At 36.9% G+C, this 144,179-nt stretch overlaps 3 protein-coding genes and 1 non-coding gene across 8 annotated transcripts; 2 read left to right on the forward strand and 2 right to left on the reverse strand.

The window, feature by feature from the left end:
• The first annotated feature begins 20,075 nt into the window (after positions 1 to 20,075).
• LOC141683065 (uncharacterized) lies at positions 20,076 to 27,619 on the forward strand. Of its 5 annotated transcripts, none has more exons than XM_074487759.1 (7): positions 20,077 to 20,243; positions 21,966 to 22,340; positions 22,478 to 22,627; positions 23,400 to 25,461; positions 26,283 to 26,398; positions 26,502 to 26,614; positions 27,296 to 27,619. In XM_074487759.1, the coding sequence occupies exons 2-7, from the start codon at positions 22,034 to 22,036 to the stop codon at positions 27,398 to 27,400; spliced, it is 2,853 nt and encodes a 950-aa protein (XP_074343860.1). In that variant the 5' UTR covers positions 20,077 to 20,243; positions 21,966 to 22,033; the 3' UTR covers positions 27,401 to 27,619. The 5 variants fall into 5 exon arrangements, with proteins under 5 accessions (XP_074343863.1, XP_074343860.1, XP_074343862.1 ...); XM_074487761.1 differs by having other exon boundaries at positions 23,406 to 25,461; XM_074487760.1 differs by lacking the exon at positions 20,077 to 20,243 and adding an exon at positions 20,326 to 20,944.
• A 413-nt stretch (positions 27,620 to 28,032) lies between these two features.
• On the reverse strand, positions 28,033 to 28,964 carry LOC141684496 (histone H1.1-like). Its single transcript, XM_074489507.1, has 2 exons — positions 28,759 to 28,964; positions 28,033 to 28,671 (listed from the first exon to the last, which is right to left on the reverse strand). The coding sequence occupies exons 1-2, from the start codon at positions 28,855 to 28,857 to the stop codon at positions 28,195 to 28,197; spliced, it is 576 nt and encodes a 191-aa protein (XP_074345608.1). The 5' UTR covers positions 28,858 to 28,964; the 3' UTR covers positions 28,033 to 28,194.
• Positions 28,965 to 60,240: 31,276 nt separating this feature from the next.
• On the reverse strand, positions 60,241 to 119,954 carry LOC141685975 (uncharacterized). The gene is made up of 9 exons (XM_074491045.1): positions 119,537 to 119,954; positions 119,214 to 119,494; positions 118,864 to 118,901; positions 117,735 to 118,074; positions 62,767 to 62,961; positions 62,574 to 62,674; positions 61,399 to 61,735; positions 60,461 to 60,714; positions 60,241 to 60,244 (listed from the first exon to the last, which is right to left on the reverse strand). Exons 1-9 carry the CDS (start codon positions 119,952 to 119,954, stop codon positions 60,241 to 60,243), a joined length of 1,968 nt encoding a protein of 655 aa, XP_074347146.1.
• A 16,613-nt stretch (positions 119,955 to 136,567) lies between these two features.
• Positions 136,568 to 136,674, forward strand: LOC141687884 (small nucleolar RNA R71). Its single transcript, XR_012561363.1, has one exon. It is a non-coding gene; the product is annotated as a small nucleolar RNA R71 (small nucleolar RNA).
• The last annotated feature ends 7,505 nt before the right edge of the window (positions 136,675 to 144,179 follow it).

The raw sequence follows: 144,179 nt of genomic DNA on the forward strand, positions 1-144,179 counted from the left end.
GGTTGTTTTGCCAACGGATTCCCCTAACGTGCTAATAGAATTTCTGTTGTTAAATTTGAATTTTCTTGTAATGAGAGGGGGCTGAGTTGTTTAAAATATAATACTCTTTTCATCCTAATTTATTTGTTCAGTTTGACTTTTGCACGTAGTTTAAGGTGCATTGACCGCGTAGCTCCGTTGATTATTTTTAAAATTTTCTTTTTTTGAATAAAAATTTAAGATTTTAATATTTATTCACAAAAAAAAATTTGAAAAATAATCAGCGAAATTATGCGGTCAATGCACCTTAAACTACATGTAAAAGTCAAAATATATAAATAAATTGTGACGGCGGGAGTAGTAATTAGTAATAACCAGTGTCTTGACAAAAACAAATCTCGTATTGTGTGTAGATGTTGGGCTTGGCATTTTAGAACACTAGAGTTGAGATAAGTTTTGGTGTCAGCTGTGAACTTTGTTTCACCGCATGACTTTGCTTAGATGTCCATAAATTTTGGTTTTAGAATAAATAAAAAAAATTGTGATCTATTTTCCCGGCTTTGAGTGATAGGATTGCGTTCTCAATTACCTTTTCCCCTGTATTAGAAACAAGCTTTTCTATATGTGCCCTCCCAACTTGCATTATGTCTCGAGTACCCTTGGCAAATGGAGTAATCGATACTCATACATGGGCATGACTCACACGCTTATTATTCCAGAAACATGCAAAAAAAATAAAATATTTTTGGTTCCAAAAAATGGAGTCGTATTTGTGTCGGGCGCTTTACAAAGATCATAAATAAATCTGTAAAAGGTATTGTGCATGTTATTTCTACTAAATTAAATAGATCATAGCTACTTGTCAATAAAAAAAAATTAAAAAGTAGCTCATAGCTAACACAGTGATTAAATTAATTGTGTCAAGTCTCTCTACCCTAACCATATCATTTAATCTAGTAATTATACGACATACAAACTCTAATTGTGCTAGCCTGCATTGTTCTGTTAAAGGATAAAAATGTTAAATATACAAATACACCAGTCAATAGTTAAAGGACGGATTGAAAAATCGATCTGTATTTTGTCGTAGAAGCAGTCAATTTTTCAATCCTATATTTGGAACTGGGGACAAATTGTGGATGAAGTGACAAGATAGATATATTATAAGAACTTGAAGAAGGAAGTAACATTCTCATGGTGTCCAGCAAATGTTGCACCTCTTAAACATGGATTGATCTGTCGTATTCTTAGTTGACTCTACTTTTCTTAATAGTAAAATTTCCTCTGGACAGGATTGCAAATTTTGCAGTCTTTAGGGGGGATTAAAATTTGGATTCAGTTCTCTTACTTTTAATGTCTTCCCATTTTAATACTTTTTTATGTTCACTCATCGAATGTAATCATTCTTGAACTTTTCCATCATTAACCCTCTGATCTTGATAATAAGAGATCGAGGGTTTAAGACTCGGTGGAGGCATGCATGCATAAGTACTTAAATTTCTGTAGTTGACCATGCCCGAAGAAACAAATTGTGGTTTTTCATCATCATTGCTTTTGTTCTTGTAGGATGGCCACTGGAGCACCAAGTAAAGAAAATGTTGTCGTTGATGATTTAGAACACCTTTTGCATCTTATAAATGCAAAAGGTGGGGAGATGAACTAGCAACATCTGATGGCGCGTTCCACGTCAAACATGGTATATCAAGCCTGGCGCCATGATCTAGAGGTAAGGCCTGTTTACTTAACTCTTTAGTTTTTTGTATGTTTTGATCCGGTGGGATTCTCTTGGAAGTAGGGATCTTGTTGGATTTGAATAAGTCAATAAATAGCCATGCTTAGTCATGCTTGTTTTTAGGAGATGACCTAGTCGTTTTGTTAGAGTTTCTGTTAGAGGTAGTTTCTGTTTTTATTCCTTATTTTTCTAGTTTATTGTTACTGAACGTTGTAAGGCTGTTATATAGCTGTAACTTGTTTCTTTGATTGAATAATACTGAAAACAGCAATTCTATTTGCTTTCATTTGGTATCAGAGCAAAAACACAGTGTGAGAGTTTGAGAGGTGTGAGTGTTTGAGAGGAAAAACACCAAGAGAAATATGGTAGATACAGGAACTTTCAATGCACCGGCGGTTCCGAAATTCGATGGAGATTACGATCACTGGAGTTTAGTCATGGAGAATCTTCTTCGTTCCAAGGAGTATTGGGGCATCATTGATCCAGGATTTGATGACCTGAAAAGTATTGAGAAACCTAATTCAACTCAGAAGGCTGCACTCGATGAAGCAACACTCAAAGATCTCAAGGCTAAGAATTATTTGTTTCAGTCAATCGACAAGACAACTTTGAAGACTATCACCCAGAAGGAGACAGCCAAACAATTGTGGGATTCTATGAAGGTTAAGTATAAAGGCAGTGCTAGGGTGAAGCGTGCCCAACTACAACGGCTACGGCGGACATTTGAGATCTTGGAGATGAAAGTTGGAGAGGGAGTAACAGGATACTTTGCAAGAGTCATGGAAATAGTCAATGACATGAGGAACTGCGGAGAAACAATAGACGATGTAAAAATCGTTGAAAAAATTCTCCGAAGTCTTACGGACAATTTTAATTACGTGGTTTGCTCTATCGAAGAATCCAAGGATATTGATAGTCTTACGGTGGATGAGTTGCAGGCGTCATTACAAGTACATGAACGCAAGGTAATTGAGAAGAAAACTGAAGAACAGGTCTTGCAGGTTGAAAACGAGCCACGGAATGCTCGAGGAAGAGGAAAGTGGACATCTCAAAGAGGAGGAAGTAGCTTTAGAGGACGTGGGAGAGGCAGATCATATGTCAACAGGTCAGCCATCAATTGCTTTCAATGTGGAAAAATGGGTCATTACCAGTTTGAATGTACAAATCTTGAGAAAGGAGCTAATTTTGCTGAGATTGATGAAGAGGAAGAATTACTCTTAATGGCGCATGCAGACATGGGAAGTGATGAAAGCAAAGGGGTATGGTTTATGGACTCTGGATGCTCAAATCATATGACAGGAGAGAAATTTTGGTTTATTGAGCTAGATGAAAGCTTCAGGCACTCTGTCAGATTGGGAAATAGTACGAAAATGGCTGTTCAGGGAAAAGGGAAGATTAGATTTGAGGTGGAAGGAATAACACAAGTGTTGACTGATGTCTATTATATCCCAAATCTGACCAACAATTTGTTGAGCATTGGGCAACTGCAGGAGAAGCAACTGACAATTTTAATCAAAAATGATGTGTGCAAGATCTTTCATCATCAAAGAGGACTGATCGTAGAGACACGAATGACATCAAATCGCATATTCCTAATTAATGCAAAGAAGAAGTCGACGTCCATAAGCTGCTTTAAAGTAGAAGAAGAGGATTTGGGAACACTTTGGCATAGAAGGTTTGGACACTTAAACAACAACTCTATTCAGCTTATGTAGAAGAAAGAAATGGTGAAAGGGTTGCCAAATATTAATGACAGAGTCAAGGTGTGCACGATATGCAATGTAGGAAAACAGCAAAGAGGCAAGTTTCCAAAGAAAAGTAAGTGGCGGGCAACGGAGAAACTGGAGCTAATACATGCAGATCTGTGCGGACCAATCACTCCAGCCTCTCACAGTGGTAAGCGATACTTAATGGTACTTGTTGATGATTTTTCGAGGAAAACATGGATATATTTTCTTGTAGATAAAGTTGAAGCTTTTGAAGTTTTCAAAATCTTTAAAAGTTCTGTTGAAAAAGAAGCGAAGACCGTCATTCGAGGGCTACGAACGGATAGGGGAGGTGAGTTCACTTCTGAAAAGTTCAACAAGTTCTGCAGAGATCAAGGAATAAAACGACAATTGACTGCAGCATACACTCCCCAACAAAACGGAATAGCAGAGAGGAGAAATCGAACAATCATGAACATGGTTCGTTGCTTACTCTCTGAAAAGGAGATGCCAAGATCCTTTTGGCCAGATGCAGCTAGATGGACTGCTCATGTTTTGAATCGAAGCTTCACAAAAGCAGTAAAAGACATGGTACCTGAAGAGAGATGGACAGGTATCAAGCCAGAAGTAGATTACTTTAAGGTTTTTGGATCAATCAGTCATGTTCATATTCCTGAGCAGAAACGAATAAAGCTTGACGATCGTAGTCACAAATGCATACTGCTCGGAGTCAGTGATGAATCAAAAGCCTACTGACTGTATGATCCAATCACAAAGAAAATAGTAATCAGTAGGGATGTCATATTTGAAGAAGATTCTAAGTGGGAGTGGAACTTAAACACATCGGAGCAAAACATTCTTGCTTGGGGAGATGATGGAACTTTTAAAGAAGAGGTAACTGATGTAAAAGAGAATGATGAAGGAGAAACGGAAGAAGATACAGAAAATGAAAATACGGGAGTCGAAACAGAAGTTTCAAGGACAGAAACTCAAGAACAATCGAGAAGGGCAAGGAAAGAACCTAGCTGGATGCGTGATTTTGTAAGCGGGGAAGAAATAGATGAAGACGAAGAGTTGACAAACTTTGTTTTGAACGTCTGCTATAATGATCCAGTAAACTACTATGAGGCTGCAAAAGAAAAAAAGTGGAGAAATGCTATGAAGTTGGAGATTCAGTCCATCGAAAGAAACAACACTTGGGAGCTTGTAGACTTGCCATCTCATGCAAAGAAAATTGGTGTCAAATGGGTATACAAAACGAAGCTGAATGAAGAAGGGAAGGTTGAAAAATGCAAGGCTCGGTTAGTCGCAAAAGGGTATTCACAAACTAAAGGAATAGACTACACTGAAGTGTTCGCTCCAGTTGCTCGATGGGATACAATTAGAAGTCTCCTAGCAGTTGCAGCTCAAAAGGGATGGTGTGTTTATCAACTAGACGTCAAGAGCGCATTCCTGTATGGCGAATTAAAGGAGGAGGTTTATGTAGACCATCCTGAAGGGTTTGTCAAAGTAGGGGAGGAAGGCAAAGTTTATCGACTGAGGAAGGCTCTTTACGGTCTAAAACAAGCACCAAGAACATGGTTTAGAAGAATTAAAAGTTATTTCACGAGGGAAGGATTTCAGGAAAGCAGTTACGATCATACTTTGTTTATGAAGAAAACAGAAAATAAAACTTTGACGGTAAGTCTTTATGTTGATGACTTGATATTTACTGGAAATGATGAGCTCATGTGTGCAGAATTTAAGGCATCAATGCAAAAGGAGTTTGAGATGACAGACATGGGGAAAATGAGTTTCTTTCTTGGAGTTGAGGTTCATCAAAGTGATGATGGTATACATATCTGCCAGAAGAAATATGCCAAGGAAGTTCTGGAGAGGTTCAACATGTGGAGTTGCAATTCTGTCAAGAATCCAATTATTCCAGGAACTATTCTTTCCAAGGAAGGGAGCAAAAGAGCTGATGCAACACTTTACAAACAACTTGTTGGGTGTCTCATGTACCTCACGGTAACACGACCTGACTTAATGTTTGTAGTGTGTTTAGTATCTCGGTTTATGGCTGATCCTAAGGAAGAACATATGTTGATTATTAAAAGAATATTAAGGTACTTAAAGGGGACGTTGGATTTTGGTATTTTCTATGGGAAATCGTCAAACTTGAATCTTCTGGGTTACACGGACAGTGACTATGCGCGAGATGTAGATGACAGAAAGAGTACTTCTGGCTATGTGTTCTTGCTGAATGGGGCAGCAATCTGTTGGAGTTCACGGAAACAAGACATAGTTACACTATCTTCTACTGAAGCAGAGTATGTTGCAGCTACTTCGGCAGCGTGTCATTGTATTTGGCTTAAAGGTTTGTTGCAGGAATTAGGTGATGTTGGTGTTGTATGCATAGATATTATGTGTGACAACAGCTCAACGATTAAGCTATCAAAGAATCCTGTTATGCATCGAAGGACGAAACACATTGATGTAAGGTTTCATTACTTGCGCAACTTGTCAGGAGAAGGAGCTATGCAGTTGGTTTTCTGTGGAACCAATGATCAGCTTGCAGACATTATGACCAAACCAATCAAGCTGGAACAGTATGTGAAACTCAGGAATTTGCTCGGTGTTCAAAGATTGGAAGGTTAAACTGATGCTGGTGAGCTTTTCAGTTTAAGGGGAGGAATTTGTTGGATTTGAATAAGTCAATAAATAGTCATGCTTAGTCATGCTTGTTTTTAGGAGATGACCTAGTCGTTTTGTTAGAGTTTCTGTTAGAGGTAGTTTCTGTTTTTATTCCTTATTTTTCTAGTTTATTGTTACTGAACGTTGTAAGGCTGTTATATAGTTGTAACTTGTTTCTTTGATTGAATAATACTGAAAACAGCAATTCTATTTGCTTTCAGATCTAACCATCATAGAGAATTTGGTAGAATTGGTCAGATCTTTGTTCGATTTTCTTGACTTATTATACAGATTCTCACCGTCAATGAATTTAGCCTAGTTAGGATATTGCTATATGCCTTGAATAAAGCAGTTAATCCCCTGTTTAAGTCTCTCGGATATTATTCTGGATCTGGACAGAGGAAATCATGAAGTATTAAGATTATAATATAAATGAATAATTAAGGATGCAATAATCTTTAGTTTGGTTTAAATTAGTGCAGCGTATATATCACCCAATCCCATTTACAAGATAGAGAATTTGAATTGTAAAGCAGATCGATTACAAGCAAAGCAGGATATCTCATGAATGTAAAGAGCAGGTCTTAAGCTGTAGAAACTTAGTTTGCATTAAGAAGAAATAAGCCTTTACAAGGAGGACGAAGGTACTCCCAGAAAAAGAATAAGGGACAGTTTCCAAGATTTTAAAACCCTGTGAACAAGCTAAGCAACTTGCTAAAACAAATACAAAAAGAAAATGCACAACGAATCTTTAAGCCCAGCATCTCTGAGAAGTATCCTTGATGCATTCCTTCTGGATATAACAAGATGAAGAAAGCCTCCCACTTATTATTCAAATGCATTACCTGCAATGATTGAAGGGAAACTGGATGAAATATCCTGATAAAAATGATCATTCCTAGCACGCCAAATATAGAAGAAACCACCTAGAAAATTCAAAGTTGAATGGCATCCCTAATCTTTGCATTGGAAGTCTTTAAGCAATCATAAGTGTAACTAATTGCATCATATTCATCAGATGGGTCCTGTAATTTATAAAAGCAAAAACTTTCTTTGAGATTGCAAGTCCAGAGCTAGTTAGAGATATTCATCAGATAGGTGTTTTGTTGACAGTATATTAAGTTTTAAGTTGCCCGATATCCTGTATCGGATATTGTGCATACTGATTTTCGAAGCCGACTCTTTCTTACATACTTGTTTCTCATTAAATTTTATTTGTGAGAATTTTAAACTGACTTTGTTATTACATTGTTTATAGCAAAGATCAACATAGAGTCTTTCCTGAAGAAGGTGGGGGGAGGTAGGTGCGGGATTAATAGGAAAATATTCTCTCTTACTTCTCGTGCACCAAATATTTTCTAATAATCTCTCATACGTCCAATCTTCGTTGCATATACCTTTTTTTTTATACGAAATCCATGTATTAAATATTTTGGTGCAACCTGTACATATGGATTTTTATACTCCATCCTGTCCTTTAAGTGGGAATAACAATCAGGAGGTTAACCTTTTGGGGATGTGTTACATTGGGAATCTGTAATTGCAGCTAACCCCACACCTTCTCTAGACACATGGCCAAATCAGATGGAGCTATGTTTGTTTTTGTAAAAGTTCTGTTGCATATAATTCAAAATACGATGTGTCGGTATTTTTCACATGGTCCATTGCTGCAGACGATTCGGTATCCAGCTTTGCTGAGGCGTGACAAACCTAGGCGCGTTGATACTTATTTTTCAAGCTGGGTTATCAAGCCTGGTAAGCACCATCCTTCAGTCACTTTCAGTAACTCTACAGAAGAATCGAAGTCTGACTTAGAATACGAGAGATTGTGATTAGTAATATCCACCATTGGTATGCAGTGCAATCTCGCAAATCAGATGGACAGACTGCATGTGAGGTGACTCTTGTACATTATGAGGAGTAGGACATCAACATGGGAATCCCAAAGGACGTTGCAAAACTGGGTGTTGGTCACGGAATGTGGGGAACTGTCAAGAAGTTAAATGGTGGCTTCAGAGAATATCAGCTAACCAGGAAATTCGAAGCACCACTATCCAGAAGTGCATTTGTAGCAAGAAACACTAGGAAGATTTACTTTGAAGGAAATGCCAATTTGTCAGGGATGGTCTCTGGAGACCTAAGAAGCATGTGGTGCTCTAAATGTTCAGGGCAAAGACCAGGGTGCACTAGATTGGAAATGGTTAGTTATTGCTGGAACTGTGGCACTTGCATGTGGACTCCATAAAGGAGTGATCGGTTAAACTTTACTAGTTGGAGCTGGACAAAGAATTGCTCGCATTCGATGAGCTGGGAATTGATGAGACAGCGAGGAGTTTGTATATTTTGTTAAAAATGCCGACTTGTATGTTAATATTTGACGCTTGAATTAACTACTTTTGTGCATACGGATTTCGTCGCTGCTGTATCTGAAAGAATGGCTTATACTATGTCTGCTTTACTTTGCATCTAAGCTGAAAAGGTCAAATTCAATGAAGTATTTAGGTAAGATATGTTAAATGAGCGCATAGTGGACCTGTATCTTATGATCAGTACAATAGTGTTAATACTCCCGCTGGATCTCTAGACTTTAACCGCTCAAAATCCAATTAAATCATGGGCCATGTCAGAACCACCAACTCATTGCAAAGTGAGGGCTAAACAAGTCGAGCCGAATACAATCAGACTAAAAGTTTTGAACTCCGAAAGAGTCGCAAATTTTTAGTTTTAAACTTTGATTGTCCAACTAGAATATGGGGGAGCCAGTTTTTAAGAAAAAAGGAGAACCCTGTAAGGGCATCCTCCATCTGATGTATGAAGTTGATGAAGGTTGAAATTTGTGTTTGTTTTACAGCTATCTCGTTTCCTCGTAAGGTATATCGATGCAAACGCGGTTCCAGCGAATTATATACGATACAACGAAATTAAAACAAATAGTAATATAAAAGTTCTATCAAGGATGTTCAAGGTTTAATGAACTATTGGACTTCCCAACTTAGAATTTGGTTGAAGATGCATTATAACATAAACATGGACAAGAGAATTTTCAGAGGGACAAGGGTGTAAAACTTTGTAAACCACATGTTTACAAATTACAAAACCGAGAAATGTATTCCACTTAAAGCTTCATTCAGAAAAAAGACTAGAAAGTGGAAGAGAAGAAAGGATATACTAAGAAAAGATCAAATCTCTGTTAACATCCTGAGAGATTAATGATACCCCTTGTTGTTGATGTCTTAACGAGAACATTTTTACCAATCATGAATGAACAGAACACTACCAGCACCAGGGAAGGCAAGAGTCAACAATCACAAATGATCTCCTCATAAAACAAATCTTATCGGAGCCTTTATTGCGAAAGGAACCCCCTTTCAAGTTATTGTTCAACAATACATGGCTTATGTCTCATTTCTTGTCTCTATTGATCCACTAATTAAATAGCATATTGCATATACAGCTCTCCATCATTTTATTTGTAACTTAATAATTCCCTTTTGTGCTTGATATTAATAAATATCGGAGCTTCATAATAATATTTTGAGAGCTCGAACTTGCATGCATGAATATTGAATAAAATTATGCTTGCAAGTCGAGCTGTCAATTATCTACTTTGTAATTTAGCGGATACCCTTGGTGCTTGATATCGAAACTCCAGTTTTAAATCTGTGACCACTTTCAACTAATTGCTCTAGGGTGTATGGTTACTGGTTACATTGAAATGGTTCCACATAATTTGAAATGTTGTGTGTTAGGTGCTTGTTATAATCAGTTGAAGAGGGGACCTGACCTATCATTTAAACAAGTTGTCCAATTGTCAAGCACCCACTTGACGCCGAGTACAAGCAGACACAAACACTTAATAGGTTATTAACACAAAAGTATGTATGTGACTTAACAAGCCGTGAACTATACACTTTCTTCATCGATCAGTCCAAATTATAAGAATAATTTTATGTTTTTCTTTTGACAGGAAGAATAAATTTACGTTACTATCCTGGGCAGAATTTCTTTTATAAATAATCACACACGCGCATGATATAAGTCAAATTTCTAATTTTCCGCAAAAATGACATGAGTTTAAGATCAAACCTACCTAATTTGTGTTTAACTCGCTTTTATAATTTAAATCAAAAGTTATTTCGATAACAAAGTGGGGGAGAGGGTATTGGTGAATGGTGACTATAAATTCAGTACAGATTGCTCCCTATTTTTTTAGAATCAAACTTGTTAGTATTTAATTTTTTTTAAAAAAAGCGTCATAAGATAACTAAAAAAATAAAAATTCTCTCTTAGTATCTCAAGTTTACATGATTCATTAATTCATCAAGTGATATGATTGAACAACAATTTATGACAGCTTGCTTATGTGCAATTTCATTCACCTAAAACAATTTTTTAAAATATTGCTCTACAAAATTGAGACCTTATAGAAATCATTCTTCTTGTTTGATTGAAGGATGCAAGCAGATATGGTTGAACATGAGGTCCCTGAGGAGGGCCGAATGAGCAAAAAATCGATTAAAACTGAAACCGATTAAAATCGTAAAAAATCATAAAAAATCGAATTGAATAATATCGATCCAAAATCAAAATCGAAAATTAAAAAATCAAATCGATTTAAATGGTTTTGTTCCAGTTATGAATTCCAACCAAACTAATAAAAATCGAATCGAACCGATTACTAATCTTAATAAATATCGTATTTTATACATATAATTTATATATAAGTATTGAATTTCCATGATTTATAACCTGCTACTGCCAAGTATGTTTAGGAAAATAAGCGTATCCAAGTATCAAGTATGTTATTAATGTAATGAAGTGTGGCAGGTTCTTTCTCATGAACAAACTTGGTTATATTTTTGACATGTTGAAATTTGGTTAAATTTTTTCGTAAATATCATTGCCAGTGGGCATTGAAATTGTCATGGTCAATCAGTATTGTATTCTAAATTCATATCAGGGAAGATGAATTTGATCTTCAACTTCGGTTTTGAACTAAATTCTAAACATCTTGAGATGTCTTTGTCTTTTGCTAATTCTGGTATTGATTAAATAACTCATTTTGATGCTGACATTTCTAGAAAGACGACAAATCTGTTGCAGTGTACTGTGTACACAATACCAATTTGTAATTTATTTTCTTTTCGTTTTTAACTTGCAACCTAATTATCCTGACTTTGGTTAATCTGTTACTAAGCAATATGTGTTATTTGTGTTACAATATATTATTTAATTTTATATTTATCAATTTTGTAACAAAAACCAACCAATTGTAATCAAACTACTGTTTTTTATATCAAAATTGAATTAGAATTCAAACTAGCCATTGTAATTTTTGATTTTAGAAACTGAATATTTACGATTATAATTCCGATTTTATCCGGAAATCGCGTCTAATTATCCATGCTCTACTCGAACTGTAAACGGTCTTAGCAACAAGTTAATAAAACAAACACTTTTCTCGAAATCTACCATTAAGTCCTGTTAAATCCGACTTTATAAAATCTTTATATTGCTTGCTTATATTTTTTGTAAACTCCAATATTTTTGTCGGGTGTAAACTCCCCAGTACTGGACTCATAGAAACATATATTTGAAATTAAAAAGTATATTTTCCTCCATAATAAAATATATATTTGTTTTAACTATTATGTTTATTTTAAAATAAAATAAAATATTCTTTTTTAAAAAATAAAATTAAATTTTATTCTGGTAAAGAAAACTGGAAAAATAATTTACTAAAATATATTTTTTACCTCTGATAAACTAAAATTTTTGTAAATATATTTTGATAAACTAAACACCACTTAAAAAATAACCAAAATACACCAATTTTGAAATTTAACTGCCCAAAATATTATGAATGAAATAAGTAGATGAGAATGCATAATCATATTTTTTATTTTTTCTACAAAAAATATACATCCATGACATACATATACTGTTTTTGTTAGGTTTTTAGTTAATAATAAGTCCTAGTCTTCAGTATTCATTGGCTAGTGGACACAGGTTGAATTAGTCATGTTTGTTTCCGTTTTTCTAGCAGTCATGCAGTAGTTGTTTAGTGGCTTCCTTATTTCTAGTATAAGTGGTTGTAATGTTATTTCTATATATTCTGTATTGCTCAGAATGAAAATAATAAGTTTTTGTTTCAAGTCCATATTGTAGTTTACATTTGGTATCAGAGCAATAACTTGAGAGATCTGAGAGTAGTACTAAACACGTGAGGAAGTACAAGAAATGAGTTCAGAAGCAAGTTTTACAGCAGCGTCTATTCCAAAATTTGATGGAGATTACGATCATTGGAGCATGGTCATGGAGAACCTCCTTCGTTCAAAAGAGTTTTGGGTTGCTGTTGAGAAGGGTTACGTTGAGCCAGCGAGCAGGGAGGGATTGACACCAGCGGCAATAACAAGCTTAGAGGAGATGAAGCTGAAGGATTTGAAAGCTAAGAATTACTTGTTCCAGTCACTTGACAAGACAATTCTAAAGACAATCACTCAGAAGGAGACATCTAAACAGCTCTGGGATTCCATGAAGGTGAAGTGTCAAGGAAATGCTCGAGTAAAGAGAGCTCAACTCAATCGATTACGCCGGGATTTCGAGGTCTTGGTAATGAAGCAAGGTGAAGCAATCACTGATTACTTTGGTAGAGTAATGACGATTGCAAATGACATGAGGAATTATGGAGAAGATGTGACTGATGTCAAGATCGTTGAAAAGATTTTGAGAACACTTACTGATAAGTGGAACTATATTGTCTGTTCCATTGAGGAAGCTAAGGATATAGATCAGCTGTCTGTGGATGCATTACAGAGCTCTCTGCTTGTTCATGAGCAAAAGTTTAAAACAGGTGAAGAAGATGAACAAGCATTAAAGGTAAATCATGAAGACAACTATGGTGGAGGAAGACAACGAAAATCTGGTTTCCGAGGAGGTCGAGGACAAGGCAGAGGCAGGGGTCGTCAACCATGGAATAAGGCAACAGTTGAATGTTACAAATGTCATAAACTTGGGCACTTTCAATACGAGTGTCAAGCAAACTTTGCAGATGTAGAGGAACCTGATGAGATGGTGCTAATGGCATATACTGGGGCGATTGAAGGTGACAAAGACGTTGTGTGGTATATTGACTCTGGGTGCAGCAATCACATGTGTGGTGATTTGTCCCTTTTTCGTGATGTAAAGAAAGGTCTCAGCAAGGTGGTCAGATTGGGAAACTCTGCAAGTATGAATATAGTCGGCAAGGGAAGTGTATGTCTAACCATAAAAGGGGTCAACTATGTGATACAAGATGTGTACTATGTGCCTGGTTTGAAGAATAATCTTATCAGTGTTGGACAACTGCAAGAAAAGGGCTTGGCTGTACTAATGAAGTCAAATGAGTGCCGTGTTTATCATGACGAAAAGGGTTTGATATTTCAAACCAACATGACAACAAATAGAATGTTTGTGTCGTATAAGGCTCTTGTTGAAAAGGAAATGGAGAAATCCATTAAATGCCTAAGAACGGATCGGGGAGGCGAATTCACATCAGGAGAGTTCAACGAATTCTGTGAGAAAAATGGGATCAAGCGCCAATTAACTGCTGCCTATACACCACAGCAGAACGGAGTTGCGGAGCGAAAGAACAGAACTGTGATGAATATGGTAAGAAGTATGTTGATTGAGAAGAATGTTCCAAGGAAATTTTGGGCAGAAGCAGTAAACTGGGCAGTCTACATTCTTAATCGATGTCCAACAGCAGCAGTAAAGGAAATGACTCCAGAGGAAGCTTGGTGTGAGGAGAAACCTTCAGTAGGACATCTAAGAGTCTTCGGGTGTATAGCACATGCTCATGTACCCGATGCTAAACGAATAAAGCTCGAAGATAAAAGTAACCGTTGCGTTCTTGTTGGTGTAAGTGAACCCACAAAGGCATATCGACTACTTGATCCAACTTCCAATAGGATCATTGTTAGTCGGGACGTTGTCTTTGAAGAAGATAAACAATGGGATTGGGAGAAGAACACTGAAGAAGACAACGCTTTTGATCTAGAGTGGGAAGATAGTAAGGAAACAAATGGAGATTCAGATGGTGGAAATGAAGAAGAAAATGCTAGTGAAGAAGACGAAAGTACAAGTGAAGATGGAAATGCATATTCAGGTGGTGGAAATTCAGGTGGTGAAAATGCATATTCAGGTGGTGGAAATGAAGAAAACAATACAGAAGATTCTGGAAATGAAGAAGACAACGCAGAATCTTCTCCACTAAGGGAATCTCGAAATAGGAGAACACCAGGCTGGATGGATAGTTATGTGTCTGGAGAAGGTTTTTCTGATGAGGAGGAGACCCACTTGGTCTTATTTGCTACTGCTGCTCACTCCTCTGATCCTACTACATATGATGAAGCTGTAAAAGACAAGAAGTGGAGGGAGGCTATGGATGTTGAAATGAAGTCAATTAAGAAGAACAAAACGTGGGATCTCATGGACCTACCAAAAGGAGCAAAAAAAATAGGAGTGAAATGGGTATACAAAACGAAGTTGAATGAGCTTGGAGAAGTACAAAAACACAAGGCACGTCTGGTGGCAAAGGGGTATGCTCAGGAATATGGAATTGACTATAAAGAAGTCTATGCCCCTGTAGCTCGTATGGACACAGTTCGAATGATCTTAGCTCTTGCTGCACAACGAGAGTGGAGTGTGTTTCAGCTTGATGTAAAATCAACATTTCTTCATGGAAAGATAGCTGAGAATGTGTATATGGAGCAACCAAGAGGCTATGAAAGAAAGAATGAGGAACAAAAGGTCTATAAGCTTAACAAGGCCTTGTACGGGCTCAAGCAGGCGCCTCGAGCGTGGTTCAGCAGAATTGAGTCATATTTTAAAAGAGAAGGGTTCAAGAAGGAAGATAGTGAGCAAACGCTGTTCACCAAAGTCGAACAAGGTAAGTGTTTGATTGTTAGTTTATATGTTGATGATTTAATATTCACTGGAGATGATGAAAGAATGATATGTGAATTTAAAGAGTCTATGATGAAAGAGTTTGATATGTCAGACTTGGGTAAAATGAGGTACTTTCTTGGCATTGAGGTGGCTCAGTTCAATGGTGGTATATTTATAAGTCAAACAAAGTACGTAATGGAGGTGTTAAGGAGGTTTGGAATGGAGCATTGTAATTCTGTTGGAAATCCAATGGTTCCAGGAATTAAAATGTTCAAGGACGAAGATGGTGTGGAGATGGATGGTTCGTTTTATAAGCAGCTGATTGGAAGTCTTATGTACTTAACTGTAACGAGGCCAGACATAATGTATGCAGTTAGCTTACTTAGTAGGTACATGTCAAGGCCTACAAGTATTCACTATGAGTCTGCAAAGCGGGTGTTACGGTACTTGCAAGGAACAGCAAAGTTCGGTATTCTTTACAAGAAATAAGGAAATCATGTTTTGGTTGGTTTTACTGATAGTGACTATGCTGGATCAATTGAGGACAGAAGAAGTACATCAGGGTACGTTTTTATGCTAAGTGGAGCTGCAGTGTCTTGGTCATCTCGAAAGCAACCTATAGTGACTTTAAGCACAACAGAGGCTGAGTTTGTAGCAGCTGCAGGGAGTAGTTGTCAAGCTATATGGATGCAAAGGGTGCTAAAGAAGATAGGCTACAGAGGCAGTGAGTGTACTCTGATTTTCTGTGACAACAGTTCAACCATTAAGTTGTCAAAGAATCCAGTGATGCATGGTAGGAGCAAGCACATTGACGTGCGTTATCATTTTCTGAGAGAACTTGTGAATGATGGAATAGTGCAACTTCAGTTTTGTGGAACAAGAGATCAACTAGCAGACATTCTTACTAAACCTCTGAAACTAGAGACATTTCGAGAGCTGAGGAAGAAGCTTGGTGTTTGTGAAATCTCGGGGATTAACTAACTGCAACTGCAGTCTAGTTCAAGGGAGGGAATGTTAGGTTTTTAGTTAATAATAAGTCCTAGTCTTCAGTATTCATTGGCTAGTGGACACAGGTTGAATTAGTCATGTTTGTTTCCGTTTTTCTAGCAGTCATGCAGTAGTTGTTTAGTGGCTTCCTTATTTCTAGTATAAGTGGTTGTAATGTTATTTCTATATATTCTGTATTGCTCAGAATGAAAATAATAAGTTTTTGTTTCAAGTCCATATTGTAGTTTACAGTTTTTATTAAGCATATTATACATGCTCATCTTAAAAAACAAATGGACCGCTAAATTCTAACCTAATCATTTTGTTAAATTATGAAGCACGAGGTGTTAGAATAATTTTTTGAGAAAATTGCACTTTACATCCTCTTATTTTGTTTCAAAAACAAATGTGTATCAATAGTATTGGAAACTCAGTTTGCACCCCTCAACTTCAACCCGTCAATTCAGAAAGCACCCCTTCGACGGTTATTATTAAAAATGTAAGGGGTAAAATAGGAATTTCAGTAAAATATTAACTAAACTAATTTTTTTATTTTTCAGATTATATTAAAAATTGAATTTATTATTATAGCTATAAAATAATATCTTTAAATTTTTTGAATAATATTATATAGTTGAGTTTTGAATTTTAGTAATATTATTAATGCCAAAAATTATATAATTCTACCAAAATTAAATTCAAAATAATTTTTTATATATATATATTTTATATATATTTAATTTAATGTAATTATTTCATTTTAAAGTCTTTGACGTCGTTATGATTTTAAAGTGCATTTAATGAAAATATTCTGATCAATAATAATATTTAATATACTAGAAATTATTTTTATAAATATTTTAATTTATTTTTGAAATTCTAACTAAAATTTATTTACATTTTAAAATAAAGTTCCCTTTTTACCCCTTATTATTTTAATTATAATCTGCAAAAGAGTGCATACTGAATTAGTAAGTTGAAGTTGAGGGGTGCAAGTTGTATTTTCAAAAGTTCTGGTACAAAATTATTTTTTTAACTTTGTTTGAGGGTGCAAAGTGCAATTTTCTATAATTTTTTAAAAGAAAATATTAAATAAGCATGGTCAGAATACATGTATTTTTAACGTAGGGGTGGATTCGACGAGTAACTCTATCTGTTAGGTAACTCTAACTCTAACATCATCATGGCGTTACATTGATTAGGTTTTTTTATCTGCACATTTTTTTACATTTTTTGTTTTTCTTTAATATTTTGTACGGTGAACAATGTTTTTTTATAAATTTTCAATTATTTTTTTTGTGCACAACAAGTCTTTTATTACTGTTCCCTTCTTTTTATTAACACTGTGTAATTTTTTTATGTATTTTGTAATTACTTTTATGTGCTTTTATTTATTGTGCATTATGGTATTATGTAATTTCAACTAATATTCAATATTGTGTTCTATAATTCTTATATGCTCTATTTTTTCTTTTATTAATGTTATATATTTTTTACTTAATGTATATTTTTCTTGTTTTCATTTTCAGTAAATTTTATGTGTTTAATAAATATTTTTATAGAACACATCTAGTTATCCATGAGTTCTTTAATATTTGTCATGTGTCTAATCATTTTTTATAATTTTCATATATTCCGTAAAATAAAATCATGTGTTCTGTAATTATTTTTACTGAAACTTGGGTTACTATTTTTTTTATTGTGTTTTATTAATTTTTAATTTTATGTTTTGTGTTTTTTAAACTTTATTTATAACATTAACTTTAGTCATAACCTTTTTACATTCTGTTTTATAACGTAACTTTGGTTAATGATTTAAACCTGTATTCTTTTCATAAAAAAAAATATAATTGGCCCGTGAAAGTTTTACATGTTCCGTAAATTTTCGTGTTCTGTAAATTTTAGTGTTTCCTTTTTTTTTGTTAATATTATGTTCTGTAAATTTTATGTATACGGGATGTTAGTTTTTTGTTTTTTTATTTATGTCAGGTTTATTTATATGTATTATAATTTTGTGTTATTTTCTTAATTTTATTTTCATATCCAATATTTCTTTTTCCTTAGATTGACTCCCCTAAAATTTAAATTATATTTATAAATAATAAAAATTAGAATCTCAATATAAAAATCTTTAAAATATGTAGAATATTATATTTACAAATGATTTATAAAATTACATATAATTTAAATTCAACCAGAAAAAATAAGGAAAACAGAAAAAATTAAAAACTGAAAACGCTGCTCATACTGTGCAACACTATTAGTCAGTTTTTTTAACAGCAGATACAATATTTGATGTTAGGTACGTGTCAAAATCTGAACTCATAACTAACATCTATAACATTAAAAATTTGGTAGTCGGTCGGTCGGTACTTGCTCAAATTATTTAATTACTCTTGCTGTTCTAATTCTAATTATTTGGTCGATCAATTCTAATTATAATTGATATTGAAGTCAACTTCCTTTATTACTTTACCAATTTCAATTTTATTTTATATCGAACTCTACATGACTATAATTTATATTAAATTCAACTTCTTCTATCAATTTAAATTTTAATTCATATCGAGTTGTATATCATTCATTCTAATTTGTTACTCCGAGATAAATTAAATTTATACAAACTAAATACAATTCTTCAGATTTGGTTAATATATAATGTGACTCGGGTTAAGATAAAATAATAATACTATCAATCGTCCTACATAAATTATACTAATGAATTTGGATAAACAAAATAATATATTTTATTTATCTAGGATAAAAAAATACATTATATAATTGATTTAGACTAACACAAAACTAAACTAAAAATATAATTCGACCAACAAAAAAACATATATACTAATTATTCAGTCTAAAATAAAATTATCTTATTGACCCAGAATTTAAAAAAAATTAAATTAAAAATAATTATTTTGATTTGGTCAGTGTATTGGACATTGGGTTAAAATAAAATAATATAAACCACTGATCCAAGATAAATCAAATTAATATTACACTAAGTATAATTCGTATCCTATTGATATGAACTAAAAAAACAAATTTTAATTAAAATATTATATTTTTTTTAAAATACACATAAAATTATCAATAAAACTATATCGTTTAATAGTAATATTGTCTTTTTCAAAACTGCCTTTTTCAAAATATCTTATAGAGTAATAGTTAATCGATTAAGTAATCACCATGCTAAAATATTTTTTAAGGTTCCAACATAATGGGGACATTATATTTTTATCCTCAATAAAATAATAATTTCGTTATAATAATATTTCCTCATACCAATGCTAGCTATCACTATAAATAAGTTTAAATGTTCATATACGTCTACTAATATAATTATCATGTATGCATATCTTATAAAATTTTAAATGAACAAAATTAAGAATTGAATTCAATATATTTAAATATATATATATATATATAATATTAAAAAAATATGTGCAATCGTACTTTTAAGCTAGTAAATCTAATGGCTAATATTTAGTGTTACTGGGTTACCTGTAAAAAATAGTTAATCCCTTCTCATCTAACATATATGTATCATAAACATAAATATTTTGATCGGTCAGCTCTGAATATTTTAACTTTTTTATAAAAATATAAATATTTTGATACAAAACACCTAAACTTAAATTAAAATTAATCTCGATAATATGTTAAACTTTAAAAAATAGTATTATACGTTTATATTTTATAAATATAAAGTTGAGAACTAAATGCTTGTCTACAGCAACCATAACAGTATTTTACGTTTATATTTTATAAATATAAAGTTGAGAACTAAATGCTTATCCACGTGAACCATGCATCTTACTTTTTGGTTTCATGCTATTTTTGGAATATATTTTCTAAAATTTTGTATCCTTATATATTTAAAGTTTTTCTTCAAGTATATTTAATTTGTTAGTTATTGGGTAGGAATATATTGAATAATATAAATGAATATAATAAAAGGTGAAATGAGTGGCATGTTAATATGTGTGTAATACAATAACAGAAGGTGAACGTGGCAGAGTGTTAACCACTTAAACAAAGTAGTAGAAGTTGATGTAAAGTCCTGAAAAAGTCTCAACTTTGCTGCTGTTATGTAACTACTCTCAGCTCCCCCACCCCTTCTCTGCTTCTTTCTTTTCTTTCACTAGATTCTATTTTTAGTTTTTTTTAGTTGTACTTGTATGTTGTTTTCTTGGTACTTTCACTGTACTTGAACAACAAACTTCAGTTCTTTAAAGGTTAGTGTATATACTAATTATCTTCTTGATCAATGTGTTTTTCTTGTTTGTTTGTCTGAAATAGTTTTTTTTCCCTCTTGTTTAGCTTCTCATTTTCTTGTTTTTTTGGATAATAGGGAAGTGTAGATATGTAAAGTTTATGAATTTATGAATGAATGTGTGTTAGTTTAATGCTTCATTATTTGCCCATGTGTAACTATTGATTTTTGCTTTTGCTGATTGTTTTGCATATACATGTTGATATGTTGTTAGATATTCGTGAATTATGATAGCTATAATGGAAAATGGAGATTGTAGATTGATGCTAAACTCTAATATATTCTATCCCTATAACTGAATACATGTCTGTTAGGTTACTGAAGCTTCCAAAGCATTATTCATGTTTAAATGTTAATATGTCATATTAAAATATTATCTTCATTGACAATTGTGTGTATTCATGACAACCGTTTTTTTACCTATGATTGATGAGTGGATTTTGTAACAAATTTTGAGAGGTTTACGGTGAGCTGTTAAGGCTAACGATCAACTAATTTGTGGAGAATGGATGTTTTTGTGGGGGTTGAGCTGGGGTTGTGAGTGCCTCCAATAAACACAAATGCCTTTGGTGAAACTAGAATGGGTGTGTCTGCTGTTGTCCTCTCAAGATGCCTATGTACCCATATATAGGAATATATGGGATCAAACTCACGTAGTTCTAGGTAGAGTATAAGTCTACTTTGGCTAAGTTCTTCTTACGAATAAGTCTCTTTAGTCTTAGAGGTATTCGTGGACAAGTTACCTAAGTCGGCTAGAACAGGAGTTCCTAATTAGTGTGTCGCTCGAGAACATATGTTGGAATTTTAGAGTGGATGATTAGGAGAAAGGAGCATTTTTGGTAATGCACAGTAAAAAGCTCTTATTCTGAAGTAAGGTTTTGGAAGAATTAGTAACTTAACAATACGAAGTTGTTTATAACCAGCGAGAATGGTAGGCCTTTCTATTCTTGATGCTTAATCTAGTTGCTAGATATTCTGCCTGACTTGGAAGGAGCTTCTCAAGAAAAGCAGCAAATGTTATAATTATGAACACTATCCTCTTGTAAAAAAAACTAATTATAACAAGAAGCAAAGTTTATATCCACCATATAGAGTTTAGTATTGATATTGTCGTATTTAAGGCTGGTCGCCTTTTCTAGATTGACCACTATTTATCCTCCCACCTTGGATTAACCCTTGTGCTCAAGTGAATAGGTTAAATAACTTTCCGGACCAAATTCCCTGGAAAACAGAAAATTTTCGCAAAATATGTTCCATTTCCTCTCTGATCATCCCTTGCTTTGAGTTTTGCAACTACATAAACATTAGGTGTATCATAAATGCCATTGCTAAAAGGGCCTTTGTTATATTAACGGAGCATCTTTAAGTTCCAGCCGTTTTGTTTGGGAAAGGTCGAATGAATTATTATTAAACATTACAGAATAAAAGTGTTCTAATTAAAGTTTAGCGAACTCAGACTACCAGACATCAGCCTAGTATGCTTAATCCTTTTCCGTGTGCTATAATTCGTTGTATACTTCTATTACATTAATCTAGTGACGGTCGCCAATAAGTTGAATTCCGGTTGGCTTTAAAAAATATATGTATACAGCAAGATGATGATTTGTTTCACACATCATGAAATTTGAATTTTGATGAGGAGGTCTCGAAACGATTTTCTGATTTTCTACACTTATTTGCTCAGGCCTCATCTCGGAGACTGGCCTATATAGGAATCTTAGGACTGTATAATGAAGCTTTACCGTATGAATTATGACTGAGGACAGTAGAGATATGAAACTGGGGCTTCCTCTGAGTTATCCAAATCCTTCTGTAAGGACAAGAATTGAAACCAGTTCAGGTGCAGGTGTAAATGCAGATTCGAGGATTGACACAACTCTTATGGAACATAGGACTGAAAATATACCTTCTTTCCCGTGGGATGCAGGACCAAGCAATATGACTCTTGCCCATGACGGCAAGTCCATTGGTGACCAAAAAGTAACTCAATTACCAGTTGAACCTACGGTCAATAGTGAAGCTGGTCTTCCCTATGAATCTAGTCGCACACACCACTCAGGCAGGATACTTTTATCCAGAAATATGATTAATAAATTAACTTTCCATGTTGTTATCCTACAGTATTTGATCTTCTGTTCACAATTTGGATTTGCATCTTTGTATCCTGGTCTTCTGAGGAACTTACTGTTTTACCAGGCATGAGTGGTGCCATGGTGGAAGCGAACCCTATAGAAGAATGTGCAGTGCATTTCAAAAAGAAACAGGAATGCAACCATGAAGAGAAAGCTTTCTGCTGTCAAAATGATGACCAATCTGAAGACATAGCAAGAAGTAAAACTGACGCAGGTTTGCCTCATTATTATCCAATTTTTATCTATTGTGACTTGTAAAAACAATAGTTTTTAACTCAGACGTACACTTTCTGATTGGAATTGAACAAATAGATTTTTACCGGGGCTTTTTCTAAATTATGTGTGGAAATGACTAATTATACCTGCAAATTTAGAAAGCTTTTATACTAAAAAATTTCCTACCTCCTGATACAAAGGTTTAAAAGCTTTGTATCCTTAAATTAACAATTTGGTGGTTTAAATGTTTTTTGTAGATAACATAGATTTCCTCCAAGTAAAACAATGTCAGTGGTAGATGACGTATTTTCCTTGTAACCTTCACATCAAACATTTTGTTTATTCTTTTAAGTTGCAAATTGTTGTAAGATACTACATATCTCAGTTACATGAATTGAGTTTGATATTGTTTTTAAATTTCCGAAAATGGGAATTTAGATGAATTAAATATATATCCTTATTATGTTTCTAGTACTTACAAATTTACTTAAAAAGAATAAGGTACACACTTTTAATTAAAAAAAATATCTAGAAACTCTTGGCTGACCCTATTTTCCACCAATTTTCCTTGTACACACTATTTGTTAAGCTGGCCCTATTTTCCCCCAATTAAGTTATTACTCATTTGGGTCATTTACTGTTGAACAAAATATAACTCGGTTGAGTCATGTAGTCTGGAAAGTGGAACTGAAATATACAATACATTTTCCAGTAAAGTACTCAAACTGTACTTTCAATTACTTTCTTTTGTCAAGAAACATATATTATAGCTGCAGGTCGGCGGAATAAAAATATAGATGATGCTCTGCCCCTGCTAGAATGTAAGACCAAAGACGTCAGTAGCAGTAAAGATGTTTCTAGTGGAAACCAAATGTTGGACATAAAGGCACGTGGCTTTGAAAAAGCACCTATGGAGGGGCTCGAGTCGTCAGCTGAAAATGAAGTACTGCATGTTATTGAGAATAATGCTTTTGGGCAGAGCGAGAAAGGATCTCGAGTGGAGAGCTCTTATCCAGCTGAAGTTTCTGGGACTCTCGAGGAGAACAAAATTAATATGTTGCATGAAAAAGGCAAACAAATAATTTTGTTTGGTAAGAATATTAATGAAAGTACATCCAAAAGTGAAGACGATAGCCATGACAGTGTGGAAAGTTCCAATAGCGCGACTTTATCTTCAAAAGAAAAGAAACGGAGAAATTTTGAAAAACAGTTGATTGTTGGGAGCAAAAGAATCAAAAGTTTACCACAAGAAGCTCCAACTTTGACATCTTCTACAAAACCAGATAGTTCTTTTGTGAACTGGATATCAAACATGGTTAAGGGCTTAGTTAAAGCAAACCAAGATGAATGTCCTCTTGCTCTTGGACTCGGTCATCCCAGAGACCGGCTTAATTGCTATGATCAACAAAATCAAGCTTGCAATAACATCCAAGATCCTGGACGTGCACATATGGGTTTCCAGTCTATGTTCAGGTCCCTTTATTGCCCAAAGACAATAGAAACTGCGAGAAGGCCTAGTGATAATCCTTCAGTATCAGCCAAAGAAAGCATGGAGTCTCATAAATCATTTATTAATGTGATGCCAATATCATTCTACAGGGAGAATGATGAATCTTGCAATAAGCTACTTATGGATAATAATAACTCAGACCACCATACATCTGGGGGAAATGGAGGAGATCCATCAATTCAGACTTCATCCCAACCCCATATACTATCTGTGAATAATGATTCTACTCCGGAGACTTCAAAGACGAAATCAATAGAGAAAAAGAATTTAACCACACTTACATGCAGCAACGAAAAAGAAGCACTAAGATCCATAGACACTTGGCTGGATAAACAAAAAACTGTGAGTTTTGAAGACAAGTCATTGCATATACCATCTGAAGGGGAAGCGATGCCGAACATTTTTTCGAAAAATGATCTATCTCGGAGCTTGTGGATCACTCGGTTTTCGTCCAGGACTCCTACTCCTGCATTAGATTCAGACCAGTGCAATAATGCAGAAATTAAGCTGGAAGACTCATCTGGACTCATAAAACATGGTCATTCTAATTCTTCGTTTTCGTCCAGGACTCCTATGGGTAAGGATAAATTGAAATATCCTACCAATCTTCAGGCTTCTATTGGCTTTAACAGGGTTGTAGAGCACAATCATAAGAACCCATTGTGTAGGATAGATTCACGGCCTCCAACATTTAAAAGCTTAGAACCTATGGCTTCTGCATTTGCCAGGAGACTGGAAGTCCTCAAGAGTATACCTTCTGTTACTCGAGACGATCCAACTCCTTTTAGAATAAAATGCCTTTACTGTGGCAGAAGTGGTCACGGTTTAGTCAGTTGCTCGGAGGTTCAAAAATCTGACTTAGTGGACCTTATGAAAAATATTAGTTCTAATGATGCAGCAAACGGATCTGATCATCGGTGCATAAAATGTCTTCAACTAGGGCATTTGGCCATTTCTTGTTCCATTGCATCTTCAAGCAGACAGCAACAATCACATAAAAATGCTCCCATACATATGTATCAGACAGCTGATACAGTTAAGATTTATAAGAGCAGTGAACCATATTCTAGTATGTTATTCACAAAGGAGAGCCACTGCAAAGTCCCTAGTGATCATAGCACTTCCAGTGGACATAAAACACCGGGCTCAGAAAGAAGGGTGACGTGTCGTGATGATGTTCAAAATGATAATTCCTCATGTTACAAGGGGCTTGAGGTGAAAGAAAATCAGGTCTCAACGTTGTGTAAATCCATATCCTGTGATGCATTAAACATATTTGAAGCTGTCAGGAAGCTTCGCTTGTCTCGCACGGACATCCTCAAGTAAGCAAAAACTTCTTCACTTCCATGGAAAAATCTAACTGCACACACTAATAAAATAAAACTGCATGAGCTAGTAAAAATTGTCAAGCCTGCCATGTGCCGAAAGACCTCTCTCTTTTTTTATTGCTAAATCCTCTTTCCCCTAACCTATTGTAGATTGTTGATTTGTCAGCGTGGTCACGGGTCTCACTTAAAAGAGGAAGTAAGAGAATAGCTAAAAGTACATGCATGCTTGATTTGCAAATAAGCCTACTTAATAATGTACACAGACCCATAAGCTATAAATGGATAGCAATTTATGGTAGTGTACATGACACAGTATTAATATTGTGAAGTGAGACAATCCATTCCTAGATTTCTTTCTGCAAATTTGCACCATTAACTCATTATTAAGTAAGTCGGGACCTTGTTTGAACATAAAGACACACTTAGGAGGAAGTAAATATTGTTGCTTGTATACATACCAGAGTACATTACAGCCTGCTTTCCTGTATTGATAACCCTGTACGTTCTTCTTTGCGTGCTATATTTCTACAAGCACTTGTATTAAAATTCTGATTATTTTTTGCCAATTAAAGTTACCTGTTTTTTCTGGTCCTTTTCATAGTTAGACATTTCTTGTTCATCGACATGATATTAAGGTAAATGGATAAACAGATGTTATCAGGTGTACCAAGTATATTAGCTTTTCTCCGCGATGCAATATGGATAATTTAGAAAATTGTTTAGCATAACAAAGTACATTATGTATTTCACTAGTCAAAACCAATGAAATATTGCATGATGATATGGTTCACACTCTTTTGTTGTTAATGGCACAGATGGATGAATTTGAATAGACCACTTGTACATCTGAATGGATATTTTTTAAGGTTGCGGCTTAGGAAGTGGGAAACGAAACTGGGTGGCACGGGGTACTATGTTGCATGCATTAATGGTAACATCTCCCACCCATACCTATGTTGTATTAACCCTTTCCTCGTTGAGATTTTTTGATTGTTCAATTCAATTTTCCAATTTTTTTAATTACTGATTTGCAGAACTGCATAGAGAAGTGATGTTAAGTAGTTCTGAAAGATCCATCTTTGTCAGTGTTGGGGATATTAGATGCTCTGTTGAAAGCCAGTACATTTCAAATCACAACTTCTCTGAGGTATATAAAAATGAGTCTTAGGGTATTTGTAGCATTCTAAGATATCCTCCATTGCTAGTCTCGATTGTGTTACTAAACTTAAAAGGCTGAATTCAAGATGAGTTTGACATACTGAAAGCGCGCAGAATCAGATAAGATTGCATTTATAAATTTACCTTTAGATCTGTCCTACTTAATTGGCAAAAAGAATCCCCAGCGTTGTATGTACTTTCTATGAACTGTCGAGTTTCTTGGAATAGGAACTTTATAGATTGTCAATAAGTAAAGAAATCGAAAGCACGACTGGATTGCAACTTCTATTATTCTTTTTTAACATTGGTAATGCACTGATGAGTTGAGTTTATTGGTGTATCCCACATTGTTTGTTGGAGAGGTGGATTTAATAAGCCGTAAATTAATGCATTAGTAATAGACCTTTTGGGTTGTATTTAATGATACATTTATGCGGGCTTGGTCTTAGAAAATGTCATACTATTGTGGAGTTGGATCGTGTTTGCACCAACAGAGTTCTATGGAGACTATGAGTATTAAATTGAATATGCCCTCCAGTTAAATATTGGTCTCTGTATAACTTTACTTTCCCCTGCACCGAATATGGGTATTTGTATATTATTACTTTGAAAGCACAACCTTAAATACATACGAAACTCTGGTATCAGTAACTTGATATTGATTTTACAGGAAGAGCTTATAACATGGTGGAACGCAATCATGAAAAATGGGGAAATACCTGCGTTGAATGATTTAAGAAGAAAATCTGAAGAGAAGCATAAGCTAGGATTGTAGATCTGTAGGTATATACTTCACATTCATTTGAGTTTTGGGCTTTTTGCTATCTCAAGTGCTATGTTATTACATTATTCATTGGGTTCTGTATATTAAGTTCCTGGTAGCCAAAATTCTTAACTGGTAAATATCTTGGAATATCCATGCTTAGATATATACGACGGTTATGTGTTATTTTTTTTATAGTGATTATAATTGAACTTTTGAGGTGTTTGCACTTGTTCTACAAACTATGATCCTCTTATCTATTAATGTGTGTGCAAACATCTACGCTGGTTGAATTAATCCATAAGCAAGATTTAACTGAAGTTGATAATTTTTGGTGTTTTTAAGAAAAAAAATTCTCTAATGGATAGAAATTGTTTTCGTAAATGCTCATCAAAAGCAACAGAGGATGTGATTATTGCTGAAAAATTCCAAAATCTATTCTCATGAAATTATTTTCGTAAATGTTTATAAAGGCAATAGAGAATGTGTTGTTGTTGAAATCATATAAACCCACCTTTCTCATATTCGGGGGCAATCAGAACCATTTCATCTCCTTGAAGAAATACTGCCTAAAATTGTGCTTAACATTCCAAACTAATAACAAATTAGTCAAACATGAAGCTGAAATATAAGAAACCCAAACATTCAAACAACTCCATTTAAATTAAAATAAAGTAAAATTCAGAACCCTAATTAAAAAGAAAAACTATTAAAACCCAAGCCTGCTGGCTGCTGCTGATATATGATATATATTACATAACAGAACCCATAAATAATAAAAACCCTTCTAATACAGCAGGCCTAATTCATTTCTTCCCCTTCTTCACTGGTGACTTCAAGCTCTTCACCTTCTTCACCGCCTTCGCCTTCTTAACAGGCGTCGCCTTAGCCTTCTTTTCCACCGTCTTCCTCGCACTCGCTTTCGCCTTCACAGCCTTCTTCGGCTTCTCCGCCGCCTTAGCCTTTGGCTTCACAACGCTCTTCTTCTTCTTCGTAGCAGAAGCAGCAGCGACCTTCTTCGGCTTCACAGCAGTAACCGCCTTCTTTGGCTTAGCAGCAACATCTTTCTTCTTCACTACCTCTGGTTTGACAGGTGCGGATAGCTTGTATGATGATTTGATCTTAGTTAAGCTTCCGGAAGCTACCAGACGCTTCAGTTGAAGACTAATGTGCTTCTTGAAAAGCGGAGATAAGTCCTTTTGATGGTCCTCGATGAATTTTGTGATTGCGTATTGGCTCGAGCCTGTTCGTTCCTTGAGCGTTGCAATTGCTTCCTTAATCATCTGCAAATCAATATAACAAATTAAATCAATTCCATTACACATTACAAACATTCGAATTTATAACTCTTGAAAATTGTGTGTATTTACATCAGAATAAGGAGGATGAGCCTTAGGCTTCTTGGCAACTGCTGCTTTCTTCTCCTTTGGAACCTTAGGAGCCTTTGGTTTCGCTACTGTTGTTGCCATTGATTCAGTGAAAAATGAAAACAGAGATGTTGATTTGTGTGTGTGAATTGAAATATGAGTAACTGTAACTGGTTGCAGATTGTTTGTGGTGACTGGTGAGTGGACAGAAATGTAGAGAGATTTATATACTGAGGGGAGAGTCAGGGAGACGAGATGTGATTGGTGGAGAGGTTTAGCCGCGGATTGATGTCTTTGTTTGAGTGTGAGTGTGTACCGTTGGATTTTATGAGATCGATGGCTGTCGAGGTGTCTCCTGATGTCACACGGATCGTTAGCTTTTGAGGTTGAGATGAGACCTAAATGTGGTTTTTGCTGTGTTTTCTAGGCGGCATGAATTTGGAATTGTGTTTTAGATATTTTATGGTTTCTTTTTTTTGGAATTGAACAATTAAGTTTTTTGGTTAATTTAATTGAGGATTGTATTTAACAAAATTATTTTTAACAAAATTTGTTGTTATTTTCAATATCAAAAAATCGAGGGAAAAAAATCTTGATATTTCTTCCATATCAAAATAATAATTTCTTAGATTAAAGATTGTTATAATTATAACCTGTATTTGTAGAAAGAAATAAATGGTTTTGTATTTATTATTGTATTATTTACTTAAAATATATCAATAAGATCATGTTATAAGAAAAAAAAAACTTTTAATATCTTATGTTTTAATAGATTTCTATTGATTTTAGTCTATTCTTTGTGGTGAGTGAAGATTATTCTCGATAAAAATGATGGTTCTAAATTTAAACAAAAGATCTTTTTCTTATTGCAAAATGATCAAATTCAAGTTCTTTCACTTTATGAACTAATGATCATGTCTACAAAAGAATTGAAGTGCATTCACTATTTGCTAAGAATTGAAGATGAAACTTCTAGGTTATGGTCAAACATGATTCTTGCCAATATCAGAAGAAGTATATTGGATGATGGTCGATATTATTTCGGATCATATGTTCCTAAATACATGAATTTCATAGGGAAAGAAGTTAACATGAAGAAAGGTAACTGTCTTGAAATTTCTTCATCAAGATCCAAAAGTTCATCAGAACTTATTCTTTTACCGAAATCAGAAGTAATTCTTTTTCCAGTAACAGAACTTGTTCTAGGACTTGTAGCTTCACCTCTTCTTGATGAGAAACCACTACCTTGACCATGACCTCCACCCATTCCAGAGTTTCCTTGGTCATCTTTTTCATCATCCTTCCCCTTCAGTGTCTTAACAGTTTTGCATTTGGACTTAATTACCTTCTCCCCCTTTTTGGCATCAGCAGGTAAGAGAAGAGAGACAAGTAATTCCACTGAGGATTGGATTTCATCGAGTTGAGATTGCTGAGAAGCTTGATTTTTCAAAATATCATCAATATGAGACTGTTGCTCTTGGGTCTTCTCAATGTAAGCAACTCTATCAAAGGTAGGTTGGAATAAAGTTTTATTGTCAATTTTCTTAATCGTTTCTTGCTTGAGCAATTCTTCCTGAATTTTATGTAACTCTGCATGAGTTGTTGAATGTAGACCTTGCAGATGTCTAGTACCTAATACAGTGACTCGAAACTGTGTCTTGAAATCATCATTAATTAACATCTCATCAGCTTTTTCCAAGTGCTCAACAAGAAAATCCAATGACTGGAACTTTCACTGCTGGATTCCGGATAGGTTGATCGCAAAGCGACTTAAGAGAATCGTTGAGCGCAAAGCGAGCGTTAGAGTCTAATTGGTTAAAGTATAGATTCATAAGCGACTTTGGTTTAATTCCAACTTATATGTGGTTTATAGGTTACCAGACTCATCCCAGGACTTTTACCATCAGCATCCGTCTCAGGCAAGCTTTCAGTTTCTGAGTCATCATCACTATCAGAAATTGATGACTCAGTATCAGACTTTGTGAAGAGAGCTTTACCCTTGCCTTTCTTTGAGGTAACTGCCTTGGGGGATTCTTCTTCAGCCTTAAGAGCAACTGTCCTTGACTTTCCTCCTTTTCTCTTGCTTCTTTGTTCCATCTCAAGTTCATGAGTCTTGAGCATCCCATAAATTTCATCAAGAGTCGTTTCATCAAGATTATAGTTGTCTCTTATAGTTGTTGCCTTCAAATCCCCGCTTTCAGGAAGAGCTAACAAGAATTTAAGGTTTGAATCTTCAAGATCATACTCCTTATCAACCAATGACAAATCATTCAAGAGCTTGACAAATCTGTCATATAAATCAGTCAATGACTCATTTTGTTTTGAGTCAAAGTGTTCATACTCTTGAGTGATTATTGTCTTCCTGTTCTTCTTGATCAAATCAGTTCCCTGACATCTTGTTTCCAGGGCATCCCATATCTCCTTTGTAGTCTTGCAGTTATTTACCCTGTTTGACATTACATTATCAGTGGCACTATGCAGCAAGTGTCGTACCTTCGCATCCTTAGCAATTGAAGCGATATCTTCAGCAGTGTAATCACTCTTCTCCTTTGGTACAGACTTTGCTGCTTCACCTGCAACTGCAACAACGAGCTTTGTTGGATTGTGAGGTCCTTCCTTGATTCTGTCAAGATATTCTGGATCTGTAGCTTCCAGAAACATAGTCATCCTCACCTTCCATATGGGATATTCAGACGGTTTCAATATGGGAACTTTAATAGTCTCATATCGACTTTGGATTTGTGTCTTTGGTGGTTCTTCAGTTTTGGGGGGCTTAGTTGGAGTTTCTGCTTCAGACATGATTGTTTTTGGATCTTAAACTGTTTGTGTGTTAACAGATAGGCTCTGATACCACTTGTTAGGTCACACACACTGTAGAGGGGGGGGTGAATACAGTGTATAGCACAATCAAATCAAATTCTAATAACACAAGTAACAGAAAACAAACTTTATTCAAAATAATAAACTCTGTTACAGTATGGAACTATCCTCTCTCAGTGATGAGCTAGGGTTACAATGAATAATATTCTCGATAATGATAACACTTATAGTGTAAACCCTATGTCTGTGTTTATATACTACACAGTTACAAGATAATCACTAATTGATATGGAATATAATTCTGCTTCCTAAAATATATCAATCAAATATCTTTTCTTCCAAGTATTCTATTCTTCATAGAATTCCTTCTTCATGCATATCTCTTCTTACGTTTGTCTTGATCTTCTTTTCCTTTCAATCAGCCACCTTCCTTATCTGAACGTTTCCTTTAAGTCATGATATTATCTTCTGATAAATATCTCCTGAACCTTAAGTACTGATTTGTCCTGTTTAAGTAAGATCTAAAAACTAAACATAAATCATATTAGTCATGACATTATCAAATATATCTAACATATTTTAGGAGACAAAATTATATTTCATATCAATTAGAAGTTATCTTGTAACTGTGTACTATATAAACACAGACATAGGTTTACACTATATGTGTTATCATTATCGAGAAGATCATACATTGTAACCTAGCAGCTCTCGTGATATTTGTTCATCACTGAGAGAGAACATTTCCATTGTAACAGAGTTTATTATATTGAATATATATGTTTACTGTTACTTGTGTTCGAAATCGATTTGATTGTATTCTACACTATATTCAACCCCCTTCTACAGTGTTGTGTGACCTAACAATTGGTATCAGAGCTTATTTGTTAATACACGTACGGTAAAGATCCAAAACAATCATGTCTGAAGAAGCAGAAAATCCAACCAAACCCACCAAAACTGAAGAAACTAAAAACACACAAATCCACAGTCGATATGAGACTATTAGGGTTCCGATACTGAGACCTTCTGAGTATCCCATATGGAAAGTGAAGATGACTATGTTTCTGGAAGCTACAGATCCAGAATATCTTGACAGAATTAATGAAGGACCACATAAGCCAACCAAGCTCACTGTTGTAGTTGCAGATCAGCCAACAAAGACCATACCAAAGGAGAAAAGTGAGTATACAACTGAAGATATCTCATCCATTTCCAAGGATGCAAAGGTAAGGCATTTGCTGCATAGTGCCATTAATAATGTCATGTTAAACAGGGTAATTCATTGCAAGACTATAAAGGAGATATGAGATGCTTTGGAGACAAGATGCCAGGGAACTGATGCAATCAAGAAGAACATGAGGACTATACTCCCTCAAGAGTATGGGCAATTTGACTCAAAAGCTCTTCCTGAATGTTGGGATTTGAAGTCTACTACTATAAGAGACAACTATGCTCTTGATGAAACTACTCTTGATGAAATTTATGGTATGCTCAAGAATTATGAATTTGAGATGGATCAAAGAAGCAAGAAACATGGGAAAAAGTCAAGGACAGTTGTTCTTGAGGCTGAGGAGGAATCCCCCAAAGTGGTTGTCTCAAAGAAAGGCAAAGGAAAGGCTCTCATCACAAAGTCTGATTCAGAATCATCAAGTTCTGATGATGATGATGATTCAGAAACTGAAAGTTTACCTGCAATAGATGCTGATGAAGAGATGATGAAATTGTGTGCTCTTATGGTGAATGGTATCATAAAGATAGTCTACCAGAAATTCAGAAGGTAAAGAATTTTTCCAAGAAAGGGTTCAGAAAGTATGAAGGCAAAAGTGCAAAGTCTGAAAGATGGGACAACTCAAATGTCAAATGCTACAATTGTGGTGAAAGAGGCCACATATCTCCTGACTGCAAGAAAGGAAAGAGTGACAAAGGCAAGACACTTGTCACAAAGAAGAAAAGCTGGACAGACACTTCAGATTCTGAAGATGAGGTGAACTATGCCTTGATGGCAAATGCTGATGGCAGCCCTGAAACTACTGAATTAAAGGTACCTCAAACAACTTATACTTTTCATACTGATGATATTACCTGAGTTGAGATTATATCTTAAAACCATGCTTATTAGCTACAGAGATCAAACTTTAACATGTGAAATATTAACTTCTGAAAATCTTGCTTTTAAGAAGATGAATGATTATTTAGAAAAAGAGTTAGTTATGTTCTATCAAACTCAGAAAGAGAGAGATGATGCTTTTTATGTTAGAGATGAATTGCTAAAATTGAATAAATCTCTCAAAACTGAGTTAGAAAAAGAAAAAGAGATTATCAGGACTTGGACTAACTCTGGCAAAACAACTCAGAATTTATTAAGTAGTGGAAACTGGAAAGAGGGCTTAGGTTATGGAGATGATAAAAGTGAAAAAGGAACTGAACAAATTGAGCCAATTGTTGTTAAACAAACTGCTAAGCCAAAGGTAAATCATGTTAAGTTTGTAGCTAAAACTGTAAAGTCTGATTCTGAAAAGATGAAAGAGTCTGTGACAGAAGTTCAGGAGAAGTCAACTTCTGACAAATTAGAACAGGATAAACCAGCTGAAGTCAACATAGGCTTAATGACAAAGAAGCAGATTAAGCATAAGCTGAAAGAAATAAGGAATGTCAACAAGGTTAAGGCAACTAGGAAAAATAAGAATGGAAAGGAAGGTGTGAATAAAAGTAATAATTATATGCCTATTCCTAATGGTCCTAGAAAGAAATGTTATAACTGTGGAAACTCTAACCATCTTGCTTCTTTTTGTAGGAAGAATTAGAATATAAACTCTTTACCTCCTAAGTCAGGAGTTAAGAGTCAGTCTTTTAGGTTTAAACCACAAAATCCTTGTTTCATTGTGGTAGTGTATGACATTCCATTTATACTTGTAAGGAATATCATAGTTTATACTATGATTATTATCAAATAAAACCTTCTTTGAAGAAAATTACTTTAATTCCTTCTAGTGCAAAGTCTGATGCAAAGTCTGATATAAGTTCTGATAAACAACATGTTAGCATAAACTCTGATATTAAATCCGCTGCAAATGCTAACAAACTTAAAAAGGTCAAAGGATCCAAACAAGTCTGGGTCCTTAAAATTAACCATTAGTGGTCTTTGTGATTGCAGGGTAACAGGAAAAACATCCTAGTACTGGATAGTGAATGTTCAGGACATATGACTGGAAATAAAGCCCTGATCTTAGACTTTGTGGAGAAAGTTGTCCCAGGAGTTTCTTATGGAGATGGCAACCTGGGAAAAACTCTAGGATATGACAATATTAATTTTGGGAATATCATCATTGAATCAGTAGCTCTTGTCTCAGGACTTAAACACAATCTGCTGAGTATGAGTCAAATCTGTGACAGAGGTTATCATGTGGATTTCTTTGAAGAAAACTATGAAGTTGTAAGCAATTCTACAGGCAAAGTGGTATCGAAAGGTTACAGGCATGGTAACATTTATGAAGCCAGACTTTCAACAAGTTCTGATGGTTCTGCAATCTGTCTGTTGAGTAGAGCATCAATTGAAGAAAGCTGAAATTGGCACAAAAGACTCTCTCATTTAAACTTCAACAACATAAATGAGCTTGTAAAGAAAGATCTTGTGAGAGGACTGCCAAAATCAGTATTTGCTCCTGATGGCCTTTGTGATTCATGTCAAAAGGCAAAACAAAGAAAATCTTCTTTCAAGAGCAAAACCGAGTCATCAATTCTTGAGCCTTATCACCTGCTGCATGTTGATCTATTTGGTCCAGTCAATGTCATGTCTATAGCAAAGAAGAAATATGCTATGGTTATAGTGGATGAGTTCACAAGGTACACTTGGGTGTACTTCTTGCACAAGAAGAATGAAACTCCATCTACTCTAACTGACCATGTCAGACAGTTGGATAAGTTGGTCAAAGATTCTGTTAAAATTATAAGAAGTGATAATGGCACTGAGTTCAAGAATTTAATCATGGAAGAGTTCTGCAAAAAGCATGGAATCAAACATAAATTTTCTACACCTGGAACTCCACAGCAAAATGGAGTTGTAGAAAGAACATGACTCTCATTGAAGCTACATGAACTATACTTGATGAAACAAAGCTGCCAACCTACTTTTGGGCTGAAGCTATGCATACTGCTTGTTTTACACAGAATGCAACACTCATAAACAAGCATAGAAAAACACCATATGAGATGGTGAAGAAAAAGAAGCCAAATCTGAAATACTTTCATGTATTTGGATGCAAGTGTTTTGTTCTTAAGACTCATCCTGAACAACTGTCAAAATTTGATCTAAAAGCTGATGAAGGAATCTTTGTTGGATATCCACTTTCCATAAAAGCCTTCAGAGTCTACAATTTAAGAACAAGGGTTATCATGGAATCTATCAATGTATCTTTTGATGATAAGAAGATTACTGGACTTGAAGATTTCAATGATCACGATCAGCTGAGATTTGAAAATGAAGACTTAAATTTTGATTCTGTAAATTCTGATGACCTAAACTCTGATCCTGTAAGTACTGATGTTATTGAATCTGTGGTAACAACTCCAAAGGAAAATGCACATGTCCAGGGGGGGCAAGCTGAAGATCCTACCACATCTCAAGACTCTCAAGAAGCATCCGAACCTGACACTGGCTCTTTAAGTTCTGATTCATCTAGTTCTGATGAGCCAAATTTTGATAATTCTGGAATCTCTAATACTTCAAATCCTGAAGGATCCAAGTCAAATTCTGAAGTCTCAGAGAGCATAACTACAGGGGGAGCATCAGAAAATGCTGATGGAGACAGCATGTATCATGGGGGAGGATCCAGTTCTAGAAGTCAACTTCAATCTGCAAGGAAGTGGACCAAATCATATACACCTGACTTAATTATTGGAGATCCTGAAACAGGTGTCAGAACTAGAACTGCAACATCAAATGAATGTCTCTATCATTCTTTTCTATCTCAGATTGAACCAAAGAAAGTGGAAGAAGCTCTTCAAGATGCTGATTGGGTGCAAGCAATGCAGGAAGAGTTAAATGAATTTGGAAGAAATAAAGTCTGGACCCAAGTGCCAAGACCAAATGATAGATCCATTGTTGGCATAAAATGGGTGTTCAGAAACAAAACTGACAGTGATGGCATAATTACAAGAAACAAAGCAAGGCTGGTTGCTAAAGGCTACTCTCAACAAGAGGGTATTGATTATGATGAAACATTTGCACCAGTTGCTAGATTAGAAGCCATAAGAATCTTTTTGGCTTATGCTGCTCACAAAAAGTTTAAAGTCTTTCAAATGGATGTGAAAAATGCTTTTTTTAATGGCGAATTAGAAGAAGAATTCTATGTTGAACAACCTCCAGGCTTTGTAGATTTAAAATTTTCAAATCATGTCTACAGGCTTGACAAAGCACTTTATGGCCTTAAGCAAGCTCTTAGAGCATGGTATGAGACTTTAGCTCAATTCCTTCTGGAAAGTGGATTTCACAGAGGTACAATTGATAAAACACTGTTCTACCTCAACCATGGAAGGGACTTATCAAATGAGTATGATGGGAGAACTTAGTTATTTTCTGGGCCTTCAAGTCAAGCAAAATGAAGAAGGTACTTTTATCTATCAATCCAAGTACACCAGAAATTTACTGAAGAAATTTGGAATGCAAGATTGTTCAATTGCATCCACTCCCACGGCCACTGCAACCAAGTTATATAAAGATATTGGTTCATCAGTAGATATTACTAACTACAAAGGTATGATTGGTTATTTACTCTATTTAACTGCAAGTAGACCTGATATCATGTATGCTACCTGTCTTTGTGCAAGATTTCAGGCTGATCCAAGAGAACCTCACTTAATAGCTGTGAAAAGAATTTTCAAGTACCTTAAGGGTACAGCTGATCTAGGATTGTGGTATCCTAGATAATCAGATTTTAAGCTAATAGGTTACTCAGATGTAGATTTTGCAGGATGCAAAATAGACAGGAAAAGCACTAGTGGAAGCTGCCAATTTCTTGGAGGCATATTGATTTCTTGGTTTAGTAAGAAACAAAAGTCAATTTCCACATCAACTGCAGAAGCATAATATATTGTTGCAGGAAGCTGTTGTGCACAGATTCTTTGGATGAAGAATCAGTTACTGGATTATGGGTTAGAATTTTCTAAAATCCCTATATACTGTGATAATCAAAGTGTTATTGCTATGACAGGTAATCCAGTTCAACACTCAATGACAAATCACATCAGCATTATGTACCAATTCATAAGGGAACATGTGATGGAAGGTACAGTGGAATTGCATTTTGTTCCAACAAATCAACAACTAGCAGATATCTTCACAAAACCACTATGTGAAGCTACTTTTACAAGACTGGTAAATGAACTTGGAATGGTTTCAGGTTCTTTCTCTAAATCTGCTTAGTTTTTGTTCTCATGCATCAGACTTTATGATCAGTGTTTACAGATTGTTTTATTGTCATATAATCTGTGCTAAAATTGAGAATTCATTAAATGTTGTTTGTTATCTGATGTGGATCTTTAAACTCTGACAGTGTTTTGAATGTTCTGTGACTATTCAATCCAATGAGGATAACTGTGCTATATGCTGACCTAGTAGTCTTTAACATACTAGAAATCTCATGTTTGAATTAGTTATTTATGTGGAAACTCATTAACACAAGCAAATTCTGATTTTGAGCTTAGTCAAGTTTACTTTGTGTATCTTATTACTAAGTCACAAACTAGATTCTTGCTTCTTATCTGTCAGATTCTGATGTCGGCAAATCTTAAGAATGAACTAAATGCTGATAAGCCTCACTTATCAAAAGAAAAGAAAAGAAAATAAAAGTTAGGTACTCATTTGAGATCTAGAGTAAATATGTGGAAGGGAAGACCCAAGTGCATTGTTGGTATTAAGTAATATGCATTAGAAAAGTAAATTAATTTTCTTGGTGACTTTTCACATTCTCTGATTACTGGAGAAATACTCTGACAACAGCATAAATTCTGATAAGCATCGTGACTCACTTACACTGAGAAGCCACTGTAAAAAGGAATTTCAAAAGATGCATAAAATGAGCACAAACAGTTGAGGTGGATTCTTGCATAAATTTGTTCTTGAGTAGACTTTGTGATTGATGACAGATTTTAAGCACTTTTTTTAGTTATGCCTTATTTCTAAGATGTACTGAAGTTTATCAGACTTTAATCTTTATCTAAAATTCTGCTGAATGCACACACTTTCACTCCATATGAATGATGAAAATTACTGTGGTGATTAAGTTGTTTTTGAAAAATAGTTAAGTGTCATTTGCATAAATTTTGAGGACAAGTTCTGATGAAAGTTCTGATGATTAAACTATGACGAATTAAGTCAGTATTTGTATGAAGAATCACAGAAAAAGATATTCACTTTTTAAGTTCTGATATTAAATCCTGATGGAATCCTTGATGCTTACGTGGCATTATTCTTTACTTGACTTATTTATGGTAAAAACTGAAACAGTCATATTTAAATCAGAATATATTAGGGTAAGATAAAAACAGTCATAATCATTATGGCTTAGTGGTAAACGTGTTTGTCTTGAAAAACTACATGTGCACAATAATTGTTAATTATTTCCCGTGCCCATTAACTCCTGCTTTAACTTTTTACTGACTGTTATTATTACACATCGGTTTAGGGAGACGAGGCATCATTATTTTTTACTCTTAATCGTTAAACAGTCCTCGCGTCCCGTGGTATTCCATTGGCTATTTAAATCGACAATTCATCTCAGCCAAATCATCTTCCATTTTCTCACACACTCACCCTCTCTTTTAATTCTCAGCATTTTTCTTCTTCATAAACAAAAATGGTTCTTTTCAACTTGTTCATGAACTATGAAACTTTCAATATAGAGTTGAGTTGTGATGACTGGCAATAGGAGTGGCATGTCACCGCCATTCTTGAAGAGCTCTGGAACTCTGTTCCACAAGAGGTTCACACAGACCTCTTATTCTTTTCGATGGACTATCAGCTCTATCTTGATCGATTGGAAGATGAAAGGAGAGAGGCTCTCCTTCAGCAAGAACATATCATCCATCTTGCAGCACTCTTTGTCAGCAGCAGGAGGAACTAGTCGATAGGTTTTCTTCTAGGACTAAGGCTGTTGATGTCAAGCATCTTAGAATAGGACTATCTTGTAATTTTTGCATGTAATCTATAAATTTCATGAAATGTATTCGTTTGATATATTAATGAAATTTCCTTTAATTGTAAGATTTAGTCTCTGTTTCTCTCTTATTATGTGACTGTGAATTTTCTAATTGTAATTTGTTAATCTTTACTTCATCTATTTGAACTATATCTTTTGATGAATGTTTTGATTAAAATTATGGTCAATAATAAATTGTGATGATTAGAGGAAACAATTGAAGCACGGGTTCATGCATCATAACCTGTGATAGTTGGAGCTGAGAATGTTACTTCTCAGAAAGAAACTGCAGCTCAAAGTTCTGATACTTTGAAGAGGAAGTCTGTAAGTTCTGAAGCTGCTAAAGCAAATCCTTCACTGGCAAGGAGATTAAAGAAAATGAGGGCAGAAAGGTACAAGGCCAAGCCTATATCTGAGGATTCAACTGAAGCCGAGGAAGGGGATCAGGAATCTCTGATCTCATCAGAACCTGTGGTAATTGAAGCTCTGCCATTCCCTACTCAAGCTCAGAATACCGTGTCAACACCTCATGTCTCTCCTATTAAAGCTACAGATGATGCTGAAGAACAAACTACAACTTCTGAAATAGATATTCATAATTTGAATATACCAAATGTTCTTTATCTGAAAGCTCCATCTAAAGAAGCTCACAATCTCCAACTCATTTTCCAATTTTAAATGTTGAGATACCATCTACACCAACCACACCAGCTCTGGAGATAAATTCTGATGTTCAGAATTTAGATAATGTTATTCCTGAATCTCCAATTGCTTCACACACTCTTGTGCTGTCAGAACATAATGAGTCTTCCTCCAGTCCTGAAGATAGTATTTCTGTTGAGACTCCAGTGCCCATTCTAGGCAAGGAAGAATTGGTGAAGAAATTTGTTGAAAAGGAAGCACCTATTCCTTGGGAGGATACTCACAGAGGTGTGGAGTGGACCAAGAAGTGGAATGACACTAATTTCATTCCAAGTTCTAACAGTTTGACAGAGCATATTGTTAAAGCTGATGAGTTGCTCACAAATGCTGATTTAAAGACACAACTCAAGATCACTACTCTATCTACCAAACATCTTCAAGGTCTACATTTTTTTACTCATGAGAAGGTTGATACACTAAAGGAAAAAGCTGATAAGCTAGATCTACAGATCAAGCTTGACAAGAACAGGTATGTCAGACCTACTCTTGAGAAAATTAAAGCTATTGAGAAGATTCAAGAGAAGCAACAGGCCCAAATTGCTGAGGTCCTGGCTAACCAAGTTTCTCAGAAAGCTCAATTAGAAGAAATCCAATCTTCAGTAGATTTTCTTCTATATCTCTTACTTCCTGATGATACCAAAAAGGGGGAGAAGGTAGTTAAGTCCAAATGCTCACCTACTCATATACTGAAGAAAAAGGATGATAAAGGTGATGACCAGGGAAACTCTGATAAGAGTAGAGGTCAAGGAAAAGTTCAAGGAAAATCTTCTATACAGAACAAGTCAAGTTCTGATGCTGTGAATGCTAAAAGTCTGAAGTTAAGTTCTGATAAACAAAGTCTGATGTCAAGTTCTGATATTCTGATTCAGTCATGATCTAAAGACTCTCAGAAGTTTTTACAAACTCTGAAGCTAAAAGGGAAGCAGACTACTGGTTATTACAAAAATCCTAAAATCCAGACACTTGATGAGGAAATAGCTAGAAGATTATTTCTGATACAAAATCCAGGAATGGATTTGGAAACTCTCAAGGAGGAAGAAGCTAGATTTGCAGCTGAGAAGACAAATCTTAAGTCTAAAGCTTCTGATGCAAAGAAACCTCCAAGGCCTAAGGAAAAAGGCATTGTGATCAGGGAAAGTCAAATTCTGAGACTTCAAAGTCCAAGACTAGATCACAAACTGAGATTGATCCTAAGTCAAAAGGAAAAGAAAATGTTATTGAACCTTTAAAGATTGAGAAAACGATAAGTTCTTCCATTCCAGTCTATCAAACTACAATGCATGATGATGATTTGATAGAAGATGAAACTGTTCAAATTCTGAAAAGAAGAAAGAAAATTGAAGAATCTAAAACAACCTCTGACACTGCTCAAGTTGTTCAGAATAAAGAACAGCAAGTTACAGAAGAAACAACAAATTCTGATCAAGTTGATTTGAAAAAGATGACAATTGTTGATAAGAAGAAGCTGTTATGGAAGAAAGCTACTCCAGTTGAACCAAAATCCAATCTTATGATGAATCAACTCGTAACATTTGGGTTGAGATCCAAGCAACCTAGAGATAAAGCTGGATTAGGTTCTGATGAAGAGAAGATACAAACAGGAGTAGAAGTTACTTTAAGAGATCCTTTCATGTTGACAGACAAACCATATAAATAAATCAAACAAAAGCACCTTGACAAAGTGTTGTATGCTTAAATTGTGATAGATGCTCATGATAAGGATAATCTAAAGGAGAAATTGATTTTATTTCTCTATGATGGATTAACTTACAGACTAACTGATACTGATGTGCTAAAGAAGTCTGTCAGAGAACTTTAATATATTCACTATCTTCTGGAAGTAAAATCTGATGTTACAAGAAGATGGTCAGAATACATTTTGAAGGTTATAAGAGATCTATTTAGAAGCTCTGGTACAAAGACTTCTTAGTATATACCAATGATTACTGAAGGTGATGGAAGAGAAATTCCTATACTGAAGAATTCTGCTAAGGTGGAAGTTATTCTGAAAGGAAGATGCTTATGTTATATTGAAAACTCTTCACATCCTAGAGTTATCATACTTGGTGATAGACTTGAAAGAACATCAATTCAAGATCTCAGAACAACCATTTATCAAATTGGTGATAGTAAAGATGAAGAACTGATGCAAGTCAAAGCACAGTTAGTTGAAGTTCTGAGGAAAGCTGAAGACAAGCTGGTAAGAGATTTTGTTAAGAATCATTATGGATTCAGATTGATCCAGTGAAGTTGGTAAAGCTACAAGGACTGTAAGTTGTAGTTAATAGTCTTATTAAACTCTCATTGCATTTGAACTTAAATGTTTTTGACATCATCAAATATATCAACTTGTATGTTTTTGCACAATTTACAAGTTGGGGGAGATTGTTAGATATATTTGAGATGTCATGTCTAATATGTTTCATGTTTAGTTTTCAGATCTTAACAAACAGGATATATCAGTACTTACTGGAATCAGTACTTACTTGAAGTCAGAACTTAAGGATATCAGAAATTAGATTATTAGAAGATAAATATCAGAAGATGGATATCAGAACTTAAGTACAGGAGGACTAACAGTGAAGGAAGGAAGGAAGCTGATTTACAGGAAAGAAGATCGAGACTAATACAAAAGAAGATATGCATGGGAAAAGTTAGAGGAATGAAAGAATTGTATAAGATATCTGATTGATATATTTTAGGAGATAAAATTATATTCCATATCAATTAGAAGTTATCTTGTAACCGTGTACTATATAAACACAGACATAGGTTTACACTATATGTGTTATCATTATCGAGAAGATCATACATTGTAACCTAGCAGCTCTCGTGATATTTGTTCATCATTGAGAGATAACAGTTCCATTGTAACAGAGTTTATTATATTGAATATATTTGTTTACTGTTACTTGTGTTCAAAATCGATTTGATTGTATTCTACACTGTATTCAACCCCCTTCTACAGTATTGTGTGACCTAACAGGATCTATGTCACAATCTAGATATGATCAACTGTTGTAATATGATTATCCGTTGAAAGCTTTGATATCATCCATTAACGATCGTTAGTCATCCGTTGATATATATAAATGATTATCCATTGAAGCTAAAGCATTTATCTGTTGATCAAAACTATCCGTTGAGTATGACTTGGATGATAAGTCATGACTGCGAGATAAATCATAAGGTGCTGATTTATAGGATCGTAGTTGATTTAGATATGTAAAGTGTTAGAGTTATATTATAACATATCTTGTAATTGATAGAGGACTGATTTGTAGTTGTGTAGTATATAAATACAGAATAGGTTATCACAATGTGTGGTGCACAACTCGAGTATTCGTATAACCTATAAGTTCTTAAGAATATTGTTCTTGAGAGAGTTTTGTAATTGTTTATTAAAGATCAATATAAACATTTATTTGATTCATCTATTCTTACTTTATTTCATAATACATTTTTCATATGATTCAGGATTTTCTTGCTCAAAGTGATATCGGTTATGCTTTAACTGCTCCTTCTAGAGTTTGGTTTAGACAGGTCATGCAGATTTGGACTACTTCTCGTATTGATACTAAGAGAGGTACTATTTCATTTGGGCATGAAAATAAGGAGTATGAGATTACATCAAAAGTGGTTGAAAAACATTGGGTCTTTCTGAGTTGGGAGAAAGAACAACTGTGGTGACTCATACTGCCACACTTTTCGAGTTTGTAAGGGACATTGGACATTATACACCTCTCACTAAAGTAAGAGAGCTTTTCAGAACCAAGCCCATGAAAGAATAGAACTTTTATTTTGATTGTATCAGTAGGTATTTTCTGAATAAAATATCAAACTTTGATGAACTTCCATTTCTTTCTTTGCAATTGGGTTACTCTCTGATTTGTAATCATGTTTTTGACTATGGAGGTACAATATTGCAATTCTTGATATCTAGGTTAAGTGATAAAGATGGTGTTATAAGTTATATTAGATTTCTGCAGTTGATTTTTACTCATTTTCTTTTTGATGTCACTTTTCAAGATGATGAGTTAATTTCAATATTTCAAATTTCTGTTAAATCTATGATTGGCCTAGACAATAGGGATGAATTTGGTAAGTTTCGAGAAAAGTTGATTTACCTATTAAAATTTGGAAATTCCTGCAAAGGACTATGCCTGATAAATACTCTGTTATAGTTCCTGATGCTATGGAATAGGACACAACACACCCTGTTCCTGACCAAAGCACTTCAACTCCCAAACACAATCCAAACACCCACCCACCTCTGGTTCTTCTCAAAAGGAATCAGTTGTAAAAGCTAAATAATCAGCTATAAATGATGTGTCAGGAAGACAATAAAGTTCAGGGATTGTTTCACATCACCCACACAAAAAGAGGCACAAGGTGAAGAAATGAGAGTTCCTGGACCTAAGAAAACAATTCCTCAGGGAAAAAGGGTAAGACATGCACTTACATATGAGAATGTGAAAAGAAATAAAAGAGCAAAGAGGGGTGATATTGCTTCAAAATCAGATTCCGATGATAATCAAGCACCACTGGTAATCAAGATAAATGTTAAACCAGTAGAGGATGCCAATGCTAATACAGGGGATGAGTCTTTTGTTGAGGAGACTGTTCCAAAGAAGAAAATAAAATTGGTCAAGTTAGCTGATAAACTTGAATCACAAAAAGAAAATGTCAAGATGCATACAAAGCTTCATGCTACTCCTGGTCAATCCACCCTCTATCCTGATAGTGAGAAGACTGATATTTCTGCTAAATTGATCAGCTCTCTTGACGGAGTGATTTTTATTCCAGATACCGCTCCCCTTCCTGACACCCCTTCAACCAAGTTCATTGAAGTTTCCGCTGATATAATGGCTCAACTTGCAAGGGAAGTTGGCCTTGATACACTAGGGAAGAGGAAAGCTGACGAGAATTTTTATAAGGAAGAAATTAAAGTACTAGTCTCCACAAATAGAGTACAACACACAAGAACCTGATTCTCAAAGGGTTTCAGCAGCTGTTAAGGCTCCAGTCATAAAAGACCCACTTTCTCAAAGTGAAAGTGCAGACATTCAAACTCACTGGACAATTCCTGATATTGCTCAATGGGGTCCTGATTCTGTGGATACTGATATTGCAAAACATGTTCCATAAAAGGAAGATCATGAAAAACACTTAGCCAAACTGGATGCAGTCATAATTGATCCGCTATTTGAGGGAAACCCACAAGAACCTTCAGCTAAAAGGGTTGAAGAAGCTTCAAGGCCCCAGGTTCCACAAGAACCATAAGTTCAAAGTACTGATGAAGACCTATCTACAATTTCTGACTCACATTCAGTTCCTGATCCAGATTCACAGTCAATTCCTGATGCATCAAATCCTGACCATGTCAATCCTGATCCCAATATCAACATTGTTGCTGAGAAGCAGAACACATGAGCAATATTGGTCATTTCTCTCTCTGCGATGCCCTTGGAATCATCTACAAGAGGTATAATTTATGCTCATACTTCTACTTTATCTATCAGTATGAGTATAAATAGAACTTTGCATGAGGATACCTCTATTTTTATGACTGCAGACCACTCATCTCAGCCATCTCTTATGTTAGTCCCTTAACAATATGACAAGAATTACAGAAGGGGGGTTGAATGGAATTCTTGAAACTTTTTCTTGAAATAAAGATGTTCTAACTCAAATATATATATAAGTGTGAATTGATTAGCACAATGCAGAATAGTTACTTAAATGAATCAAAACACAAGTAATTAAAAATAAGAGTCTTTAAAAACTTTCTGGTGGATTTGAATGATTCCACCAGAGATATATAATATATATTGAGAGAACTCTGTGTGCAAAAAGCTCACAGCTGCTTACAAATATTGAATAACTAAGAATGCAGAGAAATGCTAAGAATTCTGCTTACAAATGTTTCTCTGCTTGTATCTCAGATGGTTCCTTAGTTGCTACTTCTTGGTTTATATATCACCAAGATTACAAAGTAATGAGACAGGATAATAAAACAAAAACTATCTAGTCTATTACAATGCTACTTCATTACTCTATTCCAGCATCTTTGAATATCTTCATAATAGCATGGAAATGGCAATGCTTCTTTGTTCTCGAAAACCCAGTTGAATAGGCTACCATATCTCATTTACATCCACTCAACGCATGTGACTGTATTATCACTATCAACATATATTTGAATTCTTTATCTGTCGGGTTCATGATCATCCGTCGAGTTATTGATCATCCATCGGGTCACTTGTTGTTCATCCGTCGAATTCATTATTGTTTATCCGTCGGGTAGCAATCAGGCACTTGACTTCATTTCACTTATACAGAATTACAAGACATAATCTATGTATAATTAATCAACCTATTAGGCATATCTAACTAAAGTTAACATGACTAAAGTACTACTACAGTTTCTAAACAATGTGTATACAGAAATGTGCTACAGACTTATTGTTACATAAGCTACTCACTCGATGGATAATAAGTCATCATCCGTCGGGACTATATTGAGTCATCCGTCAGGACTATAAACCTTATCTGTCGAGTGCTACATTATTTCACTAAGTAAAATCTACCAAGGTGTTTTGTTCATGAAATCATCAAGTACACAACATATACACAACAATCTCCCCCAATTTATGTCTACTGGAATTGTAGCCATAAATTAAGAGACACTTGATGATAACAAAACACCCTAAAAGTATAACTTTAAAAGAAAGTAGATAATACTGAAAAGTGTTTCAAATAACACAATGTACAAAATTTAGCTCATAGTCATTTTCAAGATGCTCCTCTAGCCTGAGCAGATTTATATACTTCCTTGAAGGTCTGGATCTCTTTCCAAGCTTTCTGTTATTTTCTTCAATCTGATTTTGGAGCTGCCTGTAGAATTCCAGTTCATCAGATTCTGAGAGATCTAGCTTTTCTTGCAATTCTAAGAGAGTCTCATTGCTAGAGATGCTCAATTGGTCTTCTAATCTGAAAAATCTTCTCACTCCTTTGTCATCCATGAACTCCATCAGCCAGTAGGGCCTTAGATGCACTCTTCTCCATGTGTAGGGGATAATTAGAGTCTTTGGGAGTGCATCTTTAGCTCTAACACTCCTTAGTTCTTCAATCTTCTTCAGTACCAATCTTCTTGCAGTGACATTGAACCCAAAGTTCTTTTTGAAGGATGAATAAATCTTAATCAGTACAGCTTGGCTTTCTTGAAGGATCCTGTAAAGTGGCCACTGAATCTCCCTTCTTCCCTTGTACTTGAACACTAACCTTTCAGGTAGGTTTCTGTATGCATCAATTGCTCTCACTTCATCTAGTTCATCCAGATAGAGGTTTAAATAAGTAAACTCCTTGATGTCACATAAGTACAAGTAATCTCCCATATTGGCTTTAGATTGAGCTTTGACTAGAGATTTGGATTTGAGAGGTGACAACTTCACTTTCTTGACTGCTCTTGACTTTGTCCTTTTTGGCTTGCTAAGGATTGGCAAATTGAAGTCAGGAATTGGTAAATTCTCCTATTATTTTGGCTCATCCTTAGGCACAATAGGTTCACCATGAATGTTCCTGTAGGGATCCACCACCTTGATATCTTCAAATACCACAGAGAGCTTTAATGCTTGAGTTGTAGTTGTAGTGGATTTCTTGGGAAACTGATTCTCCAATTCCTTATCAATAATGTCCAGTTTCCTTTTGGTTCTTTTAGCCAATTCCTTGATTCTTGGAGCTTTCTTCTGTTGTTCAACTTGCTTATTTGGATCTTGAGATTCAATGATTTCAGATGGATGAGCAGAAGTTTGTTGTGATGAATTTACAACATGTAGCTTGGCCAAGATAACAATCTGCTCTTTCTTTTGTTTAGCCTTTTTGGCATCTAGAACAACTTTCTTATTTTCCTGTTTCAATCTAGCATTTTCTTCTCTCTTTGCTTGAGCAAATTGAGGATGTCTAGCCACCACACAAATTTCTTTCCCATTCCTAAAAACTTTAGCAATTCTCTTTTTCAAAGCTGAAACAACTGGATCTTTGTAGAAAGCAATTGACCTTGACAGAAGCTTCTTTTCATCAGGCTTAGGTGTCTCATACACAGTATCCAAAGAGTTCTTCAATGATGATTTTGGATAATTCACCCTTGGTTTCAGAATTAATTCAGCCTTTGGAGATTTGATGCAGGATGATTGTCCTTCTTCCAGATAGTTCCGCTCATCTCATTCACAGAAATTTGCTTGACTTGAGAATGATGGATGGCTGACTTTACAGGCTCCTTGACTAGTTCAAACTTCTTTTGTATATCCTCATCAATCTTCTCCCAGTTGAGTGGACTCAACTTCTTCTTTTCAGCTGCTCTAAAGTTGGTTGCTGCTGCATTTATCAGATCTATACTGTTTGTAACTGGTGGCTTTGAGATAGTAATTGAAGGCACAATTACTTTACTGATATGAATTTGAAGCTTCTCCCCCTCACTTGGTCCTTTCTCCCCCTTTTTTGTTATCATTAAGTTGATTAGAGGAGGGGGTTTAAGCAGCCACCAATTTTTGAAGTAAATCTGTCTGTTGGGCTTGATGAAGATGGATGGCTGTTAAAGATGCTTCCATGGCTGACATTCTTATATCCAAGGCATCTATCTTGGTGGCAAGATCAGAATTTTTCCTTAATTGCCTTTTGATATCAAGCATTGTGGCTTCTGGAAGCTTAGAATCCATCTTGTCTGAAATAGCCTTCTTCATCTCATCAATATCACCCTTGATGGTGTTTACATCCCTAGCATGTTGGAAGCCTTGAATTTGTTGAAGTTGCAGTGAGGCTAGATGTGCCTGAAGGAGCTTCTTGGTGCTGGCATTTGTAGTGGTTTGAAGAGCAGTATTTATTTGATTGATTAGCTAGATCAGGGTTGTCTTGAAGTAGTGCTCATCACAGTGCTTTGAAAATGCCCATGATGGCATACCTGATCTTGAACTTGAACCTACTTCTTCCCCTATGTCCATTGCTTCATCTTCACTATCCCCACTCCCATTACCAAAGAAATCAGCTGAACCACCAGTCTCATAATCCACATCACCAGCTGTAGAGGGCAAAGCTGTGATGGCATCCTTAGCTCTTAGCATAGATTGTATGGTATGCACCAGATTGAGCATCCTTTCTGCATTGTCATTGCCCTGTTCAGCTAGAAGTTGATAAGCTGGGACATGATGAGTAAATGTCTCAGCATCAAGGGAGATGGAATCTATAACAGCTTGAGGTTGCTGAGATAGTCCCTCCCTGTCTGCATCCTTGACATTCATTGACTCACTAACAATGCCATCCATCCTTATAGCTCCAGTACCTGCATTTCTCTCATTTTCTCTCTTTTGTTACATCAGGGTCTCACCCTGGCTCCCCACCCTCATACCCTCACCTTCACCATCTAAGGTGGGACTCCTCTCACTTTCTTTTTCCAATCCTGAAGAAGTGGATTGCATAATTACACTCATTTCCTCTCCTTTTTCCTGGGAGCAACCCAGAATCTCACTCAAAATACTCTCCTCTCTCAATCCTAATAATGACTGTACAACCACTAATTCTTCTGCACTTGAAATACATGAAGTTTGAAGTTGTGCAGAGATGCTCAACGGATGAGTGATATCCATCGGGTGAGTGGTTTTGCTATCCGACGGATGACTGCTATTAAGCTTATCCGTCGGGATACAATCACTACTCGACGGATGAGCAATATCCATCGAGAGAGTAGAAATGAATGAACTTGGAAAAAAAACTATTACGGACTCTGTGCTGATTGATGATATTTTGGGCATAGATGATTCAATAGTTCCTGAAAGAATTGGCAAGTGAGCCAATAAATCATCTAAAAGATGATGCTCACTTGCACTAGATTTTGGCTTCCCCAACAAAGTTAAAGAAGGGGAATCAGGAATTGATGTGTTTATCATATCCACATCCAGTGAGTTTGTGGGTGAGTTAGGTGTTTGAGGTGCTTCAATGATTAGAGATTTTTGCTGTGACTCCACATTTATTTGAGCCACATCAAACTGAATTTGTGAAGGTGCAGTGACTGTGTCTTTTGCACCAGTTTGCACAGTGTGTGTACTTTATGCATCCCCAATGGTTTTAGATTTCTTCTTTCTAGCATAAGTTTGGGGTGAGCTTGTGTCCCTAACCCTTTTGGCCTGTGCTCTTGGTTGAGAGCTTTGTTCAATAACTACATCCTTTTGGGAGGATGTAGTTAGAAATGAGCTTTTATCCTTTTTAAGCACTGCAATTTGTTGGGAAACTACAGTGTGGCTAGCCTGGGATCCACTCAACTCTCCATCCTTATCCTTAGGGTTTCTTTTATGTTCACCCCTTCCCCCACCTGTCTTACCCACTTGCACACTCCCCTATTTGGTTTTAGTGGATTTTGCAACTGGCATCTTTTGAGAGATACCAGAGGGGGCTTTCTTAGATTTGGATTTTGAAATAATTGCAGGTTTGGTGGCTTGGGTAGGCAACTGTTGGGTCATTGACACAGTTGCCATTGCCACACTAGAACTCAAAGAAATTAGTGAGGTTGGAATAGTGGTAGGGATAGATGAACTTACCTCATTTACCTAAGGTGCTTCCATTACAGGGAAATAGAACAATGGCACATCCTTGTGATGATTGGCCCTGTTCAAATCTGCAATGAGCCTTCTCTCTTGAACCCAACAATCTAATTTGTTGTTAGGGTTCTCAAGCACAATATCTTTACAGAGGTAGTTAGCTAACATCATAAAAAATCTAGCATAATACACATTCTTACCTCTTTTATTTAACTCTCCTAATTTAAAGCCTAACTCAAATAAGACAAGGTCACTGAAATTATAGAATTTATTTGTAACTAGCATGTAGAGCATGTTAAGCATGGATATATTGACTGAATCAAAATTACTGATTTTTCCTGAAAAGACCTTTGTCACTACATCACACATAAAACTCCATTCTTTCCTAAGACCCATTCTCTTAATGTCACTTAATTTAGAAGTAGAAAGAGCATAGTTCATGGAATTAAGCATATTGATTATATCAGTGTCAGTGTGTGGTGAGGTCACAGTGTTATCAAGAATCTTGAAACATGCTTTTATAACATCACTATTGATACAGAACTCTTTACCTTTAATGGTAAGCGTGATTGTCTTATCTATTGAGTTGTAGATAGCAGTGGTCCACATCTCTTCAACAACTTTACAGAAGATTGTGGGTAATTCCAGCATGGCATGGCCGATCTTGCAATTCTTCACAAAGTCCATCATCTTGTGATAGTCACCAGATTGCTGAATACCCTTGTTCACCAGTGCAGTGAAATTGTTCTTCTCATAAATGAACCCAGTTTGAGACATAATCTTTACAACAGGTGCCATTGTTAGAGAGTAAGAGCTTGAAGAGAAAGAGAGTAAGTGCTTTGAGAGAGAATGAAATTTGAGCAGTTGATTTGAGAATGATAAAAGAAAAGCGATTAAAATGAAATAAGCTTTTATACTATCTCAAAAATAACTGTTAAAAATAATAAAGTAAAATAAAGTAACCAATAAAAATTTCCTAAAATAGCCGTTTAAAAATGAACTGTAAAAATTCCACCCATTATCCGTCGTGTTATGCTTACAAACTGTAAGTATACTCGATGGATAATGTTCAGGAAATTAACGGCTGAGATTAAGACAATTCGACGGATGAGGATAAACTGTTATCCGTCGAGTCATTAAATATTCCAGAAAAATAATTGATTTTTATTAGCAAATAGTATTCCGACGGATGATCAAACTCGATGGATAAAGATCATCCGTCGAGATGTAAATTTTGACTTAGCCAAAATTTCATCCAAGACTGAAAAATCAATTAAATTTCTGGCTGCATTCCAACTAGCAAATTATCTCATAAAGATTTAAGAATAATTAAGCATACCTAACTCACTTACCAACCTTTTAAAGGTGGATTCATCCAGTGGCTTGGTAAAGATATCTGCAAGTTGCTTCTCACTTGGAACAAAATGTAGTTCCACAGTACCATTCATTACATGTTCCCTTATGAAGTGGTACTTGATATCTATGTGCTTTGTCCTTGAATGTTGTACTGGATTTTCAGTGATGGCAATTGCACTTGTGTTATCACAAAAAATAGGAATCCTCTCAACTTGCAAACCATAGTCTAGCAATTGATTTTTCATCCATAAAATCTGTGCACAACAACTGCCAGCAGCAATATATTCAGCTTCAGCTGTAGAGGTAGAAACTGAGTTTTGCTTTTTACTGAACCAGGACACAAGCTTGTTTCCTAGAAATTGACAGGTTCCTGTTATACTTTTTCTATCAATTCTACAACCTGCATAATCTGCATCTGAATAACCAGTTAGATCAAAACCAGAATCTCTAGGGTACCAAATGCCAAGTTTTGGTGTTCCCTTGAGATATCTGAAAATTCTCTTAATAGCTATTAAGTGAGATTCTCCAGGATCAGCCTGAATTTATCACATAAACATGTAGCAAATATTATATCTGGCCTACTAGCTGTTAAGTACATAAGTGAGCCAACCATGCCCCTATAACTTGAAATATCCACGGACTTTTCAGTAGTGTTTAATTCAAGCTTAGTTGCAGTGGCCATGAGAGTTTTTGCAGATGTGTAGTCCACTAGATCAAACTTCTTTAAAAGATCAAAAATGTATTTAGTTTGACTAATGAATATTCCATCACTAACTTGCTTAACTTGTAAACCAAGAAAGTAAGTCAGTTCTCCTATCATACTCATTTCATACTTACTTTGCATCAATTTGGCAAAATTTTTGCAAAGTTTCTCATCTGTAGAGCCAAAAATAATAACATCTACATAAATTTGAACAAGTATACTAGAGCCATTAACATTTCTGAAAAATAAAGTTTTATCTACAGTACCTCTTGTGAAGTGATTTTCCAAAAGGAACTTTGATAAAGTGTCATACCAGGCTCTAGGTGCTTGCTTCAGTCCTTAGAGTGCTTTCAAAAGATAATAGACATGTTCCGGAAAATTTGGATCTTCAAAACCAGGAAGTTGACTGACATAGACTTCCTCCTCCAAATTTCCATTCAGAAAGGCATTTTTGACATCCATTTGATAGACCTTGAAATTGGCATGGGCTGCATAGGCTAAGAAAATTCTGATGGCTTCAAGTCTTGCAACAGGAGCAAATGTTTCATCAAAATCTATTCTTTCTTGTTGACAATAGCCCTTAGCAACCAATATAGCTTTGTTCCTGACTACTATTCCATTCTCATCCATCTTGTTTCTGAATACCCACTTGGTGTCTATTGGATTCTTTCCTTTAGGCTTGGGCACCAGCTTCCATACATTATTCCTTTCAAATTGGTTTAGCTCCTCCTGCATAGCTAAAATCCAATCAGGATCTAACAAAGCTTCTTCTACCTTCTTTGGTTCTTCCTTGGAAAGAAAGCTGCTATATAGACATTCTTCTTGAGTTGCTCTCCTTGTTTGAACGCTAGAAGATACATCACCAATTATGAGCTCAAAGGGGTGATCTTTTGTCCATTTTATTTGTTGAGGTATATTAGCTCTAGATGAAGAGACCTCATTGTTGTCTTGATGTGTGATTGAGTTTTGATTGTTAGAAACTCCCCCTGAGTTTGTGGATCTTTGATTTGAGAAAGGGGAACTTTCTATAGGTGATCTATCTTGATTTCCAGCTTCTCTTGATAACCCGACGGATGGTGCGACGGATGAAGCTGGTTGTCTCCCGACGGATAACACAGATTGCCTCCCGACGGATGAAGCATTATGCAACTCGATAGATGTTGAGTTTTGTGCTTCATTGGTAGTAGATTTTTCTGCATTATCCTTAGATACTGTTCCTTGATCACTTTCATCATCACTATCATCACTAAGCATCTCCACATTGTCGAATTTGAGGCTCTCATGGTAATCTCCATCTTGCAGTCCTTCAATCTTTTTATCATCAAACACAACATGTATTGATTCCACAACAGTATTGGTTCTTAGATTGTAGACTCTATATGCTTTACTAACAACATATCCAACAAAAATTCCTTCATCTGCTTTAGCATCGAACTTCCCATTTTGATCAGTTTGATTTCTCAGAATATAGCATTTGCAGCCAAAGACATGAAGAAAATTTAGAGTTGGATTCTTATTCTTGAACAATTGATAGGGCGTCATGCATCTTGCTTGATTAGCCTGGGAAATATTCTGAGTGTAGCATGCAGTATTTACAGCCTCAGCCCAGAAATATGTTGGCAGTTTAGATTCTTCAAGCATTGTCCTGGCAGCTTCAATAAGTGATCTGTTCTTCCTTTCCACTACTCCATTCTGTTGTGGAGTTCTTACTGCTGAAAACTCATGCAGAATCCCATTTTCCTCATAAAATGCTCTCATGACAGAATTCTTGAACTCAGTTCCATTGTCACTCCTGATTCTTCTAACTTTGAAATCCAGATGATTATTGACTTGCCTTATGTGATTGATGATGATTTCACTAGCCTCATCTTTAGACTTTAGGAAATATGTCCAAGAGAACTTTGAGAAATCATCTACAATTACTAGGCAAAATCTTTTCCTTGAAATGGACAACACATTGACTGGTCCAAAAAAATCCATGTGTAGCAGTTGCAAAGGTTCTTCAATTGTTGAATCAAGTTTCTTCCTGAATGATGCTTTAATCTGCTTTCCTTTTTGGTAGGCATCACACAGTCCATCCTTAGAAAATTCCACTAGAGGAATGCTTCTAACCAGTTCTTTCTTTACTAGCTCATTCATGGTCTTGAAGTTTAGATGGGATAGCTTCTTGTGCCATAGCCAACTTTCATCCTGACTTGCTTTACTGAGAAGACAAGTAACAGATTCTGCATTAGATGAGTTGAAATCAGCTAGGTACACATTTCCCTTTCTCACACCAGTGAGAACCACTCTGTTGCTCCTTTTGTTAGTTACAACACAGGCTTCTGAGTTGAAAGTTACTGAGTTGCCTTTATCACAAAGCTGGCTGATACTCAACAAGTTGTGTTTGAGACCATCCACTAAGGCAACCTCTTCAATGATGACATTGTCCTTTGAAATCAAGCCATATCCCACAGTATAACCTTTGCTATCATCTCCAAAAGTAATACTTGGGACAACTCTCTCCTTAAACTCTGTGAGCAGGGTATAATCACCAGTCATGTGTCCTGAACAACCACTATCCAAGTACCAAAGATTCTTTCTGTTTCCATGCACACATCAAAATCAAATCAAGTTGATTTTGGTACCCAAGTTTCCTTGGGTCCTGCCTTGTTAGCTTTCTTTTTCTGTTTCTTAGGCTTTATCTCATTTAACTTGGGGATATCAGAATCATCCTTAGTCATTTGAGTTGGGCCTTTGAAACCATTCATTGCAACAGAATTATTATGCATATTATAATCAGCAGGGAATGACATGTTATTAGTGAACATGTTATTCCAGTAAGGCATGCTAAATGGCATCTGTGGCATACTAAATGCAGCATAATAAGGATTAGGTGCAAATGGCATACTAACAAACTGTGCATTCATATTCTGTGTAGGCATAACATTCATAGGCATAGGAGGCATGACATTCATGTTATGAAAGTGAGGTGGCACAGACATAGAAGTAGGCATGGAAGATTTTCAATTAACAGACAAATGATTTACACTACCACACTTGACACAGATTTTTCTAGGAGCATATTTATCAGGTGTGTAGTTATTATGTTTGTTAATTCCTACTTTACCATTTCTATTGTTTTTCTTTTTAACCTCTGTTTTCACCTCAATCTTTTCAAGTCTGTCACTTAACTGTTTGACAGTCATGTGACCAACATTAGCCTTTTTCCCTTTCTTAACTTGACTCAATTCTCCTGAAACAAAGTTCTCGGAAATAGATCCATACTTCTCATTTAGCTTAACAAGTTTGGCTTTACTGATAGGCTTACTCACAGCCGACGGATGAGGATTTTCATCATTCGACGGATAACCCTTTTTGTTCCGACGGATGATCCTCATCATCCGTCGAGTCTACATCTATTAGCAGTCCATCCACCAAATTTGGTTCTAGTTTCTCTTTGTTCTTTTTCCAGGCTGCATCACAGAAAGACTCAATTCCTTGAACTTTGGTGATTTGAGCATGGACATCCCTAGATGTTTTCCATGCCTTAATCACCTCCTGTTCACGCTCGAGCTGCTTCTTCAAAATTTCTTCTTTATTCAAGGACTCAGTTAATTCCTCCTTGGAAATCTTACACTCAATTCTTAACTTTTCAAAATCAATGAACTGAGACTCTAGCACATTATTCCTCTCACTCAATAACAAATTGTTTTCTTTGATTTTAGCATTTTCTTTAGTAAGAGACTTAAGTGTAACACACAAATGATATAACTCTGTAGACATGTCATTTATAGCATCATTACACTCAGCTTTAGATAAATGTGCAATATTTGTAGTAATTACCTGATTACTTGAAGAACTTGTTTCTGTTTCATCAGACTTGGCCATTAGGGCTAGATTGAGATAGCTGACATCTTCATCTTCATCCAGACCATCTGCTGCCCAGTTATTCTCTTGTGTAATGAAAGTCCTTTCCTTTTGTTTGAGCAGATCAAAGTATTTTTGCTTATAATCCACTGGATCAAACTTTTTCTTGCTTGAATCTGGATTTCTACACTCACTGGCAAAGTGCCCTGCCAAGCCACATTTGAAACATTTGAATTTTGATTTATCCACCATGTTTCTATTTGGCTTGGCTGCTCCAAAGTTCTTTTTGAACTTGAGCTTGGAAAACCTTCTGGAAAGAAATGCTAAGTGTTCATCAATGTCTTCCATGTCATCTTGGCTCAAAGATTCTTCACTTTCTACTGCAAGCCCCTTGCCCTTATTCTCACAGACCCTTGAAGTTGATTCAACAGCTTCCATCTTCATCTCCTTTTCCTTCTCTAACTCAGCAACTAGTGCAATGGACCCTCCTTTCTTCTTTCCTCTCTCCATCCTCTCATCTTGCTCTGTTTCAAGCTCATAGGTTTTCAGGATGCCATACAGTCTCTCCAAAGTAAACTCCTTATAATCTTGTGAGTTTCTCAATGAGACTGTCATTGGTTTCCATTCCTTTGGAAGAGATCTAAGGAATTTCAGATTGGAGTCTTTTGTCTGATAGACCCTTCCATGCAGCTTTAGAGCATTTAGCAGTTTTTGAAACCTACTAAAAATGTCAGTGAGAGACTCACTTTCTTCATTATGAAAATGCTCATTTTGCTGAATCAGTAGCTGCATCTTATTTTCTCTAACTTGCTCAGTGCCATCACATATGATCTGTATTGTATCCCAAAGATCCTTGGCAGTTTTACAGTTGATAATTTTGTCAAACATATCACCATCAACTCCATTAAACAGGATATTCATGGCCTTTTTATCCTTCCTAACTTGTTCAATGTCAGGTGCAGACCATTCATGCCTTGGCTTGGGAACAGATGGCTCATTGCCAGTTGTAGCTCTCATTGGTACATGAGGGCCTCTTTCTATGCAGTCCACATAGGCCTCATCTTGAGAAAGCAAATGAAGATGCATCTTTACCTTCCAATGATGGTAATTATCTTTATCCAGAAAAGGAATCTTGATTCCAACATCCTTCTTGTTCATCTTGTTGTGTTGTTTTGATCTTTAAACTCTTTGTTCTTCAAGAGCTTGCTCTGATACCAATTGTTAGTCCCTTAACAATATGACAAGAATTACAGAAGGGGGGTTGAATGGAATTCTTGAAACTTTTTCTTGAAATAAAAATGTTCTAACTCAAATATATATATAAGTGTGAATTGATTAGCACAATACAGAATAGTTACTTAAATGAATCAAAACACAAGTAATTAAAAACAAGAGTCTTTAAAAACTTTCGGGTTGGGTTGGGTTAGAGTTAATTTTTTTAAAAACCTAATCCAACCCACTAAGTTCGGGTTTTATAATTTGTAACCCAATTACACTTCGGTTTTATTTTAGCGGTTCGGGTTGGCCGGAAGTATGGTCGGGTAAGGTCGGGTTATTCGGGTTAACCCTACCCATGGGCACCACTAAACCACACAGTCAACTCATATTTCTACTGATGGTGCAAAGACTATTAGAACTGAAATAGTGACTCACTCTTAGATACTGATGGAAAAGCAAACCTTGTTTGTAATTTTTGAAGAAGATAAAGTGATCATTAATAATCTTGAAGATGCTAAAAAATTCTACAGGTCTTATAAAACCAAAAAGGGTGAGATTGTTACACTCTACCACAAGGATAAAAGAGTTGAAGATTTGTTTGATAGAAAAGCTTTTACACATCTGGTGGATGAATTTCCTGACATGACAGAAGAACAAATGTTAAAACAACAGGAGGAAATTCTGAAACAATTACAAGTTGGAAGTGAAGGTTCATCTAGAGGTAGATGAAGAGCTAGAGGACCTAAAAGTGCTAGAAGGGGAGGGAGAGGAAGAACTCCAAAGCCAAGTCAAGCCATTGTTCCCTCTAAAATAAGGACAAGGTCAAGTGGTGTAAGGATTGAAGAAATTCTTGAGACATCTCAGTCTCAGGCTCCAAAAAATCTTATTGATCCATAATTTCTTAATCCTGAACCAAGAGCATATTCAATCTTAAATATGAATCCCTTTGTGGAAGAACCTTTTGAGAAGTCAAAAATTTCTTTAGCTAGAAGACCAAGACAACTACCAATTACAAATTTCGAGCAACCATCAAATCCTAAACCTGATATTTCTATTCCTGATCCTGAAAAAAGTCATCCTAACAACTATACTCATGATCCAGACACAAGACCTACTTCTGGAAATCCTGATACTCAAGCTGAAGTGAAAAGTACTAACTCAGCTGAGGATCGATCAAGGGTGTCTAGATCAACTAAATATCATGATTCTTTCCATCTTTGTACTTGAGTTTTACATCGAGATCTCCAGTTTGTTATATAGAGAACTCGACATCTCGATAAGTATAATGGCTTATCAAGATCTCTTATTACTCTATAGTTGTTGTGACTTATCGAAGTCTCTGAGTTCTCGAATGTGAAATTGACTTGTCGAGATCTCTGAGTTCTCGAGTATGATCTTGACTTATCGAGATCTCTGAGTTCTCGAAGGAACTTGGCTTATCGAGGTCTCCATGTCTTTGCATGTAGAATTAACTTGTCGATATCTCTAATCTTCATATCTTCATTTTGGTTTATCGATATCTCTGAATTCTCTAATGCATAAATGACTTGTCGATATCTTTAATCTTCATATCTTCATTTTGGCTTGTTTATATCTCCGAGACTTCTCTATAAGCTGTTTCTTGACTTCTCGATATGTCATTCTGGAGTTCTCGAATGACTTCTCTATAAGACTTAATCTGTGACTTGTAGATTTCTTGACTTAGAATGTTTTTCCCAAAACAGATTTATTCAACTCCAAGCTTCTTCACATTGTCTGTGAGGCATGATCTTCATGATCTTCTTGTAGAGCTTATTCTTAGGCTTGAAACTGTTTACAGAAAAATACTCCAGTCTAATCTATTTGCACTTTTACAGACTTAAGTGATACAATATAAAAATGCAAACTTAGATTATCATACAAATTACTTAGGGCTGTCAATTTGACTGAGTCTTGTTATAGTATAGGCATGTCTTGCACAACAATCTCCCCCAATTTGTGGGAAGATTGCTTATCACAAATTCATGCCTGGTAACAAGACTAACCCCAAACTACAATGGAAAATTAAAATTTACCTAAAAAATTAAATACAACATTTATACAATCGGTGATTTCTTAAGTTTGACAGATACATACATCAGACAAATGTCACATGTCCTGTTTCTTCTCTAATGAGGTCCTTTAAGTTTACAAGAATTTCCAGTTCCTCTATGATTGGTGTCCCCCTTAAAGCTTTTACAAGTTTGAGTTTGTCATGTAATGAGTATCCATTCAATAAATCAATCCTAAACCTTGAGAATCTGCTAGCTTTGACATTCAAAAATTGTCCATCTTTAGTAACTCTGCTTATCCCTTTTGCCTTGAGATCTTCAGATTTTTGAATGTACATTTCTATATCCTCATCATACTTTCTCTTCCTCTCCTCACTTTCAACCTTATTTCTTGCTCTTCTTTCTTCCCTTTCTACCAACCTTTCAGCCAAGACAAACCTCCATGCCTTGGTTGCAGTATCCTTATCCTTCAGTAAGCTTATCACTCTTTTGATCTATGTGGGTGAAAAAGTGTCCATAAAGTTGCTGCCAAGAAATGTGAAGGATCCAGCCTGATAGTAGATTCTTACTTCCCTTAGTGTTACAACCCAAACTCTGACCATTTCTTCAGCTAATTGTTGAAAGTAGCCTTCATCTGAGATGCACCCATTTAGAAGTGGAAAATCATTTTGATTAAAGCAGTTCCAGATGGCCCTCTCAGTAACTTGCATTTTATTTGATTTTCTCCCAACAGACTTGTAGTGAATTTTGGTTGATGGCTTAACAGAAGACAGGTTTGAGATTTTCATGAGAAATGTTTGGCTTGAGGTGATTGGTATTTTCAGAAAAGAGTTTGCAGTTGGTTTATATAAGAATTTTGGCTTTGAGGTGAATGATGGTTGCGTGTTTGAGCTAAAAGGTTTAGTGGCTTGAGCTTGGTTGATTTGGATTGGTAGGGATTGTTTTTATGGTCTTGAACCATCTTTATTTTTCTTCTTTCTTCTTTCATCTCCTTTCTTCCTCTCATCTTCCTTCTTCTTTTCATCTCCTTTCTTCTCCTTTTCTTTGTTGCCAGTTGCTCTAGAAGACTGACTTGGATTTGAGCCAGAAGGTTTTTGCTCATCACACTTCTGCTCATCATCATCCTTATCATCTTTTAAATTGAATTGTGAGGTTGGCAACATGGTGTCAGCACTTACAAGATACCCTTCAAGGATTCTGATCATTTCTTCATCTTCAATTTTCTTATTCTTTTTGCGTTTCAGATCGGATTGAAGTGCCATAATCGGCCTCATGTTTCCTCTAACACAGTTCTTGGGAACATTGAAGATCTTGCATTTCTTGGTCTGAGAGCAGATGTAGGCCACCCCTTTCCTTGGATATAGATAAGCTTTAGGAAAATCATCTATTTGAGCCTTTTTGAGTTCATGAAGCAATTGGGTGTCCTCTGTAATGACCACATGTACCTTGTCAATCACTACAGCCAGCTCAGATGCTCTTAAGATTCTGAGATTTGAAAGAGACACCTGGAGACATCTGTCCATACCAGCATCATTGATATTCACAACAATCCTTTTCTCCAAAAAGTTATCAATTTTCACAACCACTGCCCTAATGAAGTTGATGTTCTTGGCCAATGTTCTCTTGTAGGCGATGTAGTTATTTTGAAGAGACATTCCCGGGACTGCAAGAAGTTCATTGAATTCTTGATCTTGATATGGTCCTTCTATAGCCTTGATGAGTCTGTCTTTTCTCACATCTTGGAATTGTTGAGCTTGTGAAGAACTTTGGCCATGCTGAGTTGATGTAATAGGCTCCTTAGATTTAGATTTACCAGCATCCTTGGATTGTTGAATCCTAGCTTCAATCTCCCCCTTAGTCTTGGGAACATGCATGAGTATGGGAGTTGGTATTTCTGGCATTACAACTTAGGCAATGAGGGCAATGTTATGTTGAGCTTCCCCATGATGGCTCCCAAAGCCACAAAATTCTGCATTTGGAGATGCTTGTGAGAGTTCACCAGGGTTTTGATGTCTGTTTGTTGACTCTGCACCAAAGATGTGAGAGCATGTACTTGTGCATTTAGTGAGTCATTTGAGGTTTTGAGAGAAGGAACTTGCTGTTGGAGTTCTTGAATTTGCATGGTGGATGAGGATTGAGATATGGAGGAAGTAGAGACCCCAAAAGTATCCTACACATCCTTCTTATTTCTTCCATGAGCAAGGCTGAAGGAGTGTATCTACTAGAGTGCGTATGATACAGCTTCAGTCTTGAGTCATTGAAGTGAGTGATATGTTTTTGAACTTGGTCATGCAGGGCTACAAATGAGGTTCTTAGATTCTTGACACTGGATTCCACTCCACTTAGATCATACCTAGCCATTTGATTAGCAAAGGTTGTGAATTTATTCTTGATCTCTGTCTGTGAGGGAATGATTTGGTCCATCTTTTCTCTAACCATCTTCATAATCTTATCCTGATGCCCAGTTAAAGTAATTTAAAGTGCTTTTTCAAAGTTATGGAAAGCTTTGATTTGAGCCTTGTATATTTTTTTACTGCATCATATACTTTCTGTGGAGATAAGGATCTAACATTGCTTCCCAGGATGGTTAGATACTCCTCCCTGAATTTGGCTAATACAACATCCATTTTAATTGTAAATTCTTTGTCCAACCATGCATCACAGTTTGCATCCTGATCAACTTTATCAATAATTTTAGCCTGTTGTTCTTTAACATCTATTTGGTAGGATGGCATGATGGCCTGGTAGTCTTGATTTGACATGTTAGATATGAGAAGATGATGTGATATTTGAGTAAGGCCACCTAGTTGGTCAACTATGAGATCATCAATTCTTGTGGTTGAGAAGTGGAAGGTTGATTGATTGGGTGTGAAGGTAATAGTATGACATAATCACCTACGACAGAAGTCACAGTTTGACTCACAGTTTCCACTGTGGTTATGACAGGGTGTTGCTCTCCACTTGTGGTGGGAACCTCTAGTTGAATTGGAGGGGATTTGGTTGGGTTACTGTCATGTGTACCAGCCTCAAACCCTTGTTCTTCTTGCAAAGCACAGTCACATGAATGTGATGTTCTTGCCTCTCCCATAGTAGGGTCATTGGAAATTATACTCCTAGCATCAATTATTAGTGTAATTTCAGCTAGTGTTTTGAGGGGATTTGTTCCTGTGACAGGAACCCTCCAAATGAATTGGAGATGATTTAGATGGGCCCCCCTCAGGAGTACTACCCTCAAACCTTACAGCCTGTAACACCCCCAAATCCGGGGTCGGGGATCCGGGTTGCCACGAGTTCCATTTCCCTTAATAACACCCAATCTTAATAAACAATCAACTACTCCGTACTGTGACCCCATAATATACACACACACGCCACAAGTTATAGTCTCAGAGATGAATACCAAAAATAACACAAGTCATTTTATTCCACATTATAAGCCATTACACCTCAAGAGGGTTTCTGAATAAATTTACATTTCTTTGCCATTATTAAAATTCATATAGATACATAAGTCCGATACAACAAAAGTTGAAAGCCTAGCCTACTGGTAGTTCCTACCTCAGCTACAACGACATCAACGCCTACAGGAAACTGCAGAACGTTTCCTAACCGCTCACGAATTGGGAGCTTGATCCTGTTCATAATGTCTATCTGTTATTGTGTGATGAAAGAAGAAAGCAAGGGTGAGCAACAAGCCTACCGAAATACTATGTATAATAATTAACAATATATGAGCATTCTCATAGTACTCATGAAAGTCTTGGTCAAGAAGAAAGGAACCAAGTTTGATATCTTAACGCGACCAAGTCACAAAATATTCAGTATATATGTACATATACTTTTCAAAATCTTGGAAGTCCTCTTCCATGCATAATAAATACAGAGTTCCAGTTTATAACTGTTTAAAAATATCGTTGCAAGGTGATCTCATATATCTAACCTTGTCTCAACGTTTTTATGAAAATCTTTGTCATGCATAAGATAATCATTAACCAGATATAAGTTGAAAAGATGAAGTTACAAGATACTCCAATATACTTATATATTTTCCGAATACTACTTGAACTACCACCGTTCAAGGTATAATCAGTTTCAAAAGTTCATCACATAGATGAGACTACAAGAAAAGACTTGGATAGATTCAATCTTTGAAATATCATTATAAATAATGAAGTTATGAGATACTTCATTAAGTCCCGATATATATATACACCTATATATATACATTTCATACACTCCTTGAAAACCTCTGTTATGAAAATTATAAACAGAGTTGCAATATCCAATGAATTTGGAAAGGAGAAAACCTTGGTATAAACCTGATATCTTGCTGATCAGGCAAAGATACCAATAAGTAACCTTTTCTACTAGTAGATGGATGAATTCCCCACTGGTCATCACCCTGGCCGCAATAGGACCTTATGCTGGACTGCCACTCAGCCACTTACGCATTTGATGGACTCCCACTGAGCAACTTACACTTTCATGGACGCCCACTGAGCCCATGTTGCTTATGCCGACTTAATAGATGGACTTACTTCCCGAACGTTGGGTAAGTAATCAATTCATTTATCAAAACAGCAACCTCGTTGCGAATATAAAATACACCACAGAGCCGGATCCCTCAGTTTTTGAGCGAGTATTTAAATCCCCTTTAAAAGGAAGATCTTAAATATAAAAATGAGTTTTGGGATCCGCTCTAACTTTTAAAATCATTTTGAAGACTCGAAAACATTTTTAAGAATGTTTGGAGTAATGCCGATTTAATAAAATAAATCAGTCCCAATATATTAGAAATATCTGAATATTATTATTTAAATAATATTCCCATAAGGATAATCCTTATAAAAATAATTGAAGTAAAAGTTTTAAAACTCATACTTGAAATGAATATTAATAACGAAAGATATACTTATACGAAATTATGATCTTTATTTGAATAATCGAAAATAAGTTTGATTATCGAAACATTATTCTTTAATAAAATGAAGAATAATAATTAGTAAATAAACAGAGTCATAAGTCCTCAAATAAATATTCAACTAATATTCATTAATTAAAATAAACGGAGTCATAAGTCCTCGAATGAATATTCAACTAATATTCATTAAATAAAATAAACCGAGTCATAAGTCCTCAAATGAATATTCAAAGTAATATTCATTAATAAAAATAAAGTTATCGAATAAACCTTATTCGATTAATAGTTTTGAAAACTATATCAATATATATATATAAGTATATATATATAATATACTCGGGAACATCGACTCCCGGTTTTAGAAAATGTTCACCTTTGGGTCCCCTATACTAAGGGTATACGCAACTACTGCTTATCTCTAGCATAGGTATTATGCAACTATAAGCAATTGAATCAAGAGTTGTAGGCCATCTCAATACCTTTCCAAAGAGCTATAGAACATACTATTTGAGTGAGTATTGAAGGAGATATGGTAGTTTGAAGTTGCTGCTCTGGTTTTGGCCGAGAGCTTTTTGAAGGAAATGAAAGTCAACTTGTATTTTGTGTTTTTGATTTGTTTTGGCTTGGTTGCTTTGTTTTGTTTTGTTAATTATCCTTTTACCATGGTGAAAAATGAATGGCTTAAAATCAACCAACCAATCCCTCCATTTGTCATGCTTATATCACCATGCCTATGTCATCCATTTGCCACATGTCTCTTCCTTGTGGTTTGATGATGTCACAATCCTTGGCTTCTTGTACAAGCTTGTCTCTTGGTCGCTTATTTGTTTTACGGTTCGCTTAACTTTCGTTCTCGTTCGTCATTTGAGGGATCATATCCGAGATCTTATTACTTGGGTTCCCCTAAACCTTTCTCAATATTTTGTATTCCTTTTATGATCCTCTCTTATAATCCTTGAATTTAAATCCTTTTAATCATGTTACCTTATACTCAATTCTTTCGGTATCTGGTGGATTTTCGGGAAAAATCAAAGTGTTCGAATTTGGATTCTGACGATCTTTACATACACTTATTTACTTTATGGAGTACTAATACGATCTTAGAATTTCCATAACAGTACTCCTATATAGCGTGTTCTGATAATTTTCCTTAATCAGCATCATCAGCAAAAGTTACTATTCATCCGTGTTTCAAAAAATTTCAAAAATTGGGGTTATTACAGTCTCCCTTCCTTAAAAGGATTCTGTCCCGGAATCAGATAGAAAATGAATTTGGATGCTCTCTTAGCATTGCACTTTCTAAGTCTCAAGTAAATTTTCCCACATTGTGGTTCTACCACCAAATTCTGCCTAGTTTGATAACCCTTCTCCTAAGCACTTGTTCCTTTTCGATCTATAACCCTTTCTGGTTGCTCCATATAGGTTACGTCTGGTTGCATGCCTATGCGCTCATATGCCCCTATTTGTCTGGCATCCGAATTATACTTCCTTAACATTGATACGTGGAACATGTTATGAACTTGCTACATGTTCGGGGGAAGGGATAGCTTATATGCCAACTTCCCAATACGTCTTAATACCTCAAAGGGTCCAACAATTCGTAGGCTTAGCTTTCCTTTCTTTTGGAACCTCATCCATCCTTTCCCAGGGAATACCTATAACAACACTAGGTCCCCTACTTCCTATTCTTTGTCCTTTCGTGTCGAATCCACATACTTCTTAAGATCTATTATATCCTTGGTCCTTTGGACTACTATGGGTTCGAGCATCTTGCGCTCTACAACTTCATCCTAACATAAGGGAGATCGACATTGTCTTCCCTCAAGGATCTCATAAGGCGATACCTCGATACTGACATACGATCGATTATCATAAGAAAACTCAATCCGCGTTAAGTGATCATTCCAAATTTCTTTCAAGTCTATTGTACAGACTCTCATTATCTAATCTAGATCTACAGCTTTTGCTTCTCAATACCCACTATTTTCCAGTTCGTAATCGTTACTACCTTCCGTACCAAATTTTATACTGATCACACTTTTGCTCGTTAGCGTTCTATAACCTTTTAATAATCATGTCAACCTTAGTATCACGAACGCGTTAGAATCGGAATACCACCATACTTGGTACCACTTCATCTCTAGCTGCCTCCATTTTCGAAAGCTTGGTCCTTCATATAGAAGTAAAATAATTTATTGAGAGATCACTATGATCATGAACACTTGTTACATTGCATAGTTAGTACAGAAGGTGGCCAGCCTTTAGTACTTGACAAGCAATTAAACAATAGATGGTATCCTACTAGGCTTCTATCACACAGATAAATAGTCATTCGGCAATACCTCCCCTTCTGGAAGGGTTGTTCTTCTCAGCTTATATGAAATGAAAAGGAGAGAAAAGAACGAATTGAAGAGAATTGTATATATATAAAATATACTGCCACAAAATATCTGGCTTGGAATCTACCTCTGAACTATAGAGGTTTGTCATAGGAGAAAAAAACATATATGTATATATATCAACATCAAGTATTATAGCATCGTATTTCACGTGTCTGAATATTTACTATTCCGTCCATCATTCTATGGACCCATGCTCTTGCTCGAGCTTATAAACAATCACCGTTAAAACTCCCTCGACAACGAAAATCGAATCTGGGATTTCATTCTAGACCTCCTCGTTACTAGAATTTTATGCTTGCACCGCAACCTTCCTCGTATAGTAATACGACTCTATTGATAAGAAGAAATAAATATTCAATAGGTAGATAATCGACTTAATTAGTCTATCAGTGATAACTTATACATCACCATGACCCGATTAGTGGTACTTAATGTCAACATCCATTACCATACAACTCTCACGGTTGTAATCGGCTCATTATTCAAAGAATCATTGATGCAACACTATAGTCCACCACGGACCTACGATAGTCATTCATTTTCCTTGGAATCTTAATAGCTAACCATATGGAGTCGATACTTGTCGTATCGAATTCTTCTAAGGAGGTAACATGATCACCGCTCATGATTCATGAAGAACACTCCTGAACTTGACGCACATATGACATGAAGCAGATAAAATTTCAAAAGAGTTTCAATGAAAGCAACGATAGCAGGTTAATACCATTATTAACCAAATGTCTTTATTAGTAGACATGAAGCTCAAAGGTTCATTTAGTCCTCTCGTAACATGGTCCTGGCTTATCTCAAGATAGGACCTTCTAAAATAGATAGCCCGCTCTCAGTGCTATCATGAATTAAATCTTTACCAAACTACTATTACGGTTGAGTATCGTACAATCATCAGAAGAAATATCAATCTTTCAAACCTTAATACAACCTTCACGGCTTTAACCATCGTCACTGTATTCCTCTGGCACGTGTGATTATAATTGTCCTCTTACACTTAAAGTGTCGGCCACCTCTTTGACCTTTCCTGATAGTAAAATTTCCTTACAATCAATGTCATTTTTTTAACCACCTCCAAATAAATTTTCTACCTCATTTCAATTACTGCTTATGTGAAAATGCTTTTCTTAAGTCCTGGTCAGAAGAAAAAAAATCACGATTTTTTTTCCATAAGTCATTGCCTTAGTCTTTAGATGTGAACATTGCCACGACTGAGTCTCGATCATACTTAGGACATCTCTTATCTTGGGTCCTTCTTGTTTTCACCAATCTCGACCCTCATTGGGTCGATCTATACTTTCTTATGGTTCAACACGTGCCCCACCTGGCATTATTATAATTACGTCATATTTCCTTTATCAAAATTTCTATTCTTGAGAATTTTGAATATTACCTTTTCTCCTTGTAAGACCTCTAAGGTTATCCTTAAATCCTTCATCAGGTACACCCTAGGCACAGGGCATATCAAGATACAATTACTAATATCAGAATCATTGTCTATATACTTCTGAAAAATTTCTCCACTGATCCTTAAAGGTTGTTGTTACCTTAATCCTTTCCAATTCATACTGTCAAAACTCATGCTTTCCCTATTAAGGGTGAAATTCCAACCTTTATGCATTCCCCTAGGATTCATTTCAAGTTATTGGGGTTTTATCCTTAATTCCACCTTTACAAGATACTTACACTCTTCCATGGATAAATCAAGTCATATATACTTGATAGATTACCTTATTCAATCATTCTCACTTCGATAGTCTATACTTAATTTCACAATAACATCCTTATTCAAACTGAGGTAAATCCATATGGCCTCCAAAAGATAACAACGGTTTTTTTTCCGCTTTGCTTGCCTAATTTGGTAATGACAACAGGGATGTTCTGGAAGATATTGGTCGTGTTCAACGTGAACTTCTTCTTAATAATTCCTTATCTACTTTTGTTATTTATCTCAATAGTCATCTCAATGTTGGGATATCTTTCATACCTGGCGTCTCCCTTTCTGGGTATCAAGCCACCGGTCCTACACTTCACATTCTTGAAGGTCACTTCCTTCATCCAATTTTCCTAATTTCTTACTTTCTTTTCTCCTTAGTCTATCCGCGTCTCATTATTTATCCTTCGAACTATCTCAAGGTTTCCTCGAATCCTCCCAACTTACAGGGGATAAAATATATGTATCTCTTATGCCTTCAACCATCAATTTTAACTCATGGTGAATCACCCTCATCCTGACGATTACATACTTTTCTATTTCTATTGCTACGAGTCTTTAGGGTTTCCTCATACCCAACTCCCTTATCATTCCTCAAACTCTATTGCCTTTATATTCCTTTCCACTTCAGTTTCTTTTTATTTTCCTTTCTCTTATCATTATTTCATGAACCAACACAACATAAGCATTGATTTCAAACATCCCGTCATTCTGGATTCGTGTCCTCAGAACGAATCTTGACAACTTTTACAACTTAGATTCATAATTCATCATACTCGTATGCCTTTGTTCTGGCTCTAAAGCTTTTACACTATCTCCATAACCTTGGGAAGTACTTTCCTTGAAATAATTGACTGAACTTAAATCAGTTTATTATAATCTCTTGCTCCGTGCCTTCCTTGGCCTTTCACCAGCGGGTGGCCTCTCTCTTAGGAGGGTAAGTGACAAAAACAGTCTTTTGTGATTCGTCAATCATTTAGAATCTCAAATGATTCCTATATTTCCTTTAGCTAGGCTCTTTCCTCGACTGGGTCAGCTTGTTCCTTGGAACTCTGAGAGCTTAGCGACTTAAAGGTCCTGAAAGAATTTCTCACCGCATTATTTCCTCAGGGTGGTGGTTGGGGATAATAGTCTAAGTTATTTCTAGAAAGGTCCATAAATTATCGTATAGGAGTACCATCTCGGGTCTCCTTTCCTTACTTGACTTCTGTTTCTTTATTCTGAACATTCCCTCCTCCTGCCCATAATCGGGGTCATCCTACATATTTTAAATCCTTATTTTCCACTTCATTATGTTATGGGTTCCTTCTATCTTGCTGGCGACCTCCCTGACTATCATGTTCAGGGTTTGCTCTAAATCTTATTCCTCAAACTAGCTTTCATCTAAGATCTCATCTTTAAGCTCTTGAACATTTGGAACCCAAATTCTGTAGGGATACCTCATTATTCCCTCATCATCTTTCTAGGTATTAATCTTTTCTCCGGTCATTGGTTCTCTGCCTCTATTCATCACTTTTTTTTGGCGCAATATGATCTTCTCCAATAATTCGGGCTGTATTACAATCTCAAACAGCTTTTCGGTACCGGCTCCGGTTACCTTCACTTCTATTTCCATTTTCTCAAAATTTCTTATAAACTTTCCCAAAGACATTATCATCTTGAGTCTCTCCTTTTTACTAAGGGCATCAGCCACCACATTGGCTTTCCCCGAATGATAAAGAATCTCCCAATCATAATTCTTGATTAGCTCTAACCGCTTCCTCTGGCATATGTTGAGCTCTTTCTACGTAAAAATGTACTAGAGCTCCTATGGTTTGTGTAAATCTTGCACTTCTCTCCATACAAGTAGTGCCTCCAATCTTTAGGGAAAAACTATTGCCACGAGCCCAAGCTCATGGGTGGGGATATCGAATTTTATATTCCCTTAATTGTCTTGACGCGTACGCGATTACCTTGTTGTGCTGTATAAGAAGCACCCTAATTCCTTATGCAAAGCATCACTACACACCACAAAATCTCCTTTTCCATCTGACAACGCCATCATAGGGGCCGTCACTAATCTTTGCTTCAGTTCTTAAAAGCTGATCTCGTATTTTTCTGTCCATTCGAACTTCTCAATCTTACGAGTAAGCCGCGTTAAAGGGGCTACTATCTTTACAAACTTGAACGAACCTCCGGTAGTGACCGGCCAATCCTACATCTGGTAGTCGCCCTAACCATGGTTATCAATTCCTCAGTGGTCCTTTATTCATTCTTTTCAGGATCCTTCACGGGATCCTTCTCAGCAATAATCCCTTCTGGGACAACATCCTTAACCGCTACATCCTCAATATGAACATCATTCGGTCTCGTGTTAGGACGCTCTATCGAATCCACAATCTGATCTCCAATAATTAATAAAACATCATCGCGTTGTTGCTCCTCAACCTCAGGGTTCGGAGTCCCGCTACCATATACGATAATGAACTACGCTTCTATCACGATATTTATAAGGGTTTCTATAAGGGTTTTAACTGTCAGTACTACGTTATGTAGTCCGACTATGAACTTGGAAAGAGTTCTTATTATCTTAGTGAACTTATTATTTTAACGTCATATCATCTCTGAGGTTTATAACACTTAGCTCTGATACCATTTCTGTAACACCCCCAAATCCGGGGTCGGGGATCCGGGTTGCCACGAGTTCCATTTCCCTTAATAACACCCAATCTTAATAACCAATCAACTACTCCGTACTGTGACCCCACAATATACACACACACGCCACAAGTTATAGTGTCAGAGATGAATACCAAAAATAACACAAGTCATTTTATTCCACATTATAAGCCATTACACCTCAAGAGGGTTTCTGAATAAATTTACATTTCTTTGCCATTATTGCAATTCATATAGATACATAAGTCCGGTACAACAAAAGTTGAAAGCCTAGCCTACTGGTAGTTCCTACCTCAGCTATAACGACATCAACGCCTATAGGAAACTGCGGAACGTTTCCTAACCGCTCACGAATTGGGAGCTTGATCCTGTTCATCATGTCTATCTGTTGTTGTGTGATGAAAGAAGAAAGCAAGGGTGAGCAACAAGCCCACCGAAATAATATGTATAATAATTAACAATATATGAGCATTCTCATAGTACTCATGAAAGTCTTGGTCAAGAAGAAATGAACCAAGTTTGATATCTTAACGCGACCAAGTCGCAAAATATTCAGTATATATGTACATATACTTTTCAAAATCTTGGAAGTCCTCTTCCATGCATAATAAACACAGAGTTCCAGTTTATAACTGTTTAAAAATATTATTGCAAGGTGATCTCATATATCTAACCTTGTCTCAACATTTTTGTGAAAATCTTTGTCATGCATAAGATAATCATTAACCAGATATAAGTTGAAAAGATGAAGTTACAAGATACTCTAATATACTTATATCTTTTCCGAATACTACTTGAACTACCACCGTTCAAGGTCTAATCAGTTTCAAAAGTTCATCACATAGATGAGACTACAAGAAAAGACTTGGATAGATTCAATCTTTGAAATATCATTATAAATAATGAACTAAGTCCCGATATATATACACACCTATATATATACATTTCATACACTCCTTGAAAACCTCTGTTATGAAAATTATAAACAGAGTTGCAATATCCAATGAATTTGGAAAGGAGAAAACCTTGGCATAAACCTGATATCTTGCTGATCAGGCAAAGATACCAATAAGTAACCTTTTCTACTAGTAGATGGATGAATTCCCCACTGGTCATCACCCTGGCCGCAATAGGACCTTATGCTGGACTGCCACTCAGCCACTTACGCATTTGATGGACTCCCACTGAGCCACTTACACTTTCATGGACGTCCACTGAGCCCATGTTGCTTATGCCGACTTAATAGATGGACTTACTTACCGAACGTTGGGTAAGTAATCAATTCATTTATCAAAACAACAACCTCGTTATGAATATAAAATACACCATAGAGCCGGATCCCTCAGGTTTTGAGCGAGTATTTAAATCCCCTTTAAAAGGAAGATCTTAAATATAAAAATGAGTTTTGGGATCCGCTCTAACTTTTAAAATCATTTTGAAGACTCGAAAACATTTTTAAGTATGTTTAGAGTAATGCCGATTTAATAAAATAAATCAGTCCCAATATATTAGAAATATATGAATATTATTATTTAAATAATATTCCCATAAGGATAATCCTTATAAAAATAATTGAAGTAAAAGTTTTAAAACTCATACTTGAAATGAATATTAATAACCAAAGATATACTTATACGAAAGTATGATCTTTATTTGAATAATCGAAAATAAGTTTGATTATCGAAACATTATTCTTTAATAAAATAAAGAATATTAATTAGTAAATAAACGGAGTCATAAGTCCTCGAATAAATATTCAACTAATATTCATTAATTAAAATAAACGGAGTCATAAGTCCTCGAATGAATATTCAACTAATATTCATTAAATAAAATAAACCGAGTCATAAGTCCTCGAATGAATATTCAAAGTAATATTCATTAATAAAAATAAAGTTATCGAATAAACCTTATTCGATTAATAGTTTTGAAAACTATATCAATATATATATATAAGTATATATATAATATACTCGGGAACATCGACTCCCGGTTTTAGAAAATGTTCACCTTTGGGTCCCCTATACTAAGGGTATACGCAACTACTGCTTATCTCTAGCATAGGTATTATGCAACTATAAACAATTGAATCAACAATATATATCAAGATTACAAAACAGACATGCATATATACCATATCACATGCTCCAATATATCACAAGATTTGCTAATTAACCACCATGCATCTATCACAAGATAATGTATATACATATGTATACATCACAACAACAGTATAACGGGTAGAAAACTTGTCTGAGTGCTCCGGGGTAGACTTAAGCTTAGAGTGGGTCCGGTAACCTATAAACAACAACATAAGCCGGAATTAAACCACGGTCGCTTAAGAAACTAGACTTTAACCAATTGAACCCTAACGTTTGCTTATGGTCATTTCTAAGCTTAACAAATCACATAAGTCGTTCGAGTACCCTCGGCTCCACCATTTTCAATAAATTAACCGTTATGAATTTTAAGGCGACGCTTTCGCGAATACCCTACCAACTGCCTAGTCCACTTTACATAATTGTTTCATACTCCAATTAGTCATTTAAGGGCCTTAACCAAGGTTTCAAAGTAAGGCGAGGGGTAATGGTTCGTTCGCGAAACGCCGTTACTTAAAACGGCCGTTTCTCCTAAACCGTACATCGGATTCAAGCGAACCACATATCAAAACGAAGTCGTAACATGAACTATCTAAACATTGCAAAGGTTAGAATCTTTCAGTGAGTTAACGGGTACTAAAGTTAAGAACATAACAGTTAAGGAAAATCGGGCATTATGACGTTTATGTTTACGCGATTTCCAATTTTTAAACCACTCCAAACAACCACCATTCAACTCACAACCAACAATAAACCAACCCTCATCCAAACCTTACTACATCAGTCCCCAAACCTCAAGATTTTCCAATTTATACAACCCCACACATGAACTACTAGCTATACTTAAGTTTCATTAACTATAAACAAGATTTCAACATCCAAATCACTACAAATCCAATCCAAACTCTAAACACACAAGCATCATGCTTCTCATTTACTATAACCATCAAAACCATCATAATACTCAAAGTAAAGTTAGGGTTTGGAGGTGTTTTACCTTCCTTGGAGTGATTATAGTGGCTAGGAAGTCTTAGGGAGCCTCCTACAAGCTTGATCTTTCCAAAGAAATCAAGAACACAAAGTTAGGTTTTGAAGTTTCTAAAAGTCAGATTGAAAGAACTGTCAAAACGAGGGTCTTACAATGCTTATTTGGACGAGACTTGTGAACAAGAGTTGTAGGCCATCTCAATACCTTTACAAAGAGCTATAGAACATACTATTTGAGTGAGTATTGAAGGAGATATGGCAGTTTGAAGTTGCTGCTCTGGTTTTGGCCGAGAGCTTTTTGAAGGAAATGAAAGTCAACTTGTATTTTGTGTTTTTGATTTGTTTTGGCTTGGTTGCTTTGTTTTGTTTTGTTAATTATTCTTTTACCATGGTAAAAAATGAATGGCTTAAAATCAACCAACCAATCCCTCCATTTGTCATGCTTATGTCACCATGCCTATGTCATCCATTTGCCACATGTCTCTTCCTTGTGGTTTGATGATGTCACAATCCTTGGCTTCTTGTACAAGCTTGTCTCTTGGTCGCTTATTTGTTTTACGGTTCGCTTAACTTTCGTTCTCGTTCATCGTTTGAGAGATCATATCCGAGATCTTATTACTTGGGTTCCCCTAAACCTTTCTCAATATTTTGTATTCCTTTTATGATCCTCTCTTATAATCCTTGAATTTAAATCCTTTTAATCATGTTACCTTATACTCAATTCTTTCGGTATCTGGTGGATTTTCGGGAAAAATCAAAGTGTTCGAATTTGGATTCTGACGATCTTTATATACACTTATTTACTTTATGGAGTACTAATACGATCTTAGAATTTCCATAACAGTACTCCTATATAGCGTGTTCTGATAATTTTCCTTAATCAGCATCATCAGCAAAAGTTACTATTCATCCGTGTTTCAAAAATTTCCAAAAATTGGGGTTATTACACAACCTGTGAAGGCTGATTTGCACATAAAGGTGCATCTGTAACCATCATGGGGTCTTCAGTAAAAACTGATGAATCCCCCATGTTTGTGATGGTGTCATCAAGGTCTACCCTAGCTAGTAGCCTCTCACCATCTAAATTTGGTGTCTGGGTGGTGAGCAAGATTTCTTGAACCAAGTCACTTGAATTTCAGTATTGAGTGTTGGCAGCCCCCCTAGAATAGATGAGGGAGCTTCAAGGGATATGCTCTCGTTGTGTGTGTCATCCTTATTTCTCCTTCCATACACTTGAGTTTGATCAAGTGATGATTGTACAGACTCATTACATGGTGCACTAGGGAGAGTGCTATAACAACTCGTATATTTTGCGTTATTTAAATGTATAGTTATTAAATAATTAAATGAATAGATATGTGTATGGGTTCTGTCAGCGGGCCATTTATTTGTTATTATCTATATGTGATTACTAGTGTATGGGATTGAATTGCGTAGTTAATTATTGGATTGTATTATCTTGTTTCACGTTTAAAAGTGATTTTTTTACAGTTATATTTTTCATAAATATCTGGTTATCCCTAAAATTGTTTTTATGACTTTATAATTTTAATAATTATTTTTAGGATTTTATAAAATTTAGAAATCAATATTTCATTAATTACTTAGCCCTGAATAATTTTCTGATTGTATTTAAGTATAAATTTAGTATTAAATATAAGAATGTTGCAAAAATTATGAAATTCATATTTTATTAAGTTTGGAATATTTCGAGAATTTTAAAATTATTTCAGAAATTTTTCGGATTAAATTCACCCGCACGTTTGTTCGCTAAATTGTAAAATACGGGTGTATTGTGCGTTTAAAAAATGCTTTAAAAATTATGAAAAATTTATTTTATTAATTTTAGTTATTCCGAGAATATTAAAATTTATTTAGTAATTTTTCGGGTTATTTTTACCCGTAAGTCACTCGTTGAGGTATTAATCGCGGGTCAAAATTTATTATTTTTTTCGGGGAAATTGTGTAACAGTATATCATCAAACAGATAACTACATTCAGCCTTATCATTTTCTCTCTCGTTCGATCTCTCTCCAGTCAATCTCTCTCCCTCAATCTCTCTAATTCCCGATCTCTCCTCTCCCACTCTCAGTTTCTCTCTCACACTTTCTTTTCTCTTCTCATCTTCCCCTCTTTCTCCGTTTGTTTCTCGGCTCAGGTGAGCTCTGGTTTCTTTCCGGCCATCTGTTCATAATTATTGCTATGGTTCCGGTTTGTGTTGTTACAGTGTGTGTGCGTGTGCGTGCGTGTGTAGTGTGTGTGTGTATATCTTTGTGTGTATGTGGGACTGTTGCCGCCGTTTCTTTTTGCTCTGGCCATCTACGATTGTGTCGTTTGGTTTCATTTTCAGTATATATACATATATATGTGAATTAGGTGTGATGTTGTGGTGTGTTTGTGTTCGTTTTTCCGTTCGTTGCTGCCACCTCTCGCCGAATTCCGACGATATGGTGCTGGTTCCGTGGGTGTGCACGCACGGCGCGTGTGTGCACCTGTGTGTGCGGTAGTTCTATTGATTCCAGTGCTTTTGCTGTGTTGTTTTGATTGAGTGTTTGGTTTATTCGAATACTCTGTAATGGTTCGAATTAATTGCTGTTATATTGCATATAGTTCCAATGATTTGTGATTTTAACGAATTATGCAATTGATTAAATTATTCGGATTTGAAAATTTTGGTGAAACTCCGACAGGATACCTGTGCGGGCATCGTCAGAGTTATGCCGCCATCAACGATGAACTCGTTGAGCTGACGGTTAAATGGCAATGATGATTCTTGAGCCAAATAGCAATTTATAAATTAATTTTACAATTTTCAAATAAAAAAATAATAAATAGTAGTTAAATATCCAGTTTCGAGGTTATTTGGCTTGTGATTGTTGGATTGTTGAGACGTCGATTATGTCTCGACGAGTAGTCCGATAAACAAAGGAGACGCTGCCCGATTTTTCGGAAAAATTAATTTCCAAAAATACGGGAACGTATCCTGTAGATTCTCGAAAATACCAATCTAACGCATAGCTATATAATTATAAGTAATTTATGAACTCTAATTGCGTGTCGTGGTGAAATATTTTGTAAAATATTTAACAACCCTGATTTACTGAAATGATGTTTATATGTATTTTACGAATTAAATCCCAAACCGAGTTTTGAGTACGTGGACCCTGACTATTTCGTGTATTATAATAATACGTACAATTACGAGTTGGGATTTGAGATGGAATGGGTAGATTTGTTAGCGAGGATACGTCAAGCATAATCGAATGTCTGAATTAAGGTATTTCGACTCTGTAGGTTATAGTCGGAAGGCCCGAGAGTTGACGTTGGACTAAGGATAATCTATCAATCATTCAACAAGCTCAGCAAGGTTCCAAGCGAAGGACCTGAGTGTTGCAGTCGGATCCAGGATAGTCTGATATTAAGGCGATAAAGCCGAGCGTCCAAGTCAGTCCAAGGTCAATCAAAGATAGCTGTAAGCTCTGCAAGGCAAATACCCCTGACCATTCTTTATGGTTCATTATATATGAATAGCTAATGTTTTAATCTCGTAATGGAACAGAACGTTTTAAGTTATGTATCCCCTGTATTTGAAAATATTGTTTAAATATGTTCTTAGGGAAAAGTAACTTCTGAAAGTACCTATCTCTAAAATGTGATTAAAATGAAAGGAAGTTTGAATAGTGTGCTGTGACCGAATGGTTTTTAACAAGACATAGGTAAAAGTGAATTTGAAAACTGGATAAAACGAATCAGAAATTGGATAACATTGCATAAGTGGCTAATTCGGTTGTGCACCCTATCTTCACCGATTAGTCCAGCATAGTTAATCAGAGACCTAGCTAGTCTCCGTGGATCCGGTTAATTTGTGTGAAAGCCCGATCAGCTTTCCTAGACAATTTGTGTGATAGCCCGACCAACTATCCTAGATAACTTGTGTGGAGGCCTGATTAGTCATCCCTAGATAACATCCAATACATATCTGATTATGGTTTATGGTTCCAGTAACTGAACAAATGGTTTTGTGGTCCCTGTAACGGGACATATGGTTTTATGGTTCCTGTAATGGAATAGTGGTTTCAGAAATGAAAATAGCATGCTAAAATTTGACTCTGGTACTTACACAACACACGACTGTTGATTTTGTTTTACAGAGCATGCTAGTTTTGATATCCAGTTATACATGTTTTACTTGTTTTGTAACAAGTTATAATTTATGTTCCTATAACTGCTTTATCATAAATCGTTTTACTTGTTATTCATATAGTGGTACTGCTGAGCAATTGATTGCTCACCCTTACAGAATATTTTGTATATATGTATTGCAGATGCTTGGAAGATTCTTGTGTCGTATTCAGAGCCGAATTTCAGTTCCCTCCGTATCAGGCTCCTCTGAGGTAGTGGTGTTAGTCCAAAGATGGTTTGTTGAGTTGCTGTATTAAGTTAGTTTTGTCAGGATGGTTTGTTACAAGTTAGTTTTGTAATAGTTGTAACCTAAGTCATACTTAAAATTGGAAAGGATCTTGGTAAAGGGGTCGTGGTTATGTATTATTAATGACTTGGATTATATTATGTTTGTTATTATTGTTTTTGGTGACGTCAACTCCTGACCCAGTGGTTGAGGCCGTCACAAGTGCTCTTTTCAATAGAGACACCCTGTTGAGAGGATGCCTCTAGAGTCTGTTTTGATCCTTGTATTACAACTACATCATTTTGAGAGGATGCAGAGGTGGCTTGAGTGGTCAACTCTAAGTTTTTGGCCTTCTTTGGTTTTCTTTTGACCAAGGGTGACTCAAGTTCTGTTTGTTCCTCACCACTCTCATTTATAATTGGTAAAGGTGACTTCTTTCTCTTCTTTTTACTCACTTCACCCTTTTGAGAGGATGAAGTGGTTGGTTTCCTAGCTTATAGTGGTATATAATAAGTGGTCTCAGCTTGGGAAGGCCCCTGTTGGTTGTCATGTATTTGTACTTCTACAGGTCCAGGGACCATAACTGTACTAGATTGTGCATTTGATCCCATGTCAGGCATGGGGTAAGGGTAAGTATTAAACCTCTCCATCATAAATGGAGTAATTTTTTGACTTATAGTTACCTTGTTCTTTGTAGTAAGTGAGCCAAATATAATTTTGGACACTTGCTTATAATTGCCTATTTTTGTGCTATCTATACCATTAAGCAAATGTATGTCTGATACTTTATGATTTAAAGTAGATATAATAAATCTAGGAAAGAAAATTTATTTACCTCTTGCAGCTAAGGGCATTGTTAGCCTTGTAGCAAGTTCTTCCAGGATTAATAGACCAACATTCAAGTGTCTGTTGTGGGCTATTGAGAACACCAGCTTCTGCACCACACTTGAGATATTGTCATATCCTGTCTTTCTGCATGTGAAGGCCCTCATTATAGAATCAAACACAAAAGACCATTCCTTCCTTAGGTTTGTTTTGTTCAAACTTGCTAGGTTAATCCTTCCACCATATTTGATGAAATCCATGAACTCGGCTAGCTCATCTTGTGTTGGCACATCCACCAGATTTGCAGTTGGAAGACCCAAGGTTGTATTCACATCTTGCTCATTGAACTCTAATTGTTGGCCTCCAATTGAGTAGGTCACCACTATGGACACATAATTGTCATTCATAATTGTGCTTATTACAGCTGTTGTCCAGAACTCATGCAGGACATCCAAATACAAGATTGGGTTAGCAGTTAAAGCACCTGCAAGATAAGATTCTGACAAAAATTTAACAAACCCCTTGAAACTATCAGGGTTTTATTAGCATCAGTGAAATCAAGGTAGTTGGTTCCTTGTTTTGGGATTTCAGCTCTAACAAGATTGAATGCCATTGTTGTTGAGTAAGAAGGAATGGGTAAGAAAAATGAAAGAGAAAGAGCTTGAAACGAGAGAGAAATCGGTTTGAAATTGAAAAATCTAGGTCACTTGGAGTTCTCGAAGGCATAAGTATGTGTATGTCGAGATGTCTGAGTATTTTTAGTAAAGACAAATGACTTATCGAGAACTCAAAAATAAACGTTTGGAATTTGTTTATCAAGAAGTCATTTTAAACATAGAATTACATATCGAGAAGTCATTTTAATTTACTCTTTTAGAGAACTAAAACTGATTTGTCGAGATGTCAAATAAATACTCAGTTTGTCCAAAATGGACTGAATTGTTTCCAATTTTTATTTGAATAAATTTAAATAAAATCAGACTAAATTTATCAAGAGTAATTTACCAAAATAATTTATTGAATTAAATTATTTCAGTTCTGAGTTATTTAAAAGTCTAAAATTATACTTGTAGAGAACTCTGTGAGTTAACACTTATAGAGAACTCTACAATGACTTATCGATAAGTCATGGTAAAGCTTATCGAGTAGTCCCTCGAGAAGTCAGAAAATTGACTTATCGAGAACTCACTCGAGAAGTCTTAAAATGACTTGTCGATAAGTCAATTAGACTTATCGAGAACTCAGTTCTCTATTTACTCTTGATCACTTTGATTCTGCCTTGTGCTAATTTCACACAATAAAAATGCAAATCAACATTTAGAAAGTTTCCTTAGAATTGAAAAATTCCAAGCTAAATTTGAATTTTGAAAAATAAATATGCAGAGATTTCTGAAATATTTATAATTCATATTTCAGTTATTTTCCAATTAATCAAATGAATTTTGATTTATTAGAAATTGATCTGCTGCAAAACATTAGCTGAGTTCTTGCCTTAGGATGAAGAATTTAGCATACCAGTTTCACCTACAAGTCTAGTGAAAGTTGCTTCATCCAAAGGTTTAGTGAAAATGTCAACTAATTATTTATCTATTGGAATACAAATGAGCTCAATGGTACCATTCGTAGCATGTTCTCAAATAAAATGGTACCTTATACCAATGTGCTTTGTTCTAGAATGATTAACTTGATTAGCCACAATAGATATAGCACTAGTATTGTTACACATAATTGGAACTTTGTGTAACACCAGGCCATAATCCATTAGCTCATTTCTAATCCAAAGCACTTGAGCACATCAACTTGTAGCAGCTATGTATTCAGCCTCAGCTGTGAAAGTTGACACAAATTATTGTTTCTTGCTATACCAGATACAAGTCTTTGATCAAGAAACTGACAGCTTCCACTAGTACTCTTTCTCTCAACCCTGCATCCAGCAAAATCTGTATCTGTGTATCCAACAGCTTCAAAACCAGTAACCTTAGGATACCATAGTCCCAAGTTTGGAGTCCCCTTGAAGTATCTGAAAATCCTTTTCATACCCATCAAATGTGATTCTTTTGGATTTGCTTGAAATCTTGCACACAGACATATAGCAAACATAATGTCTGGTCTACTTGCAGTTAAGTACATCAAAGATCCAATCATTCCTATATAGCTTGAAATATCTAAACTATTGCCCTTTTAAATTCCATCCAACTTTGTAGCTGTAGACATAGGTGTAGATACAGGTGAACAATAAACCATACAAAAAATTTTCAATAAATCTTTGACATACTTAGTTTGGCTGATGAAGATTCCATCACTTTTTTGACTGACTTGAAGTCCAAGAAAGTAACTTAATTCCCACATCATACTCATTTCATATTCACTCTACATAAGCTTAGAAAATCTTTGGCAAAGCTTTTCATTAGTAGAACCAAAGATAATATCATCCACATAGATCTGAACTAGGATCATATCATTACCATGCTTCTTGTAGAAAAGAGTCTTATCAATGGTACCTCTAGTGAATCCATGCTTGATCAAAAATTCTGATAGTGTGTCATACCAAGCTCTAGGTGTTTGTTTCAGTCCATAGAGAGCCTTGAGTAACTTGTATACAAAATTTGGAAATTTTGGATCTTCAAAGCCAGGTGGCTGTTGCACATAAACCTCTTCTTTCAATTCACCATTAAGGAATGCACTCTTCACATCCATTTAATATACCTTGAAATTTGAATGTGCTGCAAATGCAAGAAAAATCCTTATTGCTTCAAGTCTTGCAATTGGAGCAAAAGTTTCATCATAATTAATTCCTTCTTTCTGTGAGTAGCCTTTTGTAACCAACCTTACTTTATTTCTGGTGACAATTTCATTTTCATCCATTTTATTCCCGAACACCCACTTTGTTCCAATTATACTTCTGCTCTTTGGAGAAGGAACCAATTTCCAAACTTTGTTTTTTTTAAACTGATTTAGCTCTTCTTGTATTGCAGATATCCAATCAGGATTAAGAAGGGCTTCCTCAGTTTTCTTTGGCTCAACTTGTTACAGAAAATATGCATGAAGGCATTCATTTGTAGTTGCACTTCTAGTCCTCACTCCAGCAGTTGGATCACCAATAATTGCTTCTCTAGTGTGACTTCTATCCCATTTCCTTGTATGAGTTTGTTGACTAGTGTTTTCTGCTTCTTCTTCATCACTGACATGACTTTCAGAATTTTCTCCTCTTTCTCCCCCCGAGTTTGTGCTATCAAATTTAGGTATTTGAGATGAGCTTCCATTCTCATTGTTATGGATTAAAACTAATATATATAATTGCTGTATTTAATAATAAGGAATGTGAGCTTCAAGGCTCAGTTTTGACGGCTCTTGTGTTTCGTGACTCAATATGCCTTAACAAGATGCCTACGTACCTTGCTGATTGCCAAGGATCAAGTCAAAAACGTAGTTCTGATCTGTGGGGTGAGGCCCCTTATATAGATGTGGGAGTCCTTGAATTTGACTTGGTATAGGAGACTTGGTGGTCAAGTCTCTGAATTAGGATAGACTTAGGATTCCTAGGGAGTAGGAAGCTGATTCCTTATCCCATGAGGTTCCTTGGAGGCCAATCTACAAGGATTTATATCCTCACTAGGACTTATCTTAATAGCTGTTTTTCTCCCTTATTTATTAATTATGAAATTAATAAATAATCAGGGTTTTTGGGCCTTCTTTGTTCCATCAGGCCTGATCTGGTCCATCAGGCCTGATCGACATGTTAACCTTTCTGGTCTGAATGTCATACATCTTCTTATTGGGCCTAGGAGCCCATACCTTGTACAATTAATGCAATTTATACAATCAGGATTTATTTATCCCTATCATTTGCCCCCCAACTTTTGGGAAATATTGATTAGGTTTCGCAGAAGTTAAGTCTATTCATTCCCTTACAGGGTTTCGTTTTTGCGTAAAGTGTGGAGCGACCTACACGTTTACAACGATTATTCCTTTTGTTCAGGAATTATCTTAATTTCCAGGAACTTTTCCCTTAATTCCGGGATTTTTCTCTAACTTTCTGGATTTCTCCCTTAATTTCTAGGATTTATCCTTATTTTTCTGGATTTTTCCCTTAATTTCTGGGATTTATCCTTATTTTTTTGGATTTTCCCCTTAATTTCTGGGATTTATCCTTAATTTTCTGGATTTTCCCTTAATTTCTGGGATTTATCCTTAATTTCCTGGATTTATTCCTTATTTCTGAAACTATTAGCATTTTTCAGAAAATATTTTAAGGAATTTCCTTATTTTTCTGTAATTTTCCAGGAATTTTTCCTTCTTTTTCTTCTTTCTTTTTCCTTTTTTCCTTTTTTTATACAGATTTCGACCAGGAATCCATTCGACCAGGATCCTGGTCGAATTAACCTTCAGTATGCCTTGGTCGACTGGATTTCGAGCAGGGTGCATTCGATCAGGAATCCTGGTCGAATTTCGAACAGGATTTCCCCCCTTCTTTTCTTTTTCTTTTTCTTTTTTTTCGACTAGGATTTTCTTCCTTTTCGGTCAGGATTCTTGTTTTTTGACAAAATTAACCACCTTTTGTTGCCCAGGTCGACGTAAATTCGGGCAGGGTCCATTCGACCAGGATTTTACCCTGCTTCCTGGTCGACAGGGTCAAAAAAATGTTCTGGCATTCTGGTCGAATGAAACAGTTATTTCCCTTTTCGACCAGGAATTTTTGGTCAGGACCCTTCTCTTGACCGAAATAGCCCTTTTTTCAGCCTTGGTCAAAGAAAAATCGACCTCAATGCACTCGACTAGGATCTTGGTGCAGGTCCTGATCGAATTGGGTCAGGCTCCTTCTTTATAATTTTTTTTATATTCTTGGATTTGGGCCCTTAAATTTGGGCTAAATTTCTTCCATCCCGAACTTGGGTCCATGAATTGGATTCTTTTGGGCCAACTTTTTAATGGGTTAAAACTTGGGCCCATTTCAACTGGGTTTGTTTTATTGGGGCTGCCCTTTGGGCCCACTATTTTTTGCTGGGCTTCAATAAATAATATTCTGGGTCCTAATTCTCTAATTAACTGGCCCCTTTTTTCTGAACTGGGCTTTGCAATTGGCCCATGGTTTTAACTGGGCTCCCTTTCCACTCCTTTTTTCTTAAACACCATTTGGGCCTCAAACAGGGCTTTTTTAAACACTTGGGCCCTTAGCTAGGCTTAATTTTCCCTAAAATTGGGCCCTTTTTCTGAACTGGCCTTTTTCTAAGCTCAAACTCCAAATTCTTCTGGGGTTTTTCTGGATTCTTCCAGATTCTTCAAAAACTCAAGTTTTCTCTCTTGAATTTTCCAGGAATTTCCTGGATAATTCCAGAACCTTCTAGCTTTTGGGCCCAAATGGGCTTTTAAGGCCCATTATCCTCTTTTTCCTCCTATATAAAGGTGGGGGGGAGTGTGCTCTCACTCACACTCTTCACTCTTCACTCATTTCTAAAATTCTCCAATCTTTCTCCTCTCTCAACCTTCCTCCCTTAGCTTCCAGCCTTCTTTCTTTCAAAGTTTCCAAGCTTTTCCAGCTTTACTAATGGCTGATAAGAGTTCCGAGAGGGCGGCCAAGATAGCCTTGGCTTCAAAACGAGGTAAGGATATTGAGATCCGTTCTTCGTATATGTCTTTAATCGATATGATTAATACTAGGGGGATGAATATCCCTCTACTGCATATCTCGATTCTTTTAATCATTGTAATACTTGGCACAACATAGATTTCGATAAACTAAATGCATGTTATAACGTCCTTCCTCCTCTTAGATTAGTTCCAGTCTCTGGTGGCGACCGTACTTGCCACTGGAGACCCGACACTCTCTTTATTTACACTGATGCCCTTAATGCTGGGCTTAGGTTTCCTTTCCACCCTTTTATTCCTCATCTTTTAGCTGATTTACAAATCAACCCGTGTTAGCTTCCTCCAAATGCTTGGAGGAACATTTTATATTTTATGGTCTGCTACCTTAGGGAGGGCTTTCCTCTTTCTGTAGCTGTTTTTAGGAAGGTCTTTCAGTGCTATAATAGCTCTTCCAGTATTTGTGGTTGGGTCTATGTCAAGCAAAGGCCCAAAAGTAAACACATCTTTAACAGCGCCTCCATTCCTGATAACAACCAAAACTGGAGGAATAGCTTCGTTGGGTTACGTTGGGAGAATGGTGACTGGGGCACACTCTTCCGATCTTCCTTCGGGAAGGTCAGTGATGGTAGCCTCAAATCCATTCACTTAACTCCTGAGGAAACTATTATTTATAATGGGCTTACTCAGGACAACGGCACTACTACCAGCTGGACTCTCTTAGAGGAGTTCTCCCTCATTCACGTGGGACTATCCTCTGTTTCTCAACAGGGTATTTTTCTTCCCTTATCATCTTTATTTCATTTCATGCATTATTAACATCACTTATTTTGTTTTTTGCCTTGTTTTGCAGCTGCTAAGGAGATTAATGAGGACAATGTTCCTCCTGTTGAAGAGACTGCTAGGATGAAGAAAGCTCGGCTCGCAGGCCTAGACACCCGGGGAAAGGCGACAGAGCCTATCTTCTTGAGAAAGCACAAGGAGCCTATGGGGGAGGCTTCGATTGAAGGAGCTGGGGGCCATAATGCTCCTATCACTGCTGCTGCCCCTGCTGCTGCTGCTACAGGCGCCTTTCAGCCTCTCTGGGGATTCCGCCGAGGGGATACCGTGGTTGGTTCCACGAAGCATGCTTGGGATTGGTCCTACCATAGCGTGACTCCCAAGGACTTTACTGACGTGGTGGCCACCCCTGACCTTAAGAGGATTAAGCTCATGGGAGCCCAGTCTCTGGCTTCGGTATGCCTTCTCTCTTTGAACTTATCTTTCATTCTTATAGCATTTTCTTGCCTTATACTTTTGTTGATTGCTTTGTTTCAGTCTAACACCTATTTTCAAGGCACTGTGAGGCAAGCCGAGTCATGGAAGCGGGCTTCTGATAAGGCTGATAATACCCTCAGGAGGCAACAGAAGAAGTATGCTACCCTGGAGAAGAAGCTCAAGCGCAAGGAGGAAGAACTCGGAGAGTCTAACGCCGAGCTGGTGGTACTTCGGGCAGAGAAGGATAAAGCTATAGACAACTATCTGGACTCGGAGGAGTTTTCCCAATCCATGAGGATTAGGGATGATTCAGTCTTGCCCGGGTTTTTTAGGACTGGTTGGGACACGGCCCTTGGGACCGTGAACGAGGCTTGTCCTGATATTAACCCGGCGGACTATGTCTGCCCTGATGACGAGGCTTTGCTACAGAGGTTTCGTACCCAAGCAGTTGTGTCGGATCATGTTCCTCAGGATCCACTCCTTCCTCCTCCCGAGTCTTCTTCCAGACCTGCTGAGGACGATAGCTCTTCCTCCTCCTCCGAGACGACAGAGACATCCAGCGAGAGCGGAGAGGACGATGATATGGATGCCGAGGGTACCTCAGCTCCTTAGAACGCATGGCTTGTCTTATTTTCGAGACTTTATTTATCAAACTTCTTGTAATATTTATCAGATCTATTTTATTTATCACCTTTTATGCTTGCATCCATGCATTTGGTTTTTACTTGTTAGGCCATAAACATACTTTGAAGAACTAATGAATTTTCATACATTGTCTGGGATTCGTCCCTTACACAAGTCTTAATAAACTTCAAAATAAAACTAGAACATATAAATCCTAAGCAAGCAAAGCTTCAAGGTGCTTTTCAACCTACTTGCCATCTTGACAAGTGAGAATCGTATCCAACTGCCCTACACATAGTAAACCTTCAAGTTTTGTGCATGCCAAGTTCTCGGGACTTCAAAACCATCCATAGTCTCTAGCTTGTAGGTTCCTCTACCCTGAACATTCTTGACTCTGTACGACCCTTCCCAATTTGGGGTAAGCTTCCCTTTTTGTCCTACACCAGATGCTTCTATCTTCCTCAAGACTAGATCACCTTGTTTAAAAAACCTTTCTTTAACCCTTAGGTTGTAGTAGAATGAAGCCTTTTTTCTGATATTCTACTATCTTTGCATGTGCCTTATCTCGCACTTCATCAATTAGATCCAGGGCTAACCTCTGCCCTTCTTCATTTTCTTCTGCATTGAAAGCCTGAATCCTTGGAGAGGAATGTGATATCTCTACCGGATTTACTGCTTCTGCCCCATATGCCAACATGAAGGGAGTTGCTCTTGTCGTGACTCTACAGGTAGTCCTATAGGCCCATAATATGGGAAGTATCTCATCCACCCAATTATTTCTTAACTTCTCGATCCTCTTCTTTAGTCCATCCAGGATTATTCGATTTGCTACTTCCGTTTGCCCATTGGCTTGTGGGTGAGCCACAGAGGTGAATCGTAACTCAATTTCATTTTCTTCACAATACTTCTTGAATTCCTCGTTGTTGAATTGTGTTCCATCGTCAGTGACGAGGATACGGGGAATTCCATATCGGCATATAACGTTTTCCCACAGGAAATGTGCAACCTGCTTAGTTGTGATTTTTGCCAAGGGTTTGGCTTCAATCCACTTGGTGAAATAATCAATGGCTACAATCATAAACTTCCTTTGTGTCGTGGCCATAGGGAAAGGCCCCAGAATATCCATCCCCCACATAGCAAAGGGAATGGGCGAGTTGATAGATGTCAGCATCTCGGGAGGTTGTCTAACAACAGGTGCATGCTTCTGACAGCGGTCACACTTCTTCACATATTCTTTGGCATCAGCCATCATTTCTGGCCAATAAAAGCCTAGACGAGTTATCTTATGAGCCAAGGCCCTGCCCCCCAAGTGTTGTCCACAAATACCTTCATGCACTTCTTCAAGAGCCAAGCGTGCCTCATCGGGCCTGAGACACCTCAAGTAAGGAACCACGAAAGATCTTTTGTAAAGAATCCCATCTATCAAAGAGTACCTTAGTGCTCGAACAGTTAACTTCCGTGCTTCAGTTGCATCGCTTGGCAACCAACCGGTTTTGAATGTGAGCCTTGATGGGATCAATCCATGACATCCCCAGGCCTATGGGAGCCACAAGCTTAACATCTATGCTTCGTGTCTTCAAAACACGGAAGTACACACTTCCTGAACTTTCTTCTATCTCAGATGAAGCAAATTTTGATAGCGCATCTGCCTTAGCATTTTCTTCCCTTGGAATGTGTTCAACATGGCATTCATTAAATTGGGTCATCACAACCCTTACTAGGCGGACATACTTAGCCATCGTATCATCCCTTGCCTCAAATTCTCCCTTTACCTGGGATATGATCAGCTTCGAGTCTCCACGGACCTTTAAGTTTTTGACTCTAAGTGTCCCAGCTAGACCAAGGCCAGCTATCAGGGCTTCATATTCTGCCTCATTATTTATGGTTGGGAAGTCTAGCTTCATAGCATACTCAATTAAGAATCCATCAGGGCTTTGCAAAACCAATCCTGCTCCACTGAAGTTTGTTTTTGATGCTCCATCAAAATAGAGAACCCAATATTCTTTTTCTTTATCATCCTTCTCTTTGCCCCCATTATCGACTCCCTTGTCTTGAGGTATGGTATCTTCCTGCCCCCGACTTATTGGTTGGGTATGGTACATTCCACCATGAAGTCAGCTAGTGCCTGGGCTTTTATTGCCGTACGTGGCTTATACTTGAGATCGAACTCTCCCAGCTCTATTGCCCACTTAATCAATCTCCCACTTGCCTTGGGACTGTGAATGATATTTCTCAGGGGCTGATTTGTTAGCACCTCAATCTGATGAGCCTGAAAATAAGGACGCAGCTTTCTCGAAGCCATTACCAAGGCTAAAGCGAATTTCTCAATAGTTGAATAGTTCAACTCAACACCATGCAAAATTCTGCTGACATAGTATACGGGTTTCTGGACTTTCAGTTCCTCCTTAACCAACACCGCGCTCTCTGAAACAACCAAGTACAAGAATAAAACTTCATTCAAAGATGGTTTGGCCAACAACGGGGCCTGAGCCATATACTTCTTTAACTCTTCGAATGCCTTCTGGTTTTCCTCATTCTATACAAAGTCTTTGATGCTCTTTAGTGACTTGAAGAATGACAAGCACTTGTCTCCTGACTTGGAGATGAATCGTCCTAGCGCAGCGACCCTTCCTGTGAGCTTCTGAGCATCCTTGACAGTTTTTGGTGGTTCCATGTCCAGGATTGCCTTTATTTTATCGGGGTTAGCCTCAATTCCTCTCTTTGAGACCATCAATCCCAAGAATTTTCCAGATCCTACTCCGAAAGCACACTTCGTAGGATTCAACATCATCTTGTGGTACCTCAGGACCTCAAAAGCTTCCCTCAAGTAGGTTATATGATCAACCTTTACTAGACTCTTGACTAATATGTCATCAACATAGACTTCCGTAGTCTTACCAATAAGATCCTTAAAAAATTTATTTACCAACCTTTGATAGGTGGTTCCCGCATTCTTAAGACCGAACGCCATAACAAGATAACAATAAACACCAAAGTCAGTGATAAATGATACCTTTGGAATGTCATCCTTGTGCATCTTAATCTGATTATATCCGCTAAATCCATCCATGAAACTCAGCATTATAATGCCCAGCAGTGGCATCAATCAAAGTATCAATCCTTGGCAACGGAAAATAGTCTTTAGGGCATGCATCATTCAGATCAGTGAAGTCTATACACATCCTCCACTTTCTATTAGCCTTCTTCACCATTACAGGGTTTGCTAACCACTCCGAAAATTGAATCTCCTCAATGAAACCAGCCTCTAAGAGCTTTTCTACTTCCTGTTTTATAGCCTCTTGTCTTTCCGGGGCAAAATTTCTTTTATTTTGTTTCACTGTCTTCCGGCTTGGATCCACGTTTAGCTTGTGAGTAATCAACTCCGGGTCTATGCCTGGCATATCAGCTGCTGACCATGCAAACACATCACTATTTTCTTGCAAAAATTTCACCAACTTCCCTCTAAAGGGCTCCTCTAATGTGGCTCCAATGAAAGTCATCCTCTCAGGATTCTCGGGGTCTAAAGGAATGGAAACCAAGTCTTCTGCTGGCTTTCCTCTCTTCTCATCATTTTCTCGGACATCCATATCTTCAATAGGAAGAACCTGCCCCCCGACTCCATCTGCCCTCAAAGAGGCCACATAACAGCTTCTAGCCATTTTTTGATCTCCTCTCTCTTCTCCAATCCCGTTTCGGGTGGGAAACTTCATAACTGAATGGTAGGAAGAGGGGACTGCCTTAAAGGCATGTATCCCTGTTCTCCCCATGATAGCATTATAAGTTGAACTAGCCTTCACCACCACGAAATCCAACATCTGTGTTGCTTGCCTTGGTTCCGTTCCTATGGTGGTTGGCAATTTGATTATCCCTTCCACAGGACATTCTACTCCAGCAAATCCATATATCGGCATGTCGGTTGGTGTCAACTGGGAGTTGTTATACCCCATCCTTAGAAAGGCGTCGTGGAGCAATATATCCACAGAAGCACCATTATCCACAAGGACCCTCTTAACCAGGCTATTTCCTATTATTGGCGTTATGACCAGCGGGTCGTCATGAGGAAACTTTACACCCTCTAGGTCAGAATCATCAAAAGCCAGTGTTACTTCTGTCCTGGCCCTCTTCGGGGCTTCTCCAACAATATGCATAACCTCTCTAGTATATGCCTTTCTGGAGTTTTTGGACAATCCAGCAGCAGTTGGACCTCCAAAGATCGTGTTTATCACAGGCCCTCGAGGTCGTGGCCCTCCAAAAATTGCATTTATAACCGGCCCTCTAGGTTGGGGATTCCGCCCCTGATCGTCTTGGTCCCTCCTACGATCTTCAAAGTTCTTCCTTCCATTATTATTCCTGTCCCCTCCTTCTCCAGTATACTTATTCAATCTTCCTTTTCGAATCAAAAACTCAATTTCGTCTTTCAATTGCCTACACTCATTGGTGTCATGGCCAACATCTTTGTGGAATCTGCAATACTTGCTCTTATCTAGCTTGGCGGGATCAGCCTTCAAGGGCTTAGGCCAACGAATATCTCGATCTTTATCGATTTCCATCAAGATCTGGCTTCTAGGAGCATTCAGCTTAGCGTATTCGGTGAACTTTTGCCCAGGTCCTCCCTTCTTGGGGGTTGAATCAGGGTTTTGTTCGGTTTTAGGATACTTGTCCTTGGCGATATACTCCAGATCAGTTTTTCGCTTCTTGCCTCTAGTGGACTCATTACTTACTATGGTCTTCCTCATGCTTTCTTCAACCTTGATATACTTCCCTGCCCTCTCTTGGAGCTGCAACATGCTTTCAGGGGGACGTTTGGCCAAGGACATCTTGAAAAACTCATCCTTAGTTCCTTGTTGCAGTGCTATCATGGCTACCTTATCATCAAGGTCTGGGACTTTTAAAGCCTCTTTTGTAAAATGATTCAGGTAATCTCTCAAAGATTCCTTAGCTCCCTGCACAATACTCATAAGAGTTGCTGAACTTTTCTCATGGACTCTCCCACTGATGAACTGCTTAATAAAAGCCTGACTTAACTCTCTGAACGATCCAATAGAGTTTGGGGGCAAGCGACCGTACCATCTTTGAGCCATACCCGACAGGGTTTGAGGGAAGGCCCGACACTTTATAGCATCATTCACGGGTTGCAGCAGCAATGCATTAGAGAATGTCCTAACATGATTAGCGGGGTCTCCCGTGCCATCATAGGCTTTGATAATATGCATCTTGAATTTCCTTGAGATATGGGCATTCATTATCTCTTCTGTGAAGGGTGAAGTTGGATCATCAAGATCTCCAAGGGGAAGGAGATTGTTTGGATCAGTTCTTGGGACGACAGCCCTTCTTCGTACCGGACCATCCAGGTCTATGATAGGAGGAGGATTTCTCCCCCTAGGAGGTATCTGGGGTTTGGTGGCCTGGTGAGCCTCCAAATCACGCCTCAGCCTTTGGATCTCAGCCTCATGAGCCCTGATCCTTTCCTGCACTTCTTGGGGATTCGCCCCTTGGGTGCTTTGAGGGCGTTGCCTTCCATCGACCATTGGCTCTTTGCCAGGACGCCTCCTTCTTGGGGCCACTTCATCATCCGAAGATTCAGAGTCTCTCTCAGTGTAAGGACCAGAAAATTCCCGATCCTCGGGGATAGGAGCCAAACCTCGTATATAGGGGGGCGATTGCCCTCATGCTTCACTTCACCCAGCATATCCACTTCCTCCAGCCTCGGGCCGAAGGGGCATCCCATAAGGGGGGTTAGTAGTAACAACAGTTGAATATTCATACCCGACGGGTCGAGAATTCATAGGTATATGTACTTGTTGAACTTGAGGATTCGTACCTTGAATAGTCGGGGGAGTCGTCCCTTGTGGCTGAGGTTGAGTTGCCCTTATCTGGGTTTCCACCTGAGTAGATGCATAAGTTGAATGGGGAGGTATCTCCACGGTGGACGAAATTATCTGGGTTGTTCCCGATGGTGTTCCTTCCTCCAGAGCTCTAGTTGTTCTCCGTGTTCTCGCCATGGTTGTTGTTATTTCCCACAGACGGTGCCAAATGTTATGGATTAAAACTAATATATATATAATTGTTGTATTTAATAATAAGGAACGTGAGCTTCAAGGCTCGGTTTTGACTGCTCTTGTGTTTCGTGACTCAATCTGCCTTAACAAGATGCCTACGTACCTTGCTGATTGCCAATGATCAAGTCAAAAAATGTAGTTCTGATCTGTGGGGTGAGGCCCCTTATATAGATGTGAGAGTCCTTGAATTGGACTTGGTATAGGAGACTTGGTGGTCAAGTCTCTGAATTAGGATAGACTTAGGAGTCCTAGGGAGTAGGAAGCTGATTCCTTATCCCATGAGGTTCCTTGGAGGCCAATCTACAAGGATTTATATCCTCACTAGGACTTATCTTAATAACTGTTTTTCTCCCTTATTTATTAATTACAAAATTAATAAATAATCAGGGTTTTTGGGCCTTCTTTGTTCCATCAGGCCTCATCTGGTCCATCAGGCCTGATCGACATGTTAACCTTTCTGGTCTGAATGTCATACATCTTCTTATTGGGCCTAGGAGCCCATACCTTGTACAATTAATGCAATTTATACAATCAGGATTTATTTATCCCTATCACTCATGATTCACTTATTCAGTAAACTCTTCATCAACTCTATGATTTGTGTTGACTTCAGCTTCATCATCAGAATCACTATCAATGTTGAAATTTTCAAACTTTAGGGCTTCAGCTTCATTTTCATCAAGGCATTCCAATCATGAGCACTTGTCATCATCAAAAGTAACATATGTGCTTTCCATAATTTTCTTCTGTTCAATCACATAGAATTTGTATGCAGTTCTCTCCAATGAATATCCCAGAAAAATTGTCTCAAAACTTTAGAGTCAAATTTTCCCACATATTCAGAGTTGTCCTTCAAAACATAGCACTTGCTTCCAAACTCATGAAGATGCTTCACAATAGGCTTCCTTTTAAAAAAGATTGAGTAGGGTGAATTGCCAAGATTCTTGTTAATGAGATATCTATTTTGAGTATAGCATGCAGTATTTACAGCTTCTTGTCAAAAACTAGTTGGCAGTTTTGCATCTTGCAGTATTGTTGTAGCAGCCTCTACTAGTATTCTGTTCTTTCTCTCAACTACTCCATTTTGTTGCGGTGTTCTAACAGCTGAGAATTCTTGAACAATGCCCTTATCTTTGCAGAATTTAGTTAAGGTTGCATTCTTGAATTCTGTTCCATTATCACTCCTCAATCTTTTCACATAATTCCGATCTTCAGCCTGCTTCTCAATCTTCTTTATGTGCTCAATTATGATGTGTGGAGTGTCATCATTTGAGTGCATAAATTCTACCCATGTATATCTTGAGTAGTCATCCACCATCACAAGTGCATATCTTTTTCTTGAAATTGACTGGACATTAACTGGTCCAAATAAATCCATTTGAATAAGTTGCAAATGTGCACTTATAGAATTCACAGTTTTACTCTTGTAACTTGATCTTTTCATTTTTTTCCTTTTGACAAGCATCACAGACTTCATCTTGAGCAAACTCCAAATTAGGCATGTCTCTCACTAACTCCTTTTTGACTAAAGTATTGATTGCCTTGAAATTCAAGTGAGATAGCTTCTTATACCACAACTTGCTTTATTTTACAGATGCCTTGGTGTAGAAGCAACAAATTCCATCCTCATTTGCTGAGTCCAAGTCTGCAACAAATAAGCTTCCTTTCCTTGCTCCTTTTAGAGCAACTTCACCAGTCTTCTTGCTGATAAAAGTGCATTCTTCTTTGTTAAATAAAACCTTAAACCTTTGTCTGCAAATTGGCTGACATTGAGAAGATTCACTTCAAGACCAACTACCAGTGCTACATCTTCAATGACAACATTTCCAGAAATCAATTTGCCATATCCTGTTGTGAAACCTTTGCTGTTGTCTCCAAAAGTCACTAATGGGCCAGCCTGCTCCTCACACTGTGATAGCAGGTCCATATCATCTGTCATATGTCTTGAGCATCCAATGTCTATGATCCATATGACTTTCTTCTTTTTGCCCTACACATAATGAGTTTAAATGTATTTAACAACCCAAGCAGTGTTGGGAATTTTTTTCTTATTTACAGATTTGATAGAGGTAGAGTTTGATGATTCAGAAAGAATAGAGTTCATTGAATGATGTGCATTGTCCTTTTTAGCTGAAGATTCAATATTGATTTCCTTAAGATCAACTCTCAGCTTGTGGCAACTTGTCATTACTTTCATGTTACAAGGTATGGAATCAAACTTGTCATAGAATAAGTAGGGATCTTCAGCTTTTGCTTAATTGCACTTGCATGCTCCCACTCATGGCGTACTAACAACCATTTTACAAAGGTGAGTTAGATGATTAACAGAGTCACATTTTGACATTATTTTCTTGGAGCATCTGCAACATAAGAAATATTGTTGCTCTTGTTTATCCCAATCTATCCATTTTTATTCTTCTTCTTCTTTCTTGCATCTTCAATTTTTTATTTCCTTGATAAGTGTCTTGGAATCTTGGTTGACCATAGGCTTCTTTTCAGCTTTGGAAGTTGGAGTTCTTTCTGCATTTTTCTTCTCATTATCTTCATCAACAATTTCTTGCTTTTATGATCAACTCTTCTTCACTGAAATCTACTCCACATGCTTTGAACATAGGTGAACCAACCTTTCTCAGCATAGCTGGGACATCTTCATTTTCTGTTACTTTTTCTTTATCACCTACAACTTTCTTGTTGTTATTCAAAGCATCATAATCAAGACCAATAGCTATATTAACACATGGCTTGTTCTTCTCTTGGTACTGACCAATCAACTCAGATGTATTTCTGAATGATTTTAGTTTGACCTCATTCTTCTCTATCTTTTCTCTTAACACGGTTTCAATCTCATTGGCACACTTTAACTTATTTTTCAAGTATTCATTTTTTTGCTTGACTGACTCAAGCTCCACAAGCAGTAGATCCATCTTTTGTTTCTCATTCTCAAGCTTCTCGTTAGCTTTTGTTAGCCTACTGACTTCCTCAGTAGCTGCTAGCAAGCTAGTGTGTATATGAAACATCTCCACACTCATCTTTTCCACAGTCTCTTTATATTGACTAACATTTAAATCAATAGTGGTTAGAGTTGGTACCTTTGATTTTGAAGTGGATGCTTGTCCATGCCCAAAAGCCATAAGTGCATAGTTTTTAACTTCTTCATCCTCATCATCAACATCAGTATCATTCCAACTTTTTCCTTCTGTAATATAAGCTTTTCGAGACTGCTTCTTCAAGAGAGCTTTATACTTTGCTTCCAGTTCAAGATAAGCCTTATCTTTCTTCACCTTTTTAGACTTTCTGCATTCAGTAGCAAAGTGACCCAACTCATCACAGTTGAAGCACCTTATCTTTGATCTTTTTACAGATCCTGTTTTGTAGCCACCTTTGTTAAGTGAATTATTCTGAGCATTTGGTTTCCAATTGTTTTTGTTGGAAGATTGTCCCTTGCTTCTGAAGAATCTTGGCTTCTTGAATCTTATGTTAGAAAATTTTCTGGCCAAGTAAGCCATGGATTGATCCATTTCATCTAGCTCATCCAGTATGTAATATTCATTTTCCTCTAGTTCCAATATAACTTGCTTCTGAGGTCCTTTGTTCTTTTGTTCCATAGTTTGAACAACTGGAACTTGATCATCTTGCTCATATTCACTTTCTTCTCTGTCATTCACAATCAAATCACTTGAACCATCAACAACATGACCAGGGTAAGCTTTTAATGACCTTCTTTACAGCATTTCAAGTCCATAAGTTTTCAAGATTCCATATAGATCTTCCATAAGTTATTCTGCTTAAATCTCTTCCTTCTCTAATATCTGATATTTTCTGTTCAAGATGGCCAGGAAGAGCTAGCAGAAACTTTAGGTTAACCTCCTCAGCTTCATAATATTTATCATGTAGCTGCAAGTCATTTATCAATTTATTGAATCTTTCAAAAACTTCAGTGATTCCTTGTTTTGGTTTAACCATAAACCCCTCATACTGAGAAACCAGAATCCTCCTTTGGTTTGACCTAACCTCCTCTGTTCCTTCACATAAGATCTCTATTTTCTCTTAGATCTGTTTGGTTGTGTCACAGTTGACAATGTTGTTGTACATTACATTATCAAGTGACTCTATTAGGATCAACTAAAAGCCACTATCCAGAGAGACTTTTTCTTTTTCAGTCTCATTATATTCTGAAGGATCTTTAGGAGCATAATGTGCTGGAATGACCATGTCTCCATCTGTAGATTCCTCAGCTCTTACCATAGGAGTGAAAGTCTCATTCTTGAGGATCTGAATGTACAAAAGATTGGCCATCCTGATGAACAACAACATCTTCTTTTTCTATAGTGTGTAGTTAGATCTGTCAAAGGTAGGAATTTTAATACTTCTAAGCTTCTGTGTATTCATTCTTCCAAGATCTTTAATCTGTTTTCTTTCAGATTTTGTTCTGATACCACTTGTTATGTAATGAATACAACACAGGGGGTGAATGTGTTTTATATTATTTTTAAGCTTTTTGAACTATTTTGGCTGGTGAACAAAACAATCTAACTTGTAGAGATAATATGTTGTTAGGAATATGTGTATTAGTTTGATGATAAGTTAAACAAAATACTTAAGTAGAAATCTAGAGTTTGTAGCCTCAACGGATAAGCCCATTCTGGCTATCCGTTGATGGAGTAGCTTTACTTAGAAATAAGTTTAGTATTGTAGCACATTTCAGTTTTTGTATTTAAGTTATAATTCTTAGATGTTGTGGGAAATTATAAGTCATGTTGACTACTAGTGGATATGTAAATAGGAGGGCTAATTGTAAATATTTCATGTCTTATAATTATGTATAAATGAAGTAGTATCAACTGATAGATTAAAGGCCTTCAACGGATGAGAAACAAAGCTTCAACGGATGTCTCTAAAGTTTCAATGGATAACATCCATCAACGGATGAGTGCATCAACGGATAAAGCTTCAACTGCTAATGCATCAACGGATAAAGCCATCAACGGATGAAAGCTTCAACGGATGCTAAGTTCAATAGCAGTTGACAGTGACAATTCATAAGCTGACAGAGGCACATGGGTTGACAGAGACAATTGGAATGTGGTAGCCTCTTGGAGGAATCAAGAAAATGCAGCATTTCCATTCTGGTGCAAACAAGGAAGTATTCAAAGATTCACAGATTATCCTAGATTGCATTGGATAGAGAAATGAAGAAGAAACATGTGAAGAACTTGTTTAATTGTATTTTTATTTTTGTCTTCACTTGTAAACTTGGTGATATATAAACCAAGTTGCAGCTAGTAATTAGATGATGAATTTTTCCAGAACTGTTTAGAAAAATCCAGAGAGAAAATCATCTAGTTTGTACTAGGACGCAGCTGTGATCAATTCTTTGAATCACATATTTTCTGAAATACACATCTCCGGTGGAACAACAAATCCACCAGAAAAGTTTTTAAAGCCTTTGTGTTCTTTACATTTGTGTCTTGAATATATATATGTCTGCACCTGCTCAAAGCAATTCACACACAACTGTTCATCAAAACACTTAGCCTTTGAAACTGCTCAAAAATTGAAAAAGTTTTGAGATTTACATACAACCCCCCTTCTGTAAATCTCATTGTTAGTTCCTTGGGAATAACAATTGGTATCAGAGCAAGCTCTTAACTGACAAAGAGTTTAAAGATCTATTCTACTAACATCATGAGTAAGAAGGATATTGGGGTAAAGATTCTAATCCTGGAAAGAGATAATTATCATCACTGGAAAGTGAAGATGCATCTACATCTTCTCTCTCAAGATGAAAGCTACATCAACTGCATTGAAATGGTCCTCACATCCCTCACAAGGTGGCCACAGCTGCAACTACCACAGTTTCTATTGGACAGTCTATTCTCAAGCCAAAAGCAGAATGGACTGATGAAGATATTGAAGAGGTTCACAAGGACAAGAAAGCCATGAACATTCTGTTTAATGGCCTAGATCAAGATATGTTTGATAATGTCATTAAATACCAAACTGTTAAGGAAATTTGGGATACTATGCAACTTATCTGCGAAGGTACTGAACAAGTTAGAGAAAATAAAATGCAGCTTCTCATTCAATAGTATGAATACTTTCATTTTGAAGAAGGAGAATCACTGAATGATACCTTCAATAGATTTCAGAAACTGTTGAATGGATTGAAGCTGTATGGCAGAGTGTACCAAGTCAAGGATTCCAACTTAAAATTTCTGAGGTCTCTACCAAAGGAATGAAACCTATGACTGTTTCACTAAGGAATTCTCAAGATTATAAGGACTTCACACTTGAAAGATTATATGGGATTTTGAAGACCTATGAACTTGAGATGGAGCAAGATGAGCTGTTGGAAAAGGGAAAGAGAAAAGGTGGATCAATTGCACTTGTAGCTGACAATGAGAAGACTGAAGCCAGGAATGAAGAAAAGACAATGCCAAGTCTCAAAATTGGCACAAGTAAATTAGAATCAAGCAAAGGAAAGGAGCAAGTAGCTGAGGTTGAAGACAATTTCAGTCAAGATGACTCTGATGATGTTGATGAACATCTGGCTTTTCTGTCCAGGAGGTTTGCAAAGATGAAATTCAAGAAAAATGCTAGATTCACTAAGCCAAACAAGAACATGGTGGACAAATCTAAGTTCAAATGTTATAACTGTGGCATAAGTGGGCACTTTGCAAATGAGTGCAAAAAGCCAACTTCTGAAAAGAAGAAATTTGAGCAAGTAGATTACAAAAAAAATATTTTGAATTTGCTCAAACAAAAGGAAAGAGCTTTTCTGACTCAGGATGACTGGGCAGCGGATGGAGCAAATGAAGATGATGATATGGAATATGTCAACCTAGCCCTGATGGCTAATTCTGATGAAAATGAAACTAGTTCATCAAGCAACCAGGTAATTACTACTGACCTCTCTCAACTTTCTAAAAATGAATGCAATGAAGCTATAAATGATATGTCCAATGAATTATATCATTTACGTGTTTCCCTTAAATCACTAGCTAAAGAGAACACAAGAATTAAAGAGAATAATTTATTTTTAAGTGATATGAATGCTGTGTTAGAGGGTAAGGTAATTGAGCTTGAAAAGATTAACATCAAATGCTTATCTGTTGAGAGTGAAATAGAAGAATCTGTTAAGAAAGTAGAAATTCTTTCTAAATAATTAGAACATGAGCAAGATGTAATCAAGGCCTAGAAAACATCTAGGGATGTTAGTGCTCAGATTATCAAGGTTCAGGGAATTGAATCACTCTGTGAGAATGCCTGGAAGAAAAACAAAAAGGAAGTAGAATTAATTGATGGATTGTCAACGGATGTGGAATCAACGGATGATGAAAGTTATCCGTTGAAGGAAGAAAAGGAGCATCCGTTGAAGGCTCATCAATTAAAATAGGCAAGTGATTCTAAAAGGGACAATTTGAAAAATCTCAATAAGAAGTTTGGTTCAACTTCGAAGAACTTTGTCAAAGAAGAAGCTAGCACATCCAAAGATGCCAGTAAGGTGAATATAGGACACATGACTTTAGATCAGTTGAAAAATAGGCTTAAGTTGGTTGAGGATAAAAAGTAAACTAAAAGGAAATCTAACAGAAATGGGAAGGTAGGAATTAACAAAGACAACAATTACACACCTGATAAGTATGCTCCTAGAAAAAGTTGTGTGCATTATAAAAGTGTTAATCATCTATCTGCTAACTGCAAGTCTGTTAAGAATGCTCCCATGCCTTTAACTCCTTCCATGCCTAACATGTCTATGTCACCTCTGCATGCTATGCCTGTTATGTCTCAACAGAATCCTCATGCACATTTTGCAAACATGCCATATGTTAATAATCCTTATTTTGCTGCATTCAGCATGCCTCAAATGCCATACAACATGCCTATGTGGAATAACATGTTTGCACAATCTATGCCTTATCAAATTCAACCAAATGTGCTAAATGATTCTATGACTAACCTTACACTTCAACCAACTACATTTGAGACCAAGGTTGACCCAAAGTTACCTAAGTCAAAAGGTGCAGGAAGTATGAAGTATATGAAAAAGACTAACAAGGCTGGACCCAAGGAAACTTGGGTACCAAAATCAACTTGATTCGGTTTTGTTGTGTGCAGGGAAAAAGAAGGAATCTATGGTACTTGGACAGTGGCTGTTCAAGGCACATGACAGGAGATTTCACCCTGCTCACAGAGTTCAAGGAGAGAGCTGGCCCTAGCATAACCTTTGGAGATGACAGCAAAGGGTTCACTATGGGATATGGCTTGATTTTAAAAGAAAATGTCATCATTGATGAAGTTGCATTAGTTGATGGCCTCAAACACAATCTATTGAGCATCAGTCAACTATGTGACAGAGGAATACTGTTTCCTTCAATTCTGAAGCCTGCATTGTCACAAGTAAGAAGGACAACAAAGTGGTTCTAACTGGAGTTAGAAAAGGGAATGTGTACTTGGCTGACTTCAACTCTACAGATGCAGAATCAATTACTTGTCTTTTCAGCAAAGCAAGTCCAGATGAAAGTTGGCTATGGCACAAGAAGCTGTCCCATTTGAATTTCAAGACAATGAATGATCTAGTCAAAAAGGACTTAGTTAGAGGAATGCCTCTAGTGGAATTCTCAAGGGATGGACTATGTGATGCTTGTCAGAAAGGAAAACAAAAGAGAGCATCATTCAGTAAGAAGCTTGAATCAACAATTGATGAACCATTACAACTGTTACACATGGATCTTTTTGGACCAGTCAATGTATTGTCAATTTCAAGGAAAATATATTGCCTAGTGATTGTAGATGATTTCTCAAAGTTTTCATGGACCTACTTTCTTGGATCAAAGGATGAAGCTAGTGAAATCATTATCAATCACATCAAGCAAGTCAACAATCATCCAGATTTCAAAGTAAGGAATATCAGGAGTGATAATGGAACTGAGTTCAGGAATTCTACCATGTGGTTGTTCTGTGAAGAAAATGGGATCATGCATGAGTTCTCAGCTCCAAGGACTCCACAACAGAATGGTGTGGTGGAAAAGAAGAACAGATCACTAATTGAAGCTGCAAGAACAATGCTTGAAGAGTCAAAACTCCCAACATATTTCTGGGCTGAGGCTGTTAACTGTGCATGTTACACTCAGAATATTTCTCTAATCAATCAGGCAAAAGGCATGACTCCCTATCAATTGTTCAAGAGAAGAAAACCAACCTTAAACTTTCTTCATATCTTTGGTTGCAAATGCTACATTCTAAGGAACCAACCTGATCACAAAGGAAAGTTTGATGCAAAGGCTGATGAAGGGATATTTGTTGGTTATTCTGCTAGAAAATCATATAGGGTCTACAATCTAAGAACCAATATTGTTATGGAATCTGTGCATGTTGTGTTTGATGATAAAAAGATTGATGGACTAACAGATGAGGGACATCATGAATGACTCAAATTTGACAATATTGGGATATATTGTGATGATAGTGAATATGAGAATGATGGAGAAGGCACCTCGAAAAGGATTCAAAATCTGCCTTTAGATAAAGCACAAAATGCTACATCAGTTGAAAGTCATAATTCAGCATCCGTTGATAGAAGTAATGCAGCATCCGTTGAAAGACAAAGTGCATCATCCGTTGAAACACATAATGAAACATCTGTTGATCATAGTCTATCAACGGATAATCAATTTACTTCATCAGTTAATAGAACTCCCAGTTCATTTCAAAGGATCAGTAACTCAGGGGGAGTTTCAACCAATCAACACTCTATCTCACATCATGACAATACTGAGGCAACCTCATCTAGAGCTAATCTACAACCTCAAAGGAAATGGACCAAGAATCATCCTTTTGAATTGATCATTGGTGATGCAACATCTAAGGTGCAGACTAGAAGGGCTACTCAAGATGAATGTCTATGCAGTAGTTTTCTATCATAGGAGGAACCTAAGAGAGTGGAAGAAGCTCTATTGGATCCAGATTGGATTTTAGCAATATAAGAGGAGCTAAACCAATTTGAGAGGAACAAGGTATGGAAGCTGGTACCCAAGCCAAAGAACAAGAGCTCTATTGACACAAAATGGGTATTCAGAAACAAGATAGATGAAAATGGCATTATCATAAGGAATAAAGCTAGATTGGTTGCCAAGGACTATTCTCAACAAGAGGGAATAGATTTTGATGAGACATTTGCTCCAGTTGCAAGAATTGAAGCCATTAGAATCTTTCTAGCCTATGCAGCCCATGCCAATTTCAAAGTCTATCAAATGGATGTTAAGAGTGCATTTCTGAATGGAGAATTGGAGGAAGAAGTTTATGTAAGCCAACCTCCAGGATTTGAAGATCCAAATTTTCCAGACTATGTGTATTATCTGTTGAAAGCACTCTATGGACTAAAGCAAGCACCTAGAGCCTGGTATGAGACTTTGTCAAAATTTCTCCTAGATAATTACTTCACAAGAGGTATTGTTGACAAAACTCTTTTCTTTAAAAATGTTAATGGCTCTACAATACTTGTTCAAATCTATGTAGATGATATTATATTTGGTTCTACAGATGATAAGCTTTGTAAAAAGTTTGCTAAGTTAATGCAAAGTAAATATGAAATGACCATGATAGGAGAGCTAACTTATTTTCTTGGTTTACAAGTTAAACAAGTTAGTGGTGGAATTTTCATTAGTCAAACTAAATATATTTATGATCTTTTAAAGAAGTTTGACTTAATGGATTGTTCAACTGCAAAAACTCCTATGGTCACTGCCACCAAGCTTGAATTAAACAAGGCTGAAAAGTCTGTGGACATTACAAGTTATAGAGGCATGGTTGGCTCACTTCTTTATTTAACTGCTAGTAGACCTGATATAATGTTTTCTACATAACTCTGTGCTAGATTTCAAGCTGACCCTAAAGAATCTCACTTAGTGGCTATTAAAAGAATTTTCAGATATCTCAAAGGGACTCCAAATCTAGGAATTTGGTACCCTAGAGAGTCTGGTTTTGATCTAATTGGCTACTCAGATGCAGATTATACAGGTTGCAAAATAGACAGGAAAAGTACAACTGGCACCTGTCAATTTCTAGGGAATAAGCTTGTGTCATGGTTCAGCAAGAAGCAAAATTCTGTTTCTACATCAATAACTGAAGCTGAGTACATTGCTGCTGGTAGTTGCTGTGCACAGATACTGTGGATGAGGAATCAACTATTTGACTATGGGCTAAATATTGACAAAATTCTAATATTCTGTGACAACACAAGTGTCATTGCCATTACTGAAAATCCAGTGCAGCACTTAAGAACCAAGCACATTGACATCAAGTACCACTTCATAGGGGAACACGTGATGAATGGTACAGTGGAACTTCATTTTGTTCCAAGTGAAAAGCAGACTGCAGACATATTTACCAAGCCAATTGATGAATCAACATTCACAAGATTAGTAAGTGAGCTAGGTATGCTTAATTATTCATAAATTCATGTCCTTATTATAATTTGCTTTGTAGCCTGAAATGAATTTGTTGCAAAAACAAAGTTGGCTTTAAGTAAAGTTTATTCTATCAATGGATATTCCCTATCCGTTGAAAGCCAAAATTGTTCTATCAACGGATGTTCATTATCCGTTGAAAGACAAATACATTTCTGGTAATTTTATCCTTCAACGGATAAAACTGTGTTAATCTTCAACGGATAACTGTTTACCTCATCCGTTCAAGTGTCACATCAGTTGTTTTAAGTAAGTCACAGCCGTTGATTCTTGTACTTAACCGTTGATACATATATATATACACAGTTGTATGTATTTGTACTAAAGGCAGTTTTTAGAATTCATACAGTTTTCTTTATTCTCAAATGGCTGTAATTTACTTAAAAATAGTGTTTAATAATTCTCTTTATGTTTTAATTTAAAGAAAGTATAAAAGCCCTTTGAATTCTTATTTTCACTTTATGCTTTCTTGCAATTTTTCAAAAGCTTTTACTCTCTTTCTCTCCCAAAACTCTCAACTTTTCTCTGCAACCTCTACCCACTACAATGGCACCAGTAGTAAAGATAATGTCCCAGTCTGGATTTGTCTATGAGAAAAACAATTTCGTAGCTTTGGTGGAAAAGAATGAAGCCCACTCAGATAATCACAAAATAATGGACTTCATCAAAAACTGCAAACTAAGCTATGCATTGCTGGAAGCCCCAACTATTTACTGTGACGTAATTGAGGAGATTTGGACAACTGCAGAGTTCAACCCTACTGATATGACCATCACTTTATCTCTCAAAGGTAAAGATTACTGTATTAACTGTGATGATATACAGTCATGTTTCAAACTACCTAAGAACAATGCCATGACACCACACACCGATAATGATGTATCTAGCATGTTAGATTCCATAGGCCATTCTTTTGATTCTGCTAGTTTAGGGAGTATTAGAAGAAAAGACCTTAGGAAAGAATGGAGTTTTCTTGGTGATGCCTTTATCAAGGTTTTCTATGGGAAAATTACTAATTTTGATGCAATAACTTCATATCTTGTTAATATGCTCTATATGCTAGTTTCTGATAGGTATTTTAATTTTAGCAACTATGTTATGCTAGAATTGGGGACCAGGTTAGGTAACAAAGCTAATAGACCTCATAACATCTACTATGCTAGATTCTTTATGTTATTGGCTAACCATGTTGCTGAAGGTTTGGTCATAACCAATGAGAGTAATAAACTCAAGTGCTGGGCACAAGAAAAAAGGGTCCTTGCAGACCTTTTGAGAATTAACCTCAACAATCAGGTGCCATTGGTATATTTACCAATAATGAATGCACCCCAGGTAAGTAAGGTAAATACTTCCTCAACTCCTACTACTTCCAACCCCATTATTTATTTGCCTTCAAGTGTGGCCATGGAATCTGTGTCTTTGTTCCAACAGATTCCTACCAAGGCCACCAAACCTAAAGTTTCAAAACCAAAGTCAAAGAAAGCCACCTCTGTTGTTTCTCAAAAGACAACAGTAGTAACAACTATCATAAACCCTGAGGGGAGTGAGCAGGGTGTCAGTGGTGAGGGGATGGGTGAACATCAAGAAACCCCCCAGGATAAGGTAGGAGAGGTGAGTGGTACCCAAGCTAGCCAAGCCACAGTTTCTCAAAAGACTGTGGTGGTTGAAAATGATTCAAACTCATCCCTAGTTGCATCCTCCCAAAAGGGTGCATCTATTGAAAATAGTCCCCAACCAGGGATACAGAACAAAAGAGGGAGGGACACTGAAGCCACACACTCACCTGTAAAAGCCTTTACAAGAAGAAAGAGGGTCAAAACCTTAGTTTCCACACAGGGTGCACACACTTCACAGATACACCCACATGTATCTATGCCTTCTCAAATTCAGCTTGACGTGACTCCAACAAATGTGGAGTCATAGCCCCATTCTCTCAAAATTGACACACATCAATCACCAAATTCTCCATCACCATATCTGGATGTGGACATGATAATCACATCAATTCCTGATTCTCCCTCTTTACAACTCAGGGAGGAGCCCCACTCAAATACTGGTGATCATCATCTTTTAGATAATTTGTTGGATCATCAGCCAATTCTTTCAGACTTAGTTGAAGAATCCGTGTCACCTAAATTAAAATCAATCCACACAGATTCAACAATTATGTCACTTTCAATTTCTACTTCTTTTCCTTCTTCAACGGATATTCCTCATCCGTTGACAAGTGGTTGTTCTTCGACGGATAAGCTTAACAGCAGTTATCCGTTGATACCATCAGTTTCTACTTCAACGGATACTCCCTATCCGTTGATAGTCTCTACACAAATAACTGACTCAATTCCAAGTGTAGAAGACATGGTTATTGTACAATCACTTCTAGGATTCAGGGAAGGGAGTGAAAATTTGAGTGAGAGGCTGGGTTGCTCCCAGGCAAAAGGAGAGCTTGAGAGTCTAAATATGCATGCTATTTCTTCCAGCATGGCAAAAGAAAGTGCGAGGAGTGCCACCTTAGTAGGTGAAGGTGAGGGTGTGAGGAGTGTGAGCCAGAGGGAGCCCCTGATGCAAGAAAAGAGAGAAATTGAGAGAAAAGCAGGTACAGAAGGTATAAGGGTGGATCCGGCCATTGCTAATGAGTCAATGATTGTGGATAATGCTGAAAAGGAAAGACAATTTCAGCAACATTACAAAGCTGTAATTGATAACATTTCCTTGGATGCTGACACTTTTACTCATCCTGTATCAGATTATCAATTGTTGGCTACTCAGGGCAATGAGGAGGCAGAAAAGACTTTAAATCTCGTACATACTTCAGAATCTCTACAAAGGAATAAGTTGCAAAGGTGCACTTATAGAATTCACAGTTTTACTCTTGTAACTTGATCTTTTCATTTTTTTCCTTTTGACAAGCATCACAGACTTCATCTTGAGCAAACTCCAAATTAGGCATGTCTCTCACTAACTCCTTTTTGACTAAAGTATTGATTGCCTTGAAATTCAAGTGAGATAGCTTCTTATACCACAACTTGCTTTATTTTACAGATGCCTTGGTGTAGAAGCAACAAATTCCATCCTCATTTGCTGAGTTCAAGTCTGCAACAAATAAGCTTCCTTTCCTTGCTCCTTTTAGAGCAACTTCACCAGTCTTCTTGCTGATAAAAGTGCATTCTTCTTTGTTAAATAAAACCTTAAACCTTTATCTGCAAATTGGCTGACATTGAGAAGATTCACTTCAAGACCAACTACCAGTGCTACATCTTCAATGACAACATTTCCAGAAATCAATTTGCCATATCCCATTGTGAAACCTTTGCTGTTGTCTCCAAAAGTCACTAATGGGCCAGCCTGCTCCTCAAACTGTGATAGCAGGTCCATATCATCTGTCATATGTCTTGAGCATCCAATGTCTATGATCCATATGACTTTCTTCTTTTTGCCCTGCACATAATGAGTTTAAATGTATTTAACAACCCAAGCAGTGTTGGGTATTTTTTTCTTATTTACAGATTTGATAGAGGTAGAGTTTGATGATTCAGAAAGAATAGAGTTCATTGAATGATGTGCATTGTCCTTTTTAGCTGAAGATTCAATATTGATTTCCTTAAGATCAACTCTCAGCTTGTGGCAACTTGTCATTACTTTCATGTTGCAAGGTATGGAATCAAACTTGTCATAGAATAAGTAGGGATCTTCAGCTTTTGCTTCATTGCACTTGCATGCTCCCACTCATGGCGTACTAACAACCATTTTGCAAAGGTGAGTTAGATGATTAACAGAGTCACATTTTGACATTATTTTTTTGGAGCATCTGCAACATAAGAAAAATTGTTGCTCTTGTTTATCCCAAACTATCCATTTGTATTCTTCTTCTTCTTTCTTGCATCTTCAATTTTTATTTCCTTGATAAGTGTCTTGGAATCTTGGTTGACCATAGGCTTCTTTTCAGCTTTGGAAGTTGGAGTTCTTTCTGCATTTTTCTTCTCATTATCTTCATCAACAATTTCTTGCTTTTATGATCAACTCTTCTTCACTGAAATCTACTTCACATGCTTTGAACATAGGTGAACCAACCTTTCTCAGCATAGCTGGGACATCTTCATTTTTTGTTACTTTTCCTTTATCACATACAACTTTCTTGTTGTTATTCAAAGCATCATAATCAAGACCAATAGCTATATTAACACATGGCTTGTTCTTCTCTTGGTACTGACCAATCAACTCAGATGTATTTCTGAATGATTTTAGTTTGACCTCATTCTTCTCAATCTTTTCTCTTAACACGGTTTCAATCTCATTGGCATACTTCAACTTATTTTTCAAGTATTCATTTTTTTGCTTGACTGACTCAAGCTCCACAAGCAGTAGATCCATATTTTGTTTCTCACTCTCAAGCTTCTCGTTAGCTTTTGTTAGCCTACTGACTTCCTCAGTAGCTGCTAGCAAGCTAGTGTGTATATGAAACATCTCCACACTCATCTTTTCCACAGTCTCCTTATATTGACTAACATTTAAATCAATAGTGGTTAGAGTTGGTACCTTTGATTTTGAAGTGGATGCTTGTCCATGCCCAAAAGCCATAAGTGCATAATTTTTAACTTCTTCATCCTCATCATCAACATCAGTATCATTCCAACTCTTTCCTTCTGTAATATAAGCTTTTCGAGACTGCTTCTTCAAGAGAGCTTTATACTTTGCTTCCAGTTAAAGATAAGCCTTGTCTTTCTTCACCTTTTTAGGCTTTCTGCATTCAGTAGCAAAGTGACCCAACTCATCACAGTTGAAGCACCTTATCTTTGATCTTTTCACAGATCCTGTTTTGTAGCCATCTTTGTTAAGTGAATTATTCTGAGCTTTTGGTTTCCAATTGTTTTTGTTGGAAGATTGTCCCTTGCTTCTGAAGAATCTTGGCTTCTTGAATCTTATGTTAGAAAATTTTCTGGCCAAGTAAGCCATGGATTGATCCATTTCATCTAGCTCATCCAGTATGTAATATTCATTTTCCTCTAGTTCCAATATAACTTGCTTCTGAGGTCCTTTGTTCTTTTGTTCCATAGTTTGAACAACTAGAACTTGATCATCTTGCTCATATTCACTTTCTTCTCTGTCATTCACAATCAAATCACTTGAACCATCAACAACATGACCAGGGTATGCTTTTAATGACCTTCTTTACAGCATTTCAAGTCCATAAGTTTTCAAGATTCCATATAGATCTTCCAAAGTTATTCTGCTTAAATCTCTTCCTTCTCTAATATCTGATATTTTCTGTTCAAGATGGTCAGGAAGAGCTAGCAGAAACTTTAGGTTAACCTCCTCAGTTTCATAATATTTATCATGAAGCTGCAAGTCATTTATCAATTTATTGAATCTTTCAAAAACTTCAGTGATTTCTTGTTTTGGTTTAACTATAAACCCCTCATACTGAGAAACCAGAATCCTCCTTTGGTTTGACCTAACCTCCTCTGTTCCTTCACATAAGATCTCTATTTTCTCTTAGATCTGTTTGGTTGTGTCACAGTTGACAATGTTGTTGTACATTACATTGTCAAGTGACTCTATTAGGATCAACTAAAAGCCACTATCCAGAGAGACATTTTCTTTTTCAGTCTCATTTTATTCTGAAGAATCTTTAGGAGCATAATGTGCTGGAATGACCATGTCTCCATCGGTAGATTCCTCAGCTCTTACCATAGGAGTGAAAGGCCCATTCTTGAGGATCTGAATGTACAAAAGATTGGCCATCCTGATGAACAACAACATCTTCTTTTTCTATAGTGTGTAGTTAGATCTGTCAAAGGTAGGAATTCTAATACTTCTAAGCTTCTGTGTATTCATTCTTCCAAGATCTTTAATCTGTTTTCTTTCAGATTTTGCTTTGATACCACTTGTTATGTAATGAATACAACACAGGGGGTGAATGTGTTTTATATTATTTTTAAGCATTTTGAACTGTTTTAGCTGGTGAACAAAGCAATCTAACTTGTAGAGATAATATGTTGTTAGGAATATGTGTATTAGTTTGATGATAAGTTAAACAAAACACTTAAGTAGAAATCTAGAATTTGTAGCCTCAACGGATAAGACCATTCTGGCTATCCGTTGATGGAGTAGCTTTACTTAGAAATAAGTTTAGTATTGTAGTACATTTCAGTTTCTGTATTTAAGTTATAATTCTTAGATGTTGTGGGAAATTATAAGTCATGTTGACTACTAGTTGATATGTAAATAGGATGGCTAATTGTAAATATTTTATGTCTTGTAATTTTGTATAAATGAAGTAGTATCAACTGATAGATTAAAGGCCTTCAACGGATGAGAAACAAAGCTTCAACGAATGTCTCTAAAGCTTCAACGGATAACATCCATCAACGGATGAGTGCATCAACGGATAAAGCTTTAACTGCTAATGCATTAACGGATAAAGCCATCAACAGATGAAAGCTTCAACGGATGCTAAGTTAAATAACAGTTGACAGTGACAATTCATAAGCTGACAGAGGCACATGGGTTGACAGAGACAATTGGAATGTGGTAGCCTCGTGGAGGAATCAAGAAAATGCAGAATTTCCATTCTGGTGCAAATAAGGAAGTATTCAAAGATTCACAGATTATCCTAGATTGCATTGGATAGAGAAATGAAGAAGAAACATGTGAAGAACTTGTTTAATTGTATTTTTATTTTTGTCTTCACTTGAAAACTTGGTGATATATAAACCAAGTTGCAGCTAGTAATTAAATGATGAATTTTTCCAGAACTGTTTAGAAAAATCCAGAGAGAAAATCATCTAGTTTGTACTAGGACGGAGCTGTGATCAATTCTTTGAATCACATATTTTCTGAAATACAAATCTCTGGTGGAACAAAAAATCCACCAGAAAAGTTTTTAAAGCCTTTGTGTTCTTTACATTTGTGTCTTGAATATATATATGTCTGCACCTGCTCAAAGCAATTCACACACAACTGTTCATCAAAATACTTAGCCTTTGAAACTGCTAAAAAATTGAAACAGTTTTGAGATTTACATTCAATCCCCCTTCTGTAATCTCATTGTTAGTTCCTTGGGAATAACAATTGGTATCAGAACAAGCTCTTAGCTGACAAAGAGTTTAAAGATCTATTCTACTAACATCATGAGTAAGAAGGATATTGGAGTAAAGATTCCAATCCTGGAAAGAGATATTTATCATCACTGGAAAGTGAAGATGCATCTACATCTTCTCTCTCAAGATGAAAGCTACATCAACTGCATTGAAATGGTCCTCACATCCCTCACAAGGTGGCCACAGCTGCAACTGCCACAGTTGCTGTTGGACAGTCTATTCCCAAGCCAAAAGCAGAATGGACCGATGAAGATATTGTAGAGGTTCACAATGACAAGAAAGCCATGAATATTCTGTTTAATGGCCTAGATCAAGATATGTTTGATAATGTCATTAACAGCCAAACTACTAAGGAAATTTGGGATACTGTGCAACTTGTCTGTGAAGGTACTGAACAAGTTAGAGAAAACAAAATGCAGCTTCTCATTCAATTGTATGAATACTTTCATTTTGAAGAAGGAGAATCACTGAATGATACCTTCAATAGATTTCAGAAACTGTTGAATGGATTGAAGCTGTATGGCAGAGTGTACCAAGTCAAGGATTCCAACTTAAAATTTCTGAGGTCTCTACCAAAGGAATGGAAACCTATGACTGTTTCACTAAGGAATTCTCAATATTATAAGGACTTCACACTTGAAAGATTATATGGGATTTTGAAGACCTATGAACTTGAGATGGAGCAAGATGAGCTGTTGGAAAAGGGAAAGAGAAAAGGTGGATCAGCTGCACTTGTAGCTGACAATGAGAAGACTAAAGCCTGGAACGAAGAAAAGACAATGCCAAGTCTCAAAATTGGCACAAGCAAATCAGAATCAAGCAAGGGAAATGAGCAAGTAGCTGAGGTTGAAGACAATTTCAGTCAAGATGACTCTGATGATGTTGATGAACATCTGGCTTTTCTGTCCAGGAGGTTTGCAAAGATGAAATTCAAGAAAAATGCTAGATTCACTAAGCCAAACAAGAACATGGTGGACAAATCTAAGTTCAAATGTTATAACTGTGGCATAAGTGGGCACTTTGCAAATGAGTGCAGAAAGCCAACTTCTGAAAAGAAGAAATTTGAGCAAGTAGATTACAAAAAGAAATATTTCGATTTGCTCAAACAAAAGGAGAGAGCTTTTCTTACTCAGGATGACTGGGCAGCGGATGGAGCAAATGAAGATGATGATATGGAATATGTCAACCTAGCCCTGATGGCTAATTCTGATGAAAATGAAACTAGTTCATCAAGCAACCAGGTAATTACTACTGACCTCTCTCAACTTTCTAAAAATGAATGCAATGAAGCTATAAATGATATGTCCAATGAATTATATCATTTACGTGTTTCCCTTAAATCACTAGCTAAAGAGAACACAAGAATTAAAGAGAATAATTTATTTTTAAGTGATAGGAATGCTGTGTTAGAGGGTAAGGTAATTGAGCTTGAAAAGATTAAAATCAAATGCTTATCTGTTGAGAGTGAACTAGAAGAATATGTTAAGAAAGTAGAAATTCTTTCTAAACAATTAGAATGTGGCACCCTCCAAACCCGGGTCAGAAGTTTGGGGTCCACACACACACCTTAATTATAACCTGCTTATAACAATAATAAAGATAATAATTATATATGCAATGACCCTACTTACCAACCACCACGGACCGCAACAGGTTAAAGTATACACACAAGCCAAACACACTAATATATTACAAACCGTTTAAATCCCAACTATTTCAAATTCAAACTGAGTATTAAACATTATTACAAACTTTTACAAACTTAAATTATTCCAAAAGAAGCCTACTAGCTCAGCTTTCTCAACCTGAACCCCTAGCTCTTGCGCTGGACTGGGGATCTTCTTTACCAACTGGTTCCTTTTTAACTGGAAAGAATATAAACAACATCGCACAAATGAGCTAACTAGCTCAGCAAGTCACAATGACGAAACTGAGAATAATGATCATCAGGTGAATATGGTTATGATATCAAGTGAACAATGGATTATGATTTAGAATTGGATATTATACTTTTAATTTAAAAACCAAGGTTAGGCTGCTGATCAGTCACGCACTAACCCCGAGCAAGGCACACAGCATTGCTCTAACTACTGGATCCAAGGCACACATTGGCCTAACTTGACCATTATATGGTCTGACCACGAATCTGGTCCACAATTTTATAAAAACAATCCAATTCTAACATAATAACAAAGTATGCAATAATAAACAATAACCGAAATAATTAACAACAATAAATGTTTAACAATGAAAGGGTTTCAATCCTTGTAAGGATCAATAAGGCAATTTAAAAGCTTGGATGCTGGGTAATGAAAGAATTGGATAACAAAGGAATCAACGTTTCAAGGTTTCAAGGATTCGGTCTTTCAAAGTATAAGATACCATGGGTTGAGTATATAATAGTTCATTTCAGTGTTTGGTATTTAGTTTGTATGTATTTGTAGAGTAGTATCGTAGATTTGTGGTTCTTGTTTGGGTATACAATAATCAATGGATTAGAAAGAATATGATTCATGGCTCAAGGACAATAACTGAAATCAGGATTTAGGTTTCTGTGCTTCAAAGCACTTGCAATATCACAGGATTATCAAGTACTACAATATCTCGAGAAAGTTCAGAACACTTGCCTGGTATTAGCTTACTACACTGCACTCGCTTCCAATCACAACCGTTTTACTCCTCAACTACCTGTTTCCCTTTCCCAAGTCTTGCCTCTTCTGCTCACATATCATAAGCATCTATCAATAATTTACTCATGGAATTCTATTCAACACATACTTCTATCTACCCTTCGTTTTACCCAAATCCGATTAACGGATTGAAAGTTATGCAATAATCAAGTAAACACCGAATATATAGACCGATAGTCAATTAACAAGTCACATATAGCACATAATACATCACGTAATCAATGATATATTATTTATAAAGAAGTCTCGGGTCATAAATAGGATTTCTGGTATTTAAAATGATTTTTAAAACATTTTTCGGAATTAAAACGGGTCGTTGGATCAATTTCGGGTTAATAAACAGGGTTCGGTTGGACCATTCTGGCTCCGAAATAATTTTAGAATAATTATCGAGCCTTGGAAATAATTTAGAATAATATTTTAAAGCTCGAAACTATTTTTCAGAATTTTTAAATCATTTTTAAATAATTAAATATAATTAAATAACTAATTAAAATCAATTAATAATTAATTAAATCAATTAATCAATTAATTTTTGAATTAATTGACCAATTAATCAATTGTAAATTAACTGAAATTAATTAACTAATTAATTTAGATTTATTTGTGAATTAAAAATAATTTTCAGAATTAAAATAATAATTTTTAGAATTTTTAGAATTTTAAAAATGAATTTTTATAATAAAAATAAATAGGAAATATGATTTTTAAACATTTTATAAACAGGAATCCTAAATTTGCAAAGTCTGGAAACTTCAGGGACCTAACTGCATCGTTTTCAAAAGTTGGGGTACTATACTGTAATTTTCCAGCTCTTCGCCGGAAAACAGTCGGGTTCGCCGGGGAACACGTTCCCGACGTCCTCACCCCACCAACACCTCCAAATCACATCTACACAACATCAGGAACACAACCATGCAATCAATCCATCCTAACAATCCCTGAGTTGGCCGAAATTTGGCCGTGAAGTTTTCCAGTTTTCGGCGAACATCGGAAATCTTCAAAACACAACTCCCTTCTCTACATACCTCGTTGGTTCATGAAACTTATACGACTATATTGCAAATTTTACAGAGAACACAACCCACTATAACACAACATCAATCTATCACAGAATAAGAAACCCCCAAATTTCAATTAAGAACATTCATACGGGTTATAAACCCTAATTTTGAAATTCGAAAATCAAACTCAAATTTGAACATGTTATTGAACTCCAAATCAGACGTATGACATATGAAAATCATCAGGAAAACAAGCTCTACAACATGCAATCATCAAATCATACAAACAATCATCCGAACAAAAATTCATATTTTTAATAAAATAAATTCGAAAATAAATAAATTTTTAGAAAAAATAACCTTGATTTCTGCAGTGAAACAAAGCTCAGAATCTGATAGAACACTTCAAATCCTTCGTTTTGGTTACTCAAGCTTTGAAAACAGAGATTGGTAACGCCTTCGTTTTGCTGTTTGATTCTTAGAACAGTTTTAGGAAATTAGGGCTTTTCTCTGAAAATTATATAATTAACTATCTGCAAATGATTTTGATACGAAATAAAATACGGTAAAAGGCTATTTATAATTACGGAAAATTTGTATCCCGTTGGATCATTCCGGATATAAAACAGTACGTTTATTTGTAAAAACTGATCCAAACGGTATCGGTTTTCGGGATAATTATCCAAATCAGTACAATTTGTACTGCGGTCTTGGTCTCAGCGCCTGGTTACACGTATTACGAAGTGATAATTATGATAGTTTAATAAAAAGCTCCCGTTTATCGAAAATACGGGTTTTATTGATTTACCGAAACGAATATTGTATCGAAAATGTTGCGCCGGGACCCACGCAGGACAAACCGTACGCCGGATCGAAAAAGTCGAAACATGGAATATGCTCGGAATATTACAATTAGGTTAGGAAGGAGTTCTCGAAAGAGTTTCGGGTTCCAAAAACGTAACAACGGTTACGTCGGTTGGTTCCCGTTTTTATAAAATAGATTTTAATTACCCGTAAAAAGATTTTAGAAATTTCATATGATTCTTATAAATCCATAAACCAACATAAAAATAATTAGGAAGATATGACAATTATCTATATTTTATTTTGGACATATAAAAATTAAAATACTCAATTAATATTATTTTTGAATATTCAAGTACAGATAACACTTAACAATTAGCTCACAGAATGGATACTGAACACACATAATAATTATATAATAGCAAAAATAATTACACGATATATCCCGGATATTACATCCTTCCCCCCTTAAAAGGATTCTGTCCTCAGAATCTCTAAGAAAACAAATAAGGGTATTTTTCTCTCATATCACTTTCTAACTCCCAGGTTGACTCTTCAACCTTTGGGTTTCTCCACAATACTCTTACTAACTTTATCACTTTATTTCTCAATAGTTTCTCTCTTTCCTCTAGGATCTCTATCGGACTCTCTACATATGATAAATCTGCTTGAAGTTCTATTGGATCATATTCTATTATAAGCCTGGAGTCTGGATTATATTTCTTAAGCATTGATATGTGAAAAACATTGTGAATGTGCTCCATGTGCGGAGGTAACGCCAACTCGTAAGCTACTTTGCCAATACGCTTTAGGATTTCAAAAGGTCCGACATATCTTGGGTTTAGCTTCCCTTTCTTCCCAAACCTCGTTAGTCCTTTCCACGGTGATACTTTCAATAATACCAAGCTTCCTTCTTCAAATTTCATGTCTTTTCTTGACTGGTCTGCATATTTCCTTTGACGATCTTGTGCGGCTATTAATCTTTTCTGGATAATTTCAGCAACTTCCTTTGTCTGTTGCACCAATTCAGGTCCGAGTATTTTGCGTTCTCCTACTTCGTCCCAATATACTGGAGATCTACATTTGCGTCCATAAAGGGCTTCATAAGGTGGCATCCCAATACTGGCGTGATAACTGTTGTTATAAGCAAACTCTACTAGGGGTAAATGCTCGTCCCAACTTCCTTTGAAATCAATAGCACAAACACGTAGCATGTCCTCGATTGTCTGGATCGTTCTTTCACTTTGGCCATCCGTTTGGGGGTGATAGGCCGTACTCATATTCAATCTTGTTCCCAAACATTCTTGAAAACTCTTCCAAAATCTTGAATTAAATCTTGGATCTCGATCAGATACAATAGACACTGGAACTCCATGACGAACTACGATCTCTTTCAAGTACATATGAACTAACTTGTCGAGCGAAAATCTTTCATTTATAGGCAGAAAATGAGCTGACTTGGTAAGTCTATCTACTATAACCCAAATGGCATCATGATTAGCCCTTGTCCTTGGTAATCCAACTATGAAATCCATGGCAATATGTTCCCACTTCCACTCTGGAATCTCCAATGGCTGTAGCAATCCGCTTGGTCTCTGATGCTCCGCTTTAACTTTCTGACAGGTATAGCATTTGCTAACCCATTCCGCAATTTCCCTCTTCATATTTGGCCACCAATAATTCTTCTTTAAATCTCTGTACATTTTGGTACTCCCTGGATGGATGGAATATCTTGAACTATGTGCCTCTTGTAAAATTTCATTTTTCAGCTCCGTTACTGGTGGAATCCAAATTCTTGAAGAAAACCTGAGAATACCTTGATCATCTTGTTGCGTGCATAATTCCTCACCTACCAAACTATTTATATCTTGATCCATTACCTCTTTCTGGCATTTCTTTATTTTTTCCAATAACTCCGATTGGAAAATCATACCGTACACTTTTGCTTCCTCAGGCTTGCAAATTCTAATCTCCAATTCCAATTTTTGAAATTCTTTATATATCTCTTCAGGTACGGATAATACATTTAACTTTTCCTTCTGACTTAACGCATCTGCTACAATGTTCGCCTTACCGGGATGATAATTAATCGAGCAATCATAATCTTTGATCAATTCTAACCATCTCCTTTGTCTCATATTAAGTTCCTTCTGGGTAAATATATATTTCAAACTTTTGTGATCAGTGAAAATCTCACACTTTTCTCCATACAAATAATGTCTCCAAATCTTCAAAGCGAAAATTATAGCTGCTAACTCCAAATCATGAGTAGGGTACTTCTGTTCGTGTGGTTTTAATTGCCTTGACGCATACGCAATCACCTTGTCGTGCTGCATAAGAACACATCCTTATCCTTTGTAGGAAGCATCGCTATAAATTACGAAATTCCCTTGATCGTCTGGAAGTGACAAAACAGGTGCTGTGATTAATCTCCGCTTCAATTCCTGAAAACTTTCTTCGCACTTGTCATTCCATATAAACTTTTCATTCTTTCGTGTAAGCTTTGTCAATGGTGTTGGAATTCTTGAGAAATTCTGAACGAATCGTCGATAATATCCTGCCAATCCCAAGAAACTTCTTACCTCAGTGGGTGTTCTCGGTCTTTCCCAATTCGTAATTGCCTCGATCTTTGCCGGGTCCACTTTGATCCCTTCGTTACTGACTATGTGTCCTAAGAACTGAACTTCCTGTAGCCAAAACTCACACTTCGACAATTTAGCATATAACTTCTTTTTCCTTAAAATCTCCAAAGCTGTCCTTAAATGTTCCGCATGATCCTCCTCCGTCTTTGAATAGATCAAAATATCATCTATAAATACTATAACGAACTTGTCCAAATATTCCTTGAAAATTCTGTTCATCAGGTCCATAAACGCTGCTGGGGCGTTGGTCAATCCAAAAGACATCACTAAAAACTCGTAATGCCCATACCTTGTTCTGAAAGCTGTCTTTGGTATATCTTCTGGTTTGATCTTCAGTTGATGATATCCCGATCTTAAATCGATTTTGGAGAAATACTTGGCTCCCTTCAATTGGTCAAACAAATCATCAATTCTGGGTAACGGATACTTATTCTTGATCGTCAACTTGTTGAGCTCCCTATAGTCGATGCACAGTCTCATGCTTCCATCCTTCTTCTTGACAAATAATACCTGTGCACCCCACGGGGATACGCTGGGTCTAATTACTCCTTTCTCTAACAGCTCTTGCAATTGCTTTGCTAACTCTTTCATCTCAACGGGCGCCATTCTATACGGGGCCTTGGATACTGGTTCGGTTCCAGGTGCTAAGTCGATTGCAAATTCAATTTCTCTATCTGGAGGAAGTCCTGGTAACTCGTCGGGAAATACGTCTGGAAATTCATTTACAACTGGAATATCTTCAAGTTTTGCTGGCTCCTGACTTCTGTCGATCACATATGCTACGAAATGCTCACATCCTTGTCGTAGTAACTTCTTGGCTTGAATCATCGTTAAGAACTTCTTTACCTGCTTCTGTCCCTTGAACGTTACTATTCTTTCGTCTGGCGTTTTCACCATTACTTTCTTATTTCGACAATCTATCTGAGCATCATGCTTAGATAACCAATACATTCCTAATATAACGTCAAATTCTCCTAACTTAAACGGTATCAAATCTACACAAAACTTACTACCAGAAATCTCAATCTCACAATTCCCACAAACTTGGTTAACAGTTACACGTTCTTGATTTGCTAATTCCACAGTCATTATTTCATTTAAATACCCAACTGGACAATTTAACTTACTAACAAAATCTTATGAAATAAACGATCGAGTTGCTCCCGAATCTATTTACACTTTGGCACATAAAGAATTCAAATTAAGCGTACCTGCCACGACATCCGTATCCTGGATCGCATCCTTCACCGACATGTCAAAAACTCTAGCCCTCGGAGTCTCATTCACTGTTGGGGTAGATTCCATAATCCTTAATGCATTACTGACTGGGGTTGGTGTCTTGCAATCCTTGGCCATATGTCCTGGCTTCCCACATTTAAAGCATGTAAATCCAATGACTGGAATTTTCACTGCTGGATTCCGGATAGGCTGATCCTTATCTGCTGGCTCTCTTGCTGGCTGATTTCGGCACTCCCTCGAGTAGTGCCCTTTCTGGTTGCATTTAAAACATACCACATTCAACTTGTTACAAACTCCTCCATGCTTCTTTCCACATACTTGACAATCTGGAAAAGTTAATCTCAACTGATTCGGCTGATTCACATTAGCTGAACGATTGCCCTGGCCTCCGTCTCCTGCATTTTGTCTCCTGAAATTAAAATTTCTCCCTGGCTGAAACTTGCCCTTCTTAAAATTTGGAAACTTCCCTGTTTGTGACTGACCCTCACTTCCCTCAACTTTCCTTTTCTTGCTTTCCTTTTCTTTCTGGAACATCTCACTCTCTGTCTCTGCGAACATAGCTTTCTGTACAACCCCGGCATAGGTATCCAATTCAAAAATAGCTACCTTCCCTCTGATCCATGGCTTCAAGCCTTGCTGGAATCTCTTAGCTTTCTTTCTATCAGTATCAACATACGACGTCACATACCTTGATAATTCCTCAAACTTCCCCTCATAATCTGTTACCGACATGTTCCCTTGCTTTAGTTCTAAAAACTTCAGCTCCATTTGATCCTGAACAAACTGAGGAAAATACTTTTCTAAAAACAATTCCTTAAACCTTTCCCACGTAATAACATATGTGCTTTCCAATGTTTTCACCATTTCCCACCAATAGGTGGCCTCATTCTTCAGATAGTAACTTGCAAATTCAACCTTCTGCTCCTCTTTCACTTTTACCAAGGCAAAAGCCTTCTCTATTTCCTTTAACCACACATTTGCTTCAATTGGCTCTAAGGAACCCTTGAATTCTGGTGGGTTTACTGCCTGAAAAGTTTTGAAAGTTACCTGGGGATTGGTCTGTCTCTGCTGTTGTTGTGCCAGGTGAACTGTTTGTTGGGCCAAGATTTGAAGAATCTGGGCTATTGTTGGGTCCATGGGTCCTGGGTTCACATTCTGGTTTATATCATTTTGGTTGTTATTGTTGTTGTTGTTGGTTTCTTCATTCTGGGTGTTGGTGCGGGTATTTCTTCTGGGAGGCATTTTCTGTAAAGAATCAATCAATTTATTTAGCTTTTGAATCAAATCTTTGTATAAAAGAAAAGTTTTGTGAAATAGAAATATCTCTTTTTGAAAACAATTGTAACTAAGTAAATTGCATGCTTCTTTACAGAATATAAACAGTTATAGAAAACAGGGTACATGGTATCACAGGGTATACTGGTACAATAAATAAGGTAAAGCAGAACAGGTGCAATAAAGTAAATGACAGTGTTGGAAAGGAAAAGGTACTGATATATAGATCAAAAGTTTTAGGTAGTACAAGCGTAAAGACGCTTCGAAAGTAAAAGCAAAAAGGGTACAACAACCTACTCACTAGTCAGCATCGCTAGTCTATAAATACAACTCAAAAGTCTTCTGATACACACTACACACTACTGTCCATACTACATAACCATAACAACACTGCTCAGCATCTCCATCTCAAAATCTCTAACTCAGCTCCAAGGAAACTCTGGTCCTGCCAGCCTCTCAAAGTCCTCCATCACCTCAGTAGCCCAGCCCAGCAGTGCATCAGGGCCTCTGCCAGGTAGTGTAGCTCCATGTAGCCTAGCCTCAAGAACCCTCCGTGTCACATGAATCTCCTCTCGAAGCTCCCTCACACCACGATCAACATCTGTAGTCCTAATGATATGATATAACTCTCTAATCTGAGCCAACAAGGAATCACGCTCCAATAGAAGAGCCTCATACCGGTAATAAGGAACTGGGGGCAATGTAGACTGGAATGGGGCACTCGCTACTGAATGCCCAGTGGAATCTGAATCAGCTGGTGGGGGTCCTCTGACAGGTGGCCTCATGCCTGGAGGTGGAATAGCCTGCAATGATACGGGCTGCAACACCGGTGGAGGTAGAATAGCCAATGCTGGTGGAATAACAGGACGTGGATCCGATGCTGGTGCTCCAACTGAAGGCTCTGAGTGATCAGCTGATATGGGAATAAAAGAGTCGGCCATCTCTGCTATCTGAAATCATATCGTAATATAAGAATCTCATACCATGACGCAAACTATACTAATATCGGTTATACCATAACACTCAACCTCTCGACGTTCTATCATCCTATACCTTACTTCTAATCCTATCCCTCTACCCATTCCCGTCAACCTAGGCTTGTGTCAGTGACTTATAACCTGTGGCTCTGATACCAAACCTGTGGCGACCTCCAAACCCGGGTCAGAAGTTTGGGGTCCACACACACACCTTAATTATAACCTGCTTATAACAATAATAAAGATAATAATAATATATACAATGACCCTACTTACCAACCACCACGGACCGCAACAGGTTAAAGTATGCACACAAGCCAAACACACTAATATATTACAAACTGTTTAAATCCCAACTATTTCAAATTCAAACTGAGTATTAAACATTATTACAAACTTTTACAAACTTAAATTATTCCAAAAGAAGCCTACTAGCTCAGCTTTCTCAACCTGAACCCCTAGCTCTTGCGCTGGACTGGGGATCTTCTTTACCAACTGGTTCCTTTTTAACTGGAAAGAATATAAACAACATCGCACAAATGAGCTAACTAGCTCAGCAAGTCACAATGACGAAACTGAGAATAATGATCATCAGGTGAATATGGTTATGATATCAAGTGAACAATGGATTATGATTTAGAATTGGATATTATACTTTTAATTTAAAAACCAAGGTTAGGCTGCTGATCAGTCACGCACTAACCCCGAGCAAGGCACACATCATTGCTCTAACTACTGGATCCAAGGCACACATTGGCCTAACTTGGCCATTATATGGTCTGACCACGAATCTGGTCCACAATTTTATAAAAACAATCCAATTCTAACATAATAACAGAGTATGCAATAATAAACAATAACCGAAATCATTAACAACAATAAATGTTTAACAATGAAAGGGTTTCAATCCTTGTAAGGATCAATAAGGCAATTTAAAAGCTTGGATGCTGGGTAATGAAAGAATTGGATAACAAAGGAATCAACGTTTCAAGGTTTCAAGGATTCGGTCTTTCAAAGTATAAGATACCATGGGTTGAGTATATAATAGTTCATTTCAGTGTTTGGTATTTAGTTTGTATGTATTTGTAGAGTAGTATCGTAGATTTGTGGTTCTTGTTTGGGTATACAATAATCAATGGATTAGAAAGAATATGATTCATGGCTCAACGACAATAACTGAAATCAGGATTTAGGTCTCTGTGCTTCAAAGCACTTGCAATATCACAGGATTATCAAGTACTACAATATCTCGAGAAAGTTCAGAACACTTGCCTGGTATTAGCTTACTACACTGCACTCGCTTCCAATCACAACCGTTTTACTCCTCAACTACCTGTTTCCCTTTCCTAAGTCTTGCCTCTTCTGCTCACATATCATAAGCATCTATCAATAATTTACTCATGGAATTCTATTCAACACATACTTCTATCTACCCTTCGTTTTACCCAAATCCGATTAACGGATTGAAAGTTATGCAATAATCAAGTAAACACCGAATATATAGACCGATAGTCAATTAACAAGTCACATATAGCACATAATACATCACGTAATCAATGATATATTATTTATAAAGAAGTCTCGGGTCATAAATAGGCTTTCTGGTATTTAAAATGATTTTTAAAATATTTTTCGGAATTAAAACGGGTCGTTGGATCAATTTCGGGTTAATAAACAGGGTTCGGTTGGCCCATTCTGGCTCCGAAATAATTTTAGAATAATTATCGAGCCTTGGAAATAATTTAGAATAATATTTTAAAGCTCGAAACTATTTTTCAGAATTTTTAAATCATTTTTAAATAATTAAATCTTATTAAATAACTAATTAAAATCAATTAATAATTAATTAAATCAATTAATCAATTAATTTTCAAATTAATTGACCAATTAATCAATTGTAAATTAACTAAAATTAATTAACTAATTAATTTAGATTTATTTGTGAATTAAAAATAATTTTCAGAATTAAAATAATAATTTTTAGAATTTTCAGAAATTTAAAAATGAATTTTTATAATAAAAATAAATAGGAAATATGATTTTTAAAATTTTATAAACAGGAATCCTAAATTTGCAAAGTCTGGAAACTTCAGGGACCTAACTGCATCGTTTTCAAAAGTTGGGGTACTAAACTGTAATTTTCCAGCTCTTCGCCGGAAAATAGTCGGGTTCGCCGGGGAACACGTTCCCGGCGTCCTCACCCCACCAACACCTCCAGATCACATCTACACAACATCAGGAACACAACCATGCAATCAATCCATCCTAACAATCCCTGAGTTGGCCGGAATTTGGCCGTGAAGTTCTCCAGTTTCCGGCGAACATCGGAAATCTTCAAAACACAACTCCCTTCTCTACAGACCTCGTTGGTTCATGAAACTTATACGACTAGATTGCAAATTTTACAGAGAACACAACCCACTATAACACAACATCAATCTATCACAGAATAAGAAACCCCCAAATTTCAATTAAGAACATTCATACGGGTTATAAACCCTAATTTTGAAATTCGAAAATCAAACTCAAATTTGAACATGTTATTGAACTCCAAATCAGACGTATGACATATGAAAATCATCAGGAAAACAAGCTCTACAACATGCAATCATCAAATCATACAAACAATCATCCGAACAAAAATTCATATTTTTAATAAAATAAATTCGAAAATAAATAAATTTTTAGAAAAATAACCTTGATTTCTGCAGTGAAACAAAGCTCAGAATCTGATAGAACACTTCAAATCCTTCGTTTTGGTTACTCAAGCTTTGAAAACAGAGATTGGTAACGCCTTCGTTTTGCTGTTTGATTCTTAGAACAGTTTTAGGAAATTAGGGCTTTTCTCTGAAAATTATATAATTAACTATCTGCAAATGATTTTGATACGAAATAAAATACGGTAAAAGGCTATTTATAATTATGGAAAATTTGTATCCCGTTGGATCATTCCGGATATAAAACGGTACGTTTATTTGTAAAAACTGATCCAAACGGTATCGGTTTTCGGGATAATTATCCAAATCAGTACAATTTATACTGCGGTCTTGGTCTCAGCGCCTGGTTACACGTATTACGAAGTGATAATTGTGATAGTTTAATAAAAAGCTCCCGTTTATCGAAAATACGGGTTTTATTGATTTATCGAAACGAATATTGTATCGAAAATGTTGCGCCGGGACCCGCGTAGGACAAACCGTACGCCGGATCGAAAAAGTCAAAACATGGAATATGCCCGGAATATTACAATTAGGTTAGGATGGAGTTCTCGAAAGAGTTTCGGGTTCCAAAAACGTAACAACGGTTGACGTCGGTTGGTTCTCGTTTTTATAAAATAGATTTTAATTACCCGGAAAAAGATTTTAGAAATTTCATATGATTCTTATAAATCCATAAACCAACATAAAAATAATTAGGAAGATATGACAATTATCTATATTTTATTTTGGACATATAAAAATTAAAATACTCAATTAATATTATTTTTGAATATTCAAGTACAGATAACACTTAACAATTAGCTCACAGAATAGATACTGAACACACATAATAATTATATAATAGAAAAAATAATTACACGATATATCCCGGATATTACATAGAACGTGAGCAAGATGTAATCAAGGCCTGGAAAACATCTAGGGATGTTAGTGCTCGGATTATCAAGGTTCAGGGAATTGAATCACTCTGTGAGAATGCCTGGAAGAAAAACAAAAAGGAAGTAGAATTAATTGATGGATTGTCAACGGATGATGAAAGTTATCCGTTGAAGGAAGAAAAGGAGCATCCGTTGAAGGCTCATCAATTAAAATAGGCAAGTGATTCTAAAAGGGACAATTTGAAAAATCTCAATAAGAAGTTTGGTTCAACTTCCAAGAACTTTGTCAAAGAAGAAGCTAGCACATCCAAAGATGCCAGTAAGGTGAATATAGGACACATGACTTTAGATCAATTGAAAAATAGGCTTAAGTTGGTTGAGGATAAAAAGGAAACTAAAAGGAAATCTAACAGAAATGGGAAGGTAGGAATTAACAAACACAACAATTACACACCTGATAAGTATGCTCCTAGAAAAAGTTGTGTGCATTATAAAAGTGTTAATCATCTATCTGCTAACTGCAAGTCTGTTAAGAATGCTCCCATGCCTTTAACTCCTTCCATGCCTAACATGTCTATGTCACCTCTGCATGCTATGCCTGTTATGTCTCAACAGAATCCTCATGCACATTTTGCAAACATGCCATATGTTAATAATCCTTATTTTGCTGCATTCAGCATGCCTCAAATGCCATACAACATGCCTATGTGGAATAACATGTTTGCACAATCTATGCCTTATCAAATTCAACCAAATATGCTAAATGATTCTGTGACTAACCCTACACTTCAACCAACTACATTTGAGACCAAGGTTGACCCAAAGTTACCTAAGTCAAAAGGCGCAGGAAGTACGAAGTATAGGAAAAAGACTAACAAGGCTGGACCCAAGGAAACTTGGGTACCAAAATCAACTTGATTCGGTTTTGTTGTGTGCAGGGAAAAAGAAGGAATCTATGGTACTTGGACAGTGGCTGTTCAAGGCACATGACAGGAGATTTCACCCAGCTCACAGAGTTCAAGGAGAGAGCTGGCCCTATGTTAGGGCGAAAACACGCGCTAATATTCACGCAAGTATACGCGTTCGCAAGTAATATAGAATATTTTCTAGTTCGTTCCCTCAGAGACTCAGACTAAATTATTGTCTAATTAAACTCACTCACCAATGTATGATTACTTCTCAATGTTAAGATAATAACACTTAAAATTGTTGATTAAATATTAACTATAATTAACTACTTAATTAACCACATAACTAACACTTCAATTTATCAATAATAAAACACTCATGAGATCACAACTTCATTATTACTTCCTTCTATAGCCATTGTTATTACCTTTAGCATGTGACAGTGATGATATTAATCGAATAACACGAAACTGATAAAAGCCAACTTTCATTGTACTAATACCATTCTACCAAGCATCCACAATTAAGATAGAAGTTGAATAGTCATCAATTATGTTGAGTTCCTATATGTCTACAGAAATTGACAACACAATGATTTAAGCTCAAGTTATTCCTTTTGATTACATAGGGCAAATAAAACTGTTAGAGTTACCCACTAATCAAGCTCAACATACATGAACCTATGCTAGCATGGCAAGTTCTAAATCTCAAGATCCACCGTCGCTTCACAAGAGATTAACACCCTATCTTATATGTTCGTGACGCACATAAGACGAATACGCACAACCAATACTAGATATCATGCAATCATCACACACTAAAGTATTAAACCATTAACTAAAGAATTCCATAATAAATCCGTTGCAACCCCATGATCACGATTAGCCCATAATAGAACTTATCGCCATCATGGGTTCATATGAAATCATGACAAACAAACACAAGAAAATAATAACTAAACTACTTATTTTAAAACAGAGTACGTCACAAGAGTAAATAAGTCAAAGCAAGAAAACTAGCATCCAACGTTACAACGAAACAAGAATCACAAGAAAATATGCTTCCTCTTCGTTGCGGTGTGCTAAATCGGTCTTCTTCCTTATCTCCTTCGCTTCTTGCGTAAAACACAATCTAAAACATAATCCCCTTAATACTCTCTGTGAAAACGTCTCAAATCTACCTATATAATAGTCCCATAAAACTCAGATTTCATAGAAGTTGGAAGCCAAACAGAAGTAGAAGTCTAAAATAATTTATCTTTTTCCCCGACCCTGCGCGGCCGCTCAGCATAACTGCGCGGGCGCGCAGGCTGCTGCGCGGCCGCTCAGCATTGCTGCGCGGGCACGCAGGCCTCTACTGGAAAAAATCCAGGTTTGCTCCGTTTCTTCGCCGTAATCTGCCCATTCCTTTCCTCTCGCAATGGTGAACACATGCCAAGGCTTATTCTTGATGATTCCTCCCCCGAAATGCAACTAATACCCTAAAATATAAAAACACTAGAAAAACGCATCAAATACACAAAATACTTGATTTCAAGACACCAATTTAAGCCATTTTAAGACGTTCTAAGTGGTATAAAATGCCACTTATCACACCCCCAAACTTAAATCGATGCTTGTCCTCAAGCGTCACAGACTCAAAAACAAATAAAAATATGCATGAATGCAATCTATATGAAAATGCAACGATCCCCCTTACTACAATTAACCAACCAAATTGTCACATCTCAACGAATGCAATTAGACAACTAAAGATCAATAAACTCATACAAACGGACATACAGCCAGAAACGTGGTGTGTGCAAATGCTTAACAGATATGCTTCGGAACTAGACCAATTACTATGACTAGACTATCCTCAAGGCAATCCTACGATTATACAAAGAATAAAAATTCTAGGCACAAAGTGATATACAACACTACAAGAACTCTGGAGCTTACTACGGAATCGTGCTTTTTATTTACAACTCAAATGCTTATTTGACCGTGCAATGAGTGAGGTCCACAAAAGACTTATACAATGGTATCCATGTAACGAGCGTTAGGTTAGCGGATCCTAGACTCTAAAAGCCTTAGGTCACTAGGCACAAAGTCCCCTAAGAACTTAATAACTCGAATACCAAAGAACCCACTCTTGATCAATTATGCAAATTTTTTTTTTTTTTTTAATAACTTCTGAGCAAGTGCGTTTCGCTCCATCTTGCTCAACCCTAGACTACTCGCAACATATGCGAACCGGCTACTAGCCATTTGACGCCTAGCCACAACTAGCAATAACTTCCATATTTTTCTTCTCCAAATTTTTTTCTTTTTTTATATCTTTATCACTAAGAACCTATAATCGAATTCTAAGCATAATAAGTAGATTGACCTTGAAAACAACCAAATCATAACAACAATCTAGCCCTTACGCATTCTTTAAGACTTAGTGGACTTACAATTGTTTCTAGCATGCATATCAACCTACACAACTTAATATCACTTTAATGCTATCACTACACTCGCATCAATATCACAATTCAGTCGATAACTTATTGCAAAAGGGATCATGGTAAATGCATGAGCTACATGACATTCATAAAAAAAAACTAAATGGCATAAATTATGCAACTATATGAACTAAACTATCATGAATATGCAACTAAATGACACACACACAATATTCCTTAACTACCACCCCCAAACTAAAAATCTTCACTGTCCTCAGTGAAAGTAGTAGAAAGGAACACAGGGTATACCTACTCGGAGTCATTATCATCATCACCCTCAGTGGGTGGAGTATCAGGCGGTGGGTATGCAGAGTCCTCACCAAAAACTGGCCGCTGGATATCAGCTCCAAGGCCTCAAAAAGCAGTCCCTAACGCAAGGGTGAGCTCCTGAGCAAACCTGCTCTGCGTCTCATACATGGCATCCATCCGCCGTGAAAGCCTCCTATACTGGGCATCACCCATCCCAGCACCCTCCTGAGCTCTCGAAGAACCAGCCTCACCACGCCCTGGCCTAGCCATAGTAGCACCTCGTGCTGGACGCCCTCCTGGAAGATGATAACCCAGCCCATGCTCCTCAGGCTCACCACCGGTCCACTCCTGCATCCCATTCAGAGTGCCAGAATCAATCGGAGCTGCTGGCAACTGCAACTGCTCATGAGCCGACCAGTTCACTCCCACTGCTCGGCATAGCTTCATAACCGTGGATGCATAAGGGATGTTCATATGCTTTGCTCCCCTCAAAAACTTCAGAATTCCTTGGTAGATAAACTCACCAAGGTCCACATAGTACTCATCATGCAGAATTCCCCACAACAACTGTGCTCTCTCAACTGTGACCTCGTGTGCATGTGAAGAAGGCAAAATATTAGCACATATAAATGCATTCCATGCACGAGCATACCTGTTCATGGCGATCGCCGGAAAGTGACGATACTCATTATTGCCTGGACTGCGGGTCCAAACTGTGCCCGGTCGATAGAGAGTCGCATAAATCAAATTCAAGTCAAAATCCTCAGCAGTCTTTTCATTCCAGTTCTCCTCCTCGGGCTTCCTCTCTCGCTGTCCAATCACACGGCGAATCGCCGCAGGATGATAATCAACCGTCAGCCCACGGACTACAGAAAACCCATTCTTTTCAGCCTTCGCGTTCGCGTAGAACTCGCGTACAACGCTCATCGGTACTGCTTCGGGTGACTCACAAAAAGCTATCCACCCCTTCTCTGCAATCATGGGCAACAACTCACCATCCCTCCCTGATGGTAAAAACCCCCTCTCCTTCAGAATCGGCTTCCCCAACAGCCTAGTGTACTCCTCCTCCGCAGCTCTGTCAGTTAACCGAGGCCTTGCAGCAGTACCCCTCGATGAATCAGCAGTAGGAACTGTGCTGCTGCTGTCAATAGTGCGTGCTCTCTTGGGTGCCATTGATTCGTGAATAAAAGTGTGTAAGAACTGATTTTTGATGTTTGTGAGAGGGTTTAAGTGTAGGAAGTTTTGTGGGAGATATGTAGGATAGGTGTATGTATATATAGGGTGTGGATTAGATTAGGGTTTGGGAATTAAGGGATAAAATGATGGGATAGTGGGAACAATACGTGGGTTTATGGGCTAAAACTGTTTTTGTGTTTTTGTTTGTTTATTTTATTTTTTTTTTCTGAACTGTAAAAAATTTTCTGGAACTCGACCCCTGCGCGGACGCTCAGCATAGCTGCGCGGGCGCGCAGAGGGTCTCTGGAATTTTTTTTTTCAGCCCCTGTTTTCTGATTTTTTTATGTTTTTGGATAGGTTATTAACTCCTAAGGGTTCCTGTAACAACAATTCATGGGTTGCCTCCCACGCAGCGCTTCTTTTTCGTCATTAGCTTGACGTTCCGTACCTTTCTCAAGTAGTCAACAAAATGGCACTAACCACCTCTCGGTTTGCCATGTCCCCATAGTAGTGCTTCAACCGCTGACCGTTAACCTTGAATGCTTGGTCCGAATCATTCTCAAAAATTTCCACCGCTCCATGTGGAAACACAGTTTTGACAATAAAAGGTCCAGACCACCTTGATTTCAACTTCCCAGGAAAAAGTCGGAGCCGAGAGTTGAATAAAAGAACTTGTTGCCCCGGAACAAATAACTTAGGATGTAGCTTCCTATCGTGCCACCTCTTCACCTTTTCCTTATACATTTTGTTATTCTCGTACGCTTGAAGTCGAAATTCATCAAGTTCATTAAGCTGAAGCATTCTTTTCTTACCAGCTGCATCTAAATCCAGGTTTAATTTCTTCAATGCCCAGTAGGCCTTATGCTCAAGCTCCGCCGGTAGATGACATCCCTTACCGTACACCAACTGAAACGGTGACATCCCAAGTGGAGTTTTGTATGCTGTTCTGTAAGCCCAAACAGCTTCATCGAGCTTTAAAGACCAATCCTTCCTTGACGGACAAACAACCTTCTCTAGAATACGCTTTATCTCTCTGTTAGACACTTCCGCTTGACCATTTGTTTGCGGATGATAGGCAGTAGCTACTCGATGATTCACATTATAACGCTGCATCATAGAAGTGAACTTACGGTTGCAAAAATGCGATCCTTCATCACTTATGATTACCCGAGGTGTTCCAAACCTTGTGAAAATTTGCTTATGAAGAAAATTTAGCACTGCCTTTGCATCATTTGTCGGTAAAGCTTTAACTTCGACCCATTTTGAGACATAATCGACTGCCAGCAAGATGTACTGATTATTGCAAGACGCGATAAAAGGCCCCATGAAATCGATTCCCCACACATCAAAGACCTCGACTTCAAGCATCACATTTAATGGCATCTCATCCTTCCTTGACAAATTTCCCACTCTTTGGCAACGATCACACCTTAAAACAAACTGATGAGCATCCTTGAACAAAGTAGGCCAGAAAAAACCTGCTTGTAGAATACGAGCTGCCGTCTTCTCACCTCCATAGTGTCCACCATAAACCGTGGAATGGCAGTCTCGTAATATCCCCTCCGTCTCACAGAACGGGATACATCTCCTGATGATCTGGTCAGCTCCCTGTCTAAACAAATATGGTTCATCCCACATATACCACTTCACCTCATGCAGAAACTTCTTCTTTTGAGCGGATGTCAAATTAAGAGGCATTATATTGCTGATGAGATAGTTTACAATATCTGCAAACCATGGTTCTTCCTCCTGAATTGCAAACAACTGCTCATCCGGAAAAGATTCATTGATTAACGTCCTATCTTGTGAAGTAGAATCGGGATTCTCCAACCTAGAGAGATGGTCAACTACTTGATTCTCAGTACCTTTTCTATCTTTGATCTCTAACTCAAATTCCTGAAGTAAAAGCACCCAACGAATGAGTCTCGGCTTCGAATCCTTCTTAGAAACCAGATAGCGAATAACTGCATGATCAGTGAATACTGTTACTTTCGTACCAAGCAGATAAGATCGAAATTTCTCAAAGCCAAAGACTATAGCCAAAAGCTCCTTCTCAGTAGTGGTGTAGTTCAATTGGGCACCATTTAAAGTCTTACTCGTATAGTAGACCACATGGAAGAGATTTTTCTTGCGCTGTCCCAGAACTGCACCATCCGCATAATCACTCGCATCACACATCATCTCAAACGGTTCTGTCCAATCTGGTGCTGTAATAACTGGTGCAGTGATCAAACTCTTCTTGAGAGTCTCGAATGCTGCCCAACATTCATCATCAAATTTGAACGACACATCTTTCTCAAGCAAATTGCACAACGGCTTAGATATCTTTGAAAAGTCCTTGATGAATCGCCGATAAAAACCCGCATGACCAAGAAAACTACGGATTCCTTTCACAGAATTAGGTGGGGGAAGATTTTCAATGACTCCCACCTGGGCCTTGTCCACCTCCAGACCCTTGCTAGAGACCTTATGCCCAAGGATAATGCCTTCACGCACCATAAAATGACATTTCTCCCAATTAAGCACCAAATAGTTTCCACGCATCTTTTGAGTACGGAGCGCAGATTATTCAAACATTCATCATATGAGTGTCCAAAGAGGAAGAAGTCATCCATGAACACTTCAACGTTATTTCCAATCATGTCAGAGAATATAGCCATCATACATCTCTGAAAAGTGGCCGGGGCGCCACATAACCCAAACGAAACTCTGCAAAAAGCAAATGTGCCAAATGGACAAGTGAAGGTAGTCTTTTCCTGATCCTCTGGTGCAATACAGATCTGATTATACCCGGAATAACCATCCAGAAGACAAAAATACTCATGACCCGCCAATCTGTCAAGCATTTGATCAATAAATGGAAGGGGAAAGTGATCCTTCCTTGTGGCTTTGTTCAATTTTCTATAATCCATGCATACTCTCCATCCTGTAACTGTTCGAGTAGGGATGAGCTCATTCTTTTCATTTGCGACCACAGTGATACCTCCCTTCTTAGGTACACATTGTACGGGGCTCACCCACGAGCTGTCAGAAATAGGATAAATGATGCCTGCATCTAGCCATTTCAGAATTTCTTTCTTCACCACCTCCTTCATGATGGGATTCAGTCTTCGCTGCTGTTCCACAGTTGGCTTACTACCTTCCTCTAGCAGAATTTTATGCATACAATATGAAGGACTTATCCCCTTGATGTCTGCTATGGTCCATCCTATAGCCGATTTGAATTCTCTCAAAATCCTTAAGAGCTTGTCTTCCTCACTACCTGAAAGGTCAGATGAAATAATAACAGGTAACGTAGATGAATCACCTAAAAAAGCATACCTCAAGTGTTCAGGTAATGGTTTGAGCTCCAAGGTAGGTGCTTCCTCTATTGATGGTTTGAGCTTCCCTTCAGCATTCTTAAGGTCAGAAGTACCAAGAGATTCAAATGGTATGTCCAGCTTTCGCTTCCATGGAGAAGCGTTCAGATATTGTAATTGCTCGTTGCTATCTTCATCATCGCTGTCAAAATCCCCCACTAAGGCCTTTTCCAATGCATCAGGCATTAGCATGTGATCGAGTTCCGAAGTAACCGCAGTATCAATCACATCCACTTTTAAGCACTCCTCATCTTCTGTAGGGAATTTCATTGCCTTGAATACATTGAAGGTCACATCCTGATCTTGGACCTAGTAAGTTCACCTTTTTGCACATCTATCAAGGTACGGCCAGTAGCCAAGAAAGGCCTTCCCAAGATTATGGGAATCTTCTTATCTTCCTCAAAATCCAGAATAACAAAATCTGCTGGAAAGAAGAGCTTATCCACCTTGACGAGCACATCCTCAACTATGCCCCTTGGGTAAGTAATGGAACGGTCAGCCAATTGTAGCGACATGTATGTGGGTTTTGGATCAGGCAGATCCAGCTTTTTAAAGATCGACAACGGCATCAGATTAATGCTTGCTCCCAAATCACAAAGGCACTTGTCAAAAGTTAGATTGCCAATGGTGCAAGGAATGGTGAAGCTTCCTGGATCTTTCAGTTTTGGTGGTAACTTTTGCTACAGAACAGCGCTGCATTCTTCCGTGAGAGCAACGGTTTCAAGGTCATCCAGTTTCACCTTCCTTGCAAGAATAGTCTTCATAAACTTCGCATAACTAGGCATTTGTTCCAGAGCCTCAGCGAAAGGTATATTGATGTGAAGTTTCTTGAACACCTCCAGAAACTTCCCGAACTGTCTATCCAGCTTTTGTTGCTGCAATCTCTTAGGAAAAGGTGGTGGAGGATAGAGCTATTTCTCCCCTGTATTAGCCTCAGGCAGAGTGTGTTCAACAGTAGTCTTCCTTGGTTCCGCCGCTTTCTCCTTTTGCTTAGATTCTTCATCTCTAACTTCAGCTTCAACTTCTTTTGCCTTTTCAGCATCAGCCACTTTTCCAGACCTTAAGGTAATAGCCTTGACTTGCTCTTTAGCTTCCTTCCTGCCTGGTACTTCCGTGTCACTGGGAAGAGTGCCAGGTTGACGATTGAGCACTACATTGGCTAATTGACCGATTTGATTTTCCAAGGTCTTGATAGAAACCGCCTGACTCTTGCACAACAGCTTAAGTTCCTCAAAATCAGCACTAGTGGGTGCAGCTGTACTTCCCTGTTGAGGATATGATTGCCTTGTAGCATACTGCTGTGGTTGCTGGAATCCAGGTGGGTTAAACTGTTTACTCACTCCTTGCTGATATGGTGGCTGAATAGCATTCTGATTATTCCCCCAGCTGAAATTTGGATGATTTCTGTTATTTGGATGATAGGTCGCTGGCACAGGCTGCTGTTGTCGCTGATAATTATTCACATACTGAACAGATTCGTTGACAAGAGAACACTGATCCGTTGCATGAGAACCTGCACAAAGCTCACAAACCATAGCTATTTGATTAACTCCATAGGTAGCCAGAGAATCAACCTTTATTGTAGCGCTTGAAGCTGGGCTGCAATAGCGGTGGCTGCATCAACTTCCAGAATACCTGCTACCTTGCCTGACGTCATCCTCTGAGTTGGGTTTTGATGCTCATTTGCAGCCATCGTCTCTATAAGATTATACGCCTCAGTATAGCTTTTAGCCCATAAGGCTCCTCCAGCTGCTGCATCGAGCATGGGCCGAGATTGGGCCCCCAAACCATTATAGAAACCAGTGATCACCATCCAATCCGGCATTCCATGATGTGGACATTTTCTCAACATTTCCTTGTAGCGTTCCCAAGCCTCGCACATAGATTCTGTAGGTTGCTGCGCAAACTGAGTAAGAGCACTCCTCATAGCAGCAGTCTTTGCCATTGGATAAAACTTCACCAGAAACTTTTGCGCAAGATCTTTCCACGTAGTGATGGACCCAGTTGGTTCAGAATGTAACCAGTCTTTAGCCTTATCCCTCAGTGAGAATGGGAAAAGCCTCAACTTGATAGCCTCATCAGTCACGCCATTATACTTAAAAGTGCTGCAGATCTCGACAAAATTCCTTATGTGCATGTTGGGGTCTTCAGTTGCCGCTCCTCCAAAAGAAACAGAATTCTGCACCATCTGAATAGTGCCCGGCTTGATTTCAAAGGTGTTAGCTTGAATAGCCGGATGAAGGATGCTTGACTGAATGTCATCAATTTTCGGCCGAGAAAAATCCATAAGAGCTGGATCAGCTTGAACAATACGATCTCCCATGTTTACTGGTTCTTTCTGCTCAGTTCCTGAATCCGAATCCTCAAAATCTAACTTCTCCGGAATATCAAGAACTTCGTCTGTCTCCTCAGCTGTATCTAAAGTCCTCTTGCGAGCACGAGAACGAGTTTGCATAAACGCTTGCTAAATTACCTGAAACACAACCGAAAAGAGTAAGTAACTACTACGTCCTAATCACTGAGTCCTAATGACCAATGATGGTAAGTACATAAACTAAACAAATACGCCGAGTCCCCGGCAGCGGCACCAAAAACTTGTTAGGGCGAAAACACGCGCTAATATTCACGCAAGTATACGCGTTCGCAAGTAATATAGAATATTTTCTAGTTCGTTCCCTCAGAGACTCAGACTAAATTATTGTCTAATTAAACTCACTCACCAATGTATGATTACTTCTCAATGTTAAGATAATAACACTTAAAATTGTTGATTAAATATTAACTATAATTAACTACTTAATTAACCACTTAACTAACACTTCAATTTATCAATAATAAAACACTCATGAGATCACAACTTCATTATTACTTCCTTCTATAGCCATTGTTATTACCTTTAGCATGTGACAGTGATGATATTAATCGAATAACACGAAACTGATAAAAGCCAACTTTCATTGTACTAATACCATTCTACCAAGCATCCACAATTAAGATAGAAGTTGAATAGTCATCAATTATGTTGAGTTCCTATATGTCTACAGAAATTGACAACACAACGATTTAAGCTCAAGTTAATCCTTTTGATTACATAGGGCAAATAAAACTGTTAGAGTTACCCACTAATCATGCTCAACGTACATGAACCTATGCTAGCATGACAAGTTCTAAATCTCAAGATCCACCGTCGCTTCACAAGAGATTAACACCCTATCTTATATGTTCGCGATGCACATAAGACGAATACGCACAACCAATACTAGATATCATGCAATCATCACACACTAAAGTATTAAACCATTAACTAAAGAATTCCATAATAAATCCGTTGCAACCCCATGATCACGATTAGCCCATAATAGAACTTATCGCCATCATGGGTTCATATGAAATCATGACAAACAAACACAAGAAAATAATAACTAAACTAATTATATTAAAACAGAGTATGTCACAAGAGTAAATAAGTCAAAGCAAGAAAACTAGCATCCAACGTTACAACGAAACAAGAATCACAAGAAAATTTGCTTCCTCTTCGTTGCGGTGTGCTAAATCGGCCTTCTTCCTTATCTCCTTCGCTTCTTGCGTAAAACACAATCTAAAACATAATCCCCTTAATACTCTCTGTGAAAACGTCTCAAATCTACCTATATAATAGTCCCATAAAACTCAGATTTCATAGAAGTTGGAAGCCAAACAGAAGTAGAAGTCTAAAATAATTTATCTTTTTCCCCGACCCTGCGCGGCCGCTCAGCATAGCTGCGCGGGCGCGCAGGTTGCTGCGCAGCCGCTCAGCATAGCTGCGCGGGCGCGCAGGTTGCTGCGCAGCCGCTTAGCATTGCTGCGCTGGCGCGCAGGCCTCTACTGGAAAAAATCCAGGTTTGCTCCGTTTCTTCGCCGTAATCTGCCCATTCCTTTCCTCTCGCAATGGTGAACACATGCCAAGGCTTATTCTTGATGATTCCTCCCCCGAAATGCAACTAATACCCTGAAATGCATAAATACTAGAAAAACGCATCAAATACACAAAATACTTGATTTCAAGACACCAATTTAAGCCATTTTAAGACGTTCTAAGTGGTATAAAATGCCACTTATCACCCTAGCATAACCTTTGGAGATGACAGCAAAGGGTTCACTATGGGATATGGCTTGATTTTAAAAGAAAATGTCATCATTGATGAAGTTGCATTAGTTGATGGCCTCAAACACAATCTATTGAGCATCAGTCAACTATGTGACAGAGGAATACTGTTTCCTTCAATTCTGAAGCCTGCGTTGTCACAAGTAAGAAGGACAACAAAGTGGTTCTAACTGGAGTTAGAAAAGGGAATGTGTACTTGGCTGACTTCAACTCTACAGATGCAGAATCAATTACTTGTCTTTTCGGCAAAGCAAGTCCGGATGAAAGTTGGCTATGGCACAAGAAGCCGTCCTATTTGAATTTCAAGACAATGAATGATCTAGTAAAAAAGGACTTAGTTAGAGGAATGCCTCTAGTGGAATTCTCTAGGGATGGACTATGTGATGCTTGTTAGAAAGGAAAGCAAAAGAGAGCATCATTCAGTAAGAAGCTTGAATCAGCAATTGATGAACCATTACAACTGTTACACATGGATCTTTTTGGACCAGTCAATGTATTGTCAATTTCAAGGAAAAGATATTGCCTAGTGATTGTAGATGATTTCTCAAAGTCTTCATGGACCTACTTTCTTGGATCAAAGGATGAAGCTAGTGAAATCATTATCAATCACATCAAGCAAGTCAACAATCATCCATATTTCAAAGTAAGGAATATCAGGAGTGATAATGGAACTGAGTTCAGGAATTCTACCATGAGGTTGTTCTGTGAAGAAAATGGGATCATGCATGAGTTCTCAGCTCCAAGGACTCCACAATAGAATGGTGTTGTGGAAAGGAAGAACAGATCACTAATTGAAGCTGCAAGAACAATGCTTGAAGAGTCAAAACTCCCAACATATTTCTGGGCTGAGGCTGTTAACTGTGCATGTTACACTCAGAATATTTCTCTAATCAATCAGGCAAGAGGCATGACTCCCTATCAATTGTTCAAGAGAAGAAAACCAACCTTAAACTTTCTTCATGTCTTTGGTTGCAAATGCTACATTCTAAGGAACCAACCTGATCACAAAGGAAAGTTTGATGTAAAGGCTGATGAAGGGATATTTGTTGGTTATTCTGCTAGAAAATCATATAGGGTCTACAATTTAAGAACCAACATTGTTATGGAATCTGTGCATGTTGTGTTTAATGATAAAAAGATTGATGGACTAACAGATGAGGGACATCATGAAGGACTCAAATTTGACAACATTGGGATATATTGTGATGATAGTGAAGATGAGAATGATGGAGAAGGCACCTCGAAAAGGATTCAAAATCTGCCTTTAGATAAAGCACAAAATGCTGCATCAATTGAAAGTCATAATTCAGCATCCGTTGATAGAAGTAATGCAACATCCGTTGAAAGACAAAGTGCATCATCCGTTGAAATACATAATGAAGCATCCGTTGATCATAGTCTATCAACGGATAATCAATTTACTTCATCAGTTAATAGAACTCCCAGTTCCTTTCAAAGGATCAGTAACTCAGGGGGAGTTTCAACCAATCAACACTCTATCTCACATCATGACAATACTGAGGCAACCTCATCTAGAGCTAATCTACCACCTCAAAGGAAATGGACCAAGAATCATCCTTTTGAATTGATCATTGGTGATGCAACATCTAAGGTGCAGACTAGAAGGGCTACTCAAGATGAATGTCTATGCAGTAGTTTTCTATCACAGGAGGAACCTAAGAGAGTGGAAGAAGCTCTATTGGATCCAGATTGGATTTTAGCAATGTAAGAGGAGCTAAACCAATTTGAGAGGAACAAGGTATGGAAGCTGGTACCCAAGCCAAAGAACAAGAGCTCTATTGACACAAAATGGGTATTCAGAAACAAGATAGATGAAAATGGCATTGTTATAAGGAATAAAGCTAGATTGGCTGCCAAGGGCTATTCTCAACAAGAGGGAATAGATTTTGATGAGACATTTGCTCCAGTTGCAAGACTTGAAGCCATCAGAATCTTTCTAGCCTATGCAGCCCATGCCAATTTCAAAGTCTATCAAATGGATGTCAAGAGTGCATTTCTGAATGGAGAATTGGAGGAAGAAGTTTATGTAAGCCAACCTCCAGGATTTGAAGATCCAAATTTTCCAGACTATATGTATTATCTGTTGAAAGCACTCTATGGACTAAAGCAAGCACCTAGAGCCTGGTATGAGACTTTGTCAAAATTTCTCCTAGATAATTACTTCACAAGAGGTACTGTTGACAAAACTCTTTTCTTTAGAAATGTTAATGGCTCTACAATACTTGTTCAAATCTATGTAGATGATATTATATTTGGTTCTACAGATGATAAGCTTTGTAAAAAGTTTGCTAAGTTAATGCAAAGTAAATATGAAATGAGCATGATGGGAGAGCTAACTTATTTTCTTGGTTTACAAGTTAAACAAGTTAGTGGTGGAATTTTCATTAGTCAAACTAAATATATTTATGATCTTTTAAAGAAGTTTGACTTAATGGATTGTTCAACTGCAAAAACTCCTATGGTCACTGCCACCAAGCTTGAATTAAACAAGGCTGAAAAGTCTGTGGACATTACAAGTTATAGAGACATGGTTGGTTCACTTCTTTATTTAACTGCTAGTAGACCTGATATAATGTTTTCTACATGTCTCTATGCTAGATTTCAAGCTAACCCTAAAGAATCTCACTTAGTGGCTATTAAAAGAATTTTCAGATATCTCAAAGGGACTCCAAATCTAGGAATTTGGTACCCTAGAGAGTCTGGTTTTGATCTAATTGGCTACTTAGATGCAAATTATACAGGTTGCAAAATAGACAGGAAAAGTACAACTGGCACCTGTCAATTTCTAGGGAATAAGCTTGTGTCATGGTTCAGCAAGAAGCAAAATCCTGTTTCTACATCAACAACTGAAGCTGAGTACATTGCTGCTGGTAGTTGCTGTGTACAGATACTGTGGATGAGGAATCAAGTATTTGACTATAGGCTAAATGTTGACAAAATTCTAATATTCTGTGACAACACAAGTGCCATTGCCATTACTGAAAATCCAGTGCAGCACTCAAGAACCAAGCACATTGACATCAAGTACCACTTCATAAGGGAACACGTGATGAATGGTACAGTGGAACTTCATTTTGTTCCAAGTGAAAAGCAGATTGCAGATATATTTACCAAGCCACTTGATGAATCAATATTCACAAGATTAGTAAGTGAGCTAGGTATGCTTAATTATTCATAAATTCATGTCCTTATTGTAATTTGCTTTGTAGCCTGAAATGAATTTGTTGCAAGAACAAAGTTGGCTTTAAGTAAAGTTTATTCTATCAATGGATATTCCCTATCCGTTGAAAGCCAAAATTGTTCTATCAACGGATGTTCATTATCCGTTGAAAGACAAATACATTTCTGGTAATTTTATCCTTCAACGGATAAAACTGTGTTAATCTTCAACGGATAACTGTTTACCTCATCCGTTGAAGTGTCACATCAGTTGTTTTAAGTAAGTCACAGCCGTTGATTCTTGTACTTAACCGTTGATACATATATATATATACACAGTTGTATGTATTTGTATTAAAGGCAGTTTTTAGAATTCATACAGTTTTCTTTATTCTCAAACGACTGTAATTTACTTAAAAATAGTGTTTAATAATTCTCTTTGTGTTTTAATTTAAAGAAAGTATAAAAGCCCTTTGAATTCTTATTTTCACTTTACGCTTTCTTGCAATTTTTCAAAAGCTTTTACTCTCTTTCTCTCCCAAAACTCTCAACTTTTCTCTGCAACCTCTACCAACTACAATGACACCAGTAGTAAAGATAATGTCCCAGTCTGGATTTTTCTATGAGAAAAACAATTTCGTAGCTTTGGTGGAAAAGAATGAAGCCCACTCAGATTATCACAAAATGATGGACTTCATCAAAAACTGCAAACTAAGCTATGCAATACTGGAAGCCCCAACTATTTACTGTGAGGTAATTGAGGAGATTTGGACAACTGCAGAGTTCAACCCCACTGATATGACCATCACTTTATCTCTCAAAGGTAAAGATTACTGTATTAACTGTGATGATATACAGTCCTGTTTCAAACTACCTAAGAACAATGCCATGACACCACACACTGATAATGATGTATCTAGCATGTTAGATTCCATAGGCTATTCTTTTGATTCTGCTAGTTTAGGGAGTATTAGAAGAAAATGCCTTAGGAAAGAATGGAGTTTTCTTGGTGATGCCTTTATCAAGGTTTTCTCTGGGAAAATTAGTAATTTTGATGCAATAACTTCATCTCTTGTTAATATGCTCTATATGCTAGTTTCTGATAGGTATTTTAATTTTAGCAACTATGTTATGCTAGAATTGGGGACCAGGTTAGGTAACAAAGCTAATAGACCTCATAACATCTACTATGCTAGATTCTTTATGTTATTGGCTAACCATGTTGCTGAAGGTTTGGTCATAACCAATGAGAGTAATAAACTCAAGTGCTGGGCACAAGAAAAAAGGGTCCTTGCAGACCTTTTGAGAATTAATCTCAACAATCAGGTGCCATTGGTATATTTACCAATAATGAATGCACCCCAGGTAAGTAAGGTAAATACTTCCTCAACTCCTACTACTTCCAACCCCATTATTTCTTTGCCTTCAAGTGTGGCCATGGAATCTGTGTCTTTGTCCTAACAGATTCCTACCAAGGCCACCAAACCTAAAGTTTCAAAACCAAAGTCAAAGAAAGCCACCTCTGTTGTTTCTCAAAAGACAACAGTTGTAACAACTATCATAAACCCTGAGGGGAGTGAGCAGGGTGTGAGTGGTGAGGGGAGGGGTGAACATCAAGAAACCCCCCAGGATAAGGTAGGAGAGGTGAGTGGTACCCCAGCTAGCCAAACCACAGTTTCTCAAAAGACTGTGGTGGTTGAAAATGATTCAAACTCATCCCTAGTTGCATCCTCCCAAAAGGGTGCAGCTATTGAAAATAGTCCCCAACCAGGGACACAGAACAAAAGAGGGAGGGACACTGAAGCCACACACTCACCTGTAAAAGCCTTTACAAGAAGAAAGAGGGTCAAAACCTTAGTTTCCACACAGGATGCACACACTTCACAGATACACCCACCTGTATTTATGCCTTCTCAAATTCAGCTTGATGTGACTCCAACAAATGTGGAGTCACAACCCCATTCTCTCAAAATTGACACACATCAATCACCAAATTCTCCATCACCATCTCTGGATGTGGACATGATATTCACATCAATTCCTGATTCTCCCTCTTTACAACTCAGGGAGGAGCCCCACTCAAATACTGGTGATCATCATCTTTTAGATGA

Source organism: Apium graveolens, chromosome 9, assembly GCF_009905375.1.
Source record: "Apium graveolens cultivar Ventura chromosome 9, ASM990537v1, whole genome shotgun sequence".
In the NCBI taxonomy this organism is placed as follows: domain Eukaryota; kingdom Viridiplantae; phylum Streptophyta; class Magnoliopsida; order Apiales; family Apiaceae; genus Apium; species Apium graveolens.

Bases quoted from the DNA above. Each gene is read 5' to 3' on its own strand.
- LOC141683065 (XM_074487759.1), top strand. From the start codon at position 22,034: ATGACTGAGGACAGTAGAGATATGAAACTGGGGCTTCCTCTGAGTTAT. The intron at 25,462-26,282 runs GTAAGCAAAAAC...TTAATGGCACAG, and splicing joins TCTCGCACGGACATCCTCAA to ATGGATGAATTTGAATAGAC. The intron at 26,615-27,295 runs GTATATAAAAAT...TTGATTTTACAG, and splicing joins CAAATCACAACTTCTCTGAG to GAAGAGCTTATAACATGGTG.
- LOC141684496 (XM_074489507.1), bottom strand. From the start codon at position 28,857: ATGGCAACAACAGTAGCGAAACCAAAGGCTCCTAAGGTTCCAAAGGAG. The intron at 28,672-28,758 runs GTAAATACACAC...ATTGATTTGCAG, and splicing joins CTCATCCTCCTTATTCTGAT to ATGATTAAGGAAGCAATTGC.
- LOC141685975 (XM_074491045.1), bottom strand. From the start codon at position 119,954: ATGAGACTGTGCATCGACTATAGGGAGCTCAACAAGTTGACGATCAAG. The intron at 119,495-119,536 runs GTGAGTTTTGGC...TAGGACACATAG, and splicing joins ATATGCTAAATTGTCGAAGT to TCAGTAACGAAGGGATCAAA. The intron at 118,902-119,213 runs GTAATTTATAGC...CATCCCGGTAAG, and splicing joins CAGACGATCAAGGGAATTTC to GCGAACATTGTAGCAGATGC.